The 120,000-nt window shown below is 38.5% G+C and overlaps 3 protein-coding genes across 10 annotated transcripts; 1 reads left to right on the forward strand and 2 right to left on the reverse strand.

The window, feature by feature from the left end:
- Positions 1 to 37,130: 37,130 nt before the first annotated feature.
- On the reverse strand, positions 37,131 to 78,793 carry LOC139754084 (synaptic vesicle glycoprotein 2B-like). 8 transcript variants are annotated; one of them, XR_011713833.1, is made up of 15 exons: positions 78,603 to 78,778; positions 61,553 to 61,609; positions 59,568 to 59,764; positions 58,449 to 58,610; positions 57,324 to 57,486; positions 56,028 to 56,149; positions 53,613 to 53,718; positions 51,028 to 51,160; positions 50,040 to 50,215; positions 47,509 to 47,587; positions 46,072 to 46,255; positions 45,022 to 45,181; positions 43,734 to 43,861; positions 40,358 to 40,466; positions 37,131 to 39,448 (listed from the first exon to the last, which is right to left on the reverse strand). XR_011713833.1 is itself a non-coding variant. In XM_071671135.1 (14 exons), exons 1-13 carry the CDS (start codon positions 78,646 to 78,648, stop codon positions 40,411 to 40,413), a joined length of 1,572 nt encoding a protein of 523 aa, XP_071527236.1. In that variant the 5' UTR covers positions 78,649 to 78,778; the 3' UTR covers positions 37,131 to 39,448; positions 40,363 to 40,410. The 8 variants fall into 8 exon arrangements, 2 of the variants coding, with proteins under 2 accessions (XP_071527236.1, XP_071527235.1); XR_011713830.1 differs by lacking the exons at positions 59,568 to 59,764; positions 78,603 to 78,778 and adding exons at positions 63,030 to 63,185; positions 64,186 to 64,302; XR_011713831.1 differs by lacking the exons at positions 59,568 to 59,764; positions 78,603 to 78,778 and adding exons at positions 63,030 to 63,185; positions 64,099 to 64,209.
- Positions 78,794 to 80,252: 1,459 nt separating this feature from the next.
- On the forward strand, positions 80,253 to 99,349 carry Nhe1 (Na[+]/H[+] hydrogen exchanger 1). The gene is made up of 15 exons (XM_071671132.1): positions 80,253 to 80,865; positions 82,328 to 82,527; positions 83,657 to 83,787; positions 84,879 to 84,959; positions 86,977 to 87,035; positions 88,204 to 88,287; positions 88,448 to 88,549; positions 89,107 to 89,285; positions 89,742 to 89,986; positions 90,418 to 90,587; positions 91,549 to 91,690; positions 93,255 to 93,397; positions 93,727 to 93,810; positions 94,959 to 95,102; positions 96,578 to 99,349. The coding sequence occupies exons 1-15, from the start codon at positions 80,656 to 80,658 to the stop codon at positions 96,671 to 96,673; spliced, it is 2,070 nt and encodes a 689-aa protein (XP_071527233.1). The 5' UTR covers positions 80,253 to 80,655; the 3' UTR covers positions 96,674 to 99,349.
- Positions 99,350 to 104,381: 5,032 nt separating this feature from the next.
- Positions 104,382 to 109,300, reverse strand: RpL31 (ribosomal protein L31). The gene is made up of 3 exons (XM_071671136.1): positions 109,186 to 109,300; positions 106,973 to 107,193; positions 104,382 to 104,563 (listed from the first exon to the last, which is right to left on the reverse strand). The coding sequence occupies exons 2-3, from the start codon at positions 107,191 to 107,193 to the stop codon at positions 104,410 to 104,412; spliced, it is 375 nt and encodes a 124-aa protein (XP_071527237.1). The 5' UTR covers positions 109,186 to 109,300; the 3' UTR covers positions 104,382 to 104,409.
- Positions 109,301 to 120,000: the final 10,700 nt, after the last annotated feature.

A 120,000-nucleotide genomic window follows, 5' to 3' on the forward strand; every position in this document is an offset into this window, starting at 1 on the left:
GCGTGTGTGGACGTGTATGTATATACATGTGTATGTGGGTGGGTAGGGCCATTTCTTTCGTCTGTTTCCTTGCGCTACCTCGCTAACGCGGGAGACAGCGACAAAGCAAAATAAATAAAAATGAATAAAATATATATATATATATATATATATATATATATATATATATATATATATATATATAGTGGTGACAATCCTAATGGACTTATTGTCAAGGGTTTCTGAGTACATTCTAAGCATCAGCTGAAGCGTCTAATGTACAATACAGTCAAGCTACAGGGCCACCAGACATGGATTAACTCCCACCCAATCTTTCGCTCCCTGTAGCCTTGTGATTGGCGTTCAATCTTCCAATCTTGAGGACGACCGACCGCGCCTCAAAGGAGGAGGAGGAGGAGGAGGTAGGGGTTGAGGGAGGACCGTGTGTTGTGCTCCAGACTAGCTATTCCCTGGTTGCTATGGCATCATCACAACCACCACGCTCCCTGGAATCACCCGCCCTCCTCCGGCGGGGAGGGGGCGACTGTGGTGATCGGCGTACGCGATCTCTTGATTCCCGCGATTTCTTCGGGAAAAAGTGGGATGTGATGGTGACGGGCTAGAAGGGGGTCGGGTGGTGGGGTCTGGGTGTCTGGTCTGGTTGACTCTCTCTCTCTCTCTCTCTCTCTCTCTCTCTCTCTCTCTCTCTCTCTCTCTCTCTCTCTCTCTCTCTCTCTCGTTGATTGGTTGTTTGATTACCTTTGGGCTTTTAGGCCCGTAAGCTCTTCTGTAATGCTCAAGGTTTAGTATAATAATTTTTCTTTTTTTTTCTTTTTCTTTTTCTTTTTCCTTTTTTGGACATCACCACTATCACCGTCACAGACCAGCACCGTCACAGACCATCACTATCACGGACCACCACCATCACAGACGGTCCACCATCGCTATTGTCATCACCAGGACAGCCACCAGTACCTTCACCATCACCACCATAACAGCCACCAGTACCTTCACCATCACCACCATAACAGCCACCAGTACCTTCACCATCACCATCATAACAGCCACCAGTACCTTCACCATCACCATCATAACAGCCATCCGTACCATCACCATCACCACCATAACAGCCACCAGTACCATCACCACCATAACAGCCACCAGTACCATCACCATCACCACCATAACAGCCACCAGTACCTTCACCATCACCACCATAACAGCCACCAGTACCATCACCATCACCACCATAACAGCCACCAGTACCTTCACCATCACCATCATAACAGCCACCAGTACCTTCACCATCACCACCATAACAGCCACCAGTACCTTCACCATCACCATCATAACAGCCACCAGTACCTTCACCATCACCATCATAACAGCCACCAGTACCATCACCATCACCACCATAACAGCCACCAGTACCATCACCATCAACACTATCACAGACATTCCCACCGCCACCATCACAACCACCAACACTTCCACCCACACCCCTACCCTACCAATCAGCGGACCACCACGTCTAAGGGGCCAATGGCTAGCCTAACAAGCAACTCCCAGGAGGAGATGGTGGTCGTTTGAGGGTCGTAGGAAGAGGGTATAAGTCCTCCCCCGTAGACTGTCCTCCCACCTTCCCGTCCCTCCCTCCCTCTCCTCCCGCCGCCCCTCGAAAGGACAAGGCGACGGCTTCCTACGTTAAGATCTAAGGGCAAAGTCTCCTACGGCAGGCAATCACTCCCGGAGAAAGAAAGGTCTCCTACAGGCAGGGGAAGGGGGGGGGGGTTTTCCAAAGATCAAGGTCTCCTATCAGGCAAAGGGGTCGACCTTTCCTGGCGAGTCTCCGTAACTTAATACAGCCATTTTACGAACGGTGCTAATAGACCTCCCTCCCTCGTCCTCTCCCTCCTCCTCCTATTCCTCTTCCTTCTCCCTATGAGTCTGCAAGGTGAGGACAGAGCTCGGAGCGCGCGCGTTACACTCTCTCTCTCTCTCTCTCTCTCTCTCTCTCTCTCTCTCCTACCAGTCGCTAATGGACCCCACACGGCCAAAAGTTGGCCAAGTCGCAATCAAAGGAGAGAACAGCGCGGGTGAGGTGAGTCGAGGGTCGCAGGTCGCCAGAGATGTCGAGAGTCGTGTCGGGGAGCGAGGGGGAACTTGCGGGCTGCGGGCGGGACGCATATACGACGCTGGGCTGAGGGAGGGTGTGTGTGTGTGGAGGGGCGAGCGGGAGATACATCTCGCGAAGGATCGTAATGGTGTGGGAGAAATTCTGCTGTGGTTGTGTGTGTGTGTGTGTGTGGGAGAGAGAGAGAGAGAGAGAGAGAGAGAGAGAGAGAGAGACTTCGCGTGTGGGGTGTGTGTGGGGGAGAGAGAGAGACATCGCGCGAGAGATCGAAATGGTATGGGAGAGATTCTGCGAAGGAACCCAATTGGTGCGAGGGAAAAAAAAAAATGAATTCTCGAGAAAATCCTGGTTGCCAGCGTCGCCCCGGTCTCTGTGAGAGAGAGAGAGAGAGAGAGAGAGAGAGAGAGAGAGAGAGAGAGAGAGAGAGAGAGAGAGAGAGAGAGAGAGAGAGAGAGAGAGAGAGAGAGAGAGAGAGAGAGAGAACCTGCACATTAATCGACCACCAGGCGATAATTTCACATATTCTCACACATTCCTTCTGGTACATGGAGAGATGCTTGCTCGTGATTTCTATTGCCGAATTCCTCGCAACAACATTCTATTGTCTAATGCAACAACAACAACAACAACAACAACAACGGGAAGTTGGGAAAATCATAATTCTATATAAAATTGCATTCCTGCGCGACAGTAAAAAGAGAGGAATGCCAGGGAACGAATGAACTGGGGCAAAATGGCTTCCTCTGCTGTTTATGAGCTCTGTCTTGTTTGTGTCTGGGATGTGGGTCTCGCCCGCGCGTGCCCCCCCAAGCCCAGCGTCTTGTTGGGGTGGGGGGGTGGTCACAGCATCTTGTGGGGTCACAGTTTTCTGTTGGTCAATGTTTCTTGCCGTTTTCTGTTTGTCGTTTGTAATTAAGAATGACTGTGGCTTATGGTATATATATATATATATATATATATATATATATATATATATATATATATATATATATATATCCTTTTTTTAGTCCCCCAACATACATATTAGCTCTTTTCATGTGTAATGATAGTTCGTGGAATTCTTTGAGTTAGGTATAATCAAATGAAAAAGAAATATATATATATATATATATATATATATATATATATATATATATATATATATATATATATACACTAAGCGGGTAAAAAAGAAAAAAAGAACAAAATACAATGCAATCTAAACGTAATGACGTGCAACATACAGCAACAACAGTTCAAAGATTCTGAAGTCATGATCGAAAGACAAAAAACAAAAATAGTGAAGTTTTGACTTGCTTTTCATGTCCAGTTTCCGGTAATAAATTCAGTATAGTTTTCTTTTTTTTTCCCAGCAACATTTCGACATCGGAATGAATTCGAACTGTTATTCGGAGATCACTAGAACCTTGAAAATCATTTCAATTAAAATATGGTGCGTTTGTTGACTCTGTAAAGAGCATATACTTCCAATACACTACGAAAAAAAAAAATAAATAAATAAATAAATATTTTGGGTGGCTAACTCAACATTTGCATCAGCAGAGAGAGCACGAAATGAACATGAATATTTCATGGCTGGATTAAAAGGCAGGAACACCAGAATTAATGATTTATTGAGTAATTGGAAAATTCTTTTTATCCAGACCAGGAGTTTTTTCTTTTTTTTTTTTTTACTGGCTACTGAAGCAAGTCCCCATAACGAACTGGGACAAAAATGCTTGCACACAAGCACACGGAAATTTATATGACTCCATTCAACGCTGGGAGGGGGAGAAAAAATAAAAAAAAATTGACGTTTAAAATTCTTGGTGAGGTTTGCAGTGTGAGTCTGTCTTGACCATGCAACACTCAGTCTACTGCGTTATCTGTCCGATTTCCCGTGTCTCAATGCCATGGGCCCACATGCATAGTGAGGGTGTATGTGGTCTTACTCCATGCATAGTGAGGGTGTATGTGGTCTTACTCCATGCATAGTGAGGGTGTATGTGGTCTTACTCCATGCATAGTGAGGGTGTATGTGGTCTTACTCCATGCATAGTGAGGGTGTATGTGGTCTTACTCCATGCATAGTGAGGGTGTATGTGGTCTTACTCCATGCATAGTGAGAGTGTATGTGGTCTTACAATTATCTTTAACACCTGAAGAAGGTGCTTCAAAGATATTTCGGTGGGTGAATGTAGTAGCTTAGTTGACGCCCTTAATAAAGACCCTAGTGATCGATGGGTCTTAACTAACCCAAACAACCAACCACCCAACGTAGCCAGCAGCTGTTACGATGCCATTTTACTCTCTGTTGTATTAATGCATATACACATTAGCTGATTCATCAGTATATTATCAACTGGTATATAAATGAGTCTTCATAAGCTGTTGGATTAATACAACTTCATGGATTAATATATAATGACCAATGACGGGGGGCCAATGTAACTTCACTAACTTGTAACAGGATTAATAATAATCCACCATCCTTCGTATGAATAAACTTTCATCTAACTGCTGTGCCAATATCACTTCACAACTGTTGTGTCGATAAATCCTCACCAACAGTTGTATAAAATATCAATCTTCGCCAACGGTTGTATGAATCATCAGTCTTCAACAACAGTTGTATACATCATTCATCTTCACCAACGGTCGTAGGGAAACCATTAATCTTCAACAACAGTTGTACTGTTTATCAAATCCTCACCAAAAGTAGTAACAGTCTCCACCGAACATACCCAAAAAAAAATTCAAGCTGGCTATCGTCTCTTTTAGACGACTGCAGTCTGTCCCTCGAATCGAAAAGGTGTGCAAAGAAAATGAAAAAAAATCTAGTTAGAAATCTGCTCCTTCTCTCCTCCCTCTCTTGTGCTCGCCTGCAGTCTCCCCTCCCGGGTCGATTGGTTCCTCTAGATGCGAGATATGCCCAGCCACCCTCCAAAAAGGATGGTACGACCCCTGAGCACGACAGTATGACGACTCTGGGGCCACAATAGCGACATCCCTGAGTATGCCGGCACGACCTCTGTTGCGTGTTGGCTACGAGCCTGTGGTCACGTTAAGTACGACCCTTTGAGCACGACCCTGCCATCTTTTTTTTGAGGGGGGGAGGGAAGGAGGTCGTGATGGCCAACCCCGTTAAATCGTTGGGTTCCAGCTAAGGGCCATTACAGAGTGATAGTGTACGTTGTAGTCTTAGTGTTCAATTAAGTGTATGAGGAATGTGGTAAAAAAAAAAAGGGAGGGGGAATCTTTCGGTTGGTGGACATGGTTTGATACTGACGGGCTTGATGACCCAAGCAGTTCATTCGGGCTTAAATCACACCCACAGCCAGACCCAACCACGCGCTACGTCTCTACAAGCCAGACCCAACCACGCACTACATCTCTACCAGCCAGGCCCAACCACGCGCTACGTCTCTACCAGCCAGACCCAACCACGCACTACATCTCTACCAGCCAGGCCCAACCACGCGCTACATCTCTACCAGCCAGACCCAACCACGCGCTACATCTCTACCAGCCAGGCCCAACCACGCGCCACGTCTCTACCAGCCAGAGACATTACGTTAACTGCCGCCACTGGACAAGGTTTTGCAATCCCACAGTCCAGTGGTACGTGTGCGAATATTAAGACAGTGTGTCCAACACAAGAGCCGGAGGAGAAATACTCACGCCATAGCTCTCGTTTTCTTTCCTATCTTCTTTTTTTTCTCTCTCTTTTTTATCGCCTCCCGCCCTTGTTCCACAAGACCCAACCTCGTCTGGCGGTGGCACGGGGAAGAGATTGCGAAACCGTGTTCGGCCGCATCTCCTCCCATTTACGTTAGGTTCACCGAGACGTTGAGTTGGAAGCAAAACTGAGACGAAGTTAGAGAGATACCGAGGATGTATAAGAAAAGGGGAAACACGCAGTGTGTGTGTGTGTGTGTGTGTGTGTGTGTGTGTGTGTGTGTGTGTGTGTGTGTGGAGGAGGGGGAAAATATTGGCCGATTTATAAGACGCAACCAAGCGTGGGGGGAAGTCATTTGCTTTCGATCGTTGTCATGCCAGGACTGAAATAAGGCGCTGTTCGTGGCGGAGAATGAGAACGAGGCTCTTGCGGTGGGCGTATCCGAATTCGAGGATGACAGACAGACGTTGTAATAACTGGAGTGAGAAGAAGCAGTCCTGCAATCCTGACTGATCCCCTACCCCACTAGGGCACCAAGTCAAGTGTCAGGCTATGTGATAACTGGGGCGATGATAGCCTTCCGTGTTGTTGATATATATACTCACGCAAGTGGGTGACGTACGTGCGTGTAAACACACTCGCCCCTACTTGCACAACAGCAAGAGTACAGACCCATACTCATCTACCAGCAGCATGGATACGAAACATATAGACGCGAATGTACATATAACACTAGAAAATGTGCAGAGGAGGGCACAAATGACCATCCTCGGTCCCTTTTACGCCACTTGTCACGAGCGGTCAACACACTGGTCCCTCCTCCCACCTCTCTCTCACTCTCTCTCTCTCTCTCTCTCTCTCTCTCTCTCTCTCTCTCTCTCTCTCTCTCTCGACCAAATACCTAGATCTAACCCCGACGGTTGGGGAAGAAGGTAATATTTCACCACTCCGGTCCACCGTCACCTCCTGCCACCAGAGATCCCCCGTCCCCGAGTTGCAAGTTCGGCATCACAACGGCATCGAACCCATCCAACCTTGTAAAGATTACGACAAGAACCGCCCCATCTCAGCTTCCTCATGAAGGCTAAGACGGTAATTTCTTGTCGAGTGGGGAACGTGCTCAGTCACTGACGCACAGCAAACCAATCTTGGGATGACGTAATCATACGACAGAACAACACATATATAAGCAGTTAATTACGAATCCATACGACACACATATGAACCACATAATCTGGCCAGCGTCATGCGGGAAATCACTCGAAGACGCAACCCAAAACTTTAACGGCATACATCCCGTTTTCATCAGAGGATACTTCAAAGAAAATGGAACGCATCACGGAGTAAGACTAAGGGAGACTGAAGAATGTCTAGTTAGGTTATACCAGCGGCCGCATTGATCTACTACGTATGAACACATTAATGATGATACGTAATGAATGACAAAAATCACACAGGTATACGTAGAAAAGCACAGAGGCAAACATAAAAAAAAAAACGTAGATTTACGAGAGTAAGTGCGATCACAGGCAAGGAACACTGGGAATAATGATCTCTACGGAGGTATACGGAGAAATACAATGCTCCCTGCTGGTACAGGTAGTCTGGGAGGAGGTTATCAAGAGGAACGACAGATGGCTACGTGTTTCAGACGTGTACAGTAAACGAAATACTTGAATTCCTACCCTAAGTATAAAATGTTCTGACACTAACGTTAATTGGAGAGAACGTTTTTTTCCGTTGGGAACGTTCAGTTTTACTCGCAATATATCTTTTCCTTTTTTTTTTTAAATGCTAGAAAACTGACAGACAGGCAGTCACGAGACGGACGGATGGATAAAAAGACAGAAAAATAGACGTACGTAAGAATAGACAGAAAAAATACAAACAACAACAGCAATAACATGAAAATAATAATGCCGCTCCGTCACAAGTGAAACAGAAAATGGGAACCAAGCAACCGTCCATGCCTCCCTACACCAACAACCTCTCTACTTCATGGGGAGTCCACGGAGAAATAAGGAACACTTTTTATAAGTGTAGAGTAAACGATTACTTTATAAGTGTGGTCGTCGATGAATATGAACGCTGCGGAGCCGCTGCACTCGTCCCGTGACCCTGTTCAAAGCGTGGAGACCTGAAGTCGATCGATTATACAAAGGAAAATAGTTTCTTAAATGGACGATGATTCGATTATGGCGGCGCAACACACACACACACACACACACACACACACACACACACACAATTCCAAACAAAGCAACACTTGAACCCTGGGTTACCAACAGTTCAAAGTCATGTGATCCCAAAGCTTTAGAAAACAGATAAATTCTCAATTTTCTTGCCCTAAGTTTCGACCAAGGGTTTCATATATATATATATATATATATATATATATATATATATATATATATATATATATATATATATATAGTCTCACTGTTATAAAGAAATTCGAAAATCAAAAGGCGAAAACATGAGCCCTTAATAGCCTGTTATATTTAACTCCCCAAATTTTCCTCGCAAAAGAGAAAGAAAGTTTAATCTCATGTTCGTCCATCAAACACATTTTCAGTAACTTCATAACCTGCATACCAAGCATTGCAGACCCAGCCAGAGATTATTAATTATAGACATTTTAAACTGAAAACATAAAAATGTATCCATATTGCGAAGAGCGAGTATATGAAACGCTCTCTGTTAATCTGAATATCGTTGTTGGATTGTAATGAACTAACATGGCCTGGACCAGGCCAACAACGGGCGCCCTTAAATCTTGTGCAAATACATTTTCTATTTTGATGGCTGGTGGACTACGACAACACCCCCCTCCCCTCCTTTTTTTTCATACGGCTGAACTCTGTCCATTATGTAAGTAAGCATGCCATTATTCACACACACACACACACACACACACACACACACACACACACACACTGTTATACAAGTACTTTCGTTACCCTACATTATTACAGGATCAAATACGTCTGAAAATGAAATCTGGTTTAAAAGATGATCGCCGCTTGACTTCTCGACTTAAGAGTTCAAGACATACTGCTTCGTGAGGTTCAAATGGTTTTCCAGTACGTCAAACATCTTTTTAGCTGAGTTACTGCTTAAAGAAGTCGCGTTCATTTATCATTATTATCATTATTGCTACTTCCCATTAACTTTTTTCTATAATTCTCTAAGTGTAAATTTAAAACTTTAGCAAATAATTGCTTCCTTTAATATGACCTTTCTCTGCTCTTGTTGGCTTGTTGCTACACACACAAACGGGTCTCGAACCCGTTCATGAAGAAGTGCGTCTGGCCGAGTTGAGACTGATCTGAGACATCGAAACGATACCGTGTGAGGAAGAGCGATCAGGTCACGACTCGTATACTCCCGTCCTCGCCAATGCCATACCAGCTCGGGACCCAGGGGCAACTAGGTATGAATTCACATACACATCATCAACGTTTTGTGGACACTTTGCCTCAAGATCTTATTATAAGTTGGGTCACACAATGATAACCAGGCGAGTGGCGGAGGAGGTACACAGTGATAACCAGGCGAGTGGCGGAGGAGGTACACAATGATAACCTGGCGAGTGGCGGCTATGAGTGGGCCCCGAGGGTGGCTTCCTTCGAGACCATTTATCACAACCAATACAACCCAATACAACATCTGTATACCTTTGTGTCCAAGATTCTTCGCCTGACCTCATAAGTGACCTTGGCATTCAAAACTTCCGCCTGACCTTACCCTGCCCCGTGACGTTGGATGTAAATGTTCCCACCTCCCATCCTCGCCCCCTTTATCAATATGTATAGACGAAGATGGATAAGTATGATTAAACGATTATAAATAACATAAGCTAAACAACTACTCTCCAATGAAGTTGTCAAAAAATTATTGTATCATTAACAGACAGTTCCTATTCTACGTTAAGACACGAGCCATGTGCATGACGACTGGGCATACGATCATGGCAATCAATTTCGAAATCAGGTGCTCAATCATCTCCGGTTGGTGGATGTAACCTACGCTGACGGCCTTAATGACCCCTGGCAGTTGATGGGCCTAAAGAGCGAAAAACAACTAACCAACCACTGTATGTTGACCCCTATGTTATTTCCTTGGATATAGCTCTTAATCTATGCCTGGCTTGGCTATATTTCGGGCACTGGATGACCAGATGGTTCACGAACAGTGTGACACGTACGTAGTTCACGACTAGTGCGACCCCTTGTATCATTCCCTTTGAATCCGTGATAGTACATCCTTTAGATCAAACGTGTGATTGGTCGATTATGAGGACTTTAGACTTTCGATTTTTTCCGGAGTCAATTCAAGCGGGTGAATGTCTGCAACAGACTAGCTGGGTTGTTATATAGAGACGATGAGAGTCATGACCACAAGTCGAACATCTCGAACACCTTCAGGTGTTCAGTATGATTCTAAGGGCATGGACACCTTCAGGTGTTCAGTATGATTCTAAGGGCATGGACACCTTCAGGTGTTCAGTATGATTCTAAGAGCATGAACACCTTCAGGTGTTCAGTATGATTCTAAGGGCATGGACACCTTCAGGTGTTCAGTATGATTCTAAGAGCATGAACACCTTCAGGTGTTCAGTATGATTCTAAGGGCATGAACACCTTCAGGTGTTCAGTATGATTCTAAGGGCATGGACACCTTCAGGTGTTCAGTATGATTCTAAGAGCATGAACACCTTCAGGTGTTCAGTATGATTCTAAGGGCATGGACACCTTCAGGTGTTCAGTATGATTCTAAGGGCATGGACACCTTCAGGTGTTCAGTATGATTCTAAGGGCATGGATACCTTCATCCAGTGTATCATACACCTTAATCAACTGCAGTTAGTTGGCTTGATGAGCTCGACTTCCATCAACTAACAAGGCCATCAAGGGCGTCAAAATTAAGTTACAGCCACCATCCCCAAAATCTCCCTTTCTGGAAAAAAAAAAAATAATTAACGTACGATTACATACGCTCTCATACGGCCCTCGATATCAACAGCGACTATCCATACTTAACTACCAGTTCTCGCCACTGGAGGCTTAACGCTGTCCATATGAACGAAGGAAAAAAAAAAAAAAGGAGGGAGGAGGAGGAGGGTGGGAGAGAGAGAATGGATATGTGTAAACATGAATTACACCACAAGCATAACTCGTGCTTCCCCCGTGCAGCAGCAGACCAGATTCAAAAACTTGGGGAGGAGATTTATTGCTCCCATAATTCACCTGATATGCAAAGTTTTAAGGCAGTTATAACTTGCAGTTAGTGGTAATTTCTCCCTCGGGCTGGGGGGGGGGGGGGGAGTGTGAGTGGGTGGGTGGGGGAGAGGGGGGACATAACTTTTTATCTTACGGTTCACTGCCGTAGGCGAAGAACTGCTGGGCGGCAGTTTATGTGGCCCGGATGTTGCAAAGGGTCAAGACTAATAATGTACAGGTTTTAGTACGCTCGAGATCCGTATATCCCACGCATACGTTAACACACGTACGCATGAATATATAGATACACACACACACACACACACACACACACACACATACATACGTAACACACTGCCGCGGAAGACGCCTGTACGCCGCCCATGCCAATAGGGAGAAAGATCATTTCTCACCACCAAGTCGCCATGCTTCACGCGAACATGATGTATACCACAGGCTACCGTCACCACATTACAACATTCTCTCTCCCCCCAGGTGTTATGACAGAGATAAGTGAAGCGAGTTCTTCGTAAGGGGCGTGGGTCAACGGAAGGGTCCTATCTATCAAGGAAATGATAGAGTGAGAGTGATTCAGACCAGAGAGGTGTGTCTGAGGTGATGAACGAGTGTATTTAGGGGTGAACAGAGGCGCGCGCGCGTATGTATGTGGTGTGTGTGTGTGTGTGTGGAGCGTATGATCTCTATTGACGGCATTAAACGCCGCGTTAGTTGCAATCTGCGTATAACGTAGGCGCTAATGCAAGGCACCTGCCGCAGGGGGGGAAACACCGGAACAAAAAACAGACACAACTGGAAGTTGGAGAGGTTTCCTCCCTCCCTCGCTCCCTCCCTCCCTCACCCTTGCGCTAACGGCCGAATATTTGAATCGGTGAATTATGGCGGGCATTTGGAGGCGAATTTGGCTCGGAGTGAGCTGGCGCGGCAGCAAAACCTTTTATCTTTTTTCCTTTTTTTTCTTTAATTAAATTTTGAAGCTTTGCTTCCGTAGACTGAGTGAGGACTTACCAAAGTGGTGATCTTGTGGTGGGAGTATGTTGATGACAACATGGGTAAAACGGGTCGGATCTCTCAAACAGAACATTTCGCATGATATCAAGAGTCGATAAATTCATGTTGTAATGTATTACTTTACCCAAAACAAAATCTCTACTTCCCAGAGTGGAATTGGTAGCGCTTAATAGTGTTCAATATTTTCAAGAGAGACGGAGAACGGAGAGCTTGGCTGGTGAAATTCTGTGTGGTCATTACTATAGACCTTCCTATGAATAGAATGTGGACGTCCCTTTTTTTTCCCCCCAGGTGAGCCTCCTGTTCTGTGAGTTTCCCTTCGTTTATCTGTATGATTTTGTACGTGCTTGTGCTTGTGTATTAATGTATTTGTACGTGTATCGTCTATGGACACGACTGTGTGCGTCTGTCTGTGAGTATATACGCTTGTTTGTATTTGTGTGTGTGTGTGTGTGTGTGTGTGTGTGTGTGTGTGTGTGTGTGTGTGTGTGTGTGCGTGTGTGGGAATGTGGCATATTTGCTGGAGAATAGGAGAGAATCCCTCCCCCCCTACCTACGTTCCTCCAGGTACAGTATCGACCTCCTGACGCCCTTGACTTTACTTTCATTACCTGTAATTACATCTTCCATACCTGTAATCATCTTTTCATTACCTGTAATCATCTTTTCATTACCTGTAATCATCTCATCCTGCTCGCACATTAGTCTCTCTCTCTCTCTCTCTCTCTCTCTCTCTCTCTCTCTCTCTCTCTCTCTCTCTCTCTCTCTCTCTCTCTCTCTCGTCCTTCGTTCCCACAAGAGACAATAACACGACAACAACACCCAGCAAAAATGTCGTAGTAGTAGTATTAGTAGAAGTAGTAGTAGTAGCAGCAGTAGAAGTAGTAGTAGTAGAAGTAGTAGTAGTAGTAGCAGAAGTAGAAGTAGTAGTAGTAGTAGTAGAAGTAGTAGTAGTAGTAGTAGTAGAAGTAGTAGTAGAAGTAGTAGTAGTAGTAGTAGTAGTAGTAGTAGTAGTAGTAGTACAAGTAGTAGTAGTACAAGTAGTAGTAGTAGTAGTAGTAGTAGTAGTAGTAGTAGTAGTAGTAGCTGTAGTAGTAGTACGAGTAGTAGCAGCAGTGGTCGTAGAAGTGGTGGTAGCAACAGTAGTAGTCACGGTAGAAATGCAGGTCGTCAGAGGCCATACACAGCCACAGGGCAAAGGTCACAGTACACCTGCAGGAGGTCAGAGGGTCACGACGACGAAGTCATCTTTATCTCTCAGCGTCTCGAAGCTTCCCCATCCCCCCTCGTCAAATCTTCAACCATCACCCTCCATCAGTCACTACTCATTCAACTCTATCCTCTACTCCCCATCTATCAATATCTATCCCTCCCTCTCCCACAGGGGGAGGTCAAGTTTAAAGGGATCTTCAGCGCAATTTCAAAAAAATTCTCAGTCAACAAATACACTGGAAAACCTGTTCTGACAGCACGGCGGTCAACCATATCTCTGTGAACTGGGGGGAAACACCGATTTGGTCCCTCCATAATATGCGCTGTGGGCCTTCAAAGGTACGCTTTCTCTGAGTTCAGTTGACGTAAATCCAACCTTTTATTCAAGGCTTATAGTGGATTATGATGATTAATTAAGGGATTATAAATATATATATATATATATATATATATATATATATATATATATTTTTTTTTTTTTTTATACTTTGTCGCTGTCTCCCGCGTTTGCGAGGTAGCGCAAGGAAACAGACGAAAGAAATGGCCCAACCCCCCCCATACACATGTATATACATACGTCCACACACGCAAATATACATACCTACACAGCTTTCCATGGTTTACCCCAGACGCTTCACATGCCTTGATACATATATATATATATATATATATAAGGGGGAGAAAGAAGCGTGTCCACATCTCGTGCCAATTCGACCCTGTCTTCGGTACAACATCAAAAATTTGCCACTTCTTGGTAATGTATCCCTACCTGCTCATTAGCAGCAACTCTACCATCACATTTACAACCTCCGCACGACACGGGAACCTGCTGATGTAACACTGGGCACAGCTGTGTGTGGGAGAAGTTCCTGTAAGCGAGGAACACACACAGAAGTCCATGGACGGTACGGACGACCGCAAAAGTCCATGGACGGTACGGACGACCGCAAAAAACCATGGACGGTACGGACGACCGCAAAAGGGCGTTCCTTCTAAGGCCCCTCTCATGATCTAACCCTGTGCTTCCGCCCTGGCGAGTCTGAGGGGAAGCAGCAACGCCCCCCCCCAAAAAAAAATCGGAAACTTATACGTATCTACGAGACGATAACAATTGGCATTAGCGAATTACGGGGTAATGGCACCGCGGGAACACCTGGGCCATCATGACGAACTAATGGGATTTTGTTTCCTCCTCCTCCTCCCCAGAGATGACCTGCGCGCGCAAGCAAGAGGTCAAGACGCGGGTCTTCCTGTGATCAGGGACCCCCATGGGAATAATCTCTCTCTCTCTCTCTCTCTCTCTCTCTCTCTCTCTCTCTCTCTCTCTCTCTCTCTCCCTCTCTCTCTCTCTCTCTCTCTCTCTCTCTCTCTCTCTCTCTCTTAGACTTCTTGGTTCTTTCGGCGAGACCTGTGTTTTAAAAGCGCTCACAAGTACTAGATCATTTTTTTTGATACGCCGTGCGAAACTTCTTCATTCATTCACTCACACAGGCACCCAGCGACTAGACACGACAGCGTGAAGTTAAAAGGAAGATGCGAGAGCAATGTAGGAAAAAAAAGAGGATTTTTTTTTCCCCGTACACGACCACAGGAACACCGGAATGGACTACCACCCGAGCAGTAGTAAAGACTATAAACACCTTCAAATCGAGGCTAAGAAATACCTCACGGACTTGTTAAAAGAAAGCCATATCAATATATGTCCTTTTTTTTTCTCACAATCCATCCGCATAGCGGATATCGTCAAAACAGTTGGGAATTACTTCTAGCCGAGACTTTCCTATACAATTCCCATGGCAGTATCTACCCCCCCCCCCCCTATACCACATTATTTTCTCGTCCATTTCCTCGCGACAGTTGAGCCGGAGAGAGAGGTGGGTGGGTGGGTGGGGAAGGTGCCTTTAGGCTATGCTATCCTGTTTCTTACCGTCAGCGTCCTTCCCCAATGTACTGCCACGCATCACAGAGGCTGTGTGCGTGGGTGTGCGTGTGTGCATGCGTGCGTGCGTGCGTGCGTGCTTGTGCGTGTGTGTGTGTGTGTGTGTGTGTGTGTGTGTGTTGTCTCGCCGTCCCGTGCCTGCCAACAACGGATGGCCTCGTTTCCAGGGTGTGATAATACCAACGAGGAGTCCGGATCCTCCACTCCACCACTCCGCTTCTCTCTCCTCGAACTCCGGTCCCTCACGCACCACGGAAATCGACGGATCACGCTCAAATCAGACGTCTGTTCGTTTGTTTGTTTTTTTTTGTTACACCAATCCCGGAGTGTGCTTATATCTTCTCTGGTGGCATCTAGAGAGAGAGAGAGAGAGAGAGAGAGAGAGAGAGAGAGAGAGAGAGAGAGAGAGAGAGAGAGAGAGAGAGAGAGAGAGAGAAACAAACACCGGAATTCCACCTGCATTCCGCTCCACATACCTCAATATTCACAGGGGGGGCCCGACCTGGAACATCACCTCCCCTCCCCTCTTACAACCCAACCTGAGGATGAAGAGAATATCCTTTATTCCACCTTTTTCTTGGGCGTAATATTTGCCGGTGCGGAGGAGGAGGAGGAGGAGGAGGAGAGAGCCTCCTGCTGAGATGTTTGTAGGGAACGGGGTTTTAATTAAAGCCTCCAGATAAAGATTCTTTATTCTGATTAATGAGTTAGGAATGTGCGACGTCCAGACGGGCTGTTATTGCTATATAGATTTATGGTCCAGACGACGACGAGGACATGCGCACACACATGTAAAAATGAATTCATATATACATATACATATTTCATAGTATTCGCCATTCCCTGCGTTAGCGAGGTAGCGTTACGAACAGAGGAGTGAGCCTTAGAGAGAAAATCCTCACTTGAGCCCCCGTCTCTGTTTCCTCTGTTGGAAAAGTACAAACTGCAGGGGAGGATTTCCAGCCCTCCGCTCCCTCTCCTTTTAGTCGCCTTGTACGACACGCAAGGAATACGTGGGAAGTACTCTTTCTCCCCTATATATATATATATATATATATATATATGATTAACGCATAAGCATACGTATAGAACTCCCTCCACGTACGTTATAAATCGGTAATCATTAACAAATATACCTGCACGCATGCGCACACAGAAAAATGTCTACTATCACATAATAAGAATCATTATCACTAATATCATTATCATTATAAACGGTACACAACATACATTTATATGTATGTTCAAGTGTCCTATTTTTGCTTTCCCTGCAGACGGGTACACAGCCATGCTGTCCCTGCAGATGTATATATATAGCAGCGTTTACCCTGCAGAGGGACAGATAACCGTCATTCCACTAAAAGGAGGTATACAGCCATGTTACCCCTGGAAACGGGTATATATTTATACATACGTAATCTTGCTAGAAATGAATTTCTGGTATTCACGTTCTTGTCATCAGTACTGACTTGCTTTCACGTTCATTCTATTCTATATAGTACTTCTGTGTGCGGCAAGGAGTGTGCGGAAAGACACATTGAGAGAGAGAGAGAGAGAGAGAGAGAGAGAGAGAGAGAGAGAGAGAGAGAGAGAGAGAGAGAGAGAGAGAGAGAGAATCAGAATGGGTGAAGGACCAACCATCTCTCAGTCAGGTAACTCTCATGTCATTAAATCAAACAAGACAGCCCTAATTATTCCAACAATAAAGACAAGATGTACGAGGCTTTTACCACTCGTGTGTGTGTGTGTGTGTGTGTGTGTGTGTGTGTGTGTGTGTGTGTGTGTGTGTGTGTGTGTGTGTGACTGGTGCGCGATAACTTCAGAAACTTCTTAAACACAATATTTTCCTTTTCATGGCCTAGATTAGATGATCACGCACGATCTGACGACCATAAGTACAGTACTGCACATAATGAGGATAAAAATTCTTCCTTAATAGATCGCCGAAGTTAATTCTGGGGTTGTTTAGTAAAATGGATTTTGTAAAAATTACGAGATCCGGTAATAATATATGGAACACACTGAAGCCATGACATATACGGGAACATTAAAGGGTCTAAAGTTTGTTTGACGTCTGATAACTAGAATCTATCTCCAGAAATACACGTTTTTTGATTGCAACGCCGAATTTTAGAAGAGTAACCGCGGGATACATCCGTCTTTTGTTTATTTTTTGAGAGAGGGGGGACGGGTTTTTTTTTTTTTTTTTTGTAAGTCCCACGTCACAGACAAAAGTGTACATCGCAGCCAGGCCTTAATTGAAATCTAAAAGTGGGGTTAACGAGAGGGAAACATAGGAGGGTGGGAAAAAAAGTAGTTTGAGAGAGTTGGACGAAGAGGGAAAAAATATAACCCTTTAAAAGAAGGAAGGGGGGGTGTGGTGTTAGATGGGAAAGATATTAGGAGCAGGAGGGAGAGAAACACATGACAGCGTTCCACCTTCAACCTACTAACACCGTAATCATGTGACGCGGTTGCCTGACCCAGTACTGATATCCTAAATCCCTAGAGCACAGAGGTACGACCCTTGAGCACGATGGTACCTATGTGCATGGCCGCTCTCGACCACGATCAACTGTTTACTCGGATCACAGACCAATCCTGACCTCTGATGACCCCCTACAGGGCCTAACTGACCCTGAGAATGGAAACTCAGCTCACCACTTCCTCATACTAAGTTGAACCCCCACTGACCATTTTCTTTGACCGCCAGAGATACTGAATACAAATCATAATTTCTCTATATCATATCTGATATATACTAGATTAACCTCTGAAATTACTTTTGCAACTGCTCTTAATATATTTCTAATGATGAAAGTAGACCATCGAGACAACAGAAGCTAAATCAAGGCTCGTAATGCATCTCATGTTCATTTACACATCTGATTCAAAGAGCGAGTTCGTTGGTCCATCTCATATTCTGTGTTGTTCTCTCGATCTGGTCAACACAGACGTAGAGGATAAACAACTGCTGTAACAAAGAACGTCTACGGAATGCTTGTTTGCTTTCCCTCGGTCTTTGATTATGTTTGGGTCCTTGATTATATTTGTTTTGTTTTAAGCTGTAGAAAACGAAATTCTTATACAACTGTGTAAATAAAGTCCTAGCATGTATCGGTCTAGGTGATGTGTGTGTGTGTGTGTGTGTGTGCGTGTGTGTGTGTGTGTGTCTGTCTGTCTGTCTGTCTGTGTCTGTCTGTGTGTGTGTATTGTTCCGCTGAATGGCCGTTACCAGCTAAATTGTCATGAAGCAAAAACAGCAACACGTATGAATGTAAATATCATAAAAATCAATATCAGAAATTCCATGTATTCCCTTGATGGCATCAAGATAGAGGACTGTAAACATTACCATAAAGACAAAATATTACGCCGATTCGAAGAGGCAATTACGCGGTCTATCGTTTCATTGCTTTCCTACGCTCCTCAGAGATACTCGAACATTCTGCAGCCGTTCGATTTGATGAGACAGGAGGTGAAAATCCAGTACAGAATTCCTGTTACTGTGTAGTGATATCAGTGCTTATAATAAAGGGGAAAAAATCCGCTAAGGAAGTAAAATTAAGCAAATTATACGACGCCTTTGCAGTTTTAAATAACGTTAGACGAATAGGATTCAGAGCAATACGATAGTTTCAACAATTGTACTCGCAAACTTTGACACCAAAAAGCTTTTAATCAGAGGAACAAAATATCTAAATCCATTACAACAGGGTTTAGCGACCGCCTGCCATATGTCATCGCTCACAAGGTACGTTAAAGCAAGTGCTCATCTGTGTTTTCCAATCATTAATCAGCTTCGTAATCCCTTTTCCTGTTCAAATTCTTCTTTGCTCCAATGGTGCTACTTGTGTTCGTTCATACAAACATATTTACATTTCATACATCTGTATTTTTCCCCAGACATCCGCACCATTGCGTTAGTTAGGGAACAAGCAGCCACCCGTTAGTGGCTACGATGCGAGTTTTAAAAAAACCCATACGAGATTGTACAGACTACTACAAGCGCTAACTACAACCCACCAGATACGTTCACAGACTAGAAGAAATAATAATTACTCGTAAGAAAGCCTGCTGGATGTACGGACAAAGTCTGTGGATTCTAGAAATAGTTTACCCTCAATTCTCTCTCTCTCTCTCTCTCTCTCTCTCTCTCTCTCTCTCTCTCTCTCTCTCTCTCTCTCTCTCTCTCTCCTCCCCTGTAATATGACACACAGACACACACCACATCCAACTCGTCCACCACGAGGTGTTGGCTCTTCATGTTATAAAGTAAATGCATTTCTATTCAAACCTTGTACTATTCCGGAACAGAATTGCATGGAACAGGGATATCACGAAGCGAGATTGTAGCAGGTTATTTCTTCTTTTTTTTTTTAATCGTAATTGTATATAATGTTTTTCGTAAGGATTCAGGCTCAATAACTTACTATTCGAATACCCTTAACTCCAGTAACACATTTAATGGGTCAAAAAATAAATAATGTCCATTTCATGTGCATATAGTACACCTGAATCCTTGTCCATTTAATAGTTAATAACTAATGAATCCAGCGATATACAAGTAATTAATCTAGGTACCACATTATTACATGTAGGTATGCAAACTCAGTTTATATCCCGTTTTCATTTCTCACACAAATAGGCAAAAACCTTTCCAATCGAACCTGGAGAGAATTTAAAAAAAAAAACTATTTTCGCAGTCAGATTATTACCAAGTTCATTCTACATCTTGATATAAAGTGCAAAACGATAAGCTCCTAGAAGATTTACAGTTGTGAGGTTTCCTGTTTCGGACAATTACTAAAATATTTTCCAAAATATGAGAAAAAATCTAACCTATACAGTAATTTTTTTTCTTTTTTTTGTCTGGAAACAAGCCGCTCCCGTACAGTGTACGTTACTGAAACGTATGAACTCGCTGCATTTTCTAATATGACTAGTACAAAACTAATATGACATCATGCATTAAACATCAAATGAATTATACAAACAAGACATTTGCATCGAAATTCAATCAATCATGAAGGCTGAGCCTGTACGTGTTTAAAAGAAAGGCTTTCCTGGACTAGGCACACCAGAATCCTAAAATGGCGAAATTTCGGATACGACTTTTTCAGTCTTTCATTCGTACGTTCTGAAGGTTTTGAGATCGAACTGCTCACTGATGAAACAGTTTGTGTAAGAAAGCGCATCCCGAGTATGATTAATCCCCCAGGAGAATCTGATCAATAAGGAACATCGTTCGAGTCAGTGATAATCATTTCTCCTGCTCATAATATGTTCCGTGCAGTTAGGCAAACAGTTTATGAAATCTTGAGTATATTTTGATAATACTAATTAGAATTACCACTGACTTTCACTGTTCCTTTAACAAGACAAAACACGATCGTGTATAATGCCAAAAAGGGTCGTGAATTCCAACACTGTATTTAAGAAGACTTTGCGGTTCCCCTGGGAGCAGTATACCAGGCCAGTGAATGGCCAGGCATGAATCTCGACGAAGCGAACGATTCGAGTATTTGGAAACATGTGGTCAATGTACTTATATAAAACGTACGATCTTAATGTACTTATTGTGAATAGAATTAAATCATATTCCGAGTTTCTTTGAACATGCGATTTTTTTTTTTTTTAATATACATACAGGTGACTGTTCATCTTGTAATAGAATCTTGCGTCCGGCTACACTTAATTACAGGGCACTGCCATGACTTTATTTTACCTCGCTAATGAACGACTAATTTGTGTCCTGTTGCGGGTCCTCCAATAGCCTGAGTGTGAGAGGTGACCTTAGGGGGAGGTTAGTAAAGAAGTGGAGAAAGAGAGAAGGTTAGGTAAGGAGTTGGCTAACGAAATGGAGTGGAAAAGAAAAAAAATAGGGAAGCTGGTAAGGCTTTAGGGAGGACTAACGAAATTTAGGAAGGGGAGGAGTGGACTAAAGGGAGGGATGGTTGATGTAGGTAGGGGAGGGCAGAGAGATACACGACCCGTGGTGGTACTCCTTGATTGGCAATCAGTGTTAGGTGTATGGGAGAGGGTTATTCATCTCCCCCCAACCTCCCCATTCCCTTACCTCCCTACCCCGGCGGGTCTCCTCCCCCTCCCACCGCCAGCGGGGATGTGTGTAACGGTCAACTGGATGTGTGGATGTTAACGGTCGCGAGTATTCGTGAACGCGTCCCCTACTAGCATGATCTTCGAAACTTTGGAGGCTAGGCCTAAGCTTTGTGGGCGTGGGTGAAGAGGTCCTAATATCTACATGTGTGTGTGTGTGTGTGTGTGTGTGTGTGTGTGTGTGTGTGTGTGTTAAAGTGCTGCCAAGATCTTCGTGTGGATGTCTTGTTACATAGAGAACTATAAAAACAGTAAGGAATATATAATGTTGCCAAAACGAGGTAGAACCATACCAGAATAAATGCTCGTCAAAATTATGAAAGAATAGCGAAGGAACGGACCGCGAAATACTGTTACGTAACACACCTAAGATGCAGCTGTGGTCGGACAAGTGAGTGAAATTTCATTCCAGGAGAACGCCACGTCATGAGGATTGAAAATGAATAAATTATCACCTTCAGATTCGCCCCGTGCCCCTAACGTACTTCTAGGCTAGGTTAGATCGGGTCAGATTAGATTTGGTTTGTACCCTAACTTCATCTAACCTAGCCCCCTCTCTCCCCCAACCTAACCTAATTCAGTCGAGTCTAGAAAAATGTTGGAGAAGCGACTCTTCCATCGGTCTAAATAATCTGCCAAGACGTTACTAGCTTACTGTAGGACCTGGGAGTTGATCTTACGACGAAGTTTTCCCCTGAGCATCATGCAAGCACCATCGTGAGGCAGACAAACCATAAAAATCGTCACCAAGTTCTATGAATACTGAGAGCATTAGGATAATAAACACCACACAAACTTGACCAAAACTGGAATACACTGTCATAATTGGATCTCTTCATCTGATAAACCACAAAGAACTGTCGAAAAGGATTCTATATGAACGCAAGAAAGTGGTGCCCGAGTTGCGAAGGGACGTATGCTTCCACGTCGGATGCTTCCAAGTCTCCCCACTTTTGAAAATGGGGATAAAAGATGAACTATATATTATAAAAGACCACGACAACGTTATCACTCTCATGTCCTTAGAGCGAGTGACAAACAGCCAAACAGAGTTTCTGGTTCTCTGTGTGCTTCACGCTAGTGTCAACAGTTTACATCTATTTTTCAAACAAAATTCGTCCTAAATGATATGGAAATACCATTTTACCCTCACCATTACGATCATACATAGCTCGTCTGATCATACATAGCTCATCTACATTTTTTGTGAATAATCACTCATGAAAAAAAAATGGAATCACGTGATAAAAACATTAACATTCATGTTGAGCATCTACATAATCTATATAAAAAAAAAAAATGGTATTTATCATCGTTTGGGACATACAGCGAAATTTGTTACGTTTGTTAGCTTAGGTTTGGTTTACTGGGAACTGTTTTTCATGTGACATTTGAGGTCTTGAAAGATTCTGAGCTTCATTTCAATCGCAAACAAATGCATGTCCGAAACGGCAATTTTACCAAAAACAACTTTTCCCAAAGTATTGCCCATAAGTTTCAACAGATTTAAAACATGAATAATATGAGAAATAGTACGGAAATAACTCCACTCACTTGTTTCCAAGGCCTTGAAAGTCTCCTTCGGTGTTTCTTAGTCTATTCTTTTAACGAAAAACTGCTTGATCCTTCATCCAACATCGTCAACTTGTCTTCGTCTAGACTGGTTGCACTATAATCTTTTTCGTCTCCGTCTGCTGTCTGCTGTGGCGAACACCTGTCAACATGGCATCAACGACTCAATGTTTACACTTTTTTTTAAATGACTGTACCCCGGCATGGAGGTGCTTTAGGATTATCAGCCACTCTTCTTATATGCACTGGTATGTAAACAATTTTTATAACGTAACACTGCCTGAAAACGGCCTAACAGGAAACGTTATGGAAACATAAACTCACCATCAACATTTTACAGAGCCAGTCGTCCAGGTGAAGTAAACTGAACGTCAACACAGCTGGACTGCGAGAATGTATTTAGGAAGTACAACTGTCGCAGATTGCCTGTGTTTTTGGGAGAGTTGTCGTAAGTTGCTACCAGCGCCATCTGATTGGTAGGCTACCAACTTGTGATGAGGACGTCTATATATACATTTAACGGATCGTGAGAAATCACAGAAAACGTAAGGTTTATGAGTAACTATTATTTTTGGGTGTAGAGGATCAAGGAATTCTTTATTTTTTTTTCTTATCTCGATCATTATTTAGAGGTATGAGTGAAATTCCTACGAGTAACCATCATTTTTGCTTGTAGATAATCAAGGAATTATTTTTTCTTATTTCGATCATTATTTAGAGATATACGAGTGAAATTCCTACGAGTAACTATCATTTTTGCTTGTAGATGATCAAGTAATTATTTTTTTCTTATTTCGATCATTATTTAGAGATATATGAGTGAAATTCCTAAAGATACTGTAACTATTAACTCTTTACCTTTCTGGATATATAGGAGCTCGGTGGAACTTCAGATGACTACGTAACTTTTTTTTCTTTGCAGAACAGTTCTCTCTCCTCAGAGCCACGACCTTATATGTACCGCCACCTTCTTTGCCAAAAACTGTCAACAGAAAATGTTAGCAGAATAGACGAGTTTCTTACAACTAAAAGTAGTAGGACTATTTGACCATTGAGGTATCAAGTACCAGATACTGCTTTCACGCTCGACTCACATCACACCAATCTGGGAGAGTAATATTTACTAAATAGATCTTCCTTTCTTGGACAGATGTGTTAGCCGTATGATGAACCAACCAGCCACCAGCGATGCAAATGACAGACGTGAGAGCCAGAGATATACATGAAAACCAGAATTAGATCTTTTCTTCCTTTCTTTCAAACTATTCGCCATTTCCTGCGTTAGCAAGGTAGCGTTAAGAACAGAGGACTGGGCCTCTGAGGGAATATCTACATACAAGAATTACTACGAACGTTTGCGTATAAAAAACCCGAGAGAATTCATATAAACGAGTTCTCTGAAGTTAGACAAAAATGCATACTAAGAACGCATAGTTAAAAATTAAGCTAGGAATGATATACAGAAGGACGTGAAGTAGAGCTTCATCAACTGTGTTGTAGATTTGTAAATCCAACTAAAAAGAAGATAAAGTAAACATAAATAGGCAATCAAACGTACATGTATATGACCTACTACACCTGTGTGTGTGTGTGTGCTTAAACGTCTCTACTTGTCGATAGTGACGGGCAAAGCCACATGTAAGTAATGGAATGTAGACAGCAGCCGCCCAGGTAAGGCACTACCCTCCAGACTTAGGAGTGTTGGAGCGGTGCCCGGAAACATCTCATACCCTCCGTGTCACTAGGTTGTGGCCGACAGCCGCCCAGGGAAAAACTACAATTTTATCTTAGTTGTGTTGAAGTAATGTTTGATACCATACACGTCATACCTTTGTCTCAGTAAAACTAAGCCCCTAAAACAAGACCTCATACACTTTCATTACATACGCCATACAACTATTTTTTTTTCTTCATTTTTTTCTCATTTTCGTTCGAGAGCTGGCCCCGCTGAGGACTTCAGTCCGTGACTCGAGCCTCTGACATTAAAAGGAAATTAGGGGCCAGCACGCAGTGGGTAATCTGTGGCATAAACACGCATGCTTCCCTCCACCTGCACTTGACGGTGAGGTGAGCGTGGGTGGTGTGGTGGCACCGCTGCTGTCGTGGAGTGGGAGGGGTGGAAGATCTATCTACCCACGGGGAGTGATGACACCCTCCCTGGTCACTTCCTAATACCCGTCGTCGCTAGGGCAGGTTCCTAATGTCTAGAATACCTTGGGTAGTCCCTAATATCCGGCATAGCTACACCAGAGCCACTACCTAGCATCCAGAATAGCTAGGCTTTACAAAATCGGTAAGTTATACGCGCTGGTTACTTCTTCTTAAACTTTAGCGAAGCTATCGGAATATTCACGTCTCTGGAAACAGTTACTAATCATCAGATGTCAAACAAACATTAGTTACTTAAATACTTACTTGCTTATTTTGGCTTCACTATTATGATCCGATATTATTCCTAGGTTTCGTTGTCATTACAGATGCCATTCACTAAATAGACCCTAAAATTAACCTCAATAAGCCAGTAGGAAGAATTTCCTCCTTCTCATTAGGTGTGATACTGTACTTAGGACCATCAAATCTCGCGTGATCATCTAATCCAGGCCGTGAACAACAAAAATATACATTCTATTAAAGAATTATTCCGGAAGTTATCGCGCATCAGTCAGACACACGTGTGGTAAAAGCCTCGTACATCTTGTCTTTATTGTTGGAATAATTAGGGCTGTCTTGCTTGATTTAATAACAGGAGAGTTGCCTGACTGAGAGATGGTTGGTTTTTCGCCCATTGCTGACCAAGACTGCTGCTCTCTCTCTCTCTCTCTCTCTCTCTCTCTCTCTCTCTCTCTCTCTCTCTCTCTCTCTCTCTCTCTCTCTCTCTCTCTCTCTTCCAACGTGTTTTATTGAGAAAGTATCTTAAGGTAGGAGTCCGCATGCGCATGACCGAAAATTTCAATATCTTTTACTTCATCAGTGTTTGGCCTTCGGAATTATCAAACATTAAACAACGAATCGAAGATTCTGTGCCAAAATTTGCATTCGGGAAATCGTTTATTTATTGCTTTATCATGGAAATCATTAGGGAATGAACTCGTAAATAGGGATATGCAAATCTGAGAATTATGGTTATTTTATGGGGCGACAGATCTAGCTCGGCGTGTTGGGTCAGTTGGACGTCTGCCTCACCAGGAGCTCGGGCGTCCTGACGGTCAACGAACTCGAGGGGTAGCGTAACCGTTGCGTCGCCTCTTCCATGGCCCTTTAAGCAACTGCGGTGGTACGACCTACCCCTTTGGGTGTATATGATGGCTTGGCCTTTGCGTCCTGACCCTTTGAGGTTAAGGTCGAAGACCGAGCCACCATATTCAAGGGTCGTACCTCCGTGCTTAAGGGTCGTGTTTGTCGTACTCAAGAGATGTTCCCTGACTACCAGAAGTTTCGGTTCGAAGCATAACGTCCCTTCTGCCTCCTGTACTTACCTCCTCCTCCTCCTCCTCACCCAGCAGGTCCCAGGCCCTACCTTCCCCACAGACACACCCCAGTCCTCGTAAAGGCGCGGGGAGGGGAGGAGGATGAGGGGGGGTGAGGCTAAGAGCACGGCCCAGAGGCGGTCGGTGTCCAGGGGAATCAGCGAAATGTGTCTGAGGTTAGAGGGGCAGTAAAGCAGGTTCACTACACCACTGCACGATAAGCAGGTTAAACCGTGTTCTGCCAGCCTCCTCATATACATATATATATATATATATATATATATATATATATATATATATATATATATATATATATATATATATATATATATATATATATATGCTTGCAACCGTACATATAGGCTTCTAGAGCACGGACGTACCGTCGTACACATGGATCGTACCGTCGTGCGCAACGGTCGTACCGTCGTGATCAAGCGTTCGTACCATCGTGCGCAACGGTCGTAACGTCGTACACAAGGATCGTACCGTCGTGCGCAACGGTCGTACCGTCGTAATCTAGCGTTCGTACCATCGTGTGCAACGGTACGCATCTCACCCATCGTATACTCCCCTTATCTCCTCCGCTTCCCGCGCTTGGGGGACGCCTTCCCGTCATTTATCTTCCAGTAAGTTCCTCGTTTCATCTCTTAATTCCGGTGGCTCGGGCGGGCACCGCCGCGCGCTGCATCATCTTGGCCCTTCCATAAATCATCTTTGCTTGTCGAGCCTGTTTTTCTGCCATAATTCCCCACGGATAAATGGCCTTCAAGTCTTTATTTGTGTAGCTCTCGTTGGATGTGTCAACCCGAAAGTAAGCCTCTCTCTCTCTCTCTCTCTCTCTCTCTCTCTCTCTCTCTCTCTCTCTCTCTCTCTCTCTCTCTCTCTCTCTCTCTCTCTCTCTCTCTCTCTCTCTCTCTCTCTCTCTCTCTTTCTATATCTTATAAACGCTCTTTGTTTCCTTCCCTTCATTCGCAGTAATAAAGAAACACTCATAATACCCTCTCTATATGTCGAGATATTTCTACTACACATGTATACATACATACTGTGACTTAATATATTTTTTTACCGATTATCATAATCATCCGTTACCTATATCAATACCATAACCATTATCATTTCACGACAGTAGAGAGAACATATCTAGCCTGTGTCGTTTAGCAACAGAACACCTGGAACACCTGTGGCAACCAAAAAGATATATAAAGGAATCTAGTTCAGAACCCACGAAGGGAGTTTACCATCGATAGAGTCCCTGGTGATGAGGTTCAGACACGATCCTGCCCCGCATCCACACCATTGGGGAGGGTCGTCGATGGAGTCGTGGAGTGCGGGGGAGGGGGGAGCACACGACCGCCATCACGACCCTCCATCCACCGTGAACTGCAGTTTTCTCATCTAAAGACACGATCGTTCACGATCACCCGGGACGCGTTGAGTATGGGAGCGGCGGAGTGGGGGGAAGAGGGAATCCCTCTTAGATAGCTTTAGCAGCAACGTCCCTCCCAACATCCCACTCAATAATGCTGTCTTAAAGCGATAAATCACGTCTGTAATATATATATATATATATATATATATATATATATATATATATATATATATATATATATATATACGCTACTCGCCGCCCTGTTTCGTTAGGGCTACCGCTACCTATGTAAAATGCACGTCTTATGATAAGCTGAGATAGAGAGGCACAAAATGATACATCGCATTTATTTTCTTTTCTTTTTATGCAGAGTACGATACCGTGAGAGCAGGGAAGGGTAGGGGAAAATTTGGGAGTGGAAACAAGTGGATATAAGGAAGAGTAAGTGAGGCGTATGAGAAACTGAGATAAGAGAAAGACTGAAGAAAGGTAATTCTAAGAGATGAAGGAGAGAGAGAGAGAGAGAGAGAGAGAGAGAGAGAGAGAGAGAGAGAGAGAGAGAGAGAGAGAGAGAGAGAGAGAGAGAGAGAGAGAGAGAGCTTGCTCCTCCAAGGTCTTGATGCGCAGTCGTGCCTGAAATTGGAGATTTGGTGTTAACTCCTAAATCTTATAACTCAAACCTAAACTGAAGTTAATGGAGAAATTTTGACTCGCTGGAGGCTGTAAAATTTTATGGCTGATAGAACCCATCACCTTCTAGGAAGTTTAATGGCACATATTTATATCCACAATATTGTCTCGAGGGGGGGGGGGGGTCGAAGTTCTAGTGGCATACCTAAAACCAAGGCAAGTTACGTACGTATAATTTCACCACGTAATAACTAAAACTTGTCACGCAAAAAGAAATGAAAATATCCCATATACTCGGCAGTATATATCATTTACTGACACCAACAGTCCTTATATTCAATATGGCTGAAACTTTGATAAAAGATTTATTGAGAAAAAATTTTCAAAAAAAAAGAAAAAGAAAACCCGTTCGTTTTTATTTGAAAGAAAATGTTTTAGAAAACGCAATAGCATCAACGGGGGGAACGCCGCCGCTGCTCCGGTACCCACGATAGATTGCCAAGCCATCAACTGTTTTCTGAAATAGACGACACAAAAGGTAATATATATATCCACCACATAATAGATACCCCCCCAGCCTCCCACTCTGATAATGCCCCTTCAGAAAACACTGCCATATTTACAGGTTTCAACGCGGTAAGACGACTTTTAAAGAAATATTAATGATAGATCCCAACACACCAGATGAAATTTTGTATTCCGTAGCCGTTGTTGGTACTAGTGGTGTTTCTGTAATACTATTACCCTAGCAAGATTGACATTTAGACATTTATATTATGCATCCGGGAGTGAATAAGTTGAGGTTGTAAGTACAACATGTTGGGGTTGTAAGGAGTCAGCTAGCTATATGATAGTATGGTAATATTTTTACGTGGCATGTGGTGGCACGTAGCAAATGTGAAGCATGTTGGTGGTACGCACAACAGCATAATGAGGAGTGACACGTCACAGCGTGTCAAGATGCTACATGTCAGCATAATGGGTGAGGCATTTAGCAAGCAAGGTGGTAAGATGGCATATGACAGCATAATATGCATATATAATGATGATGATGATAATTATGAGTAATTAGAGCAACAATAAGAATGATGATAACATTAGTTATAATGGTAATAGCACTACTACTACTACTACTACTACTACTACTACTCCTACTACTACTACTACCACTAATTGTTATTATTATCACTGTAGTGTTTAACCTGCTTACTGAAATTAAACTGGGTAATGAGACGCATATATGAATACTGAAACCACTGACTTCGACTTCTCCCATGGCCTTTGAGGTCACTCTCACGACTTCATATAACAAATTCCATCCCATCCCCCCCCCCCTCCCCAAATCCTCTACGTCTGGCTCCCGCCATATCGTCCCCAGAAATATGTCGAGAACTCAGGAAGTTAATTGAGAATTTATCCCCACAAGGGGATCCTATCACTTCCCACACCCCACTCCAAATATTCTCGACCACCGTAAAATCCTCTTCAGCTACAGGGTCAGACGACTGGGTTCGGGACGCCTGGGAGAGTTGAACATAATTTGGCAACGGTAAGAGTTATAAAGCAGTTACTGAGGACCATCGGGTGATATTTGTGTGGACCCTTCAGGGACAACTTACCTGTCGAGTGTTTCAAGGGAGGAGGCTAGCTAATGGCGGTGATGCACGGTCGAAGCGGTGTTGATGGTCTCGTCCAAGTTCGGTATTTGGTTAAGAAGACTTGTAATAATTCCATCCAAGGGTTTTCAATACTCTCTTAAGGGTCAGGTCAGAAGCTGACACCATCACATTCAAGAGGTCCACTATCATGCTCAATAATGTGTGTGTGTGTGTGTGTGTGTGTGTGTGTGTGTGTGTGTGTGTGTGAATTACCTATTTGTATAGAACGGGCCCTATCTCTAACATTCAACAACTTTCATACAACTATATAAACTTTTGTATGCTGTTCGAAATTACCATATTCTCATTCAGTTTCTATTCATTCATGACCTTTACGCTGTAAAGTACTTCTTTCTTCACATCCTTATTTTCTGTAGAGGTACATTCATAATGTGGCGTTCTTTCCCTATAACCCATCCTCATTACTTAAAATCTACTTGGGTTGAATTTCATCAAACCCTGTCTCAACCAACATCGAGGTCTGTCTAGGTTCCTTTTGTAAGTTAATGCAATATCCTATTTTTCAATTTCCTCGTGAACTTTGCGTCATCTGCAAACAAATCCAGACAAGAATCCATACCTTCTAGCAAGATCAAGAAGAGTAACGGTTCCAAAATAGAACATGCGGCACTCCATTGGTGACCTCAACCCATATCGGGAAAGCTCCTTTGACACGAGTACTTTCTTCTCTTCCACTAAGATAATCTGTCCGTTGAAGTAGCCTTCCACTTACTGCTACCTGGTTGGCAGGGTTGTATAATTGTGTGTGTATATATATATATATATATATATATATATATATATATATATATATATATATATATATATATATGAAGACTTTAAAGCGCTATAAAAATCTTTTTCCATCAACTTAACCATCCAAACTCAGCTTCTCCAATCTAAAGTCTGAAAACCGTTACCTAAAATTGGCAACGTATTTCCTTTTTATTCTCTTTTTTTTTTTCATTTTCCTGGAATTCCCATACTCTTGGTGACCGGGATATTGCAGCAGCTCTGGGAACGTGGGCCTCTGGAACGTCCCAGTGGTATGGGTGAGTTTTCTCTTGTTGACAAATATTGCATGTCCCAGTGTGTGTGTGTGAGAGAGAGAGAGAGAGAGAGAGAGAGAGAGAGAGAGAGAGAGAGAGAGAGAGAGAGGGAACCGCGAGCTATGGGTATAGAACATTATTTGGTTCTGTAGTTATGAGTGAACGGTTGAGGAAGGCTTGCGGTGCTTATAGACTTTTAACTGAATCGTTATCCAGCTTCCGTATTAAGAAAAACTGTTGACTTCAATATAATCATCTATCTAGCAACTGACAGTTTATATTTCAGACATATAAGTTTGTATCAGCTTCTTACAAGTTTCCAATTTCACAATATTCACCACAGAGATTTTCTCCGGGTCCACAAGAGCGTAAATTTACAGTCGTTTCCTGAAGGAAATTCCACCCGTTGTCCAGTTATGTTCATTTACACAGTATGTTAATGCAGCAAAGTTATGAAGAAACAATTTACATAATGTCAGGAAAGTTGGAAATTTTTTGACACATAATAGTTGTTGGACGACCTTAACACTGACCAGTATTTCACCGAATTGGGTCTGCAGGTTATCTTGTTTGATGATAAACTCATTTGTTGAGGAAATGTTGAGGAAATCGTCGAATGAATCCCACTGAGTACGACAACATTGCGTTTCGCTTTAAAGAAAAAATTAATTATCTTAAAATTATCATACGTTGTCAAACACAAAATAAAAGTAAAATAATATCTATTCAATCATTGAAATACTATTTAAGAGGGAAATTGATGCTAGAACTCTAAACGAATTGTAATATATGACAGTTATTCGTTACTGAATCAGTTTTATTCTACCTCAATATGTACGTTTCATAAAAAAAAAAAAAAGTTATACTAGAGATGATATTCATAGAAATAATCGAAGTACTGCACAACACCGTATATACCGTGATCTATTTGGGGAATTTCAACTTGAGGTTTACGAGGCCATTGCTAATATGCGTTTATAGAAACATGCTGAACTAACCCTACATATTTCTGCCGTATGGAGACACTCTTTGACCAACTACACATCATCTAGCTTTCTCCTCCGGTTTAGTTTGTTGGGCGTACACTATAGGAAAATCACGCGTGCGTCTTTTATCGATGTACAGTGACTTCACGAATATACCCCGTCAGCGAGTGATGCCACTCTCCCCTAACTTCACACACCGCCCTCAACACACCACTAACATGCCTTCAGGCAGATCAATAGCAGGTATGTTAAACCCACCAACCTGGTGGTGATGGTGGTCACCCACCCGCTGGGCCTCTCTCCTCACCGCTGACGCCGATACTCCTCCCGTATCCAAAATTTTCCCTCTCTCGTCGTATGGGAAACTAAAGGCGTTCCTGTGACCCTTATAAAGACACAGTATATATCACTACGCATCATTATCATCACCAGCGGCCCGCCGACCTAACCTAATCAGAGGTGGATACAAAGCCTTCAAAAAACAAAAAAAAATCCCGTTGCGTTTAAATGGGTGCTAGATTTTCTCTACCTGTAATAACTGCATGCGGCATATAATGATTTTTCACTCCTTCCTACCAATTTAACCAAAGCAATTTATTCGTCAGTGAAATTCCTTGACACATAATAGGGCGAGGGCAACGAGTTGTAAAGACCTGAATTTTGTAGCTGAGAGACCACGGGAGGTGCAACATTTGTGTGGGATCTCACATCGCTGAAGCAGATACCTATGTGGATATTAATTTTGCATCTTTTCTCCTTTCCTTAAGAATGAACAGTACCATGGCATGTACAGATGTTCATGTCAACAGCTACCTACCCTGAATTAATTATTTTTACATTTTGATAAACTAGTGTCCTGCGAAAAGTTCACAAGGAATAAGTTTCACAAAGCCAAACTAGGATGGGTTACGTTACGTTTGGTTGACAATCATAAATGAAGAGAGAGAGAGAGAGAGAGAGAGAGAGAGAGAGAGAGAGAGAGAGAGAGAGAGAGAGAGAGGATTAGATTCTTTGGTTTCTCCATTCTCATCAAAGCGCACACCTCGCATCTATGCAACACCACTTCACACAACCATCTTTGTCCTCTTAGATAGTTACATCTTAACACATTACTCTGTTCCTAGGATTTTGCCCAATTGCCATGTTCATTCCCAGGTATCTAAAACACTTTACTTCGTCCAAATCTTTTCCATTCAAACTTACACAACTAACCTCTCTCTCTCTCTCTCTCTCTCTCTCTCTCTCTCTCTCTCGCTCTTCATTGCTAAACCTGATAACCTGGCTTTTATTCACATTTATTCCCAACTTTATACTTTTACTCTCCCACATTCATAAAGTAACCTGCAGTTTCTCCAATTTGCCACCAGTGTTGTGTCATCAGTAAACAATAACTGACTCCCCTACCAAGTCTACCGCAGCCCCTGACCAGATTGCATACCAGTTCCTCTCTCCAAGACGCTTGTACTCATCTGCGTTACCACCCCAACCATAAATATGGTGACATCACACATCCCTCCTGCAGATCCATCTTCACCCGGAATAACTCACTCTCCCCTCTTCCTGCTTACACACAAACACACACACCTTACTAGCTTGATAAAACCTCTATACTGCTTCTTGCAGCTTTCCTCCCACTTTGTAACTTCCACAGAGAATCTGTATCAACCTTATCACATGTTTCCTCCATATCTACAAATGCCACATAAAAGTCCCTCATTTTGTATAAGTAATTCTCACATATTCTACAAAGTAAACACAATCCATACATCCTCTACCACCCATGAAAATACATTGTTCGTCTCCAGTTTGAAAATCTGTGCATGCCACCATCCTCTATGACCACTTTTCTATACAACTTTCCAGGTACACTCAACAAGCTTATACTCTGTAATCTGAAAATTTACTTTTATACCCCTTGCCTTTATGTCATGGCACTATACAGGCATTCTGCTAATCCTCAGGCATCTCACCAAGTGTCATATATACAATAAAAATCCTAACTAACCAATGAACAGCATAGTCAGATCTTTTCTTTGGAAATTTAACCACAATCCCAACCACTCTGGCTTCCTTGCCACACTTTATCTTATGCAAGGCTTTCATAACCTATCTTTTCTCCAATCCATTTGCCAAGACTCTCTCACTTTGTTCACCTCCCTGAACCAAACACTCTACATCTGCCACTCAGTCATCTAACACTTTAACAATCCCTCAAGTATTCATTCCATCTCCTTTTCACCTCACCTCTGCATGTTCCCACTTCTCCATTTGCCCCCTTGTTTTTCTCAAACAATTAACTTCCCTCCAGAAGATTTTCTTATTTTCCCTGAAATTTGCTGATACCCACTCACCCCAACTCTTATTTGCACTCTCTCAACCCCTGTACCTTCTTCATGACCTCCTGCCATTTTCTCTTGTACACCCAATAAATAATCATTTGACACCCTTATGGTGTAACAGCATGACACACCACATGAAAACTTTGGAAAAAATTCTTAAGGTAAGATGCATGGTTAGTATCGCTGGCCTGCTGAGTTACCAGTTACTCTGTAGCGTGTGACTGATATACCATTTTACAATAAAAATAACCACTACTTGCAGTTGCAAGAGTATCAGATACATCAAAAGGATTGACCAGTAATGTGACAATGGTTAATTGCTTGAAAGGAAAGGTAAACATACTATACCAAAAGTTTAGGGAATTAGGAATTTTATCAGCTCCTCTTCCCAAGTCTGGAAGGCCAAGGTCTAGGACCCTTAAATAAAGTGTTTGCAAAGCAAGTTAAGGCCTGCTTATCCTTGAAAGCATGTGCTATCAGGCAGAACCCTAACATGCTCGATGATGTCTCGCAAAGGAATAATCAAAAGTTACTTCATAATGACTTGGAATGTCGTCCTTTTTTTGCCCAGCGTAAACCTCTACTAACTGCCTCTCAGATGGATAAACAAATGAAATTTTGCAATAAATACAGTGTTTGAGACAGGAAACATGGAGAACCATGCTGTCGAGTAAAGAGTCAACATTTACTGTGACTGGAAACACTCGAGTGTACACTAGGTGTACAGGCCATCCCATTTGGACCCACACCTACCTGCCACAGTACACAGAAAAGACCGTAAAACACAATCCTTTTCTTATGGTTTGGGGCTATTTCAGCTACTATGCTGTTAGTGATTTAGTAAACTCATCCAAGAAAGTGAACCAGGTCACCTAATTAGAAAAGACCGTAAAACACAATCCTTTTCTTATGGTTTGGGGCTGTTTCAGCTACTATGCTGTTAGTGATTTGGTAATCTCATCCAAGAAAGTGAACCAGGTCACCTAATTAAACCTACTTATTGACCATTTACTTGATTCATTTGGAAGTGCATAGGCAAAAATGTCTGTGCAGGATTGGGCTCTGCCATATTGGTAGATCTGTTACACAATGGTTGAATGGGAGAGATGAATTATTTCAAGGAATGGCCAGGAAATAGGCCCAACCGAAAAACTGTGGTTCATTGTGAAGCCATGTCTACATGATATAGACACTTCAGTCCTGAAGCTTGAGGTAGCCATTAAGCAACTATGGGGTAGTTTTTCCCCTGAATTACTCAAGAATGTTGCTGACAACATTCCTAATAGGCTACAGGACTGCATCAAGGGGAAGGTGAATGTAAAAAAGTATTTACTATGTTGGTAAGTGTTAATCATGTTTTTCTTGGCAACAAATCCACAAAAAAGTTTTTTCTTTCAGGTCACAACTGACTTTTGGCACAGACTATAGATGAAAATGTGTGGAAAAGGCTGGATGTATTGAACATGAAATGTTTGTGGACAATATGTGGTTTGCGGTGGCTTGATCAAGTAAGTAATAAAAGAATAAGAGACAGGTGCAGCAATGAGAAGTGTGGTCGAGAGAGCTGAAGCAGATGTCCTGAAATTATTTGGACATATGGAAAGAATGAGTGAGAAGTTGATTAACAGTTATGAATCAAAGGTGGAAGGGACAGGGAGAAAGGGAAGACCAAATGAAAAAGATTTTGGCTGCTTGGGGCTTTAACATTCAGGAAAGTGGTTGGCACACACAAGATAGAGAGCAACATGCTATTACCCAACAGAAACAGGGAATATGAAATAACCAGGGTAAACCACAGAAAAGTCCATGGGATCTAGATGTAGATAAGGGGCTGTGGTTTCAGTGCATTACAAAGGACAGCCAGAGAATGGATGGGAGCAAGTGTGGCCTTTCTTCATCTGTTTCCAATATTTCCTCAAGAACAGAGGAAATGGCAAAGAATTAAGAAAAAATTATTATAGGTTTTATATAGGTGTGATTTCATTAAAAATACACCTAAACACATTTCCCTTTACACACTCTATGGATATTTACAAGAACTAATTTCAAATATCTTCTACGTATCATTGTTATATATATATTATTATCATTTTCATTGGTATTATTATCATTATTATCATTATCATACTTAATTGCTGTTTCCCGCATCAGTGTGGTAGCACAAGGAGAGAAAGAATACTTCCTATGTATTCCCTTTGTGTTGTAAAAGGCAACTGAAAGGGGAGGGAGTGGGGGGCTGGAAATCCTCCCTCACATTTTTAATTTTCCAAAAGAAGGAACAGAGAAGGGGGCTAAGTGAGGATGTTCCCTCTAAGACTCAGTCCTCTGTTCTTAACACTACCTCGCTAACGTGGGAAATAGCAAATACATATGAAATATATATATCTATCTGTTTCTAATGCCTGTTCCCATTATTTCTTTTACTGTAAACTTCATTATAGTTGCTCTATACATCATACTTTCTGAAATGATGACACTTACTTTTTTTTTTTACAATTTAGGGGTTTCTATGATGCTTAATTGTTTCAGATGTGTCGGTAGGTTCCTAATAACATTTGTGGATAAAATGTGAAATCCTACATCAGCTGGGAATTTAAATTTGGGCATGAAAGTTTTAACAAACAATAGTATGGCACACCAAAAGACATAATACCATGGCACTGTGATGCATTCTTATGATGCTATGTAACTTAACCTTTTGGATGACTTTCAAAAAAATAAACTGATTTTTACATGAAAGGAGCTGAGAGCAAAATCTAGATCATTGTTGTGGAATACATCTTTAATGTTAAATATATAATAATCTGCAGGCAATTTATGTTTGTTTCAGCATATAAAATTATTCTAATATAAATAGAAAAATTTCATCTAAAAATAGTTATATGATTACAACCTGTTATTTTCATAAACTCTAGATACATCTTCTGAAGGACGAGAAATTAAAATCATAGACCTCTTATAAAATTCATGTAGTCATATATAGACAAAAAATTTTTACCAAGTGATACTATAAGAAAATCTATGTATTTGGTTTACTTAACAAAATGGTGATCATCATCACATATAATAAACCTGGAATAATTAAAACCTCATCTCTTATTGGTAGTCTTACAAACATAAAATTTGTGGCACTGCAAAAACAATTAAAGGGTTATGAAATGTTTGATTTACAACCATATACAATTCATTACAGATGTTATAAATATACATTATGCTGTAGGTAAAGCTTTCATCAACATAACACAAATTACTCACATCCTTATGTACAACAGATATGCCTTTTTCAGCAATTACATGGAAACAACATACAATCTAAAGTTCTTACACAGGGTGAGGGGGGGATCTGGATGGTGAGTCAATTGCTTTTCGTAGATGACACAGCTCTGGTGGCAGACTCACAAGAGAAACTGCAGAAGCTGGTGTCTGTGTTTGGGAGCATTTTAAAGGAGACAGTTAAGGCTAATAATGGAAAGTTAAGAAAAAATATTAATAAATAAAGTAAGGTTATGAGGTTTAACACAGAGGAAGAGAAAAATCAGACTGCATGCAAGTTTGAATGGAGAGAACTGAAGGAAGTGAAGTTTTCATACATGGGAGTGGACATGACAACAATGGAGCTGTGGGGGCAAAAGTGAAACATAGGAAAGGTGAGAAGGCAATAATCCTAGGTGAAATAAAGAGTATACAGAAAGAGGGGTCAACAATGTCTGTGAGAAGAAAAGACAGGTAAGTATGATGGATATTTGTTCCAGCAGTGCCGTACGGGTGCAAGTCATAGGTCTTAACTTCAAAAGAATAGAAGAGCATGGATGTATTGGAAACGAAATGCTTGAGAACAACATGTAAAGTGAGGAAGGTTGTTCATATCTGGAATGCAAATGTAACAGAGCAATGAGGTAATAAATGAGATAGTAAGCAGAGCATTAATAAAAGAGCTGAACAAGGTGTGCTGAAATGGTTTGAACATAATGAGTATGAATGGAGACCAACAAAATGGATATGTGTCAGAAATGGAGGGAGTAAGGGGAAGGGAAAGATTAAGGAAGATATAGAAGGATGGAGTGAAACAGACTTTGAGTTACTGGTGCCTGAACATGCAGGGAGAGTGTGAGATATGTACAGGATACAACAGACTGAGATGATGTGGTATACAGGGAACAATGTGTTGTGACTGGGCTGAGTCAAAGTTTTTGAAGTGGTCACAGGAAACCATAGAAAGATCTATGGGGTTTGCTTGTGGACAGGGTGCTCTGGTTTTGGTACATGACACACAGTAACTAGGGAGTGGCTGTGAACAAACAGGGCCATTCCTTCTGTTCCCAGCACTACTTCACTATACTGGAAACAATGGACAAGTACTGTATGAATTTTTTTTTTACATAAAATACAAGCAAACAAAGAATATTACCCTGAGCTATAAAGGACTAAATTGAAAATTTACACACACAAAAATTGATTTTCAGATGAAAAGATTTATCTATGTAAAAGAGACCAGCTCTATCAATTTTAAAAAAGAATCATTATTAGGGTCATGCCATGACTTATGACAACCAAAGTATTCACCACAATATGGGATACCTGTGCAGCATAAAATCAGAACTCCAAACCATAACAATCTGCAGTTAAAGAATATAGCTTAGAATGTATCACAAATGAGATAAAACAAGTGTAAAAGGCACAAACAATATCATCTTGAAGATACTAGTACATACATGTTTCCTTAATAAAAGGAGTGGTGATGACTATTAAGTATAAACTACATGAAGAGATGGACACATAATGTCCTATCAAGAATTAAACATTTGACACTTCAAAGCTCAAACCCCATGAAACGCATGTCACCAACTCATGCCAAATGCTTGGAGCTCAAATGTAAATGCTATACAGCATGTAGGTAGCCTGTAATTAGGAATGATAATTTGATTTTCAGGTGCATTGCGAGACTTCCTTCATGTCTCCTGGGTATCAGAGGGCTCACAAGATGTATTTCTAATATCTTAACCGCATCTCGAGGTGACTACAAACAATATTTCATGAAGAAATGTGGTGTCTTGCAATCTTGCCAGGTTAAAATAAATTCTGTATGGAGAGAAAGACATACAAATATTGCTGTGAGATAGAAGTATTGCAATAGGACTCCTGTAATAATTAGTAAAAAGATAATGAAATTTTACCAAAGCAAGTCGGACCATAAAAATTCCTATAGACCTTTTCATTCAACTTATTTACACAACAGAGCATAATGTCAACCTTGATCAAGTCCATTTGATCCATTCTTTACATGAACTAGTTTGAAAAGTTGTATGATTGTACAGATGATCTCATAAGTGGAAAAGTCCTTCCTCATACAGTGCAAAAAGGTAATTACAATTAGGTAATTATGGGAACTGTGAGAGGGAGATGCATAAGGTGCCAAAACATCAAGGCCACAGGTCAAGATGTGTGATAATGATATGCATGTGTATTTGTGAGGCGAGCACTTAACAACCACTGTGTGCGTGTCCACTGTCTTCATTGCAGAACTTGCATCTTGGGCATACATGATCTTGTGATATATTAAGTCAGTGGGAAGATTGGTGGTAACCAGACTGCAGATGAGAAAAGATAATTCATAAATGCCAGGAGAGTGCAGATTCAGTTGGGCACATTTCTGCTGAAGTGTTTAAGACTGGGTTCAGAAAGGAGTCCATCATTTCCCTGCTGCTAAATGAAGTGTAGCCTCAAAGCTAAAGGAGCCCCATGATAAGGGTCCTGGGTTTGTCCAATAAAAATAATGTAACAACATATACAGAAAGAAAAATAAAAGTGAAAAGAGTGAGAGAGGGTAATATGTCAGGAAAAACTAAATGATATGGATTAAATCATGAATAGTATTCTTATCTTATGATGAACGAACATAAATATGAATCCAAGTGCACATGGTTATGACTGTGTAGTTATCTCAATCCTATAAACTGCTAAAATATAATCCTACTTCCTGTTAATCACCTTACGTTGGAAAGATGTTCCAATGCTTGAAGAAGCTTGAAGTAGACAAGGCATCAGTTTAGCACTGTTCTTGTTGTATTGGGTAACAGAAATCCAAGGAAACCACCTCCTATGAAGAGAGAGAGAAAAAAAATGATTTTTCCACACAGTTCACTTTCTTGATGATAATGAGATTTGTCTTTATAATTTGGTTTTAGCAATAAAAAAGATTATATCACATTCTTTCCTTAAATTTTCATCTCCCTCATCAACAATTAATGTGATACATCTCACAAGAGTAATTCTTATATGAAATGATTAAAAAATAAGTGATTAAAAATCATGATAATAGCTGTGTCTGATCAATCTGTACATTGATGGATTTGTGTGAAAAAACAGAAAGAAAACAACTGTAAAGATGCTGAGGCTACTTTAAAGATTGGGTTACAAGAGTTACAGGTGTCAGTTAAGATAAAGTATGATTGAATAACTATTCTTGAAGATCTTCAGGACAGAAATACCATCCTAGATGAATAAACTCAAATTTATCATCCTAGATGAATTAATCCAAACTAATACTGTTCTTTATTTCTCTGATCACATTAAAGTAAAATGACAAAGGAAAATATCCTAGATAAAAAAATAATTGGCACCTCTCATCAACTACACCAATGGAATAACAGACAACTCTCCTTTCTTCACATCCAGAACTCTCTATCAACTTAATCTACCATACTGAAATGTTACCTGTATAAATTATGACTACAAAATGTCCTGAAGCAATCTACTCCTTCCTCTTACTAATACCACATGCTTACTGAAACTATTTCTTTCTCAAAGACAAGAGCTAGTCTTGCATTCATTTGCATTTCTCCTGACCCTCCAGATATCTGTACACATAATTCCCTATTTGTACTAGATAGGGACCCACTTGAACTTTCTGTCATAGAATTTTTCATGTAAACTTTTGTATACTGTCTGCATTCCAATTTCTTCATTAAGTTTATGCAAGTTTTGTGCATTGTCGTATGATATGGCCTCTGTTTAATTTTTGCATCTTTTGAAGAATTCTTCCATGCTAACTTTTTTCAAACTCGTTTAATAACTTAAAGGATGTGATCAGTTCACTCTCTACTCTTCTTTATTCCGTTGTGGGCAAATTCAAGCCCTCTAGCCTCTTCCTGTAACTCAGTTCTCTTAACTCTCTGTTGCCCTCCTCTGGACCCCCTCTATTAGTTTTTTGTGCTCCTGTAAGTCTGGTAACCATACTTGAGAAGTATATTTTAATATTAAGTACAGCAAGAAGAAAGACATTTCAAATGTTTAAGATGTAAATGAATCTATGTATCTATCTATCTATGTCTCTGATACCCACTCCCTTTGGGAAGTCCCTCAAGGGAATGGTCATGGCAAAAGAGTCTCCATACCTGGTGAACCCCAATGCCACCTCTTAACCTTTAGTGTCTCACCCTTAAAAAGCCAATGCAAAGGGCAGCTCTACTGAAATGTTTTCACAGGCTCCTACCAAATGTTCCTACTGACCACTTCTGCCTGATGTGCCTCCTGAATGTTCCTGCCAAATGTTTCAACTTAACTACTTCTACCTAATGTAAATGAATGTAAAAAAAAAATATCTGCTATAAGAGCAAATTACCTGACACTGTGTACCATGCCATAGGAATTGGTAAAGTGAGTGTCTACCAACAATGAAAAACAAACAAATCTGCAAACACTACTTTTTTGCTATTTTTCCTACATTAATTAAACTCATTTGTATACAATTCAATTCTTAATTATCAAGCATTTATGGAATCCTCATTTTTGGTTTGGACAGACTTTTTTTAAATTACATTTCCATTTTCATTTTTCTTTAAATTTTTTTTTTTTTCGGTCTTCCGCGTTTGCAAGGTAGCGCAAGGAAACAGACGAAAGAAATGGCCCAACCCACCCCCATACACATGTATATACATACACGTCCACACACACAAATATACATACCTACACAGCATTCCATGGTTTACCCCAGATGCTTCACATGCCCTGATTCAATCCACTGACAGCACGTCAACCCCGGTATACCACATCGATCCAATTCACTCTATTCCTTGCCCTCCTTTCACCCTCCTGCATGTTCAGGCCCCGATCACACAAAATCTTTTTCACTCCATCTTTCCACCTCCAATTTGGTCTCCCACTTCTCCTCGTTCCCTCCACCTCCGACACATATATCCTCTTGGTCAATCTTTCCTCACTCATTCTCTCTATGTGCCCAAACCATTTCAAAACACCCTCTTCTGCTCTCTCAACCATGCTCTTTTTATTTCCACACATCTCTCTTACCCTTACGTTACTTACTCGATCAAACCACCTCACACCACACATTGTCCTCAAACATCTCATTTCCAGCACATCCACCCTCCTGCACACTACTCTATCGATAGCCCACGCCTCGCAACCATACAACATTGATGGAACCACAATTCCTTCAAACATACCCATTTTTGCTTTCAGAGATAATGTTCTCGACTTCCACACATTCTTCAAGGCTCCCAGGATTTTCGCCCCCTCCCCCACACTATGATCCACTTCCACTTCCATGGTTCCATCCGCTGCCAGATCCACTCCCAGATATCTACAACACTTTACTTCCTCCAGTTTTTCTCCATTCACACTTACCTCCCAATTGACTTGACCCTCAACCCTACTGTACCTAATAACCTTGCTCTTATTCACATTTACGCTTAACTTTCTTCTTTCACACACTTTACCAACCTCAGCCACCAGCTTCTGCAGTTTCTCACATGAATCAGCCACCAACGCTGTATCATCAGCGAACAACAACTGACTCACTTCCCAAGCTCTCTCATCCACAACAGACTTCATACTTGCCCCTCTTTCCAAAACTCTTGCATTCACCTGCCTAACAACCCCATCCATACACAAATTAAACAACCATGGAGACATCACACACCCCTGCCGCAAACCTACATTCACTGAGAACCAACCACTTTCCTCTCTTCCTACACGTACATTTCATACATTTCATAAAAATATTCTAACCCTGGAGGTTGGGTGCATTTCAAAGACACATCCTGACCCTCAGTGTTTTTTAGTGTACTTCTAGAGCTTTCAGTTTTCCTTTAAATCTAATATCTTGGAGAGGCTGAAGATGATCTTTATAAAACTAAATATGTAACTGTTTTTGAATGTGTTTATTACCAGCATAATTTCTATTAACAGTGGACAATAATAAATAACAACCTTATGGTTCACTGAAACAAAGGCTCTAATCATTCTAAACCATCGTAAAATACAAATGCATGCACACCATGCATATGAAACATTACTGGATAAACTCTATCAATATGCTAATTATAAATCAATGTAAATTACTCACCAGTTAAGAGGAAAGCAACCATGAAAATTGGGACAGCACAGTGAACATCTACCAAGTATCCAAAAACGACATTTCCCACAATTGCTCCTATCCGAGCTGCAAGTAAGGTGACTGCCAAAGCTGTTGATCTGTCAGTAATAATCATGGTGAAGAGAAATTTTTGAAATAATAACTTCCTTTCTTATAATGAACAAACAAATATGAAATGTGATAATTCACCCAAATTGAAGAATAAACTGAGATGTTTTAAAAATATAGTCATGGCATTAATAAAAGTGGAAATGTTTGGTAAACTAAGTTTTATGGTAAGATTCAGCATGTGAAATTCAAGTTTATGTGCAGGATTGGCTAAAACTACATACAGCAAAAAATATAGTCCCACTTCCACCTGTTAAATTCTCATATAAATTCATACACAGTCATTCATAGAAAAATACAAGTCCTAATACGAAACTGATATTACCTTTAGAAGTCTTTAAAATTTCATCCTTATGTGCAACTATACAGTTTTGTTTTAATAAATTCACTGTGCTTTTCTCCAAGACCAATCAATTCACAAGCTCTAAACTGTCTACAAAAAAAAATCTTGGCACTAACTCTGTAATTCAAAAGACAATGTAAGCATTAGTTTTTGCAGGCTTATTTTGAAAAACTCACAAATATTTTGATATTCGTATGGCTGCTAAGTGTCTCTTGACCATTATAGGTAAATGTGCAAGAAATATTATGCCTCAGGATGACATGTGGCATGGCCTAGGTAGACTAGGTATGAAATGACAGTGCTAGGAGGCTTGGAAGTGAGCACAGTTTGATTAAGAAAGCTAACTATGGCATTCTAAAATGGTTCATACATAAGAAAAACATGAGCGAAGGGAGACTCCTCAGGAAGCTAAATGTATCAAAAACAAGAGAGACAGAGAGAGATAAACTAAGGAAACTTTTGAATACTGGGGCCTGAACATTCAAAATGCAGATAGGAATGCATCAGAGGAAATGAACCTGAGTGATGTGGCACAGGATGGCAATGTGCTGTTAAAGGGATGACTATGGGCATATAATTAAATCAAGGTAAACTAGGAGCATAAAATTCACTCAAAGTAAACTACAAATAAGTCATTGTACAGTGGTACCTGGTTTTGGTACATTATGCATAACAAGTGAAGACTGGAAGCATACAAATAAGGCCATATATTTCTTACTGACACTACCTTATAAAAGTACATAAGGCAAGCAGGTATGAAAAGTATATATACTGTACATAGATATAAAGAACTATCATAACACATACCTTAAATGTGTAGGAAACAGTTCTGCACCAAGGCAGTCAAGAGCATTGAACCCCATGGTAGATACTGCTCCAAAAATGCAACCAAGAATCAGGTTATCTGTTACTGTCTTCACAAAATATATGCCAAAAGCTGCCCCACCGGACATCACCATACTGAAAACTGCAAGAAAAATCAAAAATGTTGCTGACATTAAAAAACTTATCTCTACTTCAGACTTGCTGAACTTTGCTCCCAGATATCTAAACTCACTTTTTTAAATACATTCACTTTCAGCATTCTCTTCTTACACACACATCAAAACAGCCTACATTCTGTCTAACTACTTCACTGATTCAAATAACACCACAACATCCACATAAAAAAATGGGTCTACATCTACCCTGCTTCACCAATATAATCCCAACAACATTCAAACTTCACAAACTTTTACTCTGTAAACTTTAGATTAGACCTCTAACCAAACGAGCAATTACAAATTCATGCACTAAATCAAAGTTGTCAATATTTTCATCCATTGTATCTGTGACAGAGATAGGCCAGTGAATAAAATTTTTGATGCTTAATCACTTGAGCTTATCAACTTAGCTATCAAAAATTCCCAAATTACCCATCTGATTACTTTTGCCAATTAGCCAGTTAAATACCTAATTTAGATTCCTGAATTATGTTAACTAGCTAATTTTGAATGTCAACTAACCCAATCCTAATTCAGAAACAATCTCCTTCCCTCCAATTCTTCTTTCATCCCCATTCACTATTTCCCACTTGCAAGCCAAACAACTTCCTTTACCAGCACTTATGCAATCAAACTATCTCCCACATGCAAACTTATTAAGTGTTACTTGCTAAAGCATCCCAACCTCCATTCCTTTTGCTACTTACCTAATCATGTCTTATTCATAAAGATCACTTCCGACAGTTTCACTACCAACGTACAAATTCATTCAATTTCATCATACAATACAACTCACAAATAAATAGATGAAAAAAAATAATTATAATGAATCTCCCATTGTCTGAGTAATATATTCATAAAACCTCATACTTACTAAGGAAGAATTTTCTTCCAAGTCTGTCCATATAAAATATGGTCCATAAATTAGATGGCAAAGGAGCTATAGAAGTAATAAGGGTTTTGACTAGAGCATTTGGGTCAATCACATCATCAGAATCACATGGAGATAATTCCACGGTATTATTTCCATGGAAAGTTGTCAATTCACAGACACTGACCTGCAAGAAATCAAAAAGACTATGACAAAAACATTAATGGAAATTCTGTATTCAGAAAATGTTCAGCAAATTGCTCACAGCCTATACTGGAAGAAAACTAGAATATGCTCCTAAAATTTGGCCCCTGCACTTATAAAGTCAAAGACCTACTTCAGAAGGTCCGGAAAAGGACAACAAAAGAGATACAGTACAGAATTAAAAAAGGTGGGTTGCAGTGAGAAGTTAGAGGCCGTGAATTTGTTCACCATTGAAGACATGAGTAAGGGATGACTTACATTTCTGAACTAGTGTGATGACATCAACAGTGAACAGTTCTTCAAAAGACAAAAAGTCAGAACAACCAGAAGCCATAACATGAGAGCAAGCACAAAATTGTTAAAAAGGATGTAATAAAGTACGTATGCAGTATGAATAGATGAATAAAACATACTGAGTGATGAAATTATAAATGCAAACAGTATACATATGTTTAAAATGTTGTATGACAAAAAGTTCAAGAGATGGGGGTCTCATGAGTGTAGACCGCCCTCCTCCTCCTCCTGGCAGCCGCATACCAAACAATTAAGTACTTACGTAGAAGTACTTACGTAGAAGTAAACATATGCAGAGAAAAAAAAAATACACATGGCAGACAAAAGTAATAGCCCAGTAACAGACCAGCTATGAAGAAAGGAGAAGCAGAATGGTGGTAAGAAGGGTCAGCCTGTAAAGGTTATTTTCTGAGCAGAAATACTATCCTAACAAGACAGTGTGGAAGCAAGTAACAAACTCAGAAATTATATAATGACTAATATAGTATAATATTCATAAAAAAAATGCATATTCTCTAAAAACTGTTCTAAATCTCCAACATCAACAGTTTTTCTACATATCCATAAAAGTTCCCAGACTTGCATTAGCAATCATAATCTTCAAAAACTTTATGAAATATCTTGGTTTGTACTTTTTCATACTGTGGCTGAAGAGCTCACTAGACCTGCATAAATTTTATTAATTAGCCAATGTCAGTTTAGCAAGTCTGACAGTGCTATATATAAATGATTTGACTGCATTACAAACACTGATAATTTTGGATAAATCATCAAAAATGAATAGAAATTTAAAGCTGCAGTAAGAGGAAATTTCAGTGACAATACTATGTAGAGGAGGTTCTGTGCCAGCCAGCCAACTATGTCAAAGAAGGTAAAAACATTATAATAGTCATGTGGAAAAAGTATCTTATGATAAGAATATTTTGTTTGTATCATACTTACCATATCAGTTGGATGATCATTGTGATACATCTCAAGGCGATTGAAAAGCTCTGGAAACCATAACCAGAGGCCATAGTACCTATGGCAGAGAAAGAAATTTTACAATTTTAAGATTACAAGCTCTGACATCCTATTTAAAATTCTAAAAAAAATTCCAGACAAACTAAAAAATTTACTACATCGATTTAAATTTCAAGAAATGTGTACTGGTTACAAATAAACAGAATCTACAAAAAGAAAAATTCTGTAGGTCCTTGATGCATTGCACCCTTTACAGTAAAGAAAGAAAATATTCATGTCTTGGCATTATTATCACAGGTTGTCCTTGATTGACACTGTACTGAACTGCATTGTTTAACAGTTATGGTGTTATATATTACTAACAATTCCTTGATTCATAGTACCACTGTTTTCAAATTAAACCATTTTCACGGGAGAAATGGCAAGGTCATAAAGCACTGACACATCACTGATCCACTGAACAGCATCAACTTTGCCCACAATGTCATTTCAGTTGCATAAATTCTCATGTTTTCTTGTTATTTTTTTTAATTTGCCATGATATCCACTTACTATGGTTCACAAAATAATGACTATCACCTCCAAAATTCCTTAATCAAAAATTAAAGGACAACAATACCATAAAAGGAGAAATCAAACATGATGAAATTCTATGAAGCTAAAAAACATGCTTCCAACATCGCTAGAGTACACATTCTTCCAGAAATATTGGAAACAACTATCTTTACAGATTCTGTTATGATCAGAAACTGATTAGAAACAGGAGTGGATTAATGACTAATACTGAATGGTTTCTGAGTATCTGGTTGATGGACTGGCATCAAGGCTATATACCTGTGAGTGCGCTCTTAAGTATGGAGAAAAAAGTCTATTGAGGAATGATAAAAGATTCTGGAGAATGTACTACAACTGAGGCTCTTGTCTTAAAGCATGAGTGGTTTGAAAATTTTAAGAAACATAATTCACTGCTCAATAACAAAGACAGGAAACTGCAAATGCAAAGGAAGAGGCAGCTAAAACATTTCCTAATTTTTTGAAGCAATGACTGAGGGGGATTTAACATTGATGAAACTGTGATGTACCGAAAAAAAAAGTACAAAAGGACCTGAAATTCCAGAGAAGAGGAAAAACAAATACCTACTTTTAAACATGCTTACAACATGCTGAGTCATCTGCATGGAGGTCATGCTGCAGGGAACATCAAGCTCAAGTCCTTGTGTATTTATCATTATTAGACCCCAAAGGTTTTGAAAGGCTTCTTTATGAACTGTTTACTAGTCATTTAGAGAACAAACAAACCTTGTTAACCATGGTAGATTGTGAAGCCTTGTTTCAGAATTATCTTTGCACAGATGTTCAAATTTACTGCACTCAGAAATTACTGGCAACTCAAAATTGATTGTCACTGAAAATGCTCCAGGACATCCTACAACCCTTGAGGGCTTGTTTAAGAGAGAATGTGAGGGTGGTGTTCTTGGCCCTAAAACTGACATCGCTGTTGCAACCCACAGATCTGAGTGTAATAGCAACTTTCAAAACCACATACTTATGCAAAACATTTGCCTTAGCCATTAGGGAAAAAGATGGTGACTGTTATTACACTACAGGAATTCCAGGATAGCTTCAATATCCACAAGGCCACTAACAAGTGTTGATTTTTGAACTGAAATTTCCACCAATATGAACAGTATGAGAAGAAAGCTTTAGCAAGATGGCATTAATGATTTCCAAAGCTTTCCAAAGGAGGGAATATCCTCACCTGGCCCCCTTCTCTGTTCCTTCTTTTGCAAAAAAAAAAAAAAAAAAAAAAAAAAAAAAAAAAAAACGAAAGGGGAGGATTTCCAGCCACCCGCTCCAAGACTGAGAAATATCTGAGACAATACTGTTGACAAGGGCAGGAAGATAGGATTTGATGATGTGGAGGCAAGGGATGTAGAGGAGTTGCTTGACTCTGATGGTAAGAAACTGTCCAGCAAAGATCTGATATAGTTGGATACACTAGGGCTAAAGAAAAAGATAATGCTGAGACACCATCCAAGGTCTTAACAACCAAAAGTATAACAAAGGCACTTACATATTTTGAACTTGGAATAGCCAAGTAAGACGACAGTGATCTCTACAGGGAATGCAGCTCTACAGTACTGAGTAACCAGTAGTATCATTGTTACAGGCAATCTGAACTTGAAAAAAGAAAGCTTCATCCCAGCTATCCCAAGACCATTTTTTCAAAGACCACCAAGAAACTCCAGCAAAGGTCTGAGAAGAGTCCAGAAAAGGGCCAAGAAAGTAACCTAAGAGTTCAGTGTGGAAGATGAATCCTGGGCTTGAGAATCTTTGTCATAAGCTGCATCTATGTAATGTTGGGGACAAGGGTGGTGTCCAGAGCAATGATGAGAATGTGAAACTAGTACATGTCTAAGTATCATAGTTTCAGACCAGTGTACATATGGATACATGTCATGACAATATAAACATCCTAAATAGAAAATAACATTAAACTTACAACTTACCCAAACTGTATGGTAAAATTGATAATGAGCATAAGTATGGTGATTCGCAGAAGAGATCGGCCAAACAAGGCATTAGTTTGTCGCCAAGTTTGAGAGAAAGCTGTCAGAAATGACTTCCAACAACTCTGGCTGGTCTCTGCTTGTACTTTTAGCCCAGAGGTGTTAATCAGTGTGACCTAAAATGCAAATGAATATCAAATTTATTCATCTCCTTTCTTTATTCAGTGGCTCTAAACCAAAGGAGCCATCCTATAAAAAATATATTGCTAACTAAAGAGTATTTCATTTTTGATGACATACAAATTATAAATGATGAGAGAATAGGGAAAACAAAAAAATTATGCCACATAATTGGCCTTAGAAGAGGCATCTGGCAACAGAGGACATACATATACTGAATGGTGAACTACTTCTAGATGGTCATCAGCTATATTCTGTCCATTTGGCATGTGGATCAACATTCACAAAGCTACTAAGGCTTACTCTCGACAATCTAAGCAATAACAACTTTACAAAGAGCAATGACTCACATTACCAACTTCTTTTAGCTAAAAATTATGCAGGAGATATTTAAGATTTTAACCTTCTTCACTGTCCTACTTAAACTGATCTTTTTTTGTAAACATCCACCCCAAATGCTCAGACAAAGAAGATTAAAGCTGTTGACTAGGGTAAGGTTAAAGGCATACAAATTTACCAAAAGAAGGCAGTACTAGTGATATAATTCATAATATAATCTATGGCTTCTATCAATCAACAGCACAGTGGTATGACCATTACTGATATTATAAGGAAGATTTACATAAACAAGTTCAATCTACTATTCCTACCTATGTCTCTACTGATTGCTACCTAATGACACATATACTGATAGAAAAACTGTCCTCTTTTTCATCACAGGTGAGTATGCACAATATGTAATAGGTATGATAAATCAAACTTGCAAAAGCACAAACTAATATCATTAGAGACTATCACTTAAACTTACAGGATATCTTTTGGGGGATTTTCGGTTATTTTGAGCATATATTTCCTGTAAAATAGCAATAGTTTCATCATGACGGCCCTTCAGCAATAAGAACATTGGTGATTCTGGGAGCCATATTATTACTATAGCCACACTGAAACAGAAGAAAAAATTATTATCAAAGGTCTATGTAACAGTATACAGAGCAAGAAAATGGTAACAATCTTTGAACCACTGGTATATACATGACAACTAGAGACTGAGCGTTAACGAATGTGGCCTTTTTTTTTTTTGGCTGTTTTCTTGGTGCTACCTAGCTGAAGCAGGGGTTAGCGATGCTGTTTCCTGTGGGGCAGGGTAGCACCAGGAATGGATGAAGGCAAGCAAGTATAAATATGTACATGTGTATATATGTATGTCTGTGTATGTGTATGTGTATATGTTGATATGTATATGTATGTATATGTGCAAGTATGGGCATTTATGTATATATATGTGTAAATTAGTGGATGGGCCATTCTTCGTCTATTTCCTTGCACTACCTCACTGACACAGGAAACGGCAATCCAGTATGATAAATAATAACAATAATGATAATAATCATAATAATCATATCTGTTTCCTTGCGCTACCTCGCAAATGCAGGGAGACAGCGGCAAAAAAAAAAAAAAAAAATATATATATATATATATATATATATATATTGACCCTCAACCCTACTGTACCTAATAACCTTGCTCTTATTCACATTTACTCTTAACTTTCTTCTTTCACACACTTTACCAAACTCAGTCACCAGCTTCTGCAGTTTCTCACATGAATCAGCCACCAGCGCTGTATCATCAGCGAACAACAACTGACTCACTTCCCAAGCTCTCTCATCCACAACAGACTGCACACTTGCCCCTCTTTCCAAAACTCTTGCATTTACCTCCCTAACTACCCCATCCATAAACAAATTAAACAACCATGGAGACATCACACACCCCTGCCGCAAACTTACATTCACTGAGAACCACTCACTTTCCTCTCTTCCTACATGTACACACACACACACACACGGCCAAAGAATGCATCATGGTCAGGTACACTAACTGCTACATCATGGAGGACCACTTACTTCAGTTATTAAGAATAATTATGCTCTATGGGATAAAACAAGCAAAAGAAACTTTAAAAAGGAAAACATAACACCCATGCAATTTGGTGGTGTTTGTGAGCCAGAATAACAAAATCAGTTTCTTTTTCAATATAACCCTTTTACTGCAAACACGAGTTTTCTTTTTACAATTGACTATAAGTCCTAACTTTTGCTCACTCTAAATATTCTACACCTGTTGCTTTTTAGATCACATGAATTATATTACCGTTAAAGTGAAAAAAAAACAAAGGTGCTTTAGGACGTAGTTGTTCTCTGATGAAGCAACAGGGAAGCATGCTCAAGAAGGGTTTACATGGAATTTTCCATTTGGATTTTCACTCATTTCTAACAAAACCAAATATTTGCCATAACTACCATGTGTCAACACAAATATTGGAAAGTGCTTACACATTCATCATATTTCAGATATACCAGAAACGAGAAAAATGCAATGGAATATTCTTATGTCAGGCAGCAATGATGGGCTGGCATCACATCCATTGTGATGTCTTACAGTATCAGCATATCTAAGGGCATATAAACAAGTTCTACATTTTTGTAATTAGAGTAAAGTACTCTATTCAATGCCATGGTGAAAATAAGAGTACTATTGAATTCTATTTCTTTCATCTCCATCTGCACCATTATTGGAAGTAGGATTTTTCTACCATTCCCCTGGAAAAAGTCAACAAAAGATGCACCAAAGGCAACAGGAACTGAATAGCAAATGAAAATGTAGTTCATACAAACAAGGAGAGCAAACTTTAATCCTAGATTCGTGACATTCAAAAGTTTTCATAGTGCCTTATCAGCTTCAAAGAGCAATGAAGCATCAATGGCTACTGTTGTTCTGTGCAATTTGTTAGTAACTGTTACTCTGATCCTGTCACAGTGAAGAATGCAATGTGACTATTCCAGGGAATAACTGTTTTCACTGTATATCATAATTCCTATTCAAGCACAGTTCAAATACATTTTGGTCATTATAAATTATCAATTTTACTATACATTCTGCAATCCATAGTACAATACAGGACTTACAGCACATTAGGTTTTTGCCCTCAGTCCCAGATAGAGTAAAGAACAGGATGTATAATATACAAGGTTCTTGCCCTTATCCCTTTAAAGCTCATCTAACCAGCTGTTCATGCTCATCCTAACAATTATACTACAACACTAGGGGTTAATATTCTTAGCAGTAAGGATATTCCTTACACTATGCAATTTTCATTCAATTTTTCATTCTATCACCATTGGGTATTTCATTTATTTACTAGTTATGTCAGCAAATATTCTTCAAATGTCTAGTGTGCTGGATCTTAGACAATTAAAGGGGTGATGATTAGGAAATTATATGTTTGAAAAAGAATGCAGTATGTATGAATATCTGTGTTGAATTTAACAAAACATGACATGAAATAAATGCATAAATTACCAAATAACATTGTTCTATAATTTTTCTTACATGAGTGAGGGAAGAGCACACACAGTGAGGAAGATTCGCCAAGAGTTGTAGGAGAAATTCGGGCTCACAAATCCAATGTCATATGGAATTATCACCAGAGCAAACACTGCAAGATTGGGGACAAAAAACATATATTAATATGGCTGTTTAAAAACTTTCATTCTGCCTACCACACTTTAGTTTCACATCTATGTCTATCTTCTACAGATTATGAGGGCAATACACAAACCAAATCAGAAAATAAACAGTAAAAACTGAAAACTTTGAGCTCAGTCAGCAGAAACTAAAATACTACAAACTATAAAATCAAATACAATAAAATTGTTTTAATGAACTTCCATGTATCAAAATTTGGCTTTTAATGGACCCTCTACACCCCATCAAGCTATGTTTGGGACCTAAAAGAAATTTCCATGATAGTTCATTACACTGTAAATTCAGTCCAGAAAGGTATGAGCCCATCAGACTGGAGCCTTGGCCTTTTTTTCGTTCATTTATATATCTCCTTGTGTCCTTCTGAGGTCATGTATTATATAAATGTATAAAAATAAGAGAAACAATTGATAAAAAACGTTTCATAAATGAAAGACAATATTGGGACTGAAGAGCCAAAAAAGTGTGCAAACTTGAATAAGGACGATGACATAGCTAAAGAGAGATCATCCCTTTACACAAAGAAAATTGTTTGTAACATTAAAGGAGCGGGTGGCTGGAAATCCTCCCCTCTCGTTTTTTTTTTTTATTTTCCAAAAGAAGGGACAGAGAAGGGGGCCAGTCTAAGGCCCAGTCCTTTGTTCTTAGCGCTACCTCGCAAACGCGGGCACATGGAGAGGATGAGTGGGGAGGGATTGACCAAGAGGATATATGTGTCGGAGGTGGAGGGAGCAAGGAGAAGAGGGAGACCAAATTGGAGGTGGAAGGATGGAGTGAAGAAGATTTTGTGTGATCGGGGCCTGAACGTGCAGGAGGGTGAAAGGAGGGCAAGGAATAGAGTGAATTGGAGCGATGTGGTATACCGGGGTTGACGTGCTGTCAGTGGATTGAATCAAGGCATGTGAAGCGTCTGGGGTAAACCATGGAAAGCTGTGTAGGTATGTATATTTGCGTGTGTGGACGTATGTATATACATGTGTATGGGGGGGGGGTTGGGCCATTTCTTTCGTCTGTTTCCTTGCGCTACCTCGCAAACGCGGGAGACAGCGACAAAGTATAAAAAAAAAAAAAAAAATATATATATATATATATATATATATATATATATATATATATATATATATATATATATATTATCCCTGGGGATAGGGGAGAAAGAATACTTCCCACGTATTCCCTGCGTGTCGTAGAAGGCGACTAAAAGGGGAGGGAGCGGGGGGCTGGAAATCCTCCCCTCTCACTTTTTTTTTAATTTTCCAAAAGAGGGAACAGAGAAGGGGCCCAGGTGAGGATATTCCCTCAAGGGCCCAGTCCTCTGTTCTCAACGCTACCTCGCTAATGCGGGAAATGGCGAATAGTATGAAAGAAAGATATATATATATATATATATTTATTTATTTCACTGTTATACTTTGACGCTGTCTCCCGCAATAGCGAGGTAGCGCAAGGAAACAGACAAAAGAATGGCCGAACCCACCCACATACACATGTATATACGTAAATGCCTACACACGCACATATACATACCTATACATTACGTTTACATACATATACATACACAGACATATACATATATACTATTGATTCATATTTATCATATTTTGTCGCTGTCTCCCTCGTTAGTGAGGTAGCGCAAGGAAACAGACAAAAGAATGGCCCAACCCACCCACATACATATGTATATACATACACATCCACACACAGCACATATACATATCTATACACCTCAATATATACATATATATATACACACACAGACATATACATATATACACATGTACATAATTCATAGTCTGCCCTTATTCATTCCCGGTGCCACCCCGGCACACATAAAATGACAGCCCCCTTCCCCTGCATGTGCACGAGGTAGCGCTAGGAAAAGACAACAAAGGCCACATTTGCTCACACTCAGTCTCTAGCTGTCATGTATAATGCACTGAAACCACAGCTCCCTTTCCACATCCAGACCCCACAAAACTTTCCATGGTTTACCCCAGACGCTTCACATGCCCGGGTTCAATCCACTGACAGCACGCCGAACCCAGTATACGAAAATGATGTGGCTTTATTCGAGAGCAATTAAGGTAGTACAAAATTTCTATGAAGAATTCTCATGCAGCAGTGAAGCAAAATGCAGAGGCAAAAAACTAAGGGAAAAGTAAGGTATGATATAAAAATCATTAATAAAGTTTGTACCAAAGATATCCTTACTACAGCATAAAAACTTAATCCAAATAATTAAGTTCATGCACAAAAACATACCTGCAACAAGAACATTCCCAACCATCCAAAATGCAGCAATCGTACTCAGTGCACCACCTCGTTTATTAGCGGGCTGAAATTCACTGATGTATGCCCATACTAATGGAATACTTCCACCAACCCTAGAAGGGATTAAAAAAAATGATGGTTACATTTTCTTTACATTTGTTTAAGCTATGAACCTTACAAAAGAATTACAATTACAGTAAATATAAAATGCATGTGATATGGGACAGGAAAAGTATGTATGAATAATAGTGACAGTAACCAGAACTAATAACAAATGTCACAGCATGAAAGTAATCACAGTTTTGTGACACTACACACCAGATCTTCACTAAGAGATGGTCTATGAAAATCTTACAACTATAATGAGTGTGACACGAGCTACTACGCTATCAAATACATGAAAGAGCTGTATGAAATGAGGGACAACGGTGTCAGAAATAGTGGAAATTTTCTTCTAATGTTCAATGCACATTCCTACATCCAGTGTGGAAAGGTGCATTTAATAATAATTTTGTACAGCTTCGTCATTAAACTTTTCCACTCATACTGCTCACTTGCTTTCCTGCCCCAGGATCCCCCTCTATATGGCTCTCACAATATGCAAGAAGCTGGTACATCCAAATGGTGAGATCACAGGTCAAACTGTGGTATTCTATGAGGTGGGTAAAGGAAAACTGAGGTATAAGTGCTCTGTGCCTTTAATGTAGAAGTTGCATCTTGACTATGAAGAGTCTCTTCATATGTTGAATCAGTGTTTGTAATACTGAAAAGATGGGTGGTGTCAAAACTGCAGACAAGACAGTGTAACCCATATATGCCTTGAAAGTGTAGTTTCAAATGGGCATATGTGTGGAGGAGTGGAGTCTAAGACCAGGTTAGGAGTGTGGTTCTTCACTGCTTGTCACTTCATCATCACATGCATATATTCTATCAATGTTGCTTTTGTTATTTAGGGTGGATCCAAGAGTACAGGTTGCTTGTCTGGGAGTTGGTGGTTGGTCATGAAGTAATCTGGGTGGAGGGAGTCTTGTGCTGTTCCGGTGGAAGAAGTCTAAGGCTGTTGCAGTAAAAAGAGTCTAGTGCTGCTGCAAAGAATTGGGTGCCAAGTATGTTGACGTGGGATTGCATTGGAAGTATTTTTATTTCACAGTGCTGGTGATGAATATTCATGATCGTTCAGCAACCAATAATTGTTCTAAAAGCTCTGTTTTGTGTGTTTACTCATTATTTTCATGGGAAAAGACATGTTTATAATGATATATATCAGATTTCTGAAATCATACTTACCCTAATCCTGATATAAATCGGAAACACAGGAAGAGTATAAAAGTCTGTGCAAGTGATGACACAATACCAGCAAGAGCATTCACTAAAAGTGAGACAATAAGCACATTTCGTCGTCCATATATATCACCAAGACATCCCCAAGTATAGCCACCAACCATCATCCCTGCAACAACAAATAAAGTTACTATTACATCTATCTATTCCGGCTGTTTAACTGATTTACATGTCTATCTATCTAATCCATCCTTCCATTTAATATATCCATCAAATATTCCACATATTCATCTACTATATAATCTATCTACCTATTTATCTTTATCTCTGATGTCCATTCCCTCTGGGAACCCCTATCAAGTGGGTGGCCAAGGCAAAAGTCTCCACTTGTCCCTATCCTTACATATCTCTCTTGCATAATCCAATTCATGCATTCTTCCTCTATTTCTCTCCCTCCAGCACTCTTCCACTGTATTTCCTCATGTCAAAAGGCAGTTTAACTTGTTGCCTCCTCTTTAAGTTAGCAGCTAAGTGTGATCTAATCCTTTAAACAGAAAATATACATGAATAATCTAGTGTTTCATACAGCGCTATTTGCTGGATGTTAGAGTATTCAAACATTAACATTAGTGTCATCTGATATTTCTTACTCAATGACAACATTAAAAATGTATAAAAACAATAGCTGGAACAACTTCAATTTACAAAATGGAACACTATACATTTTCTTAAATGTGCTAATACTATTTTGGTACCAAAAACATACTCTTAAGATGATAATATAATACTATTTCATATTCTGGTACCTAAGTGAGCATATCCAGGTGATAACCAATGTGAACTTTAGAAGCCTGTCACCTGGAAAAGGACAGCTAATTGCTTGTTCACCTACATAATCTGAAAGATCAGCCAAGCAAGCACTTCAGCAATTTTATGTCATGTCCATGGTATACAAAAGATTTACACAGCACAGTAATCTGCTTTGTCACAGGAACATCGAGTAAAAGATGAATCTTTTTCAATACTATCTAAGAAGACAAACATACGAGAGTAAGAGATGAATCTTTATCAATGCTGTCTAAGAAGACAAACATACAAGAAGATCCATGCAAAAACTGAGGATCAACTTACCAAGGAATACAATAGCACTTAGCCATCCTTTATCAGATGATGTCATTTGTAGATCACACTGAGCTGCAGGCATCAGGATAGACACACACAAGATTTCTATTGCATCACTTGCATTAGCAAAGCCACCAATGATGATCAACGAATAGTGAAAAAAACCAAATCCTGTAAATATTTAATTTTCTTAATTCTTTACCTCAAAATGCAAAAATTCTACATAACAATATATCATAATGGATACTATGCATACACTTGCAGTAATGACATATCTTTTAAGCTGGATATCAATGAAAGTCTCCTCCAACCATGAACCTTTAAAATAATGACATTATACCTTAAAAGCATTACTTTCAGGAACTGGGAACAAGTACTACAGAGAAATCATATAAAATATGTTGTAACAGAAAATCTTTCCATGCAATACAAATCAATGATCTGTAAAGAGATGACCAACTCAGTAATATGGGACTAAAAGTACAGGGGTAAAAGCAAGTTATTTCTACTATGATTTATACTTCTAAGTCCCCATCTCATAACCTCTTCAGATGCAAATTTCCTGATGCTTCTGAAAATCAGATGGTTCTGAAGTAAATGGAAAATCATTTTCTTGTGAAATGAAAAAACTAATATAAGAAGAAAACAACAAAAAACTCGTGATATGGTCCTCAATTTACCCCTACAGAAAACAAAAACTGGTGAGAGCATATTTGCTGAGACAGCAAGGGTAGATGAGAGAAAGAGAAAGGAGTGGTAAGAAGAAAAGGGAGGGTAAGATGGTGATGTAAGGTGAAAAAAAATCTAAAATATAGTATAATCAAAAATTTTCATCTGAAAGCAATATAAATTCTCATTTCATTCTTATAACCTAACAATCATAGTATTCACTAGGGACAGAGTTAGTTGCCTGGACTTTACTATGGCAGTACTAAGCCTTGATATAACTAAAGTCAGGGAAAAGCTGGTCCCCATCAGTAACAAACACTATTGTTAGGTTTTAATCTCACATCCTAACCAGTACCAGTCTGAAACCCTTCCACATTCAAGATAAGAGAGAGGAATGAAGAAATGCTAAACCATGCTTGAAGCTTTACACTGCTGATTAGTATACCCATGGTACCTTACCTCTTTTACCAGATATAAACTGCTTCATCTAGAGTACTGAATTTTGGTTTCCTGATTATCACCTTACAGGGTGCAAGATTCTTCAGTCTGGATGCTGCAAACCACAAGGATTTTGAGGCTGTATTCCTTGAGTCCTTTCTTGGCAGTTTGAGTGTCATATACTTGAATGCAGCTGATCATGCCAAACTCAGCCATAACTGCTGACAGAGGTACCCTTCTAGATTCTTTTCAATATAGAATCCTCTTTCATTTCCATTTGTAGTTGTACCTTTGTTATTATTACTGTATATTTCAAAAAACTTTCATACATATTGCAACCATAATGTAACAGCAAACTAAACAACTTCAAAACAGAATATGTACAGTACAGTGAGCACTTTATGAAAGCAGCAGTGAGCAAGATAGAAAATGCTGGCTGAAAACATGTGCTCCATCCACAACTGGCCTTAGACAAAGTGAACGTGATCCCTCAAACAACCAGAGCAAAAGCTCCCACAATCATGCCATAATCAGTGTGTGGCTTCCCTAGGTCCTCATATATACACTACCCCAACTTGAAATGCTTTTCCTATGGATACTTCAAGACAGAATATATACAATACAGTTAGCAGTTTATGACAATCAGCAAAGTGCAAGCTGGAAAATGTTGGCTGAAAACATATGTTACATCCACAACTAGCCTTGCACATAAAGCAAGTGACCCCTCAACCAATCAAAGCAAAAGCTCCTACAATCATGCTAATCAGTGTGTGGATTACCTAGTCCTCACAAATACACTAACCCAACTCAAAATGCTTTCCCTATACATATAAGGACAAATAATATCTTGATACCTAACTTGCTGAGTGACGTGGTTTGGCTATTGCTAAAAAAATATCCATGGCTGGTCCACACTGGTGAGCTAACTTTAGAAAATAAGAGGAAAATGTATCCCTTATTCAAAATTCCCTGTAAACAGAGACACTGGTGAACTTTTATTTCCAAATGTTGCAATAATTTTCAAATCACAATAACCCAATACTTATCATTTCCATATTATGAAGATGACTATGAATTTTGTTAGGGCAGATAACCTATGTTACTTATCAAATATTAAGACATCCTTCATCCTATTGATATACATAAAGAGTTTAATAACCATTTCATATGCCAAGTTGTGCAGTTACTGGACTACATCTGATTGTGGTTACACCGCACATGAAAGAGTCACCTCCAAGGATGTATTATCACTAGCTATTGAGCACATGCTCCAGAGTACATTATATCCCTGCTCTTTACTGTTTGCATAGACTCAAACTGCCAGAGCCCCATAAAATGGTTCCTGGGATTATATATAATCATTTACCAATCCCTCCATGGGAGGTACTTATTCTTTACTTTCTTGCTGCTGTATTTACAACAGTTAGCTTGGTCTTGAAAAGCTAGCTGGATTACAGTCTTTTAGCCATGATGTATCACCATCAGTCGATGAAAGGGAGTACACCAAAGAAGCACAGTCTGGTCGCTGTCTGAGCCCCAGAGGTAGGGTCCAAGGGATATAAATCATAATATATCAAATCCCTGTACTTTTCATGGAAGAACAGATATGGCCAAATGAACACTTATTAACAGAATTACAGTATACTCTAGGTGAAATACTTCTTTAATTTCAAGCTACTGCATTTACAAGAATTAGCTTGGTCTGGGTGTCATAAAAAGGTGGCTCACTGCGTTTGGACCAGGCTATGCTTACAGCTGTCTACAGTGCTGTGTGCATGTATGTTCTTACATTAAGAGCACTTACCAGTCACTACAAAGTCAGGGACATCACAGTCAAACAATTATATATATATATATATATATATATATATATATATATATATATATATATATATATATATATATATATATATATATATCACGTTAACTGAACACCTATAAGGACACTCAACTCTTAAGTATATGTCTCGAATCAAACAAAACAAAATCAAGCATTAAGGTCTCACCAGCAGCGCTAATCGCTGTCTCGTAGTCATCTCCCTCATCATCGTCATCAGCTACATCTGGAAGAAAAGCATTTTTTTTTCAATGTATTAAATCTTTAAATGCAGTTATCAAAGCATTCAATCAGCCTAATTATTACAGTGAATCATTTTGTTAGTCTCACATACATTTTCCTATTCATTACAATAATGTAAGAATGGTAGCCTGCATAAGGTTTACTTAAGTCAATAGGAATCACGTTTGTTTGTATAACAACAATAATCAACCGTTTATTGATTTACCTGAGGCTAATGGCTGTATTTTATAAAGAACAATTCGTTCTCTAATAATGAAAACTCTAGGGCTACACAAAAAAAGGGGAATTAAACTGAGTGCCTCAAGAGAAACACTGTATATAGATGTAAGCTGATACACAATCTGCTCCAGTAATCACTGAAGATGATCAGGACGGTTGGTGTGCTGCTATTTTGGTTTGTAATAGTTCATAAAGATTCAATGTGATTACGGAGCCAAACTGCAAATCAGGAACATGGGATTCCTAAGGGTAAAAGGTAAAAATAGTGAGGTCCAGGTGATGTATGGAGAGTATCGATTGACCAGGTATTATTAACAGGGCGAGGAAATAATGGTACATGCCCACTGTGTAAATGATCTCGGAGTCTGTCACACGAAGTCCAAATGTTTTAGAGATAAAGGACGTACATATGACAGTTGAGAGATCTGATGATGATACAGTACTATGTTCCGTCCAGTTCAACTTATATTCAATCCCACCATAAAGGGGAGTGGAGTGAACAACCTGGATGGTCCTTGGGCCTGAGACAAGAGGGTGCAACATGGCGCCTCCATCAAGGATGCTGCGTTTATCAGGCCATAACTTACAAGGCTATGGAAGTAATGAGGTCATATCTTCATGCCTTGAGGGACACACAAGGTGAAGAAGTGGAAAGTGGAAATGGCTTCAGAGGCGGACAGCCTGATAAAACTTTATGACCAAGTCCGCAGTCCACATAATACTTGTGAGCATAATGGCTATTACGGTGTGCAACTACCTATTTCCATCACACAAGTATAACAACCTCCATACTCACCAATTCGCAGTCACAAACATGCCAAATGAGATACAAGATAAATGAGCACACGTGTGTATATGTACGGATATTTGTATACCTCTGTCTGTCTGCTTGTGTAGCGATATATATCGGACCAAAGTTGAATCAATAACCTAGAACATGCGAGGAGGGTGCCACTCTAAACGTGAACACACGAAAGGTGAATGACTATCATGCATCAAGAGATGTATCTTTTACAGGATATATCATGCTAAAGGTGACTTACTAGCCTATAACATGCGACAAGCAGTTGGCGTGCGCTAACAGACCCGAGTGCAATGTTGGGCTATACAAAGCCAGACGGGAATCATAAGGCAAGGAAGGCGAGTTTGCGACTATATATAAGACAAAGGTAATGGGGACGCACTGAGGGCCATGTAGGAGGCTGGTGTACGCTTGCTGGGTGCCATCTCCTTGCTCACTCGTGCGTCAGATTGAACTCCCTCAACGATTCCGTTGGCAAATACACTTCGAACTATACCCGAATTTCACACAGTGCCAGTTTATATATCCTCAGTATTTGCTGTTAATATTTAGTAAACTAAAATAAACTATATGAAGATATCTAAAACTCGTACTATTTGAAGATATCTAAACCTCTTACATGAAGATATCTAAAACTCAAAAGTTTTAAAACAAGGAAACACTTTGTAATGTAAAAAATTATTTTCGATTTACACAACGGACAAGGGACATAATTTACAAGCTATGTTTACTTTGTTACATCAACTATATGATCACAAGCAGGGAACGGCGATCCCTGCTTTTTTTTCCCCCAAAAAAGGAACAGAGGAGGGGGCCAGGTGAGGATATTCCCTCAAAGGCCTAGTCCTCTGTTCTTAACGCTACCTCGCTAATGCGGGAAATGGCGAAGAGTACGAAAGAAAGAATATATATATATATATATATATATATATATATATATATATATATATATATATATATATATATATATATATTGTTAATATTTTCTTTTCATGCTCTTATGATGTTTCCTGTAGGAGGGGGAGGGGGCGTCGAGAATGGATGACGGCGAACTATTATGAATATTGTACATACATTATATATATATATATATATATATATATATATATATATATATATATATATATATATATATATGGGTGTGTGTGTGTGTGTGTGTGTGCCTTCTCCTTCGTCTGTGTCCTGTCGCAACCTCACTAACGCGGGAAACGTCGATTAGCACTAGTATTCCCACGTCTAAACTTCACGCAGGGAGCACACACGCCGGGACTACAGCCCAACGATAGTTTCCAGTTCCTACTGTTGTCAGTATATATATATATATATATATATATATATATATATATATATATATATATATATATATATGTATATATATATATATATAAACCTAATGCACAGTTATTATGCCATAGCTAATTTTCAACACTTCTATCCTCAGAACTTATTACTTTCGAGAAAGTGTTCCTTCATCTTTCTAAGTTCGGGCACAATCCTTAAGTAGCATATCCACACCAACGATGACACAGTCAACCAACAGCAATAAGCAAGTAGCAACACGCTTCACAGTACGATCTTTTTAACGTGACCCCCTCAAAAAACAAATGTTCGTTTTCCTTTCCGCCATCGACTGATAACTGGAGCCAGCCACGGGCCCGGGTAGGGAGCTCCGTCCCTACCGACGTCGACAAATGTACGTTTGGCGGGGTATTATATTGGCGCACCCGTAAATCGATGTCCGGTTACCCGTACGATGAATTTAGCTCTATATAAATACTTGCGTTACATGTCAATTGGTGGAAATTATTCAGTTGTGATAAATGGGTGAAGCACAACGTACTGCAAGAATAAAATCTGGGTTTCGTAATTTGGTACCTTTCATTTTCCTCGTCACTGTGATGATGGCTTCAGGAGGCAAAACAAACATTATTCCAAGCCACGTGTACCAGTAGATATACAAGTGAGGTGCTTTATGTCCTATGTACCATTATTAGTTTATCCATTCAAACCTAATGATGTCAATTACATTAAAATTCTTGTATATAATCAGATCCGTTGCATATATATTTTCCGGATGCCAAATGCCTTAAGGGACAGGATTACTTACATTCGCCGTAATTCCTTTCAATCGCACTCGAGCGGTAAGATTTTTAAAAATTTGTTATTTAACGTTTTCCTGAGACAAAAGTAATAAAATGCGTGCTAGCATGCGTCGATGGGTGCGCTAGTGCGTACATGCGCATGCGTGTCTGCGTCAATGGAAATTTCTATGTTGGATTACAAGATGCACATCTGCACATGGATTAATTATGGCAGACGGTGTGACACTTGGCTTATACGTGACAAGTCCCGCCCCTACTACAACCCACAAGGATTTTACTAATGACAAACGCTTGTGGCGCAACCACGATAATACACGCCCCCATACTTCGCCAAGCACGTCCGTTCTCGGGGGACATGAGGAACGTCCTTTATAAATGACGTCACCAGCAGGGAATAACGCTTTCCAAGAGCAAGGAGTAAACTACACGCAATGGTTGCTGTTTTGTCACACATTCAAGGATGTTATGTCGGACCCAAGTTAACGACATGTTCCGTGTGTATCCATATGAGTCAATACATGTGTCCATCGTTATATTCATGGACGTCTAATGGTTCAGCTCTTACCCTTAGAAGCCGAACTTTTAAAAGGACGATGACAATGTTTCAAAGTTCTGATATGAGGTTTCAGTCATGTCCCAATTGACCTGGCAAGAAGCAATGGGTGTATTTTCTTTTCCTTTAAGGAGGAAGGGACATGGCGGCAACAAAAATGGTATAGAGCTTACAGTTACCATAAAAGTACATATTTAAGAGTAAACAATCCATATTTTTTTCGATTTTACATATATCTTTACTTAATCTATAGGATGATGTGACATAAGGGAGGATAGTTGTGATTTGAGGGGGGACTTTCCCCCTTCTCCCAGCTATGCTCAAGTACACATTATACTATGGGAACAAAGAAAAAATATAAAACACCAGGAAAAAAAAGCAGAAACACGAGAGAAAGAGTCTATTACGAAGATGGGAATTTTGATGAAAAAGAAAAAATTGGTGCTTGACCCAGCTGGAATATATATATATATATATATATATATATATATATATATATATATATATATATATATATATATATATATATATGGTAAGATATGACAGGATAAGTGAGGATGGGAAGCTTTAGTTTTGATTAATAGGTTTGGATAAGGTTTGTGAAGTTTCGTTGTTAAATCTAAGTTAATAAGATTAGGATGGATTTTTTCTTTGGTAGGGGGAGGGGGACACGATAAATTGGTAATAGTGCTTACTTAAATATGCAGGTATAAGCAGGATGTTTAGGATGTGGCTTGTTTAATACACAGGACCTTAAAGTCACTCGTTATGCTGAACTCTGTACGATTTTGTGGGGTGGTGCAAAATCAGAAATGGAAGTAGCTAGTTACATATAAACAGGGTTTGGGTAACTCACAGCAGGTCTGTTTAAAGATGTTAGGAGGGAAGCCCTTTCCGATGAGATCTAGGAGCCATGATGGAACTGAAAACGTTGTTTGTGTGGTATCGCCAATACGTCTTTAGAGTTTGAAGGTTACACTAAGGGTACGAATGTCGGTTTTAGGTTGTGTGCTCAGATGCACTTAAAGCAACATAAAGGTGAACTTTTGTTTCTACACTCGTCTCTGAATCATAATAATATAATGATCTCTCCTACAACTACCTTGGCTTGAGTGTTTGCTCATGTTTAGTTATCATTGTTTAGACAAAGTAGCGTGAGTGGGTGTGACGGGGATGAAGAGATGGTGTTGTACATACGTATTTTTGGTACAAAAATGTCCTAAATTAATTTTCTATCTCATCGACCATAATGTGGTGTAGTCAAGCTCCTTCTGAGTTTTTCGAGTAAGACTGGTAGTGGTATTAGTTCTGTGGAGTTGTACATCTCCCGCTTATTGTAAGCATTAGCGAGCAAAGGTAATGGGAAATCAGCGGTGTATGGTATGAGGTGCACACGCAGCCTTTGAGATACAAGAGCACCAAGGGTAAAGTAATCTGAGTAGGTGTTTGGTTTATTTCGACATGACTCGTATGCTTATGAGACTGATGTAAGGTGGGGCGAAATGGGAGGTTGAAGCAACGAGAAGGTTCAGGCTCATCAGTGCTATTTCCAGCGGGAAGGCCCAACACGGGAGAAAATACAAAGATCCTCTTATTTAGATGATTATAACGATGACTTCCCAGTGGTGTTACGTCACGAGGAAGCCACGTCTTCCCATTCCTGCCATTCCATGCTCATTGTGTGAACTCTCCATATTCTGCAGCCTAAGCGCGTTACGTACTTATTAACTGGCAAAGGCTTCATCGCACACGAGTTCGATGATCCAAAAAGTTGTTCATATCTTTCTCAGAACTAGCTCGACTCTTCAGGGGATAATAGTAAAAAGATCTGCACAACTGGTTATGGACTACAAAAGAATATGACTCCCTAAAGAGAAATGGTTATTTCCCCCATTTCTCAAAGCCGTCCTAACAGTACCATGTCTTTGTCCGCAACCAAGTACTTTAGATATGCTCCAAGCGCAGCAATGCAGCTTAATCATGGTGGGTCAGAGGTCCCACATGAATTGCTCCATGACAAAATTATATCTGAATTTTGATCATTTCTCATAAATATGCAATTACGTGCGAATATTGCGCTTGCGTTAATCAATTAACAAAACAAATAACAGAAATATTCATTCTTTTGTTCAAATACAATTTTTATGAAGATAAAAACATTACAAAATTCAATCAAAAACGAGAAACCTGAAACTTCAGTAATCCGAATCAAGTCAAATGCATGCTAAAAGTTTTATCAAAGTTCACTAAGAACACACTGTAAAATTTTAATATTACTATCAATCATTAATCAATTATGACTACGAACACACTGTAGAATTTTAATATCATTATCAGACAATCATTAATCAATTATGACTAAGAACACACTGTAGAATTTTAATATCATTATCAGACAATCATTAATCAATTATGACTAAGACCACACTGTAGAATTTTAATATCATTATCAGACAATCATTAATCAATTATGACTAAGACCACACTGTAGAATTTTAATATCATTATCAGACAATCATTAATCAATTATGACTAACTCAATCATCATATGTAAAATTATTCGTTTCCTTCCGTGCAGCATATTCAAACTTCATGCATGGAGCAAATCGCTTGATTACCCACGAGACTGACTATTTCTCTAAAATAGTGTAACACATAATGAATAAACTATCGATCACAAATGCTTAATACTAACAGAAAGGGGTTGGATTATATTTCTTTTTTCTTCTAATAGGTTACTAAACTCCAACACCCGGAGAGAGAGAAAAAAAAAGATACCCTTTATCAGTACCATATGAGGAACGAGTACCGGGTAATCCCGCTATCAGCTCACATTTAGCTGACAGCTGTTCATATCGGTCATAGTCCAAGAGATAAGAACGAGCAAGCGTAGAAACATTTCTTGGGCTTTTAAACGTAGACATACAAATATTCTGCTGATGATATACCGACAGATGGCTATAAAGCTACACGTCCACAGACATTACTCGAAAATATCAACACCAACTCTGACTAAATCACTTCTCTGTCCTTATCTTTCCGTCATGAGGGTATACTTCCACATGATTACACTTACCTTCCATACTAGGCTACTTCCACGTACTTACTTTCCTTACTAGGCTACTTCCACGTACTTACTTTCCTTACTAGGCTACTTCCACGTACTTACTTTCCTTACTAGGCTACTTCCACGTACTTGCTTTCCAAACTAGGCTATTTCTACGCACTTCTAAATCTTCCAGCACAAACTTGATTCACGATGTGCATCACTTTTCCTGTAGGAAGAAATACTGCACACTCTTCTAATCAGCACTAATGTAGATAGTAACGAACAAAATCATATGCTACGACTACGTGTCAGGTCGACTGAAGAGGGAAAGAAGGGTTTCTGAAATACCGTGAAAGCATGCAGTCAAATTCGAATGTTTTTTGTGCATCACTTCAACATCCTTACACACCTAACATCACCAAACCAACCTTTTCTAAACAGACTCCTAACATAACAGCCACGGACGTAACCTTGATTACACTTAACGCACATCCTTATACATCTTAACCTCCTTTCACGAAAAGGAGAAACGCCATGGACGACTACGACGCATAGCTGACAGATCTCGGCGACCTTTGTTCCTTAGGGTAACCGGGTACATGCCGTAATTCTAAGTGTGTGGAGGTTAAAAATACTTTCTCGCGATCGCTCCAAACTTCAATCATATCGTGCTTTAATAACTGCAGTCATCCTACACCACATAACAATAATATCAATAAAAGACATATACTGTTGTATCCGAGCCCACCAACATTCGATCAAAAGTCAAGCCACAATTTTCCCATGGCATCCACACGAAAACGAGTTCGTATTATCACAAGTCAAGTTGTAACTGACAACACTAATCTATGATATGAACTTCCTATCTTTGAGCTTCAGCCTGAGTTTATCTACGAGCATGAACCGTACGAGAGTACAACTTGCGAAGCAAGTAGCCTACTAAACGGCAGATCAAAGTGGATGAAACATTCGATCTAGGATGAAACACTCGGAAGTGAATGTTGAGGTGAGACAACAGAGTCAAAGATAGATGTGACTATACAGAAGAATGGGAAATTGAGAGACAGTAAACTGTAAGAGAAGAAAGGTGCGAAGGTATAGAAACAAGCGTGAGAAGATAAAGTGACAAAAAAAAGTCCAGGTGAAAATACACATCGAAACGACAGTAATTCAGAACCAGACAAGAAGCGACAATATGGCATCACCTGCGACAGAGCGACAAGAGGATAAGGAATAGTCACTAGATACGAGACGGGAGAACCTGACACAGGGGCAATAATATAGCAGATCCAGACATTGTGGGCGACAGACTGTAAAATTAGACATAGGAGGCAAACAGACTGTAGAACCATAGCAGACGTTAACAAGGTAGAACCATAAGGGAATGCAACAGGCGAACCAGACATAAGGGAGAAAAACATTGTAGAACCATAGAGAGTAATTACACATGAAAAGAAATAGGAGTAAAAGCACAGCAAAACTAGACATATAGGGCAACAACAAAGTAGAACCAGATATAAGGGGTAGCATTAGGAGCATCTGGTACGTGTCTAACGGAAAACTTCAAGACATCTTGGGATGCTTATCTAACACTACTCTAGTCTAAGTCATACTGAGTATTGTTATCTAATTATACACACTGATCAGCGGTTCACTCCCGAAAACATGGTATGATCATAATCCTTCTTTCTTTTTTTTTAAAGCAGGCAACCTTCTACGTCCAAAAAAAATTCGAAGAACCTCCAAAACCTTTTTCTATAAGCAGACTAATCAGGGAAGCCTGTGTCTAGTTAACCTCTCCTCCTACGAGCATTTTCCAATTCCAATAAATAAAATAACTGAATAAATAAGATTTGTGTTCTTAGTTTCGATGTATGGTACGGATTTTCATTTCGTGAACTTTAGCAGCAGATAGCCATTAAATCCATTCATATACACATAGGAGGTACCATATATATATATATATATATATATATATATATATATATATATATATATATATATATACATATATATATATATATATATATATATATATATATATATATATATATATATATATACATATATATATATATATATATATATATATATATATATCTGCGTGTGTGTGTATGTGTAATTAATGTGTCACAAGATGGTTTTACACTCGTGTTGCCCAGTCTCTTCACACTATACTGATGTACCACGTCTTTACTTATATGCGTTCATACACAACACCCTGAAACGTACCCTCACTTATCGAATAACCCAGGGGGTAGGATGAATAGCGGGAATTTCCTACTGTCTACATTAACGAGTGGCACACATGTATAACAGCTGTCCAAACGCGTCGCACCTGTTCGTAATCACACTCTCACCTCAGGTTATACATACAGACATCCAATACCTAACCCATACCTAACCCAGCTATCCATATCAACCTGTTACCAAGGAGCCAACCACCACCTACAACCACACCAGACATGCCCTTCAAACCTAAATCTATGAACATGAAGATAATCCATTTGCACACACACACACTAATATATATATATATATATATATATATATATATATATATATATATATATATATATATATACATCGAAGTTGTGGAATTAATGTACGACCTAGGTCCTTGGTTATATGATACATAGCCAATGGACCGAATAAAGCACAACATTCAAGGACCTTCTCGCTTGAAAGTCCACCATACTCCTGCGTGATGTGCAGCCTCAAAGCTGTAAAAGGGTACTGATGTATGAAGTACTCATACGATCTCTCTCTCTCTCTCTCTCTCTCTCTCTCTCTCTCTCTCTCTCTCTCTCTCTCTCTCTCTCTCTCTCTCTCTCTCTCTCCAGATCAGGGATTCTAACCAGTGGCCCATGGCCCGTTTCCCTAACAGTTCACTGAATGAAAATGAATCCATCCTTTCATCAGCACTATCGTTAGTGAAGGTCTATGTGGAATAAATTGTTCTTGATTGTAATTTCAGACCCGATATATGATTGGATATATGCTGAGGGTGGTCTAGACACAGGTGTCTCTATGCAGTGTATACATAAGAGAGGTCAGAGAACGCTTGACCTATGCGGTACATGAGTACATTATCGCCACTTACGTAGTGATACCTATAGTAATCAGATCTTTACACCCGCTAGGACAGGTGCTCATGTAACTAGAATAACCTTACGTAAAACACACGCAAACACACACAACGATATTAACAGTTTTACAATCATCCCTGATGGTAGGTGAACCCAAAACAAGAGTACTGCTCCACGTTATGCAAACTTACGGAGGGACGTTTGGATTTCCTTAGCACACTTGAAGCCAGAGCCCAAAGAAAATCATATATCACGCGTCTCCCACAGGACTCACGCCTGCTGGGCTTTGGCAACAAAGACTTACTGTATTTCATCACCACGCCGTGCTGCCCCTCCTCCTGTTGAACCACTTCACACACAGTATGGATTTTACCGTCGAGGTTCGTCTCTTCATCCATCAGGCCGGTTTGGAAACCGCTGATCCGATGCCGCACTTTACCTAGGTCCTTCACGCGCTTTAGCTTCCAGCTCAGGAAGTCTCCAAGCAGCGGTATGTGCTCACCGTAATAGCACTGAATGGATAGGTTTCCCAGTGATGAAAGCGTCACAGCGTAGATCAAGTGATCCGAAAAGGCGTTTGATTAAGTCTCTAAGTGATCAAAATGGTCCTCAGGAACGCCAGTCCACGAAGGAAGGCTGTACGTACAAAATGCTTAAGGTTTTGTCTGGCCAGTAGCGTCCTCCTACACGCGTCAACAGTCGCACTCACTATTATATGAATAGGCTTTCGTGCTGAGGAAGTATATCTCGTCCGAGATAAAAGATAAAATCAAGTACCTCCTCATGCTCCTGAACTATATCAAGACGGCGTAACACCTAAATTTCTGGCGAACATAAAAAATTTTTTTCAAAAAAAAAAAAAATAAATAATATGATACGTCCAAGCTCAGAGATAATGTTTCTGTTATCATTTCAACATTCATTCCCTTGTCAGCTGCTATCTCGTCAGGATGATGCGAAAGATGGTAATAGGTTTTGTTGATCCAACTTAACCACCTTACCTCCGGAGACAAGGATGACCTGTTAAATTGGACGACAAACCTCATGGAATATGTGGGAAGTATTCTTCCTCCTCTATCCCGGGATAACATATATATATATATATATATATATATATATATATATATATATATATATATATATATATATATTCTTTCATACTATTCGTCATCTCCCGCATTAGCGAGGTTGCGCCAAGAACAGAGGACTGGACCTTTGAGGGAATATCCTCACCTGGCCCCCTTCTCTGTCCTTTCTTTTGGAAAATTAAAAAAAAAAAAAAAAACGAGAGGGGAGGATTTCCAGCCCCCCGCTCCCTTCCCTTTTAGTCGCCTTCTACGACACGCAGGGAATACGTGGGAAGTATTCTTTCTCCCCTATATATATATATATATATATATATATATATATATATATATATATATATATATATATATATATATATATGTATATATAATTGCCTCACCAGGTACCCAATCGACTAAGCCCTGGTGATAGATGACCAGCTTGGGTGATAGAGGATTCGTACCTGTGAGGGGCCATCACGGTGAGTGCACACTAATCTCGGGACATCACGGCTAACTCCAGGTAATGTTGACACAATACCAAACTTGACACCACCATAAGGCTCACAGCGTTAAGTGTCCCACCAATCCCTAAACCATGTGTACACATTCACTGCAGCAGAATGCAACGGAAGAAGAGTAAAAGTAAGTGTACACATTCACTACCGAACAATGCAACGGAAGAAAAGAGTAAAGTAAATAAGTATAACTACATTAAAAAGGGTGACGGTCAATCATCCTGAAAGCTATTCCCAACCATTTATTTTACCTTTACAACTAGACAGATAAATGTAAGATTAAATGGTTAGTATTCGTTTAAGTACATCACTTGACCAAAGTGTACTATAAATCATCCCACAGCTGTCATATGTGATTTCAAAGCGACGATTATATCATGCTGAATTGGTAGTTCGGTTAACAACTCGATCTTCACCATTTTTCAAATTCAGGGTGAATCAGATTACATCGTTATGTATCCGCCTTGTTTGGTAAAGTTAACAAACTGTATCTACGTCGTAATTCAATTCGTAAGAAATCACAGTGAATGTGAATCAATGGAACGCACACGTAAAATGCAGCCGAACTCTGACACTCTACAGTATAGACTTAACGATATTGATCATGATGACCACATAGTTATGCATCAGCAGATGGTACGTTATCGTCTGTAATCTGATATTATCTGATTCAGCCAATTTTGTCCCTTTTTTTTTTTAATTTCAGGTACATTACAACCACCACTTCCTACGCAATGAGTGCTGTCGAACGCTTCGTTTTGTCGTCTGCAGTCGCATTACACGCTTTCGCTGATTTCTTGATTGTCTATATTGACCCTAGAAAAGCAGCCCTATCTTGTTACTTAACGTCAAAAATGACGTGTGTCTGACGCCACTTTTTTTTCATCAGAATACTGCTATGTTGCTTTCCACCCTCAAAAATTCGTAAATACTTTCGTGTCTCTTTCCTTTTCACTGACTTCGTTTGTCCAAGGCCCGGCCTTGATGTGGACTTTTGTTTGTGACAGAAACATCCTACGTAAATGAAAAAATAAATACATTAAAGCTTTCTGTGATGGAATTATGTCAAATGTTGCAATTTTTCAACATAATCTCGTACTAATTTCAATAACTTAATGCTTTCTAAAATGGAATTCTCATGTAAACGATGTAATATTTCTCAGTAAACTTGTACTAACGCTACTAGAAAATACACCTGTGAAAGACCATTCTACTGGAAATCAGCAGGTCTTTGGAGAGGCACCAGGACCCAAAAAGATCAGCAATTCTTGCACCGGTTCTAGACGCTAAGTGGGTGAGCAGTTCTGCGATATATTATAACAAGAAGATAATCTTTATCAAGGAGATAAATGGGAAGTATGTGATTTTTGCTTGTGTTTAGCCTTCGTAAATGATAATCATAAGCTCGTAATTGTGTTAGCAGGAAGGTCCAATACTAATACGGGACTGGACAACCATACTGGAATACGGAAAATGACTACGTGACAGGAAAAATGGCAACAAATGATAATCACCATAAAACCTATATTTGCTACTAATACAATCTGTTACTTTATAAGTTACTTTATAAATGTTTTTAAGTTTTGCCTCTCCTCTTCCAGACTCCCTAAAGGCCCGGAATCCTGGACTTTAGCCCAAATCCCCCCTCTCGGTGGGCCAGACAAGGAATCACCCTCTACCCTCTCCCCCAGAGTTGTGCGACTTGCTGTTAACATAATTCATGTACCAATGATTTGGAGCCACCAAAGAAATGATACTCCAATATATATATATATATATATATATATATATATATATATATATATATATATATATTATTTTATTTATTTTGCTTTGTCGCTGTCTCCCGCGTTTGCGAGGTAGCGCAAGGAAACAGACGAAAGAAATGGCCCAACCCACCCCCATACACATGTATATAATACACGTCCGTACACGCAAATATACATACCTATACATCTCAATGTACATATATATATACACACACAGACACACACACACATACAGTACATAATTCACACTGTCTGCCCCTACTCATTCCCATCGCCACCCCGCCACACACGGAATAACATCCCCCTCCCCCCTCATGTGTGCGAGGTAGCGCTAGGAAAAGACAACAAAGGCCCCCTTCTCTGTTTCTTCTTTTGGAATTAAAAAAAAAAAAAAAAGAGAGGGGAGGATTTCCTGCCCCACGCTCCCTCCCCTTTTAGTCGCCTTCTACGACACGCAGGGAATACGTGGGAAGTATTCCTTCTCCCCTATCCCCAGGGATAATATATATATATATATATATATATATATATATATATATATATATATATATATGGGGATAGGGGATTAAGAATACTTCCCACGTATTCCCTGCGTGTCGTAGAAGGCAACTAAAAGGGGAGGGAGCGGGGGGCTGGAAATTCTTCCCTCTCTTTTTTTTTTTTTTTGATTTTCCAAAAGAAGGAACAGAGGGGGCCAGGTGAGGATATTCCAAAAAAGGCCCAGTCCTCTGTTCTTAACGCTACCTCGCTATCGCGGGAAATGGCGAATAGTATGAAAAAAAAAATAAAAAAAATATATATATATTAGTAATTCATTGTTCAGCACCAGAAAATAGTTACAACCCTCTTTTATCACCCTGAGTAGTCTCTGTCATACAATCATCAAATAAAGTTATACCCAAGTGAATCAAAATCCATGTGGAATTGAAAACACCCTCGTGATTTCAACATCAATGTTCTATCAATGTTCTTGATGTCACAAGAGATAGGGTGAAGCTTGTGTGTGATGTTTGTTAAAAGTGGCGTCACAGTCACATCACTCAACCTGATGCCAGATAATTCTTCACCACAGAAATGCACTGTGTGCAAAGAATATGCACCGACACTCCCTTACCTAACTTTGGTAAGATATCTTCTTTCTGCACAAAACAAAGTGCAATATTTCCTCCTCTTACCAATATCACTCAGACTTTTTGGTGCCATAATAATGGCAGTATTTAAAAAAGTCACAATCAATGTAAAAATCAAATAGCTTTACCACTTGTTCATACAGCAGAAACAATGGTGTATGCTTTGGTAACATGGTAAATAGAGCTGCCAATCCACAAACTCATGCTTCAAGTTGGAGGTACAGTATTCTCTGGATATGGTGGAGGGTCAGCTATTGGTTGTGAAACACCTATAAGCCATGCAACAACATGCTTGTTTCTGGGTCCTTCATATAACTACAATATCAGTTTATTAGGGCAAAGGGATCTAAAATGTAATGGAAGTACCACCAAGACGTGGCCCTAATCTTAGACTAAATTATGTTTCCTCCATTCATTCTTCCAGGAGGGGCTTGAGAGCTTAACATGATACACCATTCCACATATTTTTCCATCATTTCTCACCCCCATATACTTTTCCTCTCTATTTCCCCATGTCACAGGTGGTCTTCCTTTCACACAAACCCCGTTAATTGTACTATCATACACTCCTTGTAAACTTCCCATCTTGCACTCTTTCCACATGCCTAAGATTTTTACCAGTAATGTGAAAATGTACCCCTGGAGTACACTCGAACCACTCATTATTGAATTTTGGACTTAAGTGTCCTCACTAAAAGTATATTCTAACAGTTTATCTTTATCAACCTACATACATAGCTGTAATATGTTATGAAATAATGGTTTACACTTGTGGAATATCTTGATGTATTTCCACTGTACTTTGAATTGTTTGTCTTTTCTTGTGATAAAATGTAACTCAAAGATGCAGGGCTTTGAAGATGAAAGGAAAATGCAGGATTAATATGAAATACTGACTCATAAATGGGTTACTCCTAACCAAACATACCATTCCAGGATGATTTACCTTACCATATAAGTTTTTAAGATCAACATGGAGTTAAACTGATGGAAAATAAGTTAAAAACATTTATTACGTTTATTAAATCCTCTGTGAAACTCACCAAACTTCCCTAATAGCCCAAAGATTTACCCTGAATTTCGTTGTTAAGGTCAACACACATATGCCAACATAATTATCATGAGTTACATGATGCTACATTTCTAACTATGGTAACGAATTCATGTGATGGTATTTGTGTGCAAATAATGTGCACAACTGCTTGTAAGGAAAATGAAAGGTTGATATATATATGAAATTTATGAAGAACTGGATGACTGTGTGGTTCAAAATGATATACAGAGAGTGACTGATAACAAAATGACCTCTGAACACCTAACTGAAAAAATTCACAAGATTATTGGCATCATCAAAAGGAAATTCGTGTGTTTTGGCTTGGAAATATCTTAAGTGTGAGAAATCAACAGAACCTAAGGAAATCCAACCCAATTTCCAACAGTGAAGATTTTCCTTAAATATCAATATCATAAATAACGAATACTGGTTTTAATAAAGATGTCAAATGATGAATTAGTTATAAGACTGAAAAATACAGACCACTTCACATATTTCTCAAATAATCAACAATAAGATAAACAGCAGCTGCTATTGGGAGCAAGGTGAGGTTTTTATGGGTCATTATACACTACCAATGTCTGATCTAGATTTATAATATTCAAGCAACATTTTTCTTGAATTTCATAACCCTCTTAAGTATTTAATTATTATCACAAGAAATATTAGAATAAACCAAGTAATGCCATCTTTAATTTTTTTCTGCATATAAATAATTACCATTCATAAAAAATGAAGTTACAATACATACAATACATACATGGCTTCCCTAAAGAAAACATAGTAATCACCTCTTTAACTGTGCCACCTTCAATTTATCCTTTAGAAAAAAATGGTTATTAAAATCATCTGAAAATATATATCATAGTTTGCTGGAAAATAAAATGATGAATATTTTCATTAAAAGCATTTCATCCAGCTGGAGTGTCAGGGGAGACTGGCCACATTTCTAATGGTACATAATTTTGTTGATATACTGCCATATGTTGGTGTTTGTCACACCCATATTAGAGAATGGCTGTGCAGCCTCCACACTTCTCACTCAGTGTTTTCAGATTATAATTCAACTCTAAGTTAGGTTGATATAAGCTAGGGTTAGGAGGCTAGAAGGTGAGCACCCCAGTTAGGGAGGTTAATTAAAATTAATTTGTTTATCTGTCTTAACTCAATTCTTTCTCTAAAGTACAAGTGAGCAATCTCCTTCAACAACTTTAGGATTTAGTCAAATTTTTTCACTGAGAAGACAGTATCACTAATTCCTGTCACTCCATTTAAATTCTTTTTCTCCACATCTTTTCAACTGTAGGATGTCAAAAATAATTTTAGTGAGTACACATAAATCATGGTTATTAAGGTGGCAGCACTTCAGTCAACAGTTACCTACAATATTTTCAGTTAAGAATTTGGTAACTAACACAAAACTTAAAATTTCTAATGTAAAACAAAATTTTGATTTGATATGGATACACTGCTTGCAGTTATTTAAGTCCCTCAAATTATACCTTGAAAGTTTAGTCACAAACCTCAAAGCATTAACAACGATCGTTTTAAGCCTTAGTGACAATTACTTTTAAGTACAGAATAATTCAGTCGAAAGTTAGTCCTTACATAAATCCGTGATACTTACCAATCTCTCCTTCTTCTGGATTCTCCAAGAGCCCTCTTCTCTCCATTTTGCTAGATTTATACAACGAGACGCCCAATTACCCTTGATACTTCATAACTTTCCTATTCAAGCCAGAACATTGCAAGGTATATGTTTGCTACATCTCGCAAAATTCCTTAAAGTTCACACAAAAAAAATAAAATCTCAACAGCGCACTTCGATCTACAACCAAAATTCAGATGTACTTATTATCCCTGAGTACTCCATGTATTATGCCATTCAAAATTATATATTTCTATCCTTAAGTGATCTCTTCTTCATTATCTGATTCCGTGATTTCGATTTTAGGATATTACTGAAGCAAACATTATTTTTTATTACACATAAATACTTTAATTATAAATTTGGATCGTCGACTGAGGTACAACCAAAAAACGATCAAAACAAAGATAATAATCTGAGATAAACAAGTCAAATCAGCAATTCATACATTCTGCAATAACATTAATTATTATCATAATGATAAACGGTTCTGATGATAGTTATGTTCTTGAAAAAAATAATTCCAGGCACGCGTACTCTTAATAGAATTAATATGCGATAAAGAAATGTTGGATCCCAGCAAAGTTAGAAGAATCCCATCAAACCTCAAACACTTGAAGTTATTGTGGACACTTTCTGGGTTTCTGAAGTATAGTTACGTAATCTGTTTAAGAACAGTAACATAAAAGAAAATCAAGATGATACATTCAACATTCAAAAATCTCTTTCTTTATTCTCTTTGAGTTCATTATTCCTCTAACCCTCATAAAATCAAGTCCGCAAACTGCTGAAATCCATATATTCCACAACAAAACACACATACGTTATAATACCACAAGGAAAAGCACTATACACTTTCAGTGGGCACTCATGTTGAAATTTCTCCACGGCATTAATGACCTAGATAGACCTCGAGCCGAGGTAACCAAGTGAATAAATAATCTAGAGGCTGCAATGACTAAACATACAGCGTTTTGAATAAAAATTACTCTTTGCCACGTATCTTCAGACATGAAGTTAATCTTGGGTTAGTTTTTTTCTGCTAAACATATCAAAATATAAAGAAAATACTGTTGGTAATTTTCAAGAGAACCAATTTCATATTTTAGAAATGCAGAACAGCTTCAGGTAATATAGGAAAATGAACAACTATTACTGATATGTCACAATCTAAAAAGAAAACACCAATATCGCAGTTAATTAACTTTAAAGCCATATAAAACCTTATCCTCCTCCATCGTACTCTTTATCGCTCCCACCAATATCTGCACGAGAGATACACTCTTGGTAGACAAGGGTCCTAAGCAGTGCAAAATGATATATGAAAATGAAACTCTTCTTCAATCATTCAAGGATAAATAAACATCAAATAGAGATTAACAAATATTTGGTTAGGTGCTTCACACGAGTCAGGTTTTCTATGAACTGATAGGCGAGTGTGTACGTCATCCCACTGGAAACTACGCAATATTGTCATATATTTCCCATTTGACTGTTTTTCTTTCATACATGATAAATTCACATGAAAAAGATAGAATAAGTATTTTTCAAATAATTTTTGTTGAACTATTAATCACATATGATATGGAATACACTCGGTATAACCTTAGGCGATTAATATATTTCCACTAAGCAAAATTTCCGGTATTGGCATGTGCACCCTCTATACAGGAAGTTAACATGATGTCATATTTGAATTATGATCATCGGTGAAAGTAGCATTGGACAAATTAATAGACCAAAAAAAATGTTATAGTTTCAGGGGATACGATGGCAAGGGAAGTGATGGTCGACTGTAAATATTGTAGTTGTGAAGTCTGTGTAGTTGTGGGTGGCAAGTGTCCATAGCGATAAGATCGATAAAAGCGGGATGGGGAGGACTCAAGACAAAGTGGCCAGTGAGGAAAAGAAGTTCTGATGTATTGACCCGGTTGGTAGAGCAATATAAGGAACAGTTAATTGGGACAAGGCCACACCGAGCTGGGAACATCATCACTTGTAGGCCAGGGCTTGGCAGGGCTATGCCGCCGTGATGAGGTGGATATTGATAAGTACACTGGTGTTCAGTGTGACGCTGGTGGTGAGTGAAGACCCTGGCATTGCGAGTAACCAAGAAGTTCCTGTGTCGTTGGAAAAGGCAGGGAATGCCAGTGGCAACGCTAAAGGGAACACCACAGATGATGCATCCACCTCAGGCCAGAGCAGTAAGCTGGAGGCTTCCAAATATAAAGTTGACCAAAAGGTTCGGTATTATGTTTTGCTTTGTCAGTTTCTCATATATTTAATTATACAATAATCTTGATCGGATTTTGGATAGATATATCATCAATGCTTTTCTATTTTTTTCTCTGCGTTTCTTCCATATGCATATTTCATATCTGTGCCTCATCTAAACTCTATATTTACATAATTACTAGTAATTGTGGTTCTAATTATTTATAATGGATTTATTTGTGTTGTTTCAAAGTTAAAATACCTTCTTCCTGCCTATGGTCAACATGAAGAGTATTAGGTGGGCAATTCCTCTTATCACAGACGGATAACATTGATGTATAACTGCTGTATATATTGAGTAATACCAGACCAGTCCTGTGAGTGAAAACCATAAGAAAATCAGACAGACATACCACAGTTATAGAGTTCAGTGATACCTCGAAAATAAAATTTTACTTTCGACCATAAATCATACCATTAGAATTGCTATAGGTATTAGAGATCTCCTCTCCCTGCAGTGAGTACTTTGAAGAATGTTAGGTCAGGTTATGAACAAGATATTCCTCATAATTATAGAGCAAATGTCATAACCAGATGGGACCCAAACTCTATTAAATATTTGGAAAAAAAGAGCTGGTGCTATAGTTGGAGGATGCCTCCTCTCAGAATTTAACTTGGTATTGATGATGATGGTAGGATTTTTGGGTTAATAATTTTTTTACTTGCGTAAATGTGAAGGATTAAAATTATACCAACTCATGAAACCTCACCTAATGTTATTCTTCAAAGTGAAACAATTCTTTTTGGCAGTAGCTTATCTATTGATACGATTTTTGTCCGTATCTTCATATTATTTCAGTAGCTGAAAATTAATAATCACCAAGTACTCCAGGTATTAGTTTTCATTGTGCCACTGGAGTAGACTTGTTACTGTGCCATTCTTATTTTGATGACCAATGGGGAAAATATGCTAAATATTTACTTTGGTAAATATTAAGTATTCATGTTGTAATGTTACTTTGAAGATAACAATTATGCAAAAAGCTGTAGGCTATTAACAGGAAAATGTACTGAAAATAATATAATTTTGAAACTTTCTTTGAAGTGCTCAGCATTACATATTTAAGATGTATTACTAGAGAAATGGCAGGGGCTAGTTTTTTTATCTAATGCAGACAGTAACATATATTTCATCGTGATGTATTGTAATTTAGCATGCCATTAGCTCAAGTACCTTCTTTATTTCAAAACTAATTTTTTGTGCTGAGAAATTGCAGTACTATCAGATATTTGAGTCTCATAATATATATAGTCTAGCATAAGAAAGTGGATGAAAGTATTAGCAATTTTGATTATACCTTTATTGATAAAAATCAATGGAGGACAAGAATGTCACTGCTTTAGCTGCCTAAAAATGTCTTTTGTTGATTTTGATGTTCATCTGTAGCCTTCAGCCTGTTTGTATATGTATATGAACTATATTTGTACAGGATGATGATGATGAGGCAAACTTGCCAACAACAACCACAACTACTACAACGGAGGCTCCACATCTTAGTCTTCACATAGGGAATAGCACCATCAACAATGTTTGTAACATCAGTTCAGATGAATTCAACAAGTTAACCTCCTTCTATCCTCAACATTGTAGCAAGGATGGTGGGGAGCCAGAGGGCTCTGACGTAGAAGGGTAGGTCATTAAGCTTGTATCATTAATAGAATATGTAAGTAGGACAACTATAGGGCCAGTGCTTAATATATCAACAGGCATAAGTTGTATAGGGAGGCAATACCTTTGAAAAATTACTGTTGCAGATCCACATTCTCTATACTTGAACTATGTATTTTCTTTGGAAACATCGGAATGGGTAATTTTACTAGAATCAGATGAAATTCCCGAGTAAACTGTCTGTAAGGGTAACATATAAAAAACAACAAGTGAAATAGTTCTTACCCATGGACAGTGTCTTATGAGCAATTGAGAGGAAATGGTTGATTAGGAATTAAAACAGTTTTGAACACCGAAATAAAGTGTATCCTTGAGAGTTCTTCCCACTTTGCCGATCATAAAGCATCTGAGGCCTGATACCACTTAACAACAAATCATTTAATGTATACTGAGGTGTGCTTTCGCTTTAGTTTAGGGTCAAAGTTCATTGAAATATATGCCATAAAATAGGTATATTAGATTTCACCAGTGAAATTATACAGTTTTAGATAAAGCTTCCATATAGTTGTGGAGCTGACAGTAATTCATCAATTGTATATTTCTTAAGAAAGTTTATGCAAAGTAATGTACATGATTACTGTGGATATAGTCACACTTCCCATAGTTATGCGTGAATGCTTATAATGTTTTTACTAGTGATATTATTATCACTATCATCTACACATACCCCTTACTTATAAATCATTTTCATATATCTCTAATTTTGTATACCAATGAGTACTTTTATTGCAAACTATATCGTCTCACCATCCACTTACTCACTAAACTAAGCAGACATCCACTTACAAAACTAAGCAGCTGCAGTGTTCCATCACATTTTTCATTTTTGCTCTGCCTTCAGGTTTCAAGGATTGTAAATTATTAGTGTTCTTTTCAGTTATAATTTTTCTTGCATAAGTCCTTTTAATTTTTTTAAAAAAATGGTAATGTGTTGTGTCACAGACTGAACCGTACACTTTTCATTCATCTGTTACTATGATAAATTTTCTTCCTTACCTCCGAATTTGTTAGAAAAATCATATTGTGTTGCTGGCAGAACTGTGTATTTTTCATGTTATTCCCGTGGTGTCACCTTTATGTTTTATTTTAGGGGTACTGTTGATGCAGATCCAACTAATGAAACTCAGCTGTGTCATACAAGTGTTGACCTGCCAGAAGTGGGTGCTGCAGAACAAGAACACTTGTCATCCCTTTCCATATTCCTCATCCTCTGTGTATTGGGTATGGAAAGATGTTTATATCAGTTCATTGTCAGCATATCCATCATAAGCCCTAAACTCTGTGTAATTACTTATTTGTATATTATGGGGAAGAGGTTCTACAATCAAGGGGTCCAATCTTATGAAGTTTCTCCATTATCGTACTACTTAATTTTTCATGTACTGTTACCATTTACAGTTTCATCACTTAGCTTGTTGCACTTGTTTTAATGTGCATACATATATGTTGGTCTGCAGCACATGTGTGTGATCTCACCATGGTTCTTCACTTTGTTTGTGGATAAGGTGGTAAGGTGGAAGAGAGAGGGCGAGTATTGCTGTCTGTGGGGGATGAGAAGACTTGGGAAGTGAATCAGTTGTAGTTTGCTGATTATACAGCACTGATGGTAAATTCCAGTGAGAAACTGCAAAATTTGGTGACTGAGTTTGGAAGATTGTATGAAAGGAGGAAGTTGAGGGTGAATGTGAGTAAAAGCAATATCAATAAGTTTAACAGGGTTGAGGGATGGGTTGGTTGGGTTGTGAGTTGGAATGGAGGAAAGTTGGGGAAGTTAAGTGTTTTAGATATCTGGGAGTGAACATAGCAGTGAATGGAGCCATGGAAACCGAAGTGAGTCTTGGGGTGAGTAAGGGAACAAAGGTTCTGTGAGTGCTGAAAATTGTATGGAGAGAGGACATTATCTGGGAGGGCAAAAATGGGAAGTGAGGCATGGATTGGGTGAGGGAACGAAGGTTGTGGGAGTGCTGAAGAATGTATGGAAAGAGATTATTATCTGGGAGGGCAAAAATGGGTATGTTCAAAAGAATAGTAGTCCCAACAATATTATATTGATGTGAGGCATGGGCTATAGATAAGGCTTACAATGTTGGTACAATGATGTATCCCTCAATCCCCATGTTGGAGTTGATGTTTATTGTGTAAACATATTTTTTGCCCCTGAGATTTGCCAGAAGTCACCTTTGACAAGCTTTTCATTGCCAGCAGAGAGAAAAGAGTAAATTCACATGAAAGACCTTCATGTTTTAATGGATGCAACCTACCCTGCTTATGTGAAGCACTGCCTTTGATCTAAACCTATGGATTTTTTTCAGCAATGTGCATAATATTGATATTCTTCCTACTGAAGACTAAATTAAACTACTTGCCAGAGAGTGTGGCCTGCGTTATAGTTGGTAAGTCAGAATCCTTTTCTTTTTAGTTTTTGGTTTGCAGAGAAATGAGCCATATCCTTGTCTTAATTATGGTACAACTATCTTGTACAGTCTTTACAAAGTCTTACTTTATTGTCTTCATTTATTAAAAGCTTGAATTTAGCCATCTTCCTTGCATCTCCAACTTTTATGGCCATTGACATTCCTTATCAGTTCTTTAAATTTCTGTAAAACAGTTATACTTGAAATTTTGGTTTTTAACAAGAAAATGGGCGAAATTGGTTGATGGTCTTTCAGCAATGTATTCAACTGAAAAATTAAGCAAAAGGTTAAACAAAAGGCCAATTGTATTACAAAATCATGCATTTACACTATCTATATAGATTATTACCATAATCATTAGATATTATGTAATAAATACGTTTAGATTTTATGGCTATTTCTCAAAAAGTTTCGATTTCCATGATGAAATGTGTGAATTTGACAATTTTTCTTACACTTCCACTTTTACTTGACCAATTAGTTTCCATATCTGGCATTTAAGTTCCTGTAGAATTATTTCTAGCAATGAAAAATTAAGTTTTTAAGGAGAAAATTGGTAGAAATGTTAATTTGATTTCAGTGTTTGACTATGACATTAAGCAAAATGATGGAACAAGAAGCCTGATATATTCCAAAAGCATGCATTTGCGACATTTTTATAGAGTATTACTACAGTTTCCAAAATTGTGTGTCATTAATGTAGAAAATCAAGCACTGTACCAGGATATAAAAGAATTAATTGCATTGCTGGACTTTAAAGTTAAAGTTTCCCATTTATCACCTGTGTTTTATAGTTTCTCTTCCTCTTTTAGATCTTGATAAGGGAAAAACCAGAACGAATTGGAAAAAAGCATAAATATTTGTGCCAATCACTTTCTAGGAACAGTCTTGTACCTCATCTCTATAATTTCTTATCTTTTGAGCCATTGGGTATATTAAACCCTTGTGTTGCATATCATGACTCTGTTGTGCATGTAGCTTAACAAAATTATGGTGAAAATGTATGTTGGTGTTGGTGGATCTGCTAATATTTATTTACAGTAGTGTTTACTGATGTCGCTTACAGATAATGTAGCTGCACTTTGCATGGTCTTACAGGCATTTTAGAGGCCATGTGAGATGTAGCAGTTTGTAGAATAGAGGGAAAAATTTTCTGGGGTGCCTTGGAGAAATTGATATTTGGACGACTAAAAGTAAAAAATGTTCATTAACGTGTATGCAGTTTTTCTGTAAGAAATCTAATATCACTTTTGTCTCAAATTGAAGGGTCCATGCATAATTCCTTCCACACATGAAAATCTTTACATATTTACACATTAATTAGTGCATTTGATATGCCTTTCTTTCTAAGAACAGTGGTTCACAGCTTGTTTGAATTATGTACCACTAATGTTTCTTCCACTTCGTGTACCATTGTGCATAAAAGGCCATAGTTTGACAAAGGAGAATATGAAAAACTTTAATGTTTTTAAATTTTTTTTTACTTTAATTTACGGAAGTATTTGTGAAATATTTTGTCCAGCATATTTTAATATGAAAGTATTATATTTCATTTTACTGAAGATTAGACTTTCTAAGACAAAGACCAGAAATTGTATTGATGGCTCTCAATTATCAATGCTGATATTCATACCACTGGCTGAAAAGAAATGGTTTAGGCAATAATGGGTTACACAGTACCTGTTTCTTTTACATACTTGTCTCAGCCATAACACTTCTTAAGCAGGATTTTACTTGCTGTCTTTTGCGCTATTTGAGGAAACAGGACAATATTTGCTCTGCTACACAGAGTGACACATTATCTAGTATCATTCCTTGGAGTCAATGATTTTGCATATTGTGATGCAAATACCCATTTCAATTTTTTTTCCTTTTAAAGTATGCTCCATTTCATTTAATGAAGATGTTTATTAGTTGAGGAAGTCTTGTAGAAGGACTGTTAGATTAGGTTAGCTTAAATTTTTTAAATTTTTAATGAAATGATTTTTGTTAACAGGTGGTGTGATTGGTTTGGTCCTGAAGATTTTGTATAGCCAACACATAGCTAATTGGCAGGTACAAAATGTATTCCATTTTCCTGTATGCTACAATTAGTATGCTTTTGATATTTCTAGAAATGTTCAGACATTATTCATACTTCCTAATTTGTAAATATGTTAAAGCCAAGATGATATTAGTTTTTGCTTGTGGTTTTGAAATAAAACTTACTGACGTAGTTCCACTGATTCTATCATGAAATATGTTATTTAGTTATTTGTGACATACTTATTGGGATTCTGTTACAGTACTTTGTTTAAGTGCACCAGGACCCCTCTCCAGAAAGGGTCCCGGAATTATTCCAAAATCCCTTTTCCAGGAGCCCCTGCAGCTCCAAGGCTGTACTACTTCTGAAAGCAGGAAAACGATAAGACTCTTTTGGAGTGAGCTCTCAGATGATTCTCTTAAGCCTAAGTTAGGAGGGCAGTTATTTAGTGCTTGTCTGGTTACTTCAGTGTGTGTGTTGGGGGTAGGGGGATCTGTGAATAATGGTTAACAAAGTGTAAGGCAGGGGTAAGCTCCAAAGCTGCAGACCACACACACACACAGAAACAGATCCTTCCGGTACAATCCAATCCCATCTCAGTATGCTTGGCATTCACTTCTGTGCTGTAGTACTAGATCCTTCCAATCCAAACCATTACATATCTAACCACCAACCCCATCTAGAAATAAAAAGCTTACCCATGCCTTACACTTTAGTGACTATTACTCACAGATACCCTGACCCCCAACATATATAACACAAAACATACACGCTGAAATAACCTGATAGTTACTAAGCAACTGCCCTCCCAACTCATTCTTAAGCTTCATCCCTCCTAACATACACCCATTAGAAGCTGCACTCCCACAACAAACATAAATCATGCTTTTCCATCCCACTTTAGACATCACCTATCCCTGAACACTACAAGCACTGTTACACCATATCCCAAGACCCTCCTTGCTCCTGATACAACTACCGTAATATAGACACCGAGCACTTACTACTTAATTACCCTATATTCTCTATACATAGATGCACACACAGCATCACAACACTTTATGATTTATGGTTTTGACTGGTAGATTTGGCCAGCTTCCTGAGCATTGCAGGAGATTCCTAAGGATAGAAGGGACTCCTGGGGCAGGAAGTAAGTACATTTTAAATGAGTCCTGTATGTTATGCCTTTCTTTTTAACAGAAGGAGGAAACATTTTCTCCCACTGTCTTCTTCCTGGTCATCCTCCCACCCATTATCTTTGAGTCTGGCTACAATCTTCACAAGGTTAGTAGTTTGATTTATTGAGATTATAATTGTCTGTATAATTTTGCTTAAGATATGATTTTCTTTCACCAAATATATGAAGATTGTGTTCGTTACATCTCTTACGACATTAATTATAAATAGTATAGTTTGTATAATTGGTTCTCTTTTTCTTAAACAGGGCAACTTCTTCCAGAACATTGGATCCATAATTGTATTTGCTGTTGTGGGCACACTTATCTCTGCTCTGATTGTAGGAGGGGGAGTTTATCTCCTTGGACAGGTAAGTAATTGTACTGAACAAGTTTAATCTGTGTACACCGTAAAACTATAAACTGAATACTCCAATTTCTTGCAAAGATTAGTCTTTTTATTTTCTCCAAACATTGGCTCTGAATTATGGACACAGGTTCTGGTACTCCTTCCAGTAAGATTGCCTCTCTGGAATTCAGTGAATCTTCTTAAGCTTTTTAAAATAAGCAATATGATCTCTCATTTTCTCTTCATGCTATCAGTACCTGATTCTTGTGGAAGTCAGTCGTCCTTTCATTCCTTTTCCTTATACCACCTAAATGATTTTCTTGTTTCAGCAGTAACATCTTTAAATCTATAACTTTCACACATCTTAAATCTATAACTTTCCTACATCTCTCAGTATTTATAAAACTAATCATAAGTTTTTTGTATTTTGCAAGAATAGGCACTTGAATGTTAATTATTTTGATGGTGCGGATACTTTTATTTTCACTCTAGTTGTATGATTTTTGTGTTTGCCGTACACATGCATTATTCAGTGTTAATTTTAATTTGAAAGTGAAGAAATATTTATTTGATTTTCAGGCTGATGTGGTATACCAGCTCAGCTTTGTGGAGAGCTTTGCATTTGGTTCCCTGATATCTGCTGTAGACCCTGTAGCAACACTGGCCATCTTCCATGCCCTAAATGTGGACCAGGTCCTCTACATGCTGGTTTTTGGGGAAAGTATTCTCAATGATGCCGTCTCTATTGTACTTACCAGGTACATCATTGTAATTTATTTGTATTTTACATGAAAAAGTTTATCTCGTCAAATGCATATCCATCATTCCAAGAGATTGTTTTAAAGATACACAGTACGATGATAGAATGAGAGGTATGTTATGTGGTGAGATGTATCGACCAGTACTTCATAATATCTTTAAGTAAAATCACATATAATACGAAGAAGTATCCCTGGAGATACTGGACAAAAAATACTACCAAAGTATCTCATGTATGCCCTAGAAGGTGATCAAGAGTTGGGGAGAGGCAGAGTGGCATTTTAACCATGGATTTGTAAATCACAGGGGAAAGGATTCTGTATTAAGCATAGCATTGTAGATGTTGAAAAGGTAGTGAAGGCCTTTTTCTGGTGTCATGCTAATTAGTTTCTTGTTTGTTTTAATATATTAAGGTCCAGTTTGTTTGTAATGGAAATATATTTCATCCATTTCAGCACTGTCATTGAAATGGCTTCACCTGCAATGGCAGCCATGGGATCTGGAGAAGCAGTGCTGTACACAATATGGCGATTTTGTGTCATGTTCTTTGCATCAGCAGGTATTGGTGTTGCCTTTGCACTAATGAGTGCTCTAACTCTGAAGTATATTCCCCTACGGGAGTACACCTCCCTAGAACTCTGCATCGTCATCATCTTCATCTATGCTCCATATACTCTTGCAGAGGGTATTCATCTTTCAGGTAATTATTTTCAGAAAATTATCATAGATTAAACTGGCTCATCCAAGTACATCTTTATGTTTCTAGAGGCTCCAACCTAATGTTCCAGTGTACTGGGTTCTAACTGATGCTCATACCTACTACAACCTAATGCTCATGCCTAATGTTCCTACTTGCTACTTCTCCCTAATGTTTCTACCTAAATATTGAATTAGAAGCAAAATAAATGATGATATATACCTAAATATTGAATTGAAAGCAAAATAATTGATACTATATAGTCATATACAGACACTTCATGAAGGCTGAAAGTAGATTTGTTTTAATTGAATGGAATAAATGGATACTTGAGAGCAGGATTTGGCATACACTGAAAATAATTGCATTGACAGGTTAAAGATATATTTAAATATTTGTGCGTATATAATTTAATGAGTATTTACCATCCCCAGGTATCATGGCAATTCTTTTCAATGGAATTGTTATGTCACATTATACGCATTTCAACATGTCCCCAGTAATGCAGATAACAATGCAGCACCTCATGCGCACATTAGCCTTAATTGCTGAGTGCACTGTTTTTATTTACTTGGGACTAGCTCTCTTCAGTTTTAAACATCAGGTAAGTTGTTACTTTGTTATAAGATTTACTGCTAATAAAATCAGATTTGATTTCTAAGTGGTCCTGCTCAATGTTCCTACCTACTACTCCTATCTAATGTTTCTACATAATGCTCCTATCTAAATGTTCCTACTTCTATCTGTTGCTTCTACCATTTTGCCAAATGGCAGGGCTAGCCCATAGCACTCAACAAAGGAAAATCTACAGTTACAAAGAACGAGCTGTGTGAGTCAAGTGTTATCAAATGTTGTGTGTGACAAGGATAGATTGTATGTTTCTGGACAGAATAGCAGTAGTCCATGTGTGGGTGAGGCAGAAAGTAAAGACAGCTACCTGGTCAGAGGAATGCAACTTGACATCCACCTAAGTGCTTGCTCACGATGCAGCTATCACTTATCCTCCCAATACTCAGGCAGTTAGTCCTGATAATTACTTGATATTTCACCATTTGTGAGTGCATTTGTCCTGGGATAGAGGATCAAGTAGGGGATAAGAGCTTGGCATTTATATTTTTAAGAGGACCTTTTTTCTGGCTTTGTGTGAGGTACTGCTTTGGAACAACCAAGACATTGGTGAGTAAGTAGGCTTGCTGTATCTGTACTGAACTACTTTAAAATTAACTTATTTTAAGAGAACAGAAATCAGTATCTTCAATTGAAACAACTCTGTAGCATGGCTACAATATACTCTAGTTTCATACGGTTGCATCGTGCAATGATTTTGAGGTGCTATTTGCTTCCTGAATTTAATCTGCTTGAGCACATAGTTTTTGTGACTCATTACAGTAAAGTGAAAAGAATGAACACCAACAAGCAAAGGTTTTTATTAGGTATGGGATAATGATGATCATCAGTACAAAACTTAAATCACGAGTTGTAATTGTTCACTGGAAATTGGGGTATGCTTGCTAAATTGTAAGACCTTTCTATGGCTTTTAATCATACTTTTTATTTCTTAACAGTTTCACTTGGCCCTGGTATTGTGGAGCATTGTGTTGTGCCTACTTGGTCGTGCTTTGAACATTTTCCCTCTCTCCTGGCTTGTAAATAAGTTCCGTGATCACCAGATCAACTACAAAATGATGTTTATTATGTGGTTTAGTGGTAAGTATTATAAATAGTATCATAAAGAGGATATAGGAAATACATGCATTTGAACACTGATGATGTAAATAATTATTGTTGTTGAGGGGGGAGGGGGTTGTTATTCCATGTGTGGCGGGGTGGCGATGGGAATGAATAAAGGCGGACAGTATGAATTATGTACATGTGTATATATGTATATGTCTGTGTGTGTATATATATGCGTACATTGAGATGTATAGGTATGTATATTTACGTGTGTGGACGTGTATGTATATACATGTGTATGTGGGTAGGTTGGGCCATTCTTTCGTCTTTTCCTTGCGCTACCTTGCTAACGCGGGAGACAGCGACGAAGCAAAATAATATAATAATAATAAAGATGTAAAGTAAAATGCTTCATGTTGAAATTTTGAATACCTATTTTTTTCTTTCCCTATATGTTGTTTACTGAACGTCACAATAAAGCAATGTGTTACATCTAGAACATATACATTCTTCCATACTTTGTTTCCTACACACTCTGTTAGTTTGTATTTTATCATTACTGAAACATCCTACCACTAATTTTACTCATTTGTTGTTTTCCTAACAAATATACGGAATGTTATATCCATACAAGTTGTATATGCTGAACAAGTATATTATTTTAATATAATTATGATTTTCACAGATGTCATTACTAAGAGTAGTAACAATTATTGATCATTAAATGAATGAAAAAGTCATTCATATTGTTCCATTATTTAGGAAGGCGTTTGGGTAGAGTTAGGAAGAAAAATTGTGTTCTTTCTGCTTACTCAGGCTGTCTTTTCGCATCATTCTTCATATATCAAGAACTCTTTTCCCAGCTTTGAGATTCCACACTTTGTTATTCCAGTACATTAACATCCTTTTGAAAAATACTTTGCCATTCTATTGGAGAAGTATATTTTACCTGCATTAAATATACCACGCTTCTGCCATCTTGCATTACGTCCACATTAGTTTACTATTTTAATCTTGTAGATACAAGTTTGGGTTTCTATCATTTACTTTCTGCTTTCTTAACCTTGTTATAAAAGTGTTTATAACTGTGATTCTGTTATGGAGCTTTGTCATCTCGGTATCATTACAAGCCTCTCTGCATAACATTCTCCTGCAAACGAAACATTTGATTTTGTAGGACTTCAGAAAAGTAAGCTTTTTGCTTTAATGTAGCTGTTTTCATACCTGTATTTTGCTTTGAATAGCAGACAGATTTCTTTTTCTTAACTATGTCTTCTTTCACTATTCAGTAAGATGATGCATATAATTTCGAGTCATTGTATTGGCTTGGTTCCAAATTTTCGCCATGCTTACATTCATCACACCCACAGGCTTATTCACTTTATCCTCCCATCACCTTATTAGACTGTATTCTGTAAATACCTACTATGCCCATTACAGAGGGACTAGAATTCTGTCTCTTTTACTTGAATCAACATAGTTATTGCATCACTTGTCTCTGCAGTTGTTTTTCACATGCAAAAATAATTAACATTCTTGCAACATGACATCTTGGTAAGAAATATTAGCTCATCCTTTTATTCTTGGGACCTTTCAGGCCTGCGAGGGGCCATTGCTTATGCTCTAGCCCTTCATCTAGAATTCAGCGATGAGAAGCGACATGTGATAGTGACGACAACACTCACCATTGTGTTGTTCACCATATTTTGTTTAGGAGGCTCTACTATGCCAGTTATAAAGGTCAGCATGTTATATTGATTTTTGTAGTTTGAAATTATAAGATTCTTTTCCAGATTATGTTTGATGCAATTCTTTTGGGACTGCAGCCATGTAGGGTGCTTGAATATATAAATAGTAAAGAAATTACAAGATAGAATATTTTGAATAAACCTTGGGCAAGGGGTATTTTAAATGAGGTTGCTTAAGGAATTATATTTTGATTCATTTTGGATATGTTTTAAGGATGTTTGTGAGATAACCAAATTGCTGTATGCACCTGGTCCACCTCACTTGAACCCGAACAGAATTTAAGATGGTTGATAATGGATTGGTTACTCTTTTCTTTCCAGTACCTGAAGGCTGACAAACGTCAGAGAAGCAGAAGACTCAGAGAACGTGATAAAGAGCTTACTTTAAGCAAGACTAGAGAATGGGTAAATTATCTATTTATTTTGTCTTCGCATTTGAAATTCTTGCTCCCTTACAGCAATAAAGAATATTCCTGGATCCTGAGCAGCCTTAATAATTGGTGATTCTTACTAAGATTTTCTTTGGTATATCTATATTAATGTACTTTGTCCCTCTGCCAGTATATAGAGTAATTGGTCATCACCTGAGTTTTTTCCAGGGCTCACAGATCATTTATGTATGTACATTTCTGTACTGCCAGTTGTTGAAGAGCTCGCAGTAAACTTTAGTAAGTGTGATGGGTAAATCCTTTAGAAGGTATATACTAGAAAGGAGTGGATAAAAGGGATTGCATTTAACAAGAATGTACTGAAAGTTCTTGTAATAGTACTATTACAAAAAACTTTAGTTACATAGTAAAGAGAAGTGCCTCTCATTATACTACAAAGACATTTTTAAAATATCCTTTATTCTCATATGGGTGTTGCATGCAGAGAAACTTTCACAGATGTTTCAGTTACTGAACATATTCTTAAGTATCAAAGATCCATCTGCAGTATTGAGAATATTTGCTTGAGATAGCTACAAATAGGGTACTGCAGAGTAAGAATGCTGCCCATTTATCTCATTCATCATCATATGAGGCATGCAATGAGGCATTATCAGTTCCTAATAACATGAAAAGCAGCCGAGCAAGAATTTATCCTCAGATGCTCATACTGGTTTTTACGAATGTGCATGATTTTAACCAGGAGGAAAACAAGCTAGAGTGAGGTGCTATGTTGGACAAAAGAAGCCAGAATATTCAGTTTTTCTTATTGAAAAACAGTTAAACAGGAAGAAAATAAAACTTCTGGAATAGTTGGGGGTAAAGTCCTGAGTTAGAGTAAGAAAGGCTGGCATTTCTGTAAAAATAAAATTGTACCATTTTAAAATGTGTGTAACAGTGAGTTCAGGATTGATGTGGATTAAAATGAAAGTAGACTATGAGAGATGGGTGACTCTTAGTTCTTATTTACCTGGCAGTGAAAGGAGTACATTTTAGGTGGTTGCCTAGTCAATACTTTGGCAGTTTTAGTGCAAGAAATCGAGTCTTGATGGTAATGTAATGGTAGGGTCTTAGTATGGTGATGAAAAATATGAAATTTAGATAAGAATATCGTCAAAATTTCAGGGACAAGCAGTGGATTCAGAACATCTGTCTGAGTTTACGGAGGATGAGAGTGATACCCCAGTGGGCGCCCAGGTCAGAGGTTTCCTTCGTCTTGATGTGTTATATATCCGTCCCTTCCTTATTCGACGGGTGACACATCAAGAGGTAAGCTCCTTTATATTATCCTGCATTTCCATACATGAGCATTATTGCCAATTTTTCTTTAATTCTTAAGCTTTGTTTGGGAAAGCATGAGTGCTCTTTTAAATTCCACAATTCATCATTTAGTTTAACTTTTATTTCAAAGCAAATTTTTGTAGATTATGTCTCCATTTTTTCTTAATTCCTTAGTACCAATAATGCTTTAAATATATTTTTATAAATGATTACCTATGAGTTAATTCCCCTCAGTTAAAGCAGGATGACACTTAAATTCTCTCAAACACACTTACACCACAATACAAGAATTAGGCTGAATGGTTTAGCAGCTATATTTTCTGTATACCACTTTAATGTACTAGGGAAGCATGGAGGATACAGACTCTATCAAAATCATTTAAAGACTGTCCCCATGCTTTCCGGCAGTACTTAAAATGTTTATTGAAAAAAATGCTTAATGACTGCCATCACATGAGGGCAATAATTGCCACCTTCATATATTTGAAAAAAGTACGAAAGTTTTGTTGAGGAAAGAGAAAAAAAAAAGATACTGACATTGCAGTTTTTGAAGTGTAATGGAAATTCAAAAATATGCATCCAACTAATGTATGGAGATGTATTGTGAAAATATCCAAAGATATGACCTGTTGATGAAAAATGGTCACTTCAGTTCTGTATTTAAACAGTATATATACTATTTCATACCTGCTTGCGATTTCTTTCTTACCACGGTATAGCCAGGATCGGAGGAAATGTATTATTATCCTCATCATTTCTTTATCATTATCTATTAGTTATTTTCTTTATTATACGTTACCGTAGGACATCTTTTATGGGGCTCCTGCAGCTTTGAGGCTGTGCTACTGTCAGAGGCAGGGAAATGAAGGAATCCTATACTTAAAGAAGTTCCTCTACAAGACAGTGGCCCCCACTTGTAAACTGATGATAATATAGCCTTGTCAAATTTGGCTTTTTCACTTGCAGCAGAACTAGAAAGAGGCCGAATCCAGTTGAGTAATAACCCATTCAAATAAATGTTCATAAGAAAATTAAAAAATTTAATAGAAATTTTCATAAAAAAAACAAAATTTAAAGAGTTATCAAGTGAATAACATTTTGTAGAGAAACGATAGTATGTAAAACTTAAATGTAGTGTTAAATAGGAAAAAGTATTAGGGAAAAAGGAACGAGGAAATTCTAAATTGTTCTTAAATTCATTAAAAAAGAAAATGACGGAAAAAAGAAAGAAGGATAATCAAAAGAGTATTTGAGGAGTAAATTTTGCATTTTACAGAGGAGGGCAGCTCATAGTTGTTAGGAAAAACCTGAAAAGGTAAAGAGTACTGATTCTAGTTTTGTAAGGAAAAAATAGGTATTACAATTGTGGAAACTGAGTTGCCAGTGTCCACTTAGGAATCATATATTGCATGAATATTCTTTAAAACCACAGAAATGTTCTAAATACATGGTAATTACCACAGGTGCGGTCACATGCTAATGACCTGAAGAAACAATGTTATCAGTCAATCAATGTTCAAGCATCAGAGTCTGAGGAAGAAATCTTCACAGCACGTTGAAGACTTTAGCTCAAGATGGAGTGATCATAATGTAAATATATAATATCAGTTACCTTATGGTGTGTGTTTACATATCTATTTTTTTTCAAATAATGTGCCATTTTAATGTTAATTAGTTTTATGCTGTTGATAAAATCATCATAGACATATATAATAATGTTCTTTATATGTTTATTGAATCACATCAGTGTGTTGTAGTTCTTTTACATAACACTCACAGTTTAAGAAGGTTGATTTAGTTTAATGGGATGTAAAGGGTTAATAGTATCCTAATTGATCAGGTGGCTATCACTTTTTTGGGCTTTAGACTTAAAAGTTATGAATGTTGCTTATTCATTAAAATTATTTATGGGGTTTAATCAACAGAGCTCCTGATAAAACAAAGGTAAAGCAGTTTGTATCTGTGTGATGCACTCCCCCTTCATATTTGTAAATAAGAATTTTTTCAACTTAATGAAAAGAAAGATGGTAACTCAGACAAGATTGGAGTCTCTATGTCGTACATTTGCCCAGGACTAGTGTTCTAGCCCACCCAGCTTTATGATGTGAGGATTTCCTTTCCAGAACTTTTAGATATCTGGTTATTGCTATTCATAGGGCACTATAACTCTATGCATGGGAAAGCATTGACATATCCGTCCAATCAGTTAGAACACTAGACTTGGAATTGTACAGTACTGAACATTGTTAGTCAGCAGCTTTCTTGTTTTATTATCTATTATATTTTGATTCCTCATGTTAATTTCTTACTATAAACCATGCTTAACTTTTCACAGTATCTTTCTCTTGCATATAGATTGCTGTGTACGATACAAGGGAATTAATGTGTAGTATGTCACATTCTGTTATAAACTCTCTTTGTAACAGGAACATGGAAATGCCTTTTTAATGCAACGGAAAAATGATATATTTTATACTCTGAAAAATATTTATCATATTATGGAATGAATATTTATTATTATTGTGCAACCCAGTTCTTTTCTAAGACTCTTGCAGCTCTAAGGCTGTGCCAGTAGCTGGGACAGAATGGGCTCCTTTGTCCCAAGAAGTTGTTTGATGAGACTACTGTTTCATCAGCAAATGATAGTCTTGCCAAAGGTGTTTTCACATAAGTGTACTAGACTCAATCTACTTGAGGTTAGACTGTGAGTAAAAATTTACCTTTGGCATTACTGGTCGCAAGTTGATGAAACAGTAGTCTTAAGTGTTGGAGTGTATGAAATTAAATCACAAGTGGAAATGCTGTATCCTCTGGCAATGCTGTATCCTTGGGAGTTCAGTTTCATCAAAGAACTTCTCATTACAAAGGAGCTATTGGGCTGCAAGTTGATGAAACAATACAGTCTTGTCAAAGAGTCTCTTGCTTTAAAGGTGGTGTTGGACTGTATGAAGTTACATCACAAGTGAAAAATCACCTTTGGCAAAACTGTATCTTTGGGAGTTCAATCTCATCAAAGACCTTCTACCTGAAAAGTAGCTATTGGGGTGCAGGAGTCTCTGGAAAGAGATCCCAGATAACACCATGATTCTGCATTAGAAAAATGTCTTTATGTAATTATACATATGCATAAAACAACAAGGAAAATGAAACATGTTGTTCCCAATGCACTTTCGTGTAATAACCACATTGTCGGGGAGATACAAGAATGAGATAAAAGATGTAGAACAGTCAGTTGATATATACGGGAAACGCGTAGCTTAGACGCCATCGGTAAACAAATGTTACTGATGGTAGTGTTCGGGTCTGACATACTTGTCATAAAAGAACAGGTCAAGAATCAAAGTTTTTTGTTTAATCATGTTATAGGTTATAACCATTGTATTGATTGGAGTAATGCTAATTCAGTTATTCACTATAACTCCTTTACTGTGAGAAATATCATTGAATTTTCTATTGTTGAATACACCAAGAATTGTAACGTTAACATTAGTGAAAGTCTATACAAACTGGATAGCTTTGTCGTAGACAAAATTTTTAATCAGTTCCCTTTCCTGTCCTCTTAATAAATTTTATGACAGGCATGATGCCAAACCCAAACACCACCATAAGGTAACTTTTGTTTACCAATGATGTCTTAGATCCGGCTCTTTCCTGTATATCAACTGACTGTTCTACGTGTTCCATTTTCCTACTGGTTTTATGCATATGCTACATCACACACACCACTGTGACTTCTTGCAATAAGTAAGATAGTATTCTATTGATTTCATAATGAAAAAAAAGTGTTCCATGTGGCTGTATCTAGCGTTTAAAAAAATAATAGTGCATAAGTTATCATGCTACAGCTCAGAACACATCTACTAATTTCCTTTACATGAAAGTTTTTGTGGTTTTCTTATATGGTGCAATTTAGCTGTGATATAAAGATCATAACTTGATAATTATTGTAATGTAATTCTTTATTCTGTTATGAAGTGATTAAAGATACATATTAATTAAATGTAAATGTTATTTGTTTCTCATGTATAGACATTTTATGTATGCCATTTCTACTGGCTACATTGTGTACTTAGTGCTGCAATATTTGCCAACTTTTGATGATATTGAAGTATTTGTCAGTTTGTTGTGAGTTTGGTTTTTGAGGAAAAAAGTGTAATCTTGCATTACTTTACTGTAAACTCTGTATATAAAAGTTCTGTTATATACAGAAGCAAAATATACGGTTTATTATTCTAGTCATTTTTGTATACAGCCAACATTTTCATAATTGGAGGTGAAAAATGAGGTAGTTAAACCCTTAACTGCCCTTTTCAATAGGTCACTTGCTACAAGAAAAGTTCCAGATGAATGGAAGTTTGCCCATGTGTCACTGATATTCAAAGAAGGTATTAAGTCATTGCCCTGAAATTACCGTTCTGTTAGCTTAATGTCTGTAGTTGGAAAACTAATGGAAACCTTTAATCATTATAGAACTGTAAGCGACATAGCGAACAACCACTTAATGATTCTCAGTATGGTTTTCAACAAAATTGCTTACATCTGAAAAATCCACTTAAGAAAATCAACATATATGGTGAAAGTAAAGCTGTTGATGTTATCTATTCAGATTTTCAAAAAGCTTTTGATAAGGCTCCATATCAAAGATTACTAACAAAAGTTGTCACATAGCAATGATGGGGTTGAACTTCATAGGACAGGAAATTGGTTAACTGGCCAAACACAGAGTAGATTCATGGTCAAGCCTCAGAATGATTAAATGTCTTGGAACCAGCTCTCTTTCTCAATATATATTATTTTTCTATTATACTTGATTGCTGTTTCCCGCATCAACAAGTTAGCGCCAGTAAACAGACTTAGAATGGCACATCTACTCATATTCACATATATACACATAAATGCCAATACATGCACATATACATAAACATATCAGTTGTACATATTCATGCTTGCCTTCATCCATTCCTGGCGCTACCCCAGCACAAAAAAAACAGCAACACTACCCCCTGCTTCGGTGAGGTAGAACCAGGAAAAGATGAAAAAGACCATATTCGTTCACACTCAGTCACTAGCTGTCATGTGTAATGCACCAAAACCACAGCTCCCTATCCACATCCTGGCCCCACAGACCTTTTCATGGTTTACCCCAGACATTTCCCATGCCCCGGTTCAGTCCATTGACAGTATATCAACCCAGATATACCACATCGTTCCAGTTCACTCTGTTCCTTGCATACGTCACCCTTCTGCATGCACAGGCCCCAATCACTCTAAATCTTTTTCACTCCCATCTTTCCACCTCCAATTTGGTCTCCTGCTTCTTATTCCCTCCACCTGACACATATATCCTCTTTGTCAACCTTTCCTCACTCATTCTCTCCATATGTCCAAACCATTTCAACACACCCTCTTCTTTCTCAACCACACACTTTTTATTACCAGACATCTTTCTTACCCTTTCATTTCTTACTTGACGATTCATGAAATGAAAAAAAAAATCCTACAAGATCAGGTTAAATGAATCTATTTAGCTTAGAAAAGAGAAGGTTAAGAGATGATCTAATACAAGTGTTGTAAATGATTAAGGCTCTGGTAATCGATCTACCAAGTCAACTAACTTGATTCGTCTGGTTTTACTCATAGTGATGGGCAAACGATTTACTTCACGAGGTGAAGTACTTTTTCTTAAACAGGATTAACATACATGACGATTTGCCAACCATAGTGGTTGACAGGATGGATACGTTTACGAACAGAATTGATAAATACTTTGCTTCAAGACCATGATTTTCTTTATATATGTGCCTCCATGATCAAAATGAAAATTTGCATGTTTTTCTCTGAATTATCTGCAGGCCTTCTAACTTTCACCACACTATTCTGCATTTCTGATATCTTCCACTAACTATAACAAACTACTCTGTGAGCTGATATCCTCCACTATCAAAAACAGCCCAAAAGGGCCCAACAGTCTGTTGCTCTTTAAATTCCTTTGCATTACTTGAGTGAATGCATTTATGAGCAGTATTAAAAAAAAGTAACGAGGGAATGTTTACTTCAGTTCAGAACAGTGGGATGAAGATGCATCCTGACTTATTGTCAAGTTATGGAGATGAGCAATTTTCTCGCATTCTTGCAAGACATTTGATAAGTACAGTAGCTCTCATCACAATTAGGTCTCACTTACAACTACATACACTACATGGTAAACTGAACAAGGATTAAATAATGAATACAGTATTCCAAATGACTGATTTGTTTCAGATGGCCACCATCTTCCCTGCTCAGTAGAAATAAAAGGTTAATACCTTGGAAGATAGGAAAACTTGATGTAGTGTGTGCATCTAAAATGCCGAAGCGCCTATTTGCTTCAGTGTTTTTTTAAGACAGAACCACAAGACGGTCAGCGCTATTGTGGTTTTGGCTACTCTTATTGTCTACTTTGTTATTACAGGAAAGTATATTGAGTAATTTCTTTATGTTTGTGTCATCTATTTTGATTTGAACTTCCACTTCATATCATTGCCAAGTTGATGTGGGACCTTAATGAAAGAAAAGCTTTGACAGCATTTCGAGCAATCTTAGGGCTATCCAAATAGGTGCCCAGTAATAGAAAGCTTGTCAGCCTGGAAAGGCCTTGATGTGATCAACTTGATTCTACGCAATAATCAGTGGCCACAAAGCATTTCTGCCGTTACTTCTACCTGACACAGGATTTTCATGTTTAATATGCTCAAGGCTGTAAGCCAGCCAAAAACAGTGGCTTGATGCCTTATACAAATCTATTTGGAGTGGAATGTGATAAATTCATCAATTCCTTGTGCTTAAATAGGATATTAATTTCCATACTCATTATCAGTAGCAGTTATACCTCATCTACTACTAGCTGTTCAGCTTAGTCTTGCTTCATCCCAGCATTTGGAATGACACAAGCATGACTGATGGATGTGCGCTACTCCACTACACCAAAAAAATTTGTTTGGAAGTGGCTGAACCTTCAAGAAAATGGTGAAGAATTGAAGAATTAGGATGGAGAGCCACTGAAGTCTGGTTAATGGAGAAATTTTAGAGTATAATACTAATTCACATGACTAAGTGCTTATCCTTAACTCTTTAAAATGAAATCTTCATTTTTGTAGTTCAAGACAGCTAAAAAACATAAGAGTAACATCAAGTAGTAGTGTTGGTATGAACAAATAAGAGAAGATATGTGTTTGGGATATGTTTTGGGAGCGTTGAAAAATGTGTGGAAGTCGAGAATGTTATCTTGGAAAGCAAAAATGGGTATGTTTGAAGGAATAGTGGTTCCAACAATGTTATATGGTTGCAAGGTGTGGGCTATAGATAAAGTTGTGTGGAGGAGGTTGGATGTGCTGGAAATGAGATGTCTGAGGACAATATGTGGCGTGAGGTGGTTTGATCGAGTAAGTAATGAAAGGGTAAGAGAGATGTGTGGTATTAAAAAGTGTGGTTGAGAGAGCAGAAGGTGTTTTGAAATAGTCTGGTCACATGAAGAGAATGAGTGAGGAAAGATTGATAAAGAGGATGTATGTGCCAGAGGTGGAGGGAATGAGAAATGGGAGACCAAATTGGAGGTGGAAAGATGGAGTGAAAAAGATTTTGAGTGATCGGGGCCTGAACATGCAAAAGGGTGAAAGGCATGCAAGGAACAGAGTGAATTGGAACGATGTGCTATACTGGGGTCGACGTGCTGTCAATGGATTGAACCAGGGCATGTGAAGCATCTGGGGTAAACCATGAAAAGTTCTGTGGGGCCTGGATGTGGAATGGGAGCTGTTGTTTCGGTGCATTATACATGACAGCTAGAGACTGAGTGTGAACGAATGTGCCCTTTGTTTTTTCCTTGTGCTACCTTGTGCACATGCCGGGGGAGGGGGTTGTTATTTCATGTGTGGCGGGGTGGCGACAGGAATGAATTAGGGCAGACTATGAATTATGTACATGAGTATATATGTATAGTCTGTGTGTGTATATATATGCATACATTGAGATGTATAGGTATGTATATGTGCATGTGTGGACATGTATGTACATACATGTGTATGTGGATGGGTTGGGCCATTCTTTCGTCTGTTTCCTTACGCTACTTTGCTAACACGGGAGACAGTGACAAAGTATAATATTAATATAATAATGTGTTGATGTGCTGTCAATGGACTGAACCAGGGCATGTGAAGTGTCTGGGGTAAATCATAAAAAGTTTTGTGGGGCCCGGATATGGAAAGGGAGCTGTGGTTTTGGTGCATTACACACGACAGCTAGATACTGAATGTGAATGAAAGCGGCCTTTGTTGTCTTTTCCTAATGCTACCTCGCACGCGGGGGGGAGGGGGTGCCAACTTTTTTACCCACTAGTATTATGTAAAACATGGAATATCCACTGCTAAAATAAAGTATATTTAAATGAGCCGAAAATCATTTAGTCAGCCGTATGTGCCCATGAACTTAAAGGTTATATGTGCTTAGGCTGGTCCACTTCATGTAATTGAGAATGGAAAAGGTATCATACAATAACTGAAATGCTTCTTGGTGTCCTATTAATGAGCACATGTAATCTAAATTTTGCAGTGTTCTAACATTCCAACTGACTTAAGCCATTAGTACCTAATAAAAAAACTTTAATGTTGCCTGTACAGCATATAAAAAATTCTGCTCTCCTCAACACCCTACAAATACCTTCACATAAATACACAACTGTTGACCTGCAGGTTGCACAGAACTGATGACCACAGAAAATACTTGGATGTTGGATGGCTTGAATGATGAGCGGAAATATGTTTTAGATGGTGAGGAAAAAGAATACAAATAAATTTGTGTGACCCCTTACAGAAGGATTTGGGAAGGATGAAAAAATGGCCACCCTCATGAAGTAATCATATAAGTGCATCTAATTTCCACCAAGGACTTTAATCCTTTGGTGATGGAGGGCTTAAACATATGATAGGTGATGAGCTAGAATATTTCCAAAGAAAATCAACCTCAATATCCAATCCACACTTATAGCAACTTTCCCTTATGCTCATTTCAGTGGAAGTCACATAATATTTCCAGAGAAATTTTAATCTTCACCACTTGCACTGGTGCCCCTGTATCAAAGAAAGAGCACAAAACCAAGTTCAAGCAACAAAACCCCCAGTAGCTTTTCTGCATGTGCCAACAGTTCACCCTCTCCATGCTCATTTTCATTTAGTGCTCTATTTTTAAGAACAGGCAATTCATCACCAACTGCGGAAAGGATATGAGACGATGTTGTTTTCTTACATTATTTATTTACTGATCAATCATCAGAACCTTCATCGACATTTTCAGTTCCCAATCCTTTAAATGAGGAAACAGCTACAAAAGTGACCAGGGTGTAAAATGGCTGAGTCGAGTCTTCATCCTCATTACGACGCCGTGAAAGACGGACACGTATCCTGAATGGAACATTCCTGAAAAATGTACATAATTTGCTTACATATGTTTTTTCTTTTTTTTTTGTTACTTGCCTTTCCCACCTTAAAGATGTAGCATCTGGAATAACAGTAAACCTCTATAAAAATATTTTGCCATGACTCCTTGTTCCCATCCCTCATAATCTAAATTTACAGCATGCAGAAAATTGTGGTACATTTTCTCCCCTTTCCCCATTGATATATATGAACCTTTCTTTAGGCTTAACTGCTCTTCCCACCTTTGTGAGATTACATCAGGAACCAATGAGCAAGCATCATTTGCAAACATCCACTCTCTAGCCATCATGTATAATAAAAAAATGTACTGAAAACATAGATCACTTGAGAATATACTCTACACAATGGCTTAGGGGATGGGTTGTGTAATGTGGAGCACAACCAATCTTACGTGTCCTAACACTGCAGTGCCAAGTGAATACTTGGCACCCAATTCAAAATTAGACCACATCTTCACTAGTAATAATTTAAATGTGGAACTTCATAACATATTCCTTTCCAAAGAGTTTCTTAAAGTGAAGCAAATACAATCTGGGACATGACGAATATGTATGAAAAAAAAAATATATATATATATATATATATATATATATATATATATATATATATATATATATATATATATATATATGGGGTTGACGTGCTGTCAGTGGATTGAATCAAGGCATGTGAAGCGTCTGGGGTAAACCATGGAAAGCTGTGTAGGTATGTATATTTGCGTGTGTGGACGTATGTATATACATGTGTATGGGGGTGGGTTGGGCCATTTCTTTCGTCTGTTTCCTTGCGCTACCTCGCAAACGCGGGAGACAGCAACAAAGCAAAAAAAAAATATATATATATATATATATATATATATATATGGCCTACATTTATTTCATTTTCATTTCCCCGAAAAGAAAATAATCAACATTCCCATAAGGTGTTGAAGACAGCGGGGAAAGGGGAAGACCAAGGTGAAGGAATGATAATGAGAGAGATTGAGAGAGGCTTCGAGTTATCTGTTCCTGAACATTCATGAGGGTGAGAGGTGCGCATGAGATGACCTGAACAACATCACTGTGGTATGTAAGAAAGACATGCTGTTAATCAACTGATCCAGGGAATATGAATTGGTCAAGATAAACTATGGAATGGTCGAAGGGGCTCGGCAGTGTATGACGACACAAGTTCAGTAGATTATATATGACAGGAAGTGAATAAATATGGACATTCTTCTGTTCCTTACCATTTCCTCAGTAAAGTAGGAAATGACAAACGTTTACAAAAAAATGGAATGGTGACAAAGTACCAATGAACATTAATTACAGTGTATGATGAATATAAACAATTTTCAAAAAAGTTATTGTACTCTCAACAACTAAACTACTTTTCTTCATATTTCTTATATATCAAGTACATACAGCACTGTATGTGGGAGCATCAAGTAGAAGTAGTAGGTTGGAACATTAGGTAAACACATTAGGAAGTAGTAGTCATTAGGAACATTAGGTAAAAGCCTCTGAAAACACTGTGCTAGAATTCTCTTCTGCTAATAACCCATTGAGGACAAGGCACTAAAACTAAGAGAGACTTTTGTCAAGCTGGAGCTCGCCACCAGATGAATTTCCTCCAGTAAAGCGAATGCTTAGAGGTCTTGGGGACGAAACGTCCTCAACCTATTCTCAAACTTTAAAGGCCACCCCCTTGTAGGGGTACCTGAAGGAAATGGATATTAGATATATAAAGATGGACAGCAATGTACCTTACATGCCTTGAGGCACTTGTACTTATGCTTATAAACCATGCAGTACAATTCTAAGGAAACTGGTGTATGATGGAATAAGCTTTCCCAGTACCCACGAAGCAAACAAGGTATGCTCTGTCAGTGGTCAGTAGTGCATAAACTTTTATGATTAAATTGTGATTGCTTTTGATCTTGCACTGTTTCTTACATTCCTTTGCTCTATGTTATTCTGTATGCCAAATAGTAAATCTTATACAAACATCCCATATACAGTAGGTTTGTTACAATCAATACAACAGATAGAATATAAATAAGATTACCTGTGATGCTGTTTTTGGTCTTACATGGTGAATACAAAAAAAAATTCTGATGGCATTGCTTTATAATACTATATACCACAAATAGTAAATCTTAAACATCAACACTACAGCATGTATGGTGGGATGCATGGATGCGTACTCCAGCTAGCTAGTAAACACAATAATTCTAAAACTTGTGACTAATTCTGCCTTATGTTTTTCATCAAAGGAATTTGTTTCAACATAATTGCTTCATAATACTACACACCACAGATCACACAGTTTACATGACCTCATGAAAGTTGAATATTAAAAACTTTCTTCTCTCCATAAAATACAAAAAAATTTATATATTTAACTCACCTGATACCACGGGACCAGACGAACTTATTCAATCTGGTGTCGATACGCACATCTTCAGTGTTCATCTGCTTCTTGGCAAATTTGCGAATTTCCTTAATAGCACGAGGAGCCCTTCGCTTAAAGGATACACCATGAAGCCTTTTATGCATGTTGATGGTGTACTCTCGGGTCACCACCTTGTCGATGACCGACTGACCCTTCTCACCCTTGACACGTGGCATCTAAAATGTGTTAATCAGCTCAATAAGTACTCTTTTGGTGTTCATCAAAATAAATTCCATTCAATCCCAATCAGCAACCTACAGGTAAACTTGGTTATACCAACCTCACACAATCCAAATTCATACATAGGTGATTTACAATTGACTACATAAAATTTTCTTGCAGGGTGCTGAAATTTAAACTTGTATGGCTGCATATACCTAAAAATGTTTGAAAACTAATCATTCAAAAATTCTAAGCTTCTCATAAAGGAAAAAAAAGTTAAGAGCCACTTAAATTACTTATATTTTTTCCTTTACACTTGATCACCATTTCATGTGTTAGAGGTAGCACCAAAAACATACAAACAATGGCCTCATTTGCTCACGTCCATTCTCTAACAGTCATAAATAAAGCACTGAACTCACAGCCTCCCATCATAGCAAAGACCTAAAGATCATTCCAAGGTTTTCTCAACACACTTCGAATGCCCTGGTTCTGCACACTAACAGTATGTCACCTCATTGTACACTCCATCATTTTTATTCTCTCTATACCATGTGCCTCACACCATCCTTCTTGTTCAGGCTCTGATAATTCAATATTTCTTTTACTCATCTCCTTGTCAACCCCCTATGTAGTAGGTGGCATGCAGCCACCAACCGAGGAGGTTCTACCAGTACCACCTGCCTACATACTGTTTAGGGTTTTAGGCTGCTATGAAGCATGCCAGTTACTAAGTGAATGCAAGTTTCACTCCAATGACCCGGGTTGCTCTCTTTCAGCCTTGCCCATAACTGAGGCTCATAATATTTGGTCCACAAAAATCCTTTCCATCCCAACCATAACTCGCATGCTTTATTCTTCATAATTCTAGATTTTCCTGTGATGGGTGCTACACAACAGTCCTGCGTTTTGGCACAATCATGTCTTTAGTACTCCCCTTGGTCTTTCCACTTCTGGCCTATCTATCCTCTTACTTCATTCTGCATTCATCCACTCCATTTCAACTCGCCCTGTTCCTCTTTTTGTCATGCTAGGTATATCATTTTTATAATGTCATTTCTTAAAGAAACAACCCTCCTAATCCCAAATATTTTCCTCAATGAAGCATTTAATTCGCATACATCTAATTTCATCCATTCTTTCCCATTTAGCGCCTTTGCCTCTCATACACTTGACTAATGTACCATCAAACGTACCCATCTCTAGCCATGCATACAGTGACCTTTTTTTTTTATCACTTCATCTCCCACACATTACATAAATCTATACACATCCCCATATATCACGGGGAAAATGCAGCCTATTTATACACATCCCAATAAAAAAATAATGGTTAAATGCAGCCAATCGATGCCATCAAACATGTCTTATTTATAGAGAATAGCTGACATGACATGTCATATTTCCTTCATGTATCGGTGTATATTTTAAAAGTTGTCATCATGGAAAGTGGGTGCATTCCCGTACTAAATATCCATTTCTGATTACAGAACTTCAGATTTTGAACTTTACTGTAGCCAAGCTGACCCAGTATATGAAACTCAAAAGGCCTCGACTGAATACAAATATAAAACGTATGAAAACAGATGTAGTTACCGTATAGGAATAATCTTTAAGCATAACAGTAAAATAAAAATACCAAACTTTACTAATACAATCCACATTCACAGCTGTTTTATGTAAACAAAAACTAATTCATAAGGTAATTTTATGTTTTCAAGATGTTTGACACCAATTTCATTTTCCTCTAATTCCTGTACATTGCAGTTAAGTACAGGAGAAACGTAAATACTCCTTAATAACACAGTGGTCCCTGTCAAGTTATCATGGGTACAACGTGGTCATCTCCACATATTTCCCGGTCATCACGACCTCAACTCTCGTTATTAAGGCAAACTACGCACTTCACACGCACACACAGACAACGACACTTCAAGAAAATCACGTCAAAACTTTCCAAAAAGCGGCAAAATAAAGGAAAAACGATTAAAATTTATTGTTCTTACCGTCGCTTCTGGGTAAGTGTACGAAAGAGATGCATGGTGCTCTAGTGGCCAAAGATTCAACTATACCATGAACATCGCGATGCGTTATATTTCTTACATAGCTTTTAAGTTCAATACTAAGTAGCTTTTAGTTGACATTTGCTAATATATTAATATCAAATTATGTGCAAAGCTCATGAGATTGATGAATGAAGCAAAACAAGTATCATATTACCCATGATACGAAAATTCATCTATTATGGTCGACAGGTATTTCATAAAACACAATTCACATTTACGTCCATACATTACAATAAAACTTTTATTTGTACATGAAATCTTCAGTGAGTTAAAGTTGCGAGATAAACAAGATACAAGGAAAACGTCAGGAATTATTTCTGATTAATGCTATAACTAGAAAACATCCGTTGTACCAATGATTTTAATAAAAAAATATCAAAATGCAGGTTAATAAGCAACATAACTCTAAGCAAATCTTTTACACTGTAAAGGTCATATAAATCATATTCCGAAAATTCCGTCATTATTCATGATTACTGCCACTTAACTGCCTTTACAATGACTTTTAGAAAACTTTGATAAGGCACCGCACAAAAGACATCTTCCGGCTACATTATTACTCATCACAGGACTTGTTCTTCATTGGATCACTAATTTCAAGCAAGCCGGTCTCAATATGCTGTCAATGAAGGATGTTCGTGGGGTTCTGTCCCTGACACCATCCCTCCAGTGTAAACTTGTCGGCAAAAGTCTATTGGTATAGACTTTTCATCAACAGTCTATGAAATCGACGAATCAGGGTACAGCCATCACCCCTTCATACATCACTCTCCGCAGCCACTCCAGTCATCCATCTCCACACCCTAGTCATCTAAAAAGCACTAGGCAACAATACAACATTCAATAAACCTAATAGGCCTCCAATGCTTCTGACCTGGCATGGATGACACCTCAAAAGCATAGCATCTAGTAAACCTACTAGTCCTCTAATACTTAGACCTCACATGGATGACACACCTCAACAGCATAGCATCCAGTAAACCTAATAGAACTACAATGCTTCTCAGACCTCACATGGATGACACAACAGCATAGCATCCAGTAAACCTAATAGGACTACAATGCTTCTCAGACCTCACATGGATGACACAACAGCATAGCATCCAATAAACCTAACAGGCCTCCAATGCTTCTCAGACCTCACATGGATGTCACACCTCAACAGAATAGCATCCAGTAAACCTGTTATGGATAAGCTTCAACAGTTGTTCATGAAATGGCCTCATACTTTTACCTCTTAACCTTATTAGTTCCTGAAGATTTTTTCTTTCAGACATCTATCACTCCTGAGACAGCTCTTCTCAGTAAGTTCCTGTTTCTCATCAACTTTCCAGTTGAACAGTTGAAATTCATGCCTAGCCAAGACACAAGAACCTCCCCAAATTCTATCAGATTCTGGATTGGATGAAGCTCCACCATTAATTAATCCAAAGTTTCTTGTCAAAAAATGAAGTAGCTAAGTTTATAAACAATAACATGGCTAACAAGTGGAAGGCAAATGATATCACTAACCTGTGAGTACTCTTAATTCTCATAAGGATTCCACTCATGACAAGTCAAGAGACAACCAGTCTACTTCGTATTCTTCCATATTATCTTAGCCTTTTTCTATATCTGTTCTCATGTAACTCACTAACAAATTTACTTTTACTCAATCTTCATATGTCTTTATGCTCATGTAAGAGGAGTACATCACTCATAACAGCAACTTAAATATGGTTTCTTAATTTCTCATTTGCTTTAAATGACTCTTTACCAGTCCAACAGAAGACAAAATCTCATCAAGGGATAGTAAACAGTAGTTTCTTGATGGTCTTTTAATCTTGTAATATCCCATCTCATTCCTGGCACTACTGTGCTGATGCGGGGGATGGTGATGCTGTTTCCTAGGGGGCAGGGTGGCATCAGGAATGGACAAAGGCGAGCAAGTATGAATATGTATATATATGTATGCATATATGCATATGTTTTTGTATATATATACACATATGCATGTGTATGTACATGTACGTATACATATTTGTATACGAGTGGATAGGACTTTGTTTCCTGGTGCTGCCTTGCTAATGAGAGAAACAGTGATCAAGTATGAATAAATATAATATTCTTAAATGACACTTACATTTCCATATCAATAATTCTATATATTCTATATACATATCTATACATACACACAGAAATACATCAATCTCAACCAAAATATATCAACAGTATCAATAGATACTACTGACAAATCAGTGTGAACCTTTACAGGATTATGTCCTGGAAAGATTTTTCTTGAAACCAAGAAAATGTCAAAAGCAGTAATAGTGTAGGCAGCGGGAAGAATTCGAAGGTTGTAATAAAGAGAACTCTACATGGGTATAAAATAAAATGTGATGGTCACATATGACAAACACGAATCAGAAAAAGGGGATGAAGAAGAGGACATAAAGGGCCAAAAAATGAGATAGTTCTTTTCGTAAGGATATTCTTGATTCTAAGTAAGAATGTTTTATCAAGACTTGTGAGATATGAAAAAATCAATACAGACAATAATGCTAGATGCTAAATGGAATTGAACAGCCTATATTAGTCTATGAAAATGACGATTACATTTATCCATCAGGCGTGCCAAGAATGTTGGTGATGGCTTTTTTGAGGCATGTAATTGAACAGATTTGGTTTAAGACCGAGAATTCAAGCAGTATCACATCTGCTTTCCCAGATGCCATCATTCTTCCCATGATCAGCTATTTCATATCTACAGGCATTCTGTGCACTCCATTAGGGTAATTTATATATTCAAAGAGCTGTTCCCTTGCCTCTCTATTAGTAACAAGGGCATCAAAAGCATTTTGTTACATTAATTCTCCGCACATCATCTTTCTCCAGTCCTTCCCTTCTGTCCCTTGCTGCCTTCTCCCTGTTCTTCATATATTATCACCACTGCTCTCATAAGCTGTCTGCAAGAGCCCCTGCCTCAAAGGCTTGGACCCATGGCAAACATTTGGCTGCTGCTTCCCATTCTTTCTTTTCCACAGAGATGTACAGTTCTCTTCCTATTACCATTCTGCCTTTAACACTTAAGTCTATAATCACCTGTGGGGCTCTGATTAATATCTACTTTTTTTTTTTCATACCTGATTGCCATTTCCCATGTTAGTAGCATAGTGCCAGAGACAGACGAAGAGAGGCTGCATCCACTCACATCCATTGTCTAGCAATTCTGTTTCTTATAACCTATTTTCTTTTCAAGCAACATGGACATGACTGGGGCATATTTTGACTTTGTCATGTTATGAAAATAAAGGCAATGGCATGTATGGGAATGCAGGTAGAGTGGCGTACATCCATCAGCAATGCCCAGCAGCCAAGTCACATTTTGTGTATAATGCATATGTAAATGCCCTTTGTACATTCAAGAAATTGAAATGAATTTGAAAAATCCATCAGGACTGTTTACATTTTCTCTTGTATCTACAAAATAGCAGCAAAGTAATAGTTGAAAAAAATATGTATGCTATTACACTACCTCTAATTAATACTAATACAGTAAGATTTTTTTGTTTTGTTTTACTAGTAATCATACTGTTCACTTTCATAGCCCCACTCTGTGGTATGATAAATTTCAAAATTCCATGCTATCCTTTCAAAACTTGTTTAATACTTCTTTTCTCACAATTTTCTTTCCTGCATTAGAGCTTCCTGAAGCAACCTCCATTCCCCCACACAACCATTTCCAATTCTTTTAATGGAAGAAATCAGAGATTGCTTCATATATGTGGAAAGTGAAGCATGGCTGCTGGATCTTCAGCTGAAATGCTTGGGATTCAGCCTATATTTCCCTGCCCTAAATGCAACTCCAGCTGAACCAATTCAGCAAAGATGAGTTTAAGCTTTGAACATTCCTTAATAATGTTGTAATGTTAGAGATCACCTGCCTAAAATAGAGATGTTTCATATTCCAGAATAATACTAATCAAAGCATCATTGTAGCTGATAAAATACCATGTGAACATATTGCAACATTTACCTTTTATACATGACAGCTAGAGACTGAGGGTGAACAAATGTGGCCTTTGTTGTCTTTCCCTAGCGCTACCTCGTGCACATGCGGGGGGACGGGGTTGTCATTTCATGCGTGGCTGGGTGGCAACGGAAATGAATAGGGGCAGACAGTATGAATTTTGTACATGTGTATATATGTATATGTCTGTGTGTGTATATATATGTATATGTTGAGATGTATAGGTATGTATATATGCGTGTGTGGACATGTGTGTATATACATGTGTATGTGAGTAGGTTGGGCCATTCTTTTGTCTGTTTCTTTGCACTACCTTGCTAACACGGGAGACAGCGACATAGTATGATAATAATAAAAAAACTTTTCATTGAAGCAGAAAATTTTGTGATGCTTAAAAGAAATGACAAATATCTTTTTTTTTTTTTTTTTTTTTGCCGGTCTCCCGCGTTTGCGAGGTAGCGCAAGGAAACAGACGAAAGAAATGGCCCAACCCACCCCCATACACATGTATATACATACGTCCACACACGCAAATATACATACCTACACAGCTTTCCATGGTTTACCCCAGACGCTTCACATGCCTTGATTCAATCCACTGACAGCACGTCAACCCCAGTATACCACATCGCTCCAATTCACTCTATTCCTTGCCCTCCTTTATGTTCAGGCCCCGATCACACAAAATCTTTTTCACTCCATCTTTCCACCTCCAATTTGGTCTCCCTCTTCTCCTCGTTCCCTCCACCTCCGACACATATATCCTCTTGGTCAATCTTTCCTCACTCATTCTCTCCATGTGCCCAAACCATTTCAAAACACCCTCTTCTGCTCTCTCAACCACGCTCTTTTTATTTCCACACATCTCTCTTACCCTTACGTTACTTACTCGATCAAACCACCTAACACCACACATTGTCCTCAAACATCTCATTTCCAGCACATCCATCCTCCTGCGCACAACTCTATCCATAGCCCACGCCTCGCAACCATACAACATTGTTGGAACCACTATTCCTTCAAACATACCCATTTTTGCTTTCCGGGATAATGTTCTCGACTTCCACACATTCTTCAAGGCTCCCAGAATTTTCGCCCCCTCCCCCACCCTATGATCCACTTCCACTTCCATGGTTCCATCCGCTGCAAGATCCACTCCCAGATATCTAAAACACTTCACTTCCTCCAGTTTTTCTCCATTCAAACTCACCTCCCAATTGACTTGACCCTCAACCCTACTGTACCTAATAACCTTGCTCTTATTCACATTTACTCTTAACAAATATCTCTAGTTGTTCCAAATACTCATGAAACTATGAAACACATCAACAAAATATTTGCTAATGATAAGTATCACATAATCAAGTTTAAAAGAAATTCTACGGTCAAAACTTATCATAATAACTATCTTTATAGACATTCATATATTTTAGTTGTGTTTCTTTCACAACAATTCTATTACAGCAACAGAGCCATACTATTACAACAAACCTAAAACTTAAACTTATGAGAGGTATAAAGCCAAAATTGTCATGAAATATCTCACTCAAGCACTAAACTTATACAAACACAGTGAGAAGTTCAACATTCTTATAGAATGCTATCATGCAGATCTAATACATGCTTTAAGACCATCACTAGAAAATTATCTTTGGATTGAGCCTTATCAAATTTGAACAAGAGTAAAATGCAGGCACTACAATTTGTATGACCCCTTAGGTTTTGAGATGCACTGCTCTTTTGTTCAATCCATAAACAAAAACAAAATGATTGCCACACCACCTTTTATGACTGGAAGTCATTTGCCTACTAACTAAAATTATGTAAGCAATTCACTCTCACAGTTACTAAACCATTCAAGAAAGGGCAGTCCCTTCACTGCAGACCATCCCAACAAAACACAGAGCACAAGAAACAAACATGCAATGGAAATTATTGGCCTGCAATAAGGTTACTTGCTTAGGAAACATATTACACATTGTAAAGCCTGCAAATTCTTTGTAGTATACTTGCCTTACCATCAAGTACATTACACAATTGGCTCAATAGAATAAGTATGAATGTTGCTGGAATACCTGCACACAACAGATGTTGAAGAATAAATCAAAACAGTTGAAACCAAATGTCTTTGTAGATAGTAGTTGAGAGGCAGCCAATGACAAGGGAGGTATATTACCTACACAATTTGCCTTGGTATTGGAAGGGTTAGAGACAACTGCAGAGTAAGGCAGCATTTCAGTGGTTGCACTCCTCTGATCCAGGTAACTTTCTTTTCTTTCTGCCTAACCCACACGGACTACTGGCATTCTGTTTACAACACAATCTATCCTTGTCACACATAACACTTAACTCACACAGTTCACTCATCATAACTCTAGATTTTCCTGTGGGAAGTGCTATGTGCTAGCCCTGCCTTTTGGCAATATGGTGGGAGCAATAGATGGAAGTAGTAGGTAGGAGCATTAGGTAGAAACACTAGGTGGAAGTAGTGGGAAGGAACATTAGGCATGAGCATTAGGTAGTAGCAGTCAGAAGGAACATTAGGGAAGACCCTTTGTAAACACTGCACTAGAATTGCCCTGTGTCAGTGCCCGTTAAAGAGTGAGGCACTAAAGGCTAAGAAGCAGCACTACAGTTCACTAGTTATGGAGACTCTATTGCCATGGCCATCCAACTGACGGAGTTCCAGAATGGAACAGACATCATAGATATAGATAGATAGATAGAAAATAAGTTTATGAATTCACCTGCCTTGTTAATAATTAACCAACTGAAAATAATTTAGTCTCTTCCTGAACAAGTCTACTGTTTTGACATTTACGACAACAGAAAGTAGTGTAATCCATTTTTCATATTTGCAAAGAAATATTTCCTAAAATCAGTGTAACACTTCCTACCTTTAATCTCTTTAGCCTGCTTGTTTTTCCTTAATACATCATCCCTGGTTATTTTGAACAATGTTTTATTATTTTTTTTACTTTGCTTTGTCGCTGTCTCCCGCGTTAGGGAGGTAGCGCAAGGAAACAGACGAAAGAATGGCCCAACCCACCCACATACACATGTATATACATACACGTCCACACACGCAAAAATATATACCTATACATCTCAATGTATACATATATACATACACACACAGACATATACATATATACACATGTACATAATGCATACTGTCTACCTTTATTCATTCCCATCGCCACCCCACCACACATGGAATGGAATAACAACCCCCTCCCCCCTCACGTGTGCGAGGTAGTGCTAGGAAAAGACAACAAAGGCCCCATTCGTTCACACTCAGTCTCTAGCTGTCATGTAATAATGCACCGAAACCACAGCTCCCTTTCCACATCCAGGCCCCACAGAACTTTCCATGGTTTACCCCAGACGCTTCACATGCCCTGGTTCAATCCATTGACAGCACGTCGACCCGGGTATACCACATCGTTCCAATTCACGTAAATGCAAGAGTTTTGGAAAGAGGGGCAAGTATGCAGTCTGTTGTGGATGAGAGAGCTTGGGAAGTGAGTCAGTTGTTGTTCGCTGATGATACAGCGCTGGTGGCTGATTCATGTGAGAAACTGCAGAAGCTGGTGACTGAGTTTGGTAAAGTGTGTGAAAGAAGAAAGTTGAGAGTAAATGTGAATAAGAGCAAGGTTATTAGGTTTGAACAATGTATCTACATGAATATATAAGTTTTTGTGTATCTAAAGAAACACATTTTATCACCATACAGCCCTTGCCTCTGTAGAGAGATCATTTTTTAGTTTCTCTTCATATGCTTGTTTCTCAATGCTTTTCTAAACTCTTTTGGTCTTTTTGGTAATGTGGAGAACAGATTTATCCTACACATATATGGTACAGTCATGAGCCAGATACGTTCCCTGTAATGGAAACTCTAGGTGAGTGGGATGGCAAAGTGTGCACTGTTCAATGCTGTTAAGGTACAGAAACACGATGATATGAAAAAACAACTTTCTACATATAACATCCAAAAATGTTAAATAAACATGCTTTACGATACCAAATCATTCAACAAAATGACTGGATGGCCATTAAAATTTTCTGTCAAGATAAAAATTTCAAACATTTGAAAAGGCAAATAAAAATAACAATCATCTACATTTACTAAACGCTACAAATAATTTGGGTAAACGAGCTCTCCTCATACAATGATTCTTTCTTCCAACCCAGAAAATGAGGGGGGACTGCCTTTTTTATTTTTCAAAAGTAAAGCCCATCATTATTCAACGTAGTATGTACAAGCAACTGTAGAGCTAGCATACAGGTACCTTACACTGAACAACTGTAACAAATGACATTACAAACATGCCACATTGATATTCTGCCTGTCCAGTGGATGAGGTGTCAGAAAAACAATGAATCCAAAACATTATGTCAGGAAAACAGCTTCCAGGAGCTCAACTACAAATATTTCAGACTGTGAATGGCAATCTTTGGTTATGATACTTATACATAACAGGTTGGGAATGGAGGTGTACAAATTGGACCCTTGATTATTTGTTCATGATTGTATTTCATGAAGGTGGAAAAGGCAAATGGGTAGGGAAAACTACACTACATGTATGTATGTATCTATCTATATTTCTAATGCTTGTTCCCTCTGGAAACTCCCATCAAGGGGTGGCCACAGCAAAAGTCTCCACTTATCCCTTTCCTTACATGCTTCCCTCACATACACCATTCAATCAATTCTTCCACTATTTCTCTCCCTCCAGTATTCCTCCACCCTATTTGCCCATGTCACAGGTGGTCTTCCACTTACACCAACCCCTTTAATTGTACTATCATACACTCTCCTTGTAAAATCACAGTCTTGCATTCTTTCCACATGCCCAAACCATGTCAAAATATTACGCTTTTCAGAACAGTTGCCTTGATATATTCATCTGTCTGACTCCTTCAGTTTTGAGTTGCATATCAAGTTTCACTTCTCTCTGATGACCAAGGACTACACTTGACACAGTTGATAGGCTAAATGCTTACAAGAAGGCATGACAGAGTAATAATGAGTAATGCAATAGAATAACTGAGATACATTTGAAGGAACCTTCACTATCAGCAAAAGAACAGTGATGCAGTAATAAAAAGCACCTTGGGTAGTAGTGCTATATGTGGTACCTTTCATAAGTAATGGATATGAATAATGCAGATTGCCAGGACCTACAAATTGGTAAAATGCCAATTGTCTAAGGTTAAATGGGGTAGTGATGGGTATATACCATCAATTCAACTCACCAATATAAATACACAGTGACAAAATGAGTCCAATATTATGCTGTGATACAGACACTGGTCAAGTGTGGTACAAGGTAGAATCATGTGTGATTCTATCTACCTCTAAGATTGCTGGGTAAGTACTGTTTCATCATGAAAATAGATGAGACCTTGTTACCCTGGAACTTGTCTTTCTTTTTTTTCATTTTATAGATAGGTACAGAAGCTACTACTTTTCATTTCTTACAATCACTCTTTACTAAGTGTGAAAGATAAAGTAAAATTCCTAAATATGTCATCAGCTGACCAATGATGTACAGCTGTCTTACTGACCTAGCTATCACTCACCACATCTTTGCAGAAGTTAAAGTAATGCCTTTTATCACAGCACTATAAATGGCAGTGGCCACCCCTTTGGTGGGTGATCCCAAAAGAAACAGGCATCAGAAATATAGACAATACCACAATCAAAATTCTAATTGCATCTACACTTGACAGCTTTCCTGTCGCCAAACAGGTGTGAACTGTTCAGACTTGTTAATTTCAATTGTCAATCCAACTATGCTCAGAATTTTCTTCAGTACTGTGGGTGCTCCTGCTGTCAAAGTTTGAGTGCCAGTACAAATAACGGAAAAAATTGAGCTCCAGGGAAAAACATAAATTGACTGCCTTACTCATTCACTTCTGTCAACTTATAAAAGGGCATCAGGAACTCATATGAAATAAGGTAGGTTACCTACAGACACATACAAAGGTAAACTACAAAGCTGAAGCTTCAAAGACAAAATTCCAAATATATGGTAAACTAGTCAAAGATACAATGCCAGCTATGATGAACTAGCTTAAGAATCATTTGTCTCTGACTTGAACAGTTTCAAGATTTTCAAAGTATGAACTAATGACTATCACAAAAGGGTTGAGGCACAATGCTTGAAAGATGAGTCATCATTAATTCTACACAAATAACGAGTTTCCAAGTGATTTCCTCTGTTTATCACATTTACCAAAGAGGAATCATACTTGATGTTCTGAATGATCTAAAAAAAAAAAAAAGAAAAAAAAAGTTCCTGTTATGGTGATGTGAATACAGTGCCATCTAGATATGAATATGAAAATTAAAAGTGCAGTTTACATAGTTTGTAAAGTATGGCTATTACTTTAAATTTTTTTTCTTTCATTTGATTTATAAAGTCCAACTCAGCAAGTGGTATAACGCACACATTGCTACACTTACAGTTGTCCCTTCATGGGCATTTCCTTAATTCATTCCACATAGATAAATTATAAAACTAGTTTCCTTTAAATGTGAAAGACATACAATATAAAATAATCATATCAATATCTTATTTTGGTGACAAATTTCATACAATGTAATTCATTCAAAATGATAATCAATTAGCATATATTTCCTGATTATACATTCAAATAGCTCTACTATGATATATTTCACATACACAAAACCAGCTTAACTCCAAAGAAATATTTATATATATCTTTATCTACAAATG

Source organism: Panulirus ornatus, chromosome 16 (genome assembly GCF_036320965.1).
Source record: "Panulirus ornatus isolate Po-2019 chromosome 16, ASM3632096v1, whole genome shotgun sequence".
In the NCBI taxonomy this organism is placed as follows: Eukaryota; Metazoa; Arthropoda; class Malacostraca; order Decapoda; family Palinuridae; genus Panulirus; species Panulirus ornatus.

Bases quoted from the DNA above. Each gene is read 5' to 3' on its own strand.
- LOC139754084 (XM_071671134.1), bottom strand. From the start codon at position 71,838: ATGGATGAAGAGACGAACCTCGACGGTAAAATCCATACTGTGTGTGAA. The intron at 43,862-45,021 runs GTATGTGTTATG...TATTACTGACAG, and splicing joins CTGTTTCCTACACATTTAAG to ATCAACAGCTTTGGCAGTCA. The intron at 40,467-43,733 runs GTGAGTAATTTA...CTCTCTTCATAG, and splicing joins GGTTGCTTTCCTCTTAACTG to GAGGTGGTTTCCTTGGATTT.
- Nhe1 (XM_071671132.1), top strand. From the start codon at position 80,656: ATGAGGTGGATATTGATAAGTACACTGGTGTTCAGTGTGACGCTGGTG. The intron at 83,788-84,878 runs GTATGGAAAGAT...GATTTTTTTCAG, and splicing joins CCTCATCCTCTGTGTATTGG to CAATGTGCATAATATTGATA. The intron at 93,398-93,726 runs GTCAGCATGTTA...TTTTCTTTCCAG, and splicing joins CTACTATGCCAGTTATAAAG to TACCTGAAGGCTGACAAACG.
- RpL31 (XM_071671136.1), bottom strand. From the start codon at position 107,193: ATGCCACGTGTCAAGGGTGAGAAGGGTCAGTCGGTCATCGACAAGGTG. The intron at 104,564-106,972 runs GTGAGTTAAATA...TACATTTTTCAG, and splicing joins GTCTGGTCCCGTGGTATCAG to GAATGTTCCATTCAGGATAC.